At 45.3% G+C, this 143,822-nt stretch overlaps 3 protein-coding genes and 3 pseudogenes across 8 annotated transcripts; 3 read left to right on the top strand and 3 right to left on the bottom strand.

Moving 5' to 3' along the window:
- Nucleotides 1-34,510: 34,510 nt before the first annotated feature.
- Nucleotides 34,511-40,489, top strand: ALDH1B1 (aldehyde dehydrogenase 1 family member B1). The gene is given in 4 exon segments (XM_054519684.2): nt 34,511-34,648; nt 37,588-38,239; nt 38,242-38,314; nt 38,316-40,489. Coding segments are annotated over 3 exon segments (1,536 nt in total). The 5' UTR covers nt 34,511-34,648; nt 37,588-37,596; the 3' UTR covers nt 39,136-40,489.
- Nucleotides 40,490-48,360: 7,871 nt separating this feature from the next.
- Nucleotides 48,361-66,746, bottom strand: IGFBPL1 (insulin like growth factor binding protein like 1). 2 transcript variants are annotated; one of them, XM_024252417.3, is made up of 5 exons: nt 66,232-66,740; nt 56,056-56,165; nt 55,190-55,306; nt 53,330-53,488; nt 48,361-51,054 (listed from the first exon to the last, which is right to left on the bottom strand). In XM_024252417.3, exons 1-4 carry the CDS (start codon nt 66,689-66,691, stop codon nt 53,339-53,341), a joined length of 837 nt encoding a protein of 278 aa, XP_024108185.3. In that variant the 5' UTR covers nt 66,692-66,740; the 3' UTR covers nt 48,361-51,054; nt 53,330-53,338. The 2 variants fall into 2 exon arrangements, with proteins under 2 accessions (XP_024108185.3, XP_054375658.2); XM_054519683.2 differs by lacking the exon at nt 53,330-53,488 and having other exon boundaries at nt 66,232-66,746.
- Nucleotides 66,509-139,458, top strand: LOC100437300 (stimulated by retinoic acid gene 6 protein-like). 5 transcript variants are annotated; one of them, XR_010136488.1, is made up of 11 exons: nt 66,509-66,983; nt 68,862-68,975; nt 74,541-74,636; nt 75,411-75,558; nt 77,830-78,159; nt 79,858-80,064; nt 98,213-98,288; nt 100,455-100,555; nt 110,496-110,614; nt 112,530-112,575; nt 139,294-139,458. XR_010136488.1 is itself a non-coding variant. In XM_063714138.1 (9 exons), exons 6-9 carry the CDS (start codon nt 80,045-80,047, stop codon nt 103,058-103,060), a joined length of 528 nt encoding a protein of 175 aa, XP_063570208.1. In that variant the 5' UTR covers nt 66,509-66,983; nt 68,862-68,975; nt 74,541-74,636; nt 75,417-75,558; nt 77,830-78,159; nt 79,858-80,044; the 3' UTR covers nt 103,061-105,523. The 5 variants fall into 5 exon arrangements, 4 of the variants coding, with proteins under 4 accessions (XP_063570208.1, XP_063570205.1, XP_063570206.1 ...); XM_063714138.1 differs by lacking the exons at nt 110,496-110,614; nt 112,530-112,575; nt 139,294-139,458 and adding an exon at nt 102,730-105,523 and having other exon boundaries at nt 75,417-75,558; XM_063714135.1 differs by lacking the exons at nt 110,496-110,614; nt 112,530-112,575; nt 139,294-139,458 and adding an exon at nt 102,730-105,523.
- LOC100449171 (armadillo repeat-containing protein 8-like) lies at nt 94,930-96,253 on the bottom strand (annotated as a pseudogene).
- On the top strand, nt 119,013-120,386 carry LOC134759375 (transcription elongation factor A protein 1-like; annotated as a pseudogene).
- PONPYGV1R-PS1859 (vomeronasal 1 receptor ponPygV1R-ps1859 pseudogene) lies at nt 140,692-141,541 on the bottom strand (annotated as a pseudogene).

Raw genomic sequence — 143,822 nt, 5'->3', positions numbered from 1 at the left:
GTAAGAGCATTCCTTTGACAAGGTAATAAAACATCTGTGTTTACAAGGGAGACGGGAGGAAGCTGGCAGCTGTGGGCCTCTGGGGCTGCCTCTGAAGGTGTTACCTCGAAAGATACAGTCTGAGGTGGAGACATCCAGCTGTGAACAGCCTGTGCCTGGCCCAGAGCTTGGGTGCTGGTCTCTTCCTTCTGCTTTAGAGACTTCTCCTGGTCTCCCACTTGTGTTCTGGCCCACCCTGGCACAGGCCCCATCTGGACTTGCCGCTCACTGAGTGTTTGTTTGATGGATGGATTTCATCTCATCTGTGCCCTTCCCAACAGGCAGCTTACCTAGAGATCAGAAGGTTTTAAACTCTTCTCTTTCCCCCTCCTACAAGGTCATATGAAGCTGCTTTACCTTGTCATCAAGGCCTTTCACTGCAACCCACCTTGCCAGCCTTGTTTCTCTTCCTCCCACACTCATGTGAACCCAGATCAAAGAGAGCCCACCCCCCCCTCACTAGACAGCACTGGCAGTGAAGGTTTCACTGTCTGGCTTGTTGACACGAAGCTGGTCCCCAGGCCCTGTGTGGTTATGAAGGTGGGAGGGAAGGTAGAACTTCCCCACAGATAATCCCCAAGTCTCCAGGTTTCTATGGAAGCAGAGAAGTAGTAAAAGGCACATGAGGGGTATCTTAGTCTGGATGACTCTTTAGTCCACACCTGGGCTCTGGGATTGTTGGCCCCAGCACCCCTTCCCAGGTCCTCATGCAGCTGATGCTCAGCTCAGCCTGACACATTGACCCCAGCACCTTTCACTGGTCCTGCTTGATGCTGCCTCTTCTGGAAATGGGAATGGTGATCCTTCCCCACGCTTCCTACCTCCAAGCTGAGCAGAGGGGCACATAAGCTCATGCATGAGAAAGCACTTCATAAAGGGTGAAGCACGAGGCTCAGAGTAAGCAGGTTCAGGTTTAGTTAAGATTTTTAAAGCATCAGCTGGGCGTGGTGGCTCACGCCTTCAATCCAAGCACTTTGGGAGGCCAAGGCAGGAGGATAGCTTGAGCTCAGGAGGATAGCTTGAGCTCAGGAGTTCAACATGGTGAGATCCCATCTCTACAAAAAATTTAAAAATTAACCAAGCATGGTGGCACGTCCTGGTAGTCCCAGCTTCTTGGGAGGCCGGGCAGGAGAATTTCACGAGCCCAGGAGGTCGAGGCTGCAGTGAGCTTATGATTATATCACTGCACTCCAGCCTGGGCAACACAGACTCCGTCTCTTAAAACAAAGGGATAAGTGGCTCGTGTTTACTTTTGCAGTCACCCTAGTCATAGGGTCAGTTCAGCTGTGGTTCCTTAGGAAGAGGAAAACATCTATCTGCATCCTCCTAGTTACTAATTGAGCATGTGTTGCCCGGTACTTTCTCCAGATAGGACTTTGTTCATTTCACTCTGACCAGGGATGTGCAGAGGAAGCATTCAGACTATTCTGCCACTTGAGTGCTCCAGGGACGTGGGTAACAGACGCTGGGTCATAGCCACAGGAAAACCTCAGCCTTGCCCACTGCTGGGAACAGCCAAGGAGACAGAAAGGAAAGTGACCCCTGACTCGCTTGCATTTTGCAGACCTCACAGGGGTGTGTCTACTTGATGCCTCCAGGGCCGTACCTGCATGACAGTGGGGAGAACACAGAAAATACAAGGTCAGCTCTCCAGCCTCTCCGACCAGGAGTGCAGACGGGTGCTGAGCAAGCTGGCCCACAGTATCCACCTCTGCAACCTCCTCAGTCTACAGAGCCAGCCGGAAGTGGGGCCAGCATTCAGATCTGCCTGGCTGGGACCCTGAGCCCTCCTCTGGATCACGATGCCTCTGTGATCTGGGGGTACAATGGTGTGAGATGCATGATTCAGGAGAACCTTTCTGATGGAGGGAGAACAAGGTGTCCCTGCTACGTCCTCCAGAAAGCAGAGTCAACACAGCCGAGGGCGTACCGTCCAGAGAGAGATGTGAGAGGCATGGGAGGGAGGCAGGCTGGAAGGAGAGCCACAGTGAGGATGTGCTTTTTTTTTTTTTTGAAACAGGATCTCGCTTTGTCACCCAGGCCAGAGTGCAGTGGTGCGATCACTGCTTGCTGCAGCCTCGACCTCCTGGGCTTACGTAAGTCTCCTGCCTCAGCCTCCTGAGTAGCTAATTTTTAAAAATTTGTTTGTAGAGATGGAATCTCACTGTATTGCCCAGGCTGTCTCAAACACCCAGGCTCACACCGTCCTCCTGCCTAGGCTTCCTGAAGCTCTGGGATGGCAGGCATGAACCACTTATCTGTTCTTGGTGCAATTGCTCCCCCTTTCATGGAGGGCTAACTTAGAGTCAAATCTTCACTCTGTGGTTCTGTCATCCACAAAGCCCAACTTTGACTAGTTGGGAGTAATCCCACTGAAGAGGTGCCAGTGGGAATGTGTGGACTTCTCCTGAGGCCTGGGGGTCCCCAGGGCTGGTGGAGGCAGGATCTCCACACTAAGGCACTGAAGAACCTGAGATGCCCCACGGCTGAGAACAAGAAGAGTCTGTAGGCTCGGGCAGGGCAGAACCAAGGGGACTGGGGCCAGGAGGAAGGCTGGAAAGAGGAGCCCAATCCCAGTCCTCTAGGTGGTGATCTGCGGCACAGCAGGATCAAAAGAGGAACAGAGACCAAGGGCACAGGACATCTGGGATCCAGGCCCAACTTTTTCATGGCTCACTGTGTGCTGTTGAGCAGGCTCCTTCCCCTCTCTGGATCTGTTTCCCCACTTGTAAAACAAGAACTAGCGGCCTCTAAGATCCCCCTCCAGCCCTGGAATTCTGTGGGTTGATGAGAAATCTCCCGTAGCTAGCAACTGCTCCTGCAGAAACCCACAGTCACATGAAGATGCAAGCAGATTGTTCTGTATTCACTTGGAAATTAATACCCTGAGTCAGTCTCTTTTCCACCAAGTGCTTGCTGTTGCCTTTTCAGATCTCCACACCAGAGCCACGAGTTCCAGGTAGCTCTACATTTGACACAATTTCTCACCATGCCAAAGAAATCTCTTCTTCCAGGCCACAGCCAGATGGAGCCATCTGCACCATGAAGCTGAAGGTAAAGCCTCAGAAAGATTGCTGTGTGTCGTGAGTGGAGAAGAGGTCAGAAACAACCCTTCAGCCCAGGGAGCCAGGGACAAGGCTGGGATGCCAGGCCTTGACCACAATGTGGGTCAAAGGAAGGGATGGCCTGCCTCCTCTGAAACTGTCCCTCCTCACAACAACCCCCAGAGTTATGTGCCTCTCCCCCATTCTGGAGGTGAGGAAAGTGAGACTCAGAGAGGTGAAGTACCCTGCCCAAAGTTACACAGCCAGTGACGAAATCAGGCTTCAAAATGAAGTCTGTCTGGCTTTCCACTCTGGTACATGACCTCCCCCTGACACTGATCTGTTTGTAAGCATGCCCCCTTTAGTGGAGTCTCCCTTCAGGGACAAGAGCTGGGTGGACTCAGCTCTTATCACAGGGCTCGCAGACACACAACAGATGTTCAGCAAATGCTGGTGGAGCAAAATTGAATAGAATTTCCACTAGCGCCCACCCGAAACTTGAAATTGATGGACAGGTGATCTCCCATCCGGGCCATGTGTGTGTCATCTCTGCAATGGCTCCCATGGAGTTGAGCAGACAGAAAAAGTGTCTCAGTCCCAGCAGGAGGCACAAGGTCACACTCTTGGAAGGAATTAATAATATCCAAGGAATTCCTCTGGAACAGCGGGGGGGAATAAAGGTTCTTCAAAGAAGGCCTAATAGCAAATTTTCTGGATTTTCCAGCTAATTTGAAGGTACCTACATGGAACATTTTCTTGTCAGAAAAGATTTTAAAATACATTCATTCAGCGTGACATGATAATTGGGCCTGGATGCCTGATGAATGCCTTTTATCTATTCCTGAGCTATTGTTCGCTGGTATTGAGCTGATGGGCTGGAACCGGCACTTTGTTAAATGCACAAACAGAGCCAGTTGCAATGATTCCGGTCACCAGATGCAGTGGGGTGTCAGAGGTGCAGGGAGCTGGTAATGATAGTGTCAGAGGAGGAAGGAACTTTAGCGATTAGAGAAGGCAACTTCTTCACTGTATACCTAGGGAGATCGAGACCCAGGGATGAGCGGGGAGCTGCTATGGGGGTGGCAGAAATGGGACTTGGACCTGGGTGTCCTGCCCAGACCCTGAGCATCCTCCCCTGCCTTCTGAGGATCCTGAGAAAAGAGGCAGAGCAATAAACAGCGTATGTCCATGCAAAGCTGCTCACACCCCCTGGATCCTCTGCTGGAGTACGCTCCACTCTCACTTCATGGCAGGGCTTGGCTGCCAAGCGGAATGCATTTCTGACAGCTGACTTTTCCCAGCTCTGCAATGTTACTATAGAATCAACTATTTTCATAGGCCCTTTTCTCTCTCTCTCTCCTTTCATGTGTTCCTTTATTTTAATGCCTTTGTCTCATCAAAGGCAAATTTCCAGGCCTGGCCATCTGATAATCATTTGCAAAGTCTCCATGTTTCTTTATCATCACCCTTTCTGAGAAGGAAGGACTTGTTCGGACCTAACGATTCTTCAACTTCACGTAATTTTTTGGTTTTATCTGAATCTGAAATTTCTCCACTTTAAAAAAAAAAAAAAAACAATCTCTTTTAGAGTAGCTCTGAACCTTCCATATGTTAATTAGGTGTTTGCAAAACTATGGTTTGGATTTTCTGCTTTGTCAGAGCAGGGCTACTATTTTTCTCTTAAAAGACTCAGTGCATTATTAGAAGTGCCTTTCACTAGCATTTAAAAAATAAAGCAGTTCTGTAGGGATGATGAAGTTGACATTTCCATTGTTTTCTTTAGAAAACACCACAGTGTTAATCATCCCTCAAGGGATTGCATTTTTTGAACAAGTGAAGTAGCAAAGGCCCAGGCTAGGGAGTACATGTATGTGCGCACGTGTTGGTGTTTAGCTATGGATGCATGTGTGTTTTTATGCTTAAGTCTGCATGTCAGAATGTGTATTCATGACACTCTGCACGTGGCTGTTTGTCTGCCAATGATAATCGGCTACATGCACGTATGGATTAATGGTCTGTGCGTGTGTGTGTGTGTGTGTATGTGTATGTGTGTGTAGATGAACCTATGTAAACCTGTATGTGTGTATCTGAACATATCTACCGTGTATGTGGATATGTGCTTCGTGGGCCTCTGTATGTGTGTTTTATGGCACCGTGACTGTGTTCATGAGTACATGTTTGGGTGCATACTTGCTGGTGTTTATGTACCTCCATATTCACGTATCACATAATGAACTTTCCATCAGTGACGGACCACATATGCGATAGTGGCCCAGTCAAATTATAATATGGCATTTTCACTGTACCTTTTTTATGTTTAGCTATGCTTAGATACACGAATACTTATCATTGTGTTACAATTGCCTACAGTGTTCAGTGCAGTACCTGCTGTACAGGTCTGTACAGCCTGGGAGCAATAGGCTATTCCGTACAGCCTCAGTGTGTAGTAGGCTCTGCCACCTAGGTTTGTGTAAGTTCACTCTAGGATGTTCACACAAAGAGGAAACTGCCTAATGACGCCCTTCTCAGAACGCGTCCGTGTTAAGTGACGCATGACTGTATATAGATATACACATCTATCCGCATATGTGTGAGTGCTATGTGTGTGATGATTTGTGAGTCTGTGTGCATCCATATGTCTGAACATAGGCACATGTGTGTAGATATGTCTTTGTCCGTGTTTCTCTACTTCAGTGTTTGCATGCCACGCGGATGCTGCGTTCTGCGTTCAGAGCCTCCTATAAACACGTACGCAGCACCCTCCAGTGGACATCCATGGAAATCACCTTCAAAACAAAACAAAGCCAAAAAAAGGCAGGATCTGAATCGCTTCCAAATTTAATACTGGTTTGTCATCACACGCAGGGTGAAGTTTTCAGGACGGTCCTTGAGAAAACCGGGGAGGGTCATGCTTCTGGAGTGGACACACACTTAACAGTTTTCCCTAGGGAGGTCCAGCCTACCGGCAGCTGCTTCATGGTGTAGGGGTGAGAGGACAGAGGCAGGATCACTGGGTGGGTCTGTGAGCCAGGAGCGAGGGGGTGGACGGCACGCATTAGACCATGGTCAGGCGCAACTGTACTCAGAGCTTCCATGTTTGCTGGGGCCCTGCATTCTCTATTGCCCCAGTCGGGCCCAGTTCCAAGAACATGGAATTCACAATCAGAGCTATGCCCTTCATGCACCACACCAAGTCTCACTGGTCTGGGAAACAGGATCCCTTCACCCGAAACGCTGGGTTGATTTCCTGTGACTGTTGTAACATGGTGCCACAAACTCGGTGGCTTCGTGGAGGTCAGAAGTGTCAATGGGTCACCAGGGCTGGCTCCCTCTGGAGGCTCCAGGGGAAGCTCCGTCTCCTTGCCTCTCCAGCAAGGCGATCTGCATTCCCTGGCTGGTGGACCCACGTCACTCCAACCTCCGCTTCTGTTTGCACATCCCCTTCTCTGCCTCTGTCTCTCCTAACTCCCTCTTTCCCTTGTAAGGATCCTTGTAATTCCATTTGGTCCACCTGGATAAGCCAGATAATCTCCCCATCTCAAGTCCTTAATCCCATCTGCAAAGCCTCATTTGCCTCGCAAGGCAACATTCCCAGGTCCTGGGGATAAGGATGTGGATGTCTGGGGCGCATTATTTGGCCCACCACAGGTGCCCATCCCAGAGTCCTGTGTCTCCCTGTACAGTTCTGTATGCGTTGGGACTAGCAGGACTTGAGACACTGGCGCCACTTATGGCAGGTTTACTGGGTGCCTGTCATTGCACCTGACTATGCACTCTGCCATTTGGTCCTCGAAGCTTTCCTATGAGGTAACTGGGGCTTGGTAAGGTGACCTAAGGTGCCAAGGCACACAGCTGGGAAGTCATGGAGACAGATTTTGAATTTAGGATTGTCAAACTTCAAAACCATGATGACGTGGTTTGGATATTTGTCCCCGCCCAGATCTCGTGTTGAAATGTAATCCCCATTGTTGGAGGTGGGGCCTGGTAGGAGGTGTTTGGGTCGTGAGAAAGGATCCCTCCTGGCTTGGTGCTGTCCTCGAGATGATGAGTTCTCTTAAGATCTGTTTTTTTGTTTTTGTTTTTGAGACAGGCTCTCGCTCTGTCACCCAGGCTGGAGTGCAGTGGCTTGATCTCGGCTCACTACAACCCGCACCTCCCAGGTTCAAGCGATTCTTTTGTCTCAACCTCCCAAGTAGCTGGGATCACAGGCACGGGCCACCACTCCCGGCTAATTTTTGTATTTTTAGTAGAGACGGGTTTTCACCATGTTGGCCAGGCTGGTCTCAAAGTCCTGACCTCAAGTGATCCACCCACCTCGGCATCCAAAGTGCTGGGATTACAGGGGTGAGGCACTGTGCCTGGCCGAGATCTGGTTTTTTAGAAGTGTGTGGCACTTCCCCCAGCCTTGCTCCCGTTGTCACCATGTGAGACACCTGCTTCTGCTTCTCCTTCCGCCATGATTGTAAGCTTCCTAAGATCCTCACCAGAAGCCGAGCAGAGCCGGGGCCATGCTCATACAGCCTGCAGAACTGTGAGCCAATTAAACCTCTTTTCTTTATAAATTACCCAGTCTCAAGTATTGTTTTTTATAGCAATGAGAGAACAGCCTAATATACATGCCCTTCTCCATTAAAAGACATGATAACAAGGGCCAAATCCCCATTTTACCGATTAGAAAACTGAGATCTGGAGACAGGGCATTTGATGATAATTTGACATAAATAAATGCCTTGAGAAAAATGTATACATATGTCCTTTTAAGGATTGCTGCCATAGATAAACCAAGCAGTCATGTGAGATCCAGGGCATAAGACTTTTTAAAGTTAGATGTATCAAGGTTTTACATATACTAAAATTCACCAGCTTGAGGTATACAGATCTATGAAACACATACAGCCTTGTAACCACCACCATAATCAAGACATAGCATATTTCCATCACCCCAAGTGCTGCTTCCTGCCTCTTTGTAATCAGACCCCTCTTTCCACCCCCAACTCCTACAATCCTGGTCTATTTTATGTCCCTTTAGTGTTGTCTTTTCCAGGACATCATAATGGAAGCATAGATGGCCTTTTAATTCTTTTTTAAATTAAGGTATTCTTTACATATACTAAAATGAGGTATTATTTGCATGTTGTATTTACATATAATTTACATATAATACAATGTATGCTTTTTGGTATACATTTCTGTGAGTTTTGACACATACACAGTCAAGTGACCACTACATCAATCAAGATACAGAGCCATTCTATCACCTCAAAAAAATTCCCTTATGCTGAGCCTCCATCGACATCCTTCTCCCCATCCTGGCAATCAATCATCTATTTTCTGATCCTATAATTTTGCCTTTTCCAGAATGTCATATAAATAGCTGACTACAGTATGAAGCCTTTTGAGTCTTCCTTTTTATTGCTGAGCAGTATTCCATTGCATAAATGCACCACAGTTTGCTTATTTATTCACCAGTTGAAAGACATTTAGTTTATTTCCCAATGTGGCAATTATGAATTATTCTTTGTGTGTACGGCTGAATTTGCTTTGATAATATTTTGTTGAGGATTTTTGCATCTATATTCATGATGAATTTTAGACTGTAGTTTTCTCCTTTTTTGGAGAGTCTTTGTCTGCTTTTGGTATCAGGGAAATGTCAGCCTTATAAAATGAGAAGTGTTTCCTCCTCTTCTATTTTCTGTAAAAGTTTGTGTAGAATTGGTATTATTTCTTCCTCAAGTGACTTGGTATTAGAATTCACCAGTAAAGCCATCTGAGTCTGGAGTTCCCTTTGTTGGAAGCTTTTCAATCTTAAATTCAATTTGTTTAATAGATATAGGGTTATTGTTGTTATCTATTTCTTCCTGAGTGAAGCTTTGGTAGTTTGCATCTTCCAAAGGATTTGTCCATTTCATCTAAGCTATTAAATTTGATTATTATAAAGTTAAGGAGAAGTCAGTACTGAAATAACCAAACACATGAGTGAATGGCTCACCTAAGGATACCATAGAGAAAAAAGAACAGAGATTCTGGGTTTAAAAATTACTTGAAATTCATGAAAAACTTTATGCTTTTTTGAAATGAAACAGTTTATTTAAAAGTACAATTAGGCACAAGGATGTAAAGCAAAGTCTTAATATAAAAAATTGGAAACCACATAAATGTCAAGGAAAGCGAATATGGTATATTCACTTGATGGAATATATGTTATTCAAATTGTGTCAAAATATGCATAGCAAAATCTAGAGAGAAATACACCCAAATATTAGTAGTTTTTGAGGTTTTGAGTCTATGGAGTTGCTTATTTCTTCTTTTCTATATCCTTCAAGAAAACTTTAGTAATATCTTGATTGATTATAAGCTTTCTTTGGCTCATTTTTCTACAAATTCATTTTTTAGGTCATCAAAATTTATACTTTTAACCCCATTTTTCAATGGACACAACTGAAAATGATGTTAGTCACTCAACAGCACATTCTCCTGCTGGTGGTCACCCTTGGAAAGGAAGCAGCTCATCACTCAGTCTCTCCTAGGTACCTGGCTTGATGATATTGCTGCAGGGCAAAGGGCTCACTCGCCATCAAGCGTGGTTTGTTTGCAGTGTAGCCACATCTCCTCTCTCCTGGGGCCTGACTCCTGCCACCACTGCCACCAATATGAGCCCAGGTCCTGGGCCTGGCCACCCCTCAGGGTCCTACCACACCCTGGACTGCCCCAGGTATAGTGTGTATGCACTTCAGGTGGCAAGGCCAACTGCTTGATCAGCACAGTGTCCACTGTCCCTGCAGACCTGAGCCCAAGCAGGCATGCCTTACCACCTGGCATATCTCCTCTGCTCATGTGCAGGCTCCATTGTGCTATCAGACTTCACTACAAAGCAAGTTGAAGGGTAAAATTATTAAGAATTTCTTTTTTGTTTTTTTTTTCTTTTGAGCCAGGTCTCACTCTGTTGCCCAGGCTGGAGTGTAGTGGCATGATCTCTGCTCACTGCAACCTCCGCCTTCTGGGTTCAAGTGATTCTCCTGCTTCAGCCTCTCAAGTAGCTGGGACTACAGGCGTGCGCCACCATGCCTGGTTAACTTTTGTATTTTTAATAGAGACGGGGTTTCACCACGTTGGCCAGGATGGTCTCAAACTCCTGACCTCAGGTGATCCGCCGACCTCGGCCTCCCAGAGTGCTGGGATTACAGGTGTGAGCCACCATGCCCAGCCAAATTGCTAGGAATTTCAAGACAGCCACAGTAGAGCATAAAAATCAAGTGCCTGTACAACTGCACAGGTCTCATACCTGTAACGCCAGCCTGGAGCAAGAACACGGAGGCCTGGGCAGCAGAAGCTGAATGTGGAGTAGTGTCGTCCCTTAGAAGTCAGAGTGGGCACAGTGGGTGGGCAGGTCCAGTGATCGATAGTTCTAGGATACCTACCAAACATACAAATACACACCATCATTACCACAGTGTAATTTCCGTTGTAGAAAGTAATAAAAAAAAAAACACCGTGAAGGCAGATACTATTTCTCGGTTTAATTTATAGCTAAAGTCTCAGGGCCTAGTCTAGTGCTTGGCAATTAGCAGGTAACCAATAAATATTATTAAATATAATTGCAGGGATTCCTATTCTTATCTTTTCTAGTTAGCTTGATAACTCCTATATATCCTTCAAGACCCTATTCAAAATGCCCCCTCTTCTGAAAAGCTTTTAGGAACCCTTCCAGAGTTAGTGACCCTTGTTTTCCTGCACCTTCTGCAGCTCTGATTTTAACACCAAGCCAAGGCATGGAGGTTATAAGACAACATCTTACACAAATCCTCATATTTTGGTTTAGTTTCAAAATTTTTTCTCAGTAATTTTATAACTACTAAAAATCTTAACCCCATCAACTAGGATGAAATGACTTTTTCTATGGCATTTTCTAAGAAGTAATGTACTTTGTTTATTAATCATTCTTCTCCCATTTTTGCCAAATGACTTTATTAATTTTGGTATCCAAATGTTTTTCTGTTTCTTTTTTTAAAAAATTAAACATTTTACTTTGGAATAATTTCAGATTTACAAGAAATTTACATATATAGTACTGAGAATTTCCATGTACCCCTTATCCAGTTTCCTCCATTGTTAACATTGTACATTATCATGCTATACACATCAAAAAAAGACATTTGATATTGGTACATTACTAATAAGTAAAGTCTAGACTTTACTTAGATTTCACCAGTCTTCCCATTAATGTCCTCTTTTTGCACTGGTATCCCATCCAGCATATATTGTATTTAGTTGTCATGAGTCTCCATGGTCCCCTCTGGTCTGGGATAGTTTCTCAGTCTTCCCTTGTTTTCCATGACTTTGACAGTTCTAAGGAGGACTGACTGGGGATCTTGTAGAATGTCCCCAGTCTGGGTTTGTCTAATGTTCTTCTCATGCTTAGACAGGTTAAGGTTTATGGAAAACACTCAACAGAGATGAAGTGCCCTCTGGCTACATCATACCAATGGATACATGATAGCCACATGACATCACTGGGGACGCTCACCTGGATCACTTGGGTAAAGTGGAGTCTGCCAGGTTTCTCCATGGTGAAGCTGCTATTTCCTTTTCTACATTCTATTCTTTGGAAGCAAATCTCTGCTTCCTTTTTGATCTAGAATCCTATCTCATGTGTCCCAGAACCTATCACCATATTATCATTGTTCTTTTTAAAAAAATCAATAAATTATGATCACTTTAAAATATATTTAACATTAAACTCTAAAAAGAAATTTGCCTGTCAGACCCAATGATCTGATAATTACTATAAACACGCTATTTACTATAAAATTACATGCTAATTACTATAAACATGTAATCATCAGATTACAAAATAATCCCAATTTAGGAACAGGTAGGATGAAAGTGTTAATGACACCAATTAGTGCTGCTTGTCCCATCCCCATCTGGCCCCCTGTGACAAATGACGTAGGCATTCCCAGGCCCCTGTTCTGTACTAGACCTTGTGACCTGGACTCTGGAGTTGACCTGCTTCAACCCCTTTCTTGTACAAGAGGGGAAATTAAAGACAAGAGAGGGAAAGGGCTTGCCTGAGGTCACACAGCCTGTGAGTAGCAGAATCAGGACTCGATCCTGAGTCTCTCATTTCCCCAGCATTCCAAGTAATGCCGGTGATAATCTGGGATCCTCCATGAAATCCCTATTCAGCCAGGAAGGAGTCTCTGCTTTTCTGCATGGCTTTTAGTTCCAGCTCCAGTATCTGAGTCCCTTCTGCACAATCAAGCTGGGGTCTTGCAGGGAAGGTACAGGGGAGAATAATTACTCCTCGGCACAGCCCTCAAGGAGCTTCTGGTGAGTAGAGTGACAATTCAATCAAGGGCTTAGTACAGGGTCCAGCACAGAATAGATAGAAGTCAATGTTGGATGATTGGATTGGCCGGAACAAAGCCACTGTCCCTTCCACCTGGTTAATGCCCATCACGCACCTTAATGATAGTATATGCCCACCCCTGAGAGCACTGACCACTTTACACCAGCTTGTGCTTCCTTTGAGTAATGGCCCTTTCCCGGCCAACACACCCAGATCCTGGAGAGCAGGGGCCATGTCAGTCTTGCCCAGCAGCTGGATCCCAGCATTTATCACAGAGCCTGGGAGATGGCAGGCACCTAGTAGATATTTGATGGCTGAATGAGTGAATGAATGAATGCCGTCCCAGGCAGAGAGAGGGCCAGGCTGTCACATACATGCAGTCAGGCATCCCACTGCCCAGATGCAGCTCCCCACATTTCTCACCAGCTGCCAGGCCATCGCATCAGACTCAGGTTTTCAAATAGAAGCGAGGAGTTGAGTGTATGAAGCTAAACAAAGCAGTGGGCTGAGCCAAACTTGCCTCGAGGCAAGCTGCTTCCCGCTGCCACCCCGGCTGGCACCCCGTAGTCTGGAGCCAGGCCTGTCCCACAGCCAACCCTCAGCTTCCAAAATCTGCACCCAGCCAGAGAATGTAGGGTGAGGGGCTTCTGGGAGGGAGGTCACCTGCCACACTCCCATCCTGGATGGCAGGGGCAGACCACCCTACTCATGGCCCACACACCCAGATCCTGAGGTAGAGGTGGGAGGAAGCCTACATCCTGTGGTGGGATACAAGGAAAGAAGGAAGGAGACTCCACACCTCCTTGCACGCATCAGGAGCGCAGCTCGGTGCTGGGCACTGCATGTGTGTTATCTTGCTCAAAAGTCACTACAAGTCACAGAGGCAGGGGTTGTTATTCTCTTTTACAGATGTGGAAACTGAGACTCAGAGAGGGTAAGAACTTGCCAAGGCCACAATTCTGGTCAGTGGCAGAACTGATTTGAGCTCAGCTCTGTCTGATTCCAGAGCCTGAGGTTTGGCCTCAAGCCGTGGAGGTTTCTGTTCCCACACTCTCCTGTCTTCCTCATTAGTTCCCATCTCTTCTTCAGTCCACATAAGATGCCACCAGGATGCTGCCCTGGTGTTTTTGTTTGTGTGTGTTTGCTTTTTATTTTAAGGCGAAGATAAGGAAGGAGGGGAGTGGTAGGGAGGCGTCAGCCATTCACTCCCTGGTGTGAATCATTCTAATCCATTGCTTTCCTTCTGGCCTCCAGCTGAGTCTCACCTGCCTGGAGCAGGTAGAAATGTTGGGGAAAGTGTGGCTGCCTGGGAGTCAAGGTCACTTTGAAGGATCCACTGAGTCAGATGAGGAAACTGAGGTCAAGAGCGGGAAGGGAAATGCCCAGAAGCCAGTGAGGAAAACAGGCAGAGTGCGATCTGGATTCAGCAACAGGAAATGTGATTTCCTCACCTATTTGGGAGGCTGAGGCAGGAGGACTGCTTGAGCCCAGGAGTTTGAGGCCAGCCTGGGCAACATAGAAAGACCTTCCCCACTCCCTCACAAAAAAAAAAAAGAAAAAGAAAAAGAAAAAAAAGAATATGATTCCCAACACCACAGCAAGTGCATCTGTCTGAAGTCCCCTGCTGACAGTGAAGGTAAAGGCAAAGGTGAAGGTGGTGGGGCCAGAGCGTGGAAGGTAAGCTAGAGGTTTTCCGAAAAAGTCATTCTGTAAGGACCCAGGGGCTATCCAAGATGCAATTGCCTGTTCTAATAAACGAGATCTCAATACCCACTTCAGTCTCCAGCACCCATGCAATTATCTGAGGACTGGTTTATGCAGATGTAAACAACCTAATCTCACAGCAGGTGGCAGCCTAGTGTCTTGCAAAGTCACATGCCCTACCTGTGTTCTCACTCTGCTCCACTACTTACTGGGCTTGTGGACTTCTCTGAGCCTCAATATTCTCTTCTGTAAAGTGGTTGCCTCCTTTGTAGCAAAGACGAGAGTTCATGACTATAAGGCATGTGTACACCTAGTATATGGTTGGCTCCCATTAAGGAGAACAGCCTTTTGTCAGGGCTGGAAATGGGCTTCTTTCTTGGTGCTTAGTCTCATTACCGCCTGACTTAAAACTTCTATCCAACTGGTCTACACAGCCCAGCAGAAATCCCTCGAAGGTGGTGCATGGAGCCTAGACCTGGGACCCAGGAGACCTGGATTAGTTCCTGCCTCTTCCACAGACATGCTATGTGACCACAGACTGGTGCTTTCATCTCTCTGGGTCTCAAAACCCCTGTCTGGCCTTGAGGTTAATGGTTTCCAAACACTTTGTTATTTATTCTTCATACCTACCTCAGGAGATAAGTACTGTTGATATCCCCATTTCACAGATGTAAGAACTGAGGCACAGAGAGGTTAAGTTAACCTTGGCATGCCCAAGGTTATACATCTAGTTAGAGAGGCAGGGTCAGGATTCAGTTCCAGCTCTGTCCGACACCAGAACCTCATAAAAGTCTCCACCCAGGAGGACCTCAGTGCAGAAACAGAGAGGCTGGGTGGGCACGGTGAGTCCCAGATAGGGTTGCCAGCCTGACAGATTTGAGGAGAAAGAAAAGGACTGGGAAATTGGGAGGGGGTGGGAGAATCCCTTTCTCATCAAGGCAGCTGCAAAGAGAGGAACCGGTGGGGACTAGAGGCAGTGGGGGGTACAGGGAGTGGCACAGAGGCAGTGCCAGGGGAAAAGGGGGGTCCTTTTGAGAATGTCTGGGGCCTCACAGGTACAGAAAGGAGCCTGAGCTAGAGTTAGAGACTTCAGCCTCTAGCTGTGCCTGAAGGGTGCTGTGACCTGGGCAGATTCCTTTCTGTTCCTGGGTCTCAGTTTCCTCCTTCGTACCATGGAGGGTGAGTCCAGGAACTCTTCCAGGTCCTCCTCTGGGTCTCCAGCCTATAACTGAGGGCCCAGCCCAGAGCAGATGCCTGAAAATTGCTTACAGAATAGTGGAGTGAGCAGCTGAATGGAGGGGGGTCAGTGGTGGGGCAAGGGCTGGCTTAATGGAGTCACGCCCTTGGATGTGATGCTGATTAGTATCATGATTATTGTCTACTTACAGCCCTGCTTCTCCTCACTGGCTGATGTGCAGACATTTATTAGTAAATCTTCACGGCGGTCTAGGGAGGTAAGCAGGGAGGGGGAAGCCTGTTTTACAAGCTTTGGGGGCGAGTATTGGGTGGGAGTGGAGGAATCAAAAAGACTTGAACCATTTGCTGGAGCCAATTTTGAGCTCTCCAGCAAAAAGAGATGTTGGAAACGCTCTTGTCTAATCCTCAGCTGCTCTGCCATTTGAATTCTCTCCACTCGAGAGATTGAAAACAGGCAGCTACAGATAAAGTCTGTATTTTATTTGGCCTGCAAAGGGTGTTTAAAAATTTGTGGTTAATATTTAAATACAGGGAAATTTGGAGCATCCAACTCATCCACAGCTATCAGGGTATATAAATGGATACATCCCCTTTGAAAAGCTGATAGACATTTTCTACTATAAGCAGAACACATGCGTGCCTGGTGACCCAGCAATTCCACTCCTAGGTATGCACCCAACAGAAATGCGTACACACCGCCATCAAAAGCCATTCAAAAATGTTTATGGCAGCATGATTTGTAACAGACTGAAACTGGAAACATCCTAAATGGCCAGCAACAGGAGTGGATGAATTAATTGTGGTATAGTCACACTGAGGAATTCTGTACAGTAACAAGGATGAAAATTAGCCAGGCATGGCTAATTTTATTAACGTATAGTTAGTTATTAATTAGTAGTTATTAATGATTATGAACTATAGTTGTTGACTATATAGTTATAGTTATTAACTATAGTTGCAGATGATGTCGATGACTTGTGGGCAGATAGCATCTACAGTGTGGAATGCTGAACAAAGGAATCATTCCTATATTATTAACTGTATGTTAATAATAGCCATGCTGTACATTAGGTCTCCAGAACTTTTTCATCTGCAAGTTTGTACCTTTTGGCCAACATTGCCCCATTTCCCCTACCCCTCACCGCTGGTATAACCACCCTTCTAGTTTCTGTTTCTGTGAGTTCACCTTTTTAAGATTCCACATATGAGTGAGATCATGCAGTATTGATCTGTCTTTCTGTGTGATGGCTAGATGGATAAAGACACTTTGGTACAACAGTGCCCCCTTATCCACGTTTTCACTTTTCACAGTTTCAGTTACCCTGCAGTCGACCACAGTACGAAAGTATTAAATAGAAAATTCCAAAAATAAATAATTCATAAGTTTTAAACTGCGTGATGAAATCTTGTACTGTCCTGCTCTGTCCCACCTGGGATGTGAATCATCCCTTTGTTCAGCATTCCACACTGGAGATGCTACCTGCCCAGTTGTCATCAACATCGTCTGCTCTTGACATCCAACCACTGACATACTTATGGCTCAGTGATGCAGAATCCACCAAAGCAGATGAAGTGGGCTTGTATATGAAACATGCAGAGGCTGCTCTTTACATCCACAAATAAGAATCATCTCCCTGACTTATTTCACTTAGCATAATGTGCCCCAGGTCCATACGTGCTGTCGCAAATGGCAGGAGTGCCTTCTTTTTAAAGGCTGAATAATATTCTGTTGTTTATATCTATAGTAGTCCCCCTTATCCTCCCCATTGTTCTTTTTCAAAAAAATTCAATAAATTATGATCACTTTAAAATATATTTAACATCAAGCTTTAAAAAGAAATTTGGCTGTCAGACCCAATGATCTGAGAATTACTATAAACGTTATTTGCTATAAAATTACATGCTAATTATTATAAACATGTAATCATGAGATTACAAAATAATCCCGATTTAGGAACAGGTAGGATGAAAGTGTTAATACATTCCAAGAACCCTAGTGGATGCCTGAAACCTCAATAGTACCAAACTCAACATAGCTTATGGTTTTCCCTATATGTAAATACCTAAAATAAAGTTTAATTTATAAATTAGGCACAGTAAAAGATTAACAACAATAGCTAGTAATAAAATAGAACAATTTTAACAATATACAGTAATCAAAGTTATGTGAATGTGACCTCTCTTCTCTCTCTCTCAAAATATGTTCCTGGCCTTTGAACACATTTCCGTTTACAACCTCCATCCTACAGTGTCCTTGCCAATGGTTTGCCTGGCTTCTGTTTGCACACGCTGGTGACAGGGGGCTCTTTCTCTCCCAGAGTGGTGCCTTCCATCCTGGGACCATTTTGCCAGTTAGAAAGTGCTTTCTGAAGCTGACTTGAAATGTAACAGACTCACAGACTCTCACAAAGAGATGGGAACTTGGAGGTTTCCCAGCCCAGAAGTCCTTATCCTTTTCACCCTCAGAGACCTTTTCCTTACCCACCCCCTTGGGCTTGTTGCTGGAATATATTTTGTCTGCCTTTTAAGTTGCATTTATTACTCACTCACCTGAGAGAATGTATTTCCAAGTGATAGCATCCTCTGGAATATTTCAACTACAAAAGGCCTTTGACTGAGCGCTGTTCATCGGGTCCAGCCCCGGCTTTGCAAATCAACAGCTGACACCAAGAGAGGAGAAGCAACATGGCTAAGCCACAGGGTGACAAAGCCTTAACAGATATCAGCTCTCTGGCTGGCCATTCACATCCTCATTGGTCTCTGGATTGTTCTGGTCCAGCTTAACCTTAGCACACAGCAAAGAAGAGATGGGAAAGAGACAAAGGAGGAGTCCACTTTCTTGCAGAGAAATGGAGAGACAGGAACGGGGTCCAGGGCAGTCAAGCGCCCCTCAGAGCAAGGAGGACAAGTGCTCTGGGCATAGGGTCGGGGGTCTGGGGGACAGATCTGGGTGGGAGCCAAGTGGGCATGCAAATAAACAGCAGAGCCCATCACTCCCTCGAAGTCCCTGCAGATCCTGCCCACAGCTGCTGACCCCTCACACGCTGTAAGCTCTAGCCGCCTTCTTCTGCCCAGTTCCCCGCCCCACCATGCACTTGCTACCCCAGGCCGTTGCTCCCACTGCTCCCAGGCTGGGGCTGATTCTCTCTCCTCCATCCTCTGTCTTCAGCCAATACAGATGCGGGCCTGTCTATGTCCTTGAGTGTGCTGGTTACCTTCCATGGCTCTCATTCTTTTCGTCCTTATCATGACTGCGAGTTTTGTTATCCCTAATTTACAGACCAGGAAATTGAGCCTCAGAAAAATTAGGTTTTTAAATGTTAGGATCACAAAAGATTTAAGTGGAGAAGTGAGATGAGACCCCAGGTCTTTAAGCTTGAAATTCAATGTTCTTTTGAATACACTTCACCATCCTGCTTTTCATGTGAAAAATATGCCAAACCGTAGGATCTCATGTATATGCATGAGATGGCGCCTCCATCTCCCTTTTCTCCCCACCCCACTCCTTCTCTCTCTCTCTCTCTCTCTACCACCCCTTCTCCTACCTTGTGAGGACACAGCAAGAAGGGGAGAAGGCAGTCATCTGGAAATGAGGAAGACAGCCCTCACCAGAAACTGACACTGTTGGACCTTGATCTTGGACTTGCAGCCTCTAGAATTGCAAGAAAATAAATTTAAGCTGTGGACTCTGTTATTTAAGCTCTCTAGTGTGTGGTAGGTTGTTATGGCAGCCTGAGCGGATAAAACTTCGTTTCAATAACAGAGGAGAGTGGGCCTGCAGCAGGGGTCGGGGTCGGGGTCCGGGTCAGGGTACCGGAGAAAATCCCCGGGGCCCCTTGTCAAGGAGGCAGACTCCAAGATCCACCCCTCTGGATTCCAAGTGGGCGTGTCTGAGGATGAGCCTCAAGTCCCCATGATTTTGAGAGGCGATCTCTGACCACCCTCTGAGCACTGCTGGCCCAGAGGGTCCTCATGGTCCCTTCTGCACCTCACCCTCAATGTCAGTGAAGCCCAATGATAAGCCACATCACTTGTCCCAGCAAATTCTCCATTTTCAGACATCAGTTCATTCTAAGTCATCCTCTTTCGGCCTTGTTTAATATTAGAACATGGGAATGCAGAGATCAGTGGCTGAAAATAAGCTGAAAATTTTTAAAAGAGAAAATGAATCTCTGCACACTTCAGGAAAATGGAAAAAAGTGCTCTGAGTTACTGAAAAGTTGGCGAAGTGCCCCATTGGTGGGACTAAAAATTACCAATACTAGAAAAAACAGAGGCTGAAAGTATCTCTTGTAATAGCTACCTATTGCTGCCTAATAGATTGTCCCCAACTTAGCAACTTTAAACAACAATTTCTGAGCATCGGGATCCAGGAGTGGCTTAGCTGGCTGGTTCTGGCTCAGGGTCTCTCGTGGGATTTGGATCAAGCTGTCAGCCAGGGCTGCAGCCCCCGAAGCTTTGCCTGGCCTGGAGGACCCACTTCCAAGTGCACGCAAGGGGATGCTGGCAGCCTGGAGGGAGGCCTCCGTTCCTGGCCAGGTGAGCCTCTGCAGACTCACATGGCAGCTTGCTTCCCGGAGTGAGAGATCAGAGAAAAAAGCCCAAGATGGGCCTCAGTCTTTCATCATCTAATCTTGGATATGACATACCACTGACAGGTGACAGCGCGCTGGCAGCCCTCACAGCCCTCACTCGCTCTCCGCACCTCCTCGGCCTTGGCGCGCACTCTGGCCACACTTGAGGAGCCCTTCAGCCCGCCGCTGCACCGTGGGAGCCCCCTTCTGGGCTGGTCAAGGCCAGAGCTGGCTCCCTCAGCTTGGGGGGAGGTGTGGAGGAAGAGGCCCGGGCGGGAACTGGGGCTGCGTGCAGTGCTTGCCGGCCAGCACGAGTTCTGGGTGGGCGTGGGCTCGGCGGGTCCGCACTCAGAGCGGCCCCCCTGCCCACAAACCCGGGGCAGTGACGGTCTTAGCAACTGGGCCAGCAGCTGCTGTGCTTGACTTCTCGCCTGGCCTTAGCTGCCTCCCCTCAGGGCAGGGCTCGGGACCTGCAGCCCGCCATGCCTGAGCCTCCACCCCTCCATGGGCTCCTGTGTGGCCTGAGCCTCCCTGACGAGCGCCGCCCCCTGCTCCACAGCCCCAGTCCCATCGACCACCCAAGGGCTGAGGAGTGTGGGCGCATGGCTGGGACTGGCAGGCAGCTCCACCTGTGGCCCCAGTATGGGATCCATTGGGTGAAGCCAACTGGGCTCCTGAGTCTGGTAGGGACTTGGAGAACCTTTATGTCTAGCTAAGGGTTTGTATATACACCAATCGGCACTCTAGCTCAAGGTTTGCAAACACACCAATCAGCACCCTGTGTCTAGCTCAGGGTTTGTGAATGCACCAATTGACACTCTGTATCTAGCTACTCTGGTGGGGACTTGGAGAATCTTTGTGTCGACACTCTATATCTAGCTAATCTAGTGGGGATGTGGAGAACTTTTGTGTCTAGCTCAGGGATTGGAAAGGCACCAATCAGCACCCTGTCAAAACGGACCAATCAGCTCCCTGTAAAATGGACCAATCTGCTCTCTGTAAAATGGACTAATCAGCAGGATGTGGGTGGGGCCAGATAAGACAATAAAAGCAGGCTGCCCGGGCCAGCAGTGGCAACTCGCTCGGGTTTCCTTACGCGATGTGGGTTCCTTGTTCCTTCCCTCTTTGCAATACGTCTTGCTGTTACTCACTCTGGGTCCACGCTACCTAATTTATGAGCTCTAACACTCACCGCGAAGGTCTGTAGTTTCACTCCTGAAGCCAGTGAGACCACAAACCCACCAGGAGGAACGAACAACTCCAGACGCGCAGCCTTAAAAGCTGTAACACTCACTGCGAAGGTCTGCAGCTTCACTCTTGATCCAGCGAGACCACGAGCTCATCAAAAGGAAGAAACTCCGAACACATCCAAACGTCAGAAGGAACAAACTCCAGACAGGCCGCTTTTAAAAACTGTTAACACTCACCGCGAGGGTCCGCGGCTTCATTCTTGAAGTCAGTGAGGCCAAGAACCCACCAACTCCGGCACACCACCACTACATCTACCAAATGCTGTTGGTCACACAGACCATCCCTGATACAGTGTGGGAGGGAACCCCACAATGTAGGCAGGTGGGAATACCAGGAGGCAGGGTTCACTGGGGACCATTTGGAGGCTGGCTACAGCATACTTTAAAAAAAAAAAAAAATTCATTTAGGCCAAACTGATATCAACCAACATGTTTTTGGCCCAATGGCCTTCAGTTAGATCACAGATGGTTATGTGGAACCTGAATGGAGACATTCAGGTCCAACAGTGTCAGTTTCTGGTGAGGGCTGTCTTCCTCGTTTTCAGATGACTGTCTTCTCCGCTTCTTGCTGTGTCCTTACAAAGTAGGAGAAGGGATGGGGGAGAGAGAGAAAGAAGGAAGGGGGGTGGGGAGAAAAGGGAGGGGGAAATTTGACACAGAAGAAGGAGGTGACAATGTAACACTAGCAAGACGAGAGGGGAAGGAGCTATGAAATAAGGAATGCAAGAAAAACAGCTTTAGAAGCTGAGAAAGGCAAGGAAATGTCTTCTCCCCTGGAGACTCAGGAAGGAGCAGGGCCCCGCTGATGCCTTGAATTTGGCCCAGTGAAACTGATTTCACACTTCTGACTTCTAGAATTGCAAGAGATTGAATGTGTGTGTGTGTGTGGATTTTTTTGGTTTTTGTTTTTGAGTCAAGAGTATCACTCTGTTGCCTAGGCTGGAGTGCAGTGGCTCGATCTTGGCTCACTGCAACCTCTGCCTCCCAAGTTCAGGCAATTCTCCTGACTCAGCCTCCTGAGTAGCTGGGACTACAGGCGTGCACCACCACGCCTGGCTAATTTTTGTATTTTTAGTAGAGATGAGGTTTCACCATGTTGGCCTGGCTGGTCTCAAACTTCTGGCCCCAAGTGATCCACCTGCCTCCACCTCCCAAAGTGCTGGGATTGCAGGTGTGAGCCACTGCACCTTCGCTTGGACGTGTGTGTTTTGAGCTGGAAATTTGTAGCAATTGTTACAGCAACAATAGCAAAGGAATACCCTGCATCATATCTCATTTGGTACCATCAGGAGAGTTTAGAGCAGGAAAGAAAGCACACCTGTGGTCCCAGAGCTGCATGTACTAGAGGTTTCAGGCTCACAGAAGATGATGTTAAGGGGAGCAGGTACTTTTTGCAGGGCAATGAGTTACACTGATTTCCAGCATGCTCAGGTGAGGCCTAGTGGAGTCAGACCTCCTGGGGTAGAATCCACCACTCACTGGCCATGTAACCTTGAGCAAATTCTGCAACCCCATCGTCTCAACGCTGGTTACATATTAGAATCACCTGGAGCACCTCAAATTATACCCATGGCTAGGGCCCACCCTGAGAATTCAACTTGGCCTCAGGAGAGGGGCTTAGGCACCAGTACTTTTTATTTTAATCTTGTTTTTAATGGACCGTCAAGAATCAGACCAGAATCGGTACTTATTAATATAAGGCCCCAGATGATTCTAATATGTAGCCAGCACCAAGCACCACCCCCTACCTCTCTAAATCTCTGTTTCCTCCTCTAAGATAGAAATCAGTGTTAGGTTACCCCACGTGGGTGTGATGAGCCTCAGATAAGGTAATCCCTGTAAAGTGATTAGGACATAATAAACCACCAATAACTATTCATTACTGTGACTCACGACTGACTCCCTGTGGACGTGCAGTGGTCCTTTTCCCTCTTGGGCCTCAGTATCCCCACCTGCACCTGGATCATCTTTCAGTGCCTCCTGCTATATCCCCTCTTACGAATAGAAAGATTCAGTAGATCACTTACTCAGTGACCTTTTCAGGTGCACTAAAACCAAGCATTTCACACCTTAGGGAGACACAAGACAGGATCTAATCAGAACTCTGCATCCCTCGGGCTTGGTTTAGGGATTCTAGTGCCACATTCAAAGCACAGAACAGGCGCCTGGGCCAATGTCACCTTGGTAAGTGTCTGGCTCCCAGCATGCCTTAAGGTTGCAGGAAATTACCTATTTACACGTATTCTGCTCTGACAGGCAGACCAGAATTTTAAAATCCTCCTTCAGGTTTCTCACAGATAAGATGGGGAACTTTGTTTACTATGGACTCCACGGCTTCTTGAAGAGGAGGCCTTGAGTTTTTGAAAATAATTGCTTTTCCTCTCCTGTGCTCTCCAGAGGTGGTCTTTGGCCAGAGGAAGAAATGGCTTTGTTGCTCAGGAGAGCTTTGGGAATGGAACTCAGGAGTCTCCAAAGAGCAGCAATCGGGAAAACAGGGAGGATCCAGGTTTTGCAAGGCCTGAAGCCTGCGCACTAGGGAACCCCATGCTCTGTGAAGGAGAGAACAGTGATAAGAAGAAGATAATGATTCAGCAGGTTTGCATCGTTTGGTGAATAAACAGCCCCATTCAGTGCACCAGTTTCTTCTTCCCATCGTGGGACAGGTGGAATGCGATCTGAGATGCCAGCCTTGGTCAGCTGGAGCGTTGTTCAGCTCCCTCATGACTCCTCCTCTGTAAGATTGAAAGAGCCTTTCATTCCCTAAATAAACACGTCTATTAGAGGCATTGACCTGTCCCCAGCAGGCAGTAATTGCCCCTCAAATGCCACAGATGCACAGCCTGGGGTTCTACTCCACCCCGCCCTGCCCTGCCCTGCCAGTCTCCCTGCCTGGCCTGGGACGGGCCCTGACCCTCCTTGGGATTCAGGCTCTTCTTCTGTACAGAGTCACAATGCTGCTAATTCATATTCTTCCCATCACAGGGATGAACCCCTCTGGCTCAGTCATAAATGATAATATAGGACTTGTTTTCCATGGAAAAGCCCTAGTACAGCCATATGGGTACTTTAATGTGAAATGCTCACCTACCAGTTTGTAAGCAGCCCGTATCTGAGCCCCTAGGTGCCACCTCCACTCTGTCCTCACAGCCCTTGGCCTGGGACCCCCTGAACTTCCGCGTGACTCACCATGGCCAACCAGATCACAAGGGTTAGGGTTAGGGTGGGTACAAAAGAATTACAGCCAGGCTTTGTGCCGATGCTCCGTTCCTCAGTATTTCAAATCTCACCCTGGGCCTGGGCTGGGGCCCCTGCACAGGCTCCAGCCCTTCTTAGCCTAGAGAGAGGCTTCTTGAGGAGCTTCTCCCGTCCTTTAACAGCAGAATCCAGCCTGCCTGGATTCACTGAACAGGAGTGCAGCTGGGAGTGGAGCCATTTCTGAGCCGCTGAGCCCTGATCTGTCTGATTCTACCTTAATTTCTAACAGGTATTTCTGGCCCAAGAAGTTGGGCCTGGGAGGACAGACCCGGCCTGACTGTCCTCCTGTGAAGGACCCTTCGTGACAGGGTGGGGGCCACACTCTCTGGCTCCTGCTCCTGATCACTTTCCTTCCCCTTCCTCATGAATATGTCCAGGCATCAGCCCAGGGGCAGATCTAGGAAAGCCTGGAGCCACAGGGCCCCTTGGAGCTTCCGCAGGGGCCACCAGAGTATAGGGGCCCAGTAAGCAGCTCCCTTGCACCTGGCTTAGTCTGTAATCTAGTGCAGTCCCTTCACCATGCGGATAATTGGGCCCAGAGGGCACATGGTGAGTCAGACAGCCTGGGGTCCAGGTCCCTAGCTGGGGGCTTTGCCCACAGCACCTTGTGCCCTCTCTCCTTTGTGGGTCTATCCTCGTCTTCACACACGTTGTCTCTCTGTTCCAGGGAAGGAGTATTCCATGGCCCATAATCCATGTGAACAGATAGACAATGGGAAGCATCTTTGTTATTCCAACCCTGGGACAATTTCTTTTACCAACCTGTAGCAGAGGCCTTAATGAGGCTTCAGTCTAGCTGAAAAGGTTGTCCAAACACCACATGTAGCACCAGGTGAGACATAACTAAGACTGGACTATATGTGGCTCTCACTATGGACCCTGTCCAGACCTTCCTACTCACTCCCTGTGGGATCTACAGAAGTCTTTCCCTTCTCTGGACCTTAGTCTCCTCGTCTGTACAATGGTGATGTTGGACCAGAAATTCTAAGGACCCCGTTTCCCCTGATCTGTTCCTGATTCTATAAGGCCAGGGGTGGGAACAACCATCCTGGAATCCTCTCAGGAAAAAGCTGCTGAGGCAGGGCGCAGTGGCTCACCCACTTTGGGAGGCTGAGGCGGGCAGATCATTTGAAGTCAGCAGTTTGAAACCAGCCTGGCCAACATGGCGAAACCCCGTCTCTACTAAAAATACAAAAATTAGCCGGGCATGGTGGCATGCATGTGTAATCCCAGCTACTTGGGAGGGTGAGGCACGAGAACACTTGAACCCAGGAGGCGGAGGCCACGGTGAACCGAGATGGTGCCGCTTCACTCCAGCCTGGGTGACAGAGCAACACTCTGTCTCAAAAATAAAAAAGAAAGGGCTGCTCTTCCTTGATGAGTCACTGAGGCACACCTATGGTGGGACCTTTAGAATCAGATTTGGAGAGGGGAGACAGTGCAAAGTCAGTCACCTCCACTAGCTTGCCTAGTGCTTTTATGAGTGTGGAATTCCAAGCCGAGCTTTGCAATTGCAGATGCACCACTTACCAGTGAGTAATTTTCTCTTTCTGAACCTCAGTGTCCTTATCTGTCAACCAGAGCCAGTAATCTTTTCCTCATAGCAGAGTTGGAGGGGTCTGTGACAGAACCTCCTAGTTAGCCCCCAGTGTCTGTCTTCCCACCAAGCCACAGAAATGAAAGCCCCAATATTTTGACCACCCTAAAGACTCTATTTCCCAGCATGCTTTGCAGATAGTTGTACCATGCAGGTGAGTTCTGGCCAATGGGATATAAGTGTGTTTGAGGGTTAGCTTTGGGGAGCCTTCCTCTAAAGCCAGAGGCATGCACACTTTGCACTTTTGTCTTCTTCACTCCCACCCGCCTTCTGATCCCTAGAATGTAGATGTGGTGGCTGCCATTTGGGATCATGAAGACAGTTTCCCCTGCTAGGGGTGACCAGTGGGAATTGGAAGGGGTCCACCTCCTTGAGCATCATTGAGCCACCTCTCTCACCTGCTTACCTCTGGGCTTCTTTTACTTTTTTAGAGAAATCAACTCCCATCTTATGTAAGCCATTTTTATACGAGCCTCTGTTACTCAGAGCTGAACTTACTCCTCACTCACTGCCATAGGATCTGAGGAAATCAAGTGGTTCTCATCTAACCAAGTCACCCTTATACCTTAAATCCCTCTGATAGTGACAGGAGGCAGCCAAATGCCTAGGCAGATAGGAGTGGTCCCCAGTGAAATCCCACCTCCAAGCCAAAGACAGTTCAAAGCCTGAAAGCCAAGCTACAAGTTAGATCCTCGGACCGGACTGAGAACCTGTCTTCCCATTTGGCACACTTTCCTCTGACTGATCACACCCTTCACCTGTTTTACACAAGCCTACCCTTTTCTAATTGGTTTTCTACACTGTCGTGCCCTCCTTTGGATGGTGTCTTCGCTTTAACCGTTTTTGCATGCTCACAAACCAATTAGCACGCATTCCCCATTCTGAGTCCATAAAAAGCCCCAGACCCAGCCACACTGAGGAGAGAAACCACCCAGCTGCAGGGCTGGGGGACCGATTGCCACATCCCCTCTCTGCTGACAGCCGTTCTATTGTTCAGTAAAATTTTTCTCTGCGCATCCTCACCCTTCTACTGTCAGCGTATCCTCATTCTTCTTATGTGAGACAAGAGCTCAAGAACTGCTGAACACAGGTACAAGCTATAACACAGGTGGGATGAGTGGGTAGGGTGTCTGCAGTGGCAGGCCTGGGACCCAGAGAGGCCCAGGCAAGGGGGACATTGCTGACCAGGGGTCCCAGCTGGCAAAGTGACTGGGAAGCATCCTGTGTCACTTCTGTGCCACCTCAGGATACATCCAAACTCCTTAGCAAGGCCCTTCAGGCCTTTCATGATCTGCTCCTCCTATGGCTCCAGACTTGGCTCTCAATGGCCCCCACTTATCCCGTCACAGCCCAGGCACCAGCCAGGAGGAGGTTCTTACTGCACCCAAAGCCACAGGGCTCCCTCTCATTTCTGACCTTTGGCACATGCAGCTCTGTCTTCCAGAAATGCTGTTTCTCCCCTTGATTCAACTTTCAAGAATCAGGTCAAGGATCACCTCCTCCAAGAAGCCTCCCCTGACCTTCCCAGGCTTTGTTTAGTTGTTTTGTCCCATTTCCTCTTTCTCTGCTCTCTTGGCACCACTCTCTGGGTTCTCTTTCTCACACTGTGTGAGGGAAACCTGCCAGTCTCCATGTCTGTCTGCCTCCCCAGTCTGTGAGTTGCCGGAGGACAGGTATGATGTCTTATTTATCTCCACACTGCAGGGCCTGGCATAGGCGGGTCAGCAGTAACGGGAGCTGAGTGAACAAAGGAATGATGAGTGGCAGATGCTTGCTGATGTGGACACTGCTGGGCCTGACAAGGGACTGTGCTGGGGAAACTGTCTTTGAACCAGAAAGAACTAGCTAGAGACAGAGAGGCAAAGTGGAAAGCAAGGGTAATCAGCGCTCGCTGCGGTTCCCATACTCTGGTCACCTAGGCATCAGCCCTGTGGATCCAAAAAGCCTTTGCTCCCTCCTTGGCAGATCTGCCCTGCTGTCACTGATGGTAGGGCAGCATTTCAGGCTTGCTCCATCAGCAAGTGTATGAAGATACACTGGGTCCCTGCCAATACTTTGTACTTGAACCATTGCCTTATAGTGGCCCATAACTGGCCATAACAGGATGGGAAAGTCAATTGACTGGGTTTAACAAATAGCACGCATTTAGGCTCCAACATTTGTGGCCCAAGGACTCTGCTGCCAATGAACAAATGAACATTATGTAACAGCTTTACTACAACTTTCTGGGGCTTCAGTCTCCTAGAGGCCCTTGTGTCCTCCTCCTCCTATACCCCTCTTTTTACAGTGGTGATGACTGATGCCCAGAGGGAGGTGGTGGCTCAAGGTCACACAGAAAGGCTGGAACCAGCACCCAGGCTCTGATAGCCTGCCAGTGCCCTTTGCACCAACTCTACTAGGTTTGGTGATTGCTGTTCAATAATTAACCGTGGGTTTTGAGAAAGACATGGACCCCTCGGGCCCAATCATGAGGTCACAAAAGAACAGATTCATTACACAGCGTTTGAGCCCAGAGGACACTTGCTATTGACTTGGTAACATAAACTTTTTCTTTAACTTTTTATTACCAGAAATTTTAAATATATACAAAAATAGACATTACAATGAACCCCTTTGTGCCAGCAGCTGCCAGCTTAAGTAATTATCAACACCTGCTGTTCTTGGTAACATAACTTGGAATCTTATTTCCTCCTAGGAAACTGGAGGAGACACACACTATAAAACACTATAACCAGAATGATCATTTCAAATTGCAAACTGGATCGTGTCAACCGCCCTTCCTTCTCCCTCAAGACCCTTTAATAGAATCCTCTGCTCCTGGGATGAAGATGGAGCAGAGCTCCTACCCCAGACCTGGACAGCTGTCTCTAGACTTCTTTTAAGTGAGAGAAAAGTACACTTCTCTTGTTTAAGCCACTTTTATTTTGGATTTTCTCTGATGTCAGTAGTTCTCAAAACTGGCTACACAATGGAATAAATGGAAGAGCTTAAACACAAAACAAAACAACAACAAAACCAGATAACCCAGAACAACACCCAGGGACTCCTAGTAGTGTGGAGTGTTGCTCAGGTGTTTCCAAAGGCTCTCCAGGTGGTGCTGATGCACAGGCATAGTTGAGAACCACTGTTTCATTATATGCATCCAATCTAACTCTAGCTGATACAGGCTCGGCTGAAAGGTCATCTTCTCCCAAGAAGTCTGGAGAGGAACTCAGGGCTGCCTCTTCTGTTTCCACAGAGCTTGGTGCTAATCTTTATTAAGTGTATCAGGCTGGACATAGTGACTGATGCCTGTAATACCAACACTTTGGGAGGCTGAGTTGGAAGGATTCATTGAGGCCCGGAGTTTGAGACCAGCCTGGGTAATACGGTGAGACCCTACCTCTAAGAAAAATTAGCCGAGTGTGGTGGAGGTCAGAAATTCAAAGTGTTTCCTTGGACTAAAATCAAGGTATTGGCAGGGATGGGTTTCTTCTAGAGACACTGGGGGAGAAGCCGGTCCCTTGCCTTTTCCAACTGCTTGCATTTGTTGTCTTGTGACAGCATCACCTGACCTCTGCTTCCATCCCCATGTCTCTTTCTCTGACTCCTGTTTTCCTTTGATAAGGACCCTTGTGATTACATTAGGCCCTAGCTATACAATCTAGAATAATCTCCCACCTCCAGATCATTAACTACAATATCCCCTTTTGACATGCAAGGTAATGTCTTCATAGGTACCAGGTGTTAGGACATCGGCGTTTTTAGGGGCCATTATTCTGCCTACCACAATCAGTGTACATAAGGTGAAGCAATAAGGAGTGGTGAGGCCTGTGGCAAACTGGAAAATGAAAGCCCTGCCTAAAGGGGGCAGCTACTACGTGCATCTCTAATTGAGCCACTGTTCCATATCCATGTGCAGGCCTGATAGTACTAAGTCTTCCGATGTTTCAAGAAAAAATAGAAATGTACATTTTAATGTCAAATATCTCAATGTTTAGGCATTAGAAAGCATAAAATGGGGAAAAAAAAAAAAACCCACAACTCTGCTGGGGCCAAATAGAACATGTATGCTGGCTTGAGACTGGGGCTACCAGTTTGTGGTGTCTAGTCTGGAGCTTCTTCCTCACTAGGACAGTTAAGGCAGCATTAATTTATTTTGTGCCCCTTGTCACCTTGTCAGTGGGAGAAGAGACAGGCAGGTGTGAAGCCCAGGCTCTCTCTCAGGCCCCAGGGTGGTGTTGGTATTTCCCTTCCATTTACCACCCACGTTCCTCCCTTGACCTCTGTCCAAACTCCTCCTCATCTCTCCAAGAAGAAGGAGCTCCCAAGGCTGCACGTGGCTCTGCCTTCAATTACTGTTTAGCTCATTTGCATGTGGCTTTTCTCCTTGACCTTAACATGAGGAGGGGAGCCACAGCCAGGGCAGTGTAGTAAAAGCTGAGCCTTTTGCTCTGCTAGGGTGAACTCTAACTGTGCTTTACAGGTGCTATTGCCACACGTAAGCACTGCAACAGTCTTCTCTCCCTGCCCCACCAGCCTCCAACCTCCTCCTCCTCTCAGTTGTGTCTTCCTTAGTCTCAATGATGCTGTCAGTTAAGGTGTGGTCAAGAAAATGGAAGCCACTCTAGGTGTTTTGAGTAGGAAGAGATTAATATTAACACAAGTGTTGGGAGGCTGGGAAGTGAAGGGCACTAAGCCATTGTGAAGAAATCTGGAAGTGCTAGGATTATAGGGAGGCTACTAGCAGTGTTCTCTGCAGCCCACAGCCATGAACTGAGTGCTCCTTAGGGGGTCTTTCAAAGCCTTGGGTAGAAATCCACCTCTGCAGATGCCCACACACCAGCTGCATGCTCTGCTTCTAGGCCAGTGTTATTTGTGTGATTGTGCAAGAGCCTGGCTTCTAGTCTGCACTTGGATACTAATCCCCTAATCCCTTCCAAAGGGACCTTGGGCAAGTCCCTTTTCCTTTTTGGGTCTCAGTTTCTTCAACTATAAAAATGAGGTGAAGGGAAAGGAAGACAGAGAGGGAGGAGAACTGAGTTTGTGGCAAATACTCAGGGGCTGGTTTTGTTCAACAACATTCAGACTTGCTCTTGTTCACAGAGAATAAGCTTCACTTAGAGGATCACTTAGGAAAAAAGAAAAAAGTATATATTGGTTTGATTTTTAAATGCATCTTTATTTTTAAGTTTCCATTTCCTGCAAATGCCTCAGTGTCTTGACCTAGTCTTCCCTCTTCCGTTCAAATACAGAAAATGATTATGCTCATTGTAGAAGAAACACTCAGTGCAGCTTGCAGTCCTTTTGTTTGGAATCTAGCTGATCTGTTCATCATTCTCAGAGCTGGATTCTTCTTCAGTAACTTCCTAGACATATAAGGCTCTACAACGCTGAAGGATAGAAATTGCTTCTCTTCACCCACCAGCCCAGTGTAAACACATCCCTGGACAACACTGACCTGACTGTGGCTTGTGTTATCTCACCCTCTCCCCTTCAATCCACACAGGCTCCAGGTCCAATATCCTTACAAAGGGCCTGGATCTTTTTTTTGTTAATTAAAAAGCTGAATCCATCAGATTCCTGGAAAATAGTCAACCCTCTGCAAAAATAATTGGTGCATTTTACCTTCAGCTACTGCACATTCGTTCTTCTCTCCAAACCATAAATGTCAAGCACTGTGGAAGGTGTTTTTCTTTTTTTTTTTTTTTTTTGAGGAGGGGTAAATACCTTGCAACAGGACCGCTTTGGTGGGTTCTGATGCCAGTCACAGCTTAGAAAGTGTCAAGGGTGGGCATGCTGGATAGAACCTAGACATAACACATTTGCAGGCAAAGTCACTTTCTGGAAATAACCATGATGGAGTCGAAGACTCCTCAGAAACCACTTAGGCCAGTGCTTCCCAAATATGGTTATATATCAGAAGCATATGAGAAACTTGGCCAAGCGCAGTGGCTCATGCCTGTAATCCCCGCACTTTGGGAGGCTGAGCGGGGCGGATCGCTTGAGGTCAGGAGTTTGAGACCAGCCTGGTCAACATGGTAAAACCCCGTCTCTACTAAAAATACAAAAATTAGCTGGGCATGGTGGCACACTCCTGTAGTCCCAGCTACTCAGGAGTCTGAGGCAGGAGACTCACCTGAACTGGGGAGGCAGAGGCGGCAGTGAGCCAAGATGGCACTGTTGTACTCCAGCCTGGGTGACAGAGTAAGACTCCATCTCAAAACAAAACAAAACAAACAAAAAAAAGGAAGCATATGAGAAACTTAACAAAAACTTCTGGGCTCCAACCTACATCTAATAATTTAGACTCTCTGAAGGCAAGGTCCAGGAGATTGTTAAAAAACAAAAACAAAAACACAAACAAACAAAAACTAAGCTCCCCACCCAATTCTGATGTATAGCTAAGTTTGGGAGCCCCTTGTCTAGTTCTTATCTGAACTAGGATTTTGCCACATGGGTATCTGTCCTTCCCTGTACTCCTCCAGTGATGAGAGGCCCACTGCCTTTCAAGCGAGCCCCTCCCAGCCTTAGCCAGTTCTGCTTTTTCTGGGAGTTATTCCTCTGTACTCTTCACTGGTCTGGCTCTGCCTTCTAGGACCCCACAGATACTATCTGGTTTTGCCCTTCAGAGATTTGGAGGGCACAGCCTTGTCTTTCAAGTTCTAAAGGGTGAACATCCCAGTTCCTTCAGCTGCTCCTCAAAGGGCACAGCCTCCAACCTTGCCCCGTGGGGGCCACTTCCTGTCTGCAGCTGGCCTCTCAGACCTGCCACAGTTTCCAATGCCCTCTGACATGAGGACTGATACTCATTTTGCCATAAACTCACTCCCTCTATCAATGAGGCCTCTTAAGGATTGGTCAGTTAATTATTAAGTCAATCAATCCTGGAGTGCTATGCCAAGTGCCCAAGGGGAGCTAGGCTGTCCACATGCTGTGGGGGAGGCAGGAGGGCCTTGGCAAGGGGCTCAACTCCGTTGCTGGAGAAACCCAAGGAAAGCATGGGCATTAAGGTGATACGATGCCAATCATAGTGCCTTCATGGAGGGCTAACTTTTGCAGCAAGGGCTGTGAACATCCTAAGGATGATATGGTAGCAAAAGATTCCATAGAGATGTAGCTTAAGGAAACAACTAAGTGAATTAGGTCCAAGCAGTTGCATGTAAACACCCTAGATCGGTGGAGAGGCAGGGATTTAATACAAGGAATTGGGTGCTTACAGAGCTGCTGCAAGTGCCGGAGGCAGAAGCAAGACTTAGCCAGACCACGACCGACTCTCGGGACGATATGGACATGGCCCACCAGCCTCGTGCCTGTCTGAGGCTACTTCAGACACCCTCCTGCAGCCTCCATTCAAAGAGCAGGAAGCCAGGTCAAGGAGTGGCTACAGCCACAGCGGCCAGTCCACAGCCAGGAAGCTGGAGAAGGGACAAGGAATGCTGCCGCAGAACAGCTCCCATTTCTGCTATCCTGCTAGTGCCACCCTACAGGGGCAGGGCAATACCCTCCAACGCGTGCCCGCCTTCCACATCCGGCAGAGTACTACTAATCGGCAGCGCCTAGTCCACATCCAGAACTCTAACTGCAAATGAGGCTGGGAAACATGACGGTTAGCTTTTGGACCTCCCTAGCCAGAAGGAAGGTGCAGTGAGGGTGGAGTGAGTGAGATGCGTGTTCAGTGGTCCATCTTGGCAACCTTTATAGCAACAAAATGGAGACAATTAAATGTCCAACAGTTTACCCCTACAACAGAATTCTATGCCACATTGGAGAGGATGATGTCATCTGTAATTAGTGATAGGCGAAAACTTCAAAATACAGCGCTAAGTTTTTAAATTTTTTTAAAGCAACACAACAGAGGTTACTATATGATTTTATTTTTATTAAAATAATTTTTGAAAGATGCAGAGGAAACAATACTAGCAGGACGAACACCGTAATAATGGCTACCGTAGGTGAAGAGATTACAGGTGATATTTTTCTTCTTTTTTCATCCTTTCCTGTGTTTTCCAAGCTTTCTACACTGTGCATACATTCTTTTTGTCCTTAGGACAAAAATGTACTTTGAAAAATGCCCAAATATAAAATCTTCTTGAAGGAACTGAAGAAGGGAGCAGTGAAAGTGGAGGACAGAAATTAGGGAATCCTGGACAAAAAAAGTGAGGGAGAGGCGAGGCAGAGAAGGGGTTAAGGGGAGTCTCAAGGATGGCAGTCGATTAAGCAGCGTCTTGCAGCGGGGAGAAATGCAAAGTGTAGTTGGGGTTCGGTCTCCGAAAACTTTGCTGCGTGACCTGGGGAAGCCCCTGCCCTTCTCTGGGTATCTCTGTTTCCGCTCCCAAACCAGTGCCTTAGGACCCTAGATCTGAGCAACGTGGACACTGGGCTTGCGGAGACGCGAGGGAGGGAGCGCTGAAGCGGTGCGGGCTGCCGGGGGTAGAGGGGACCGGGAAAGACCGGGCTGGGCGAGGGAGGAGCGGCCTTGGCCGGCGACAGGACGTAGGCAGCGCCCCAGGCGCAGGCGGAGCCTCATTGGCCGCTGAGCCCCGGGCTGCGCGGAGGCGGGACCTGCGGCCAGCCCTGGGCGGCCAGCTGGACAGAGCTGGGAGGGCCGGAACCAGAACCGGAGCTTGATCCTGAACCGGAGCCCGAGCCTGCTGCAGGTAACTAACGCTGGTCTCCCCTCGGCTCCCCTGGGAAGCCGCAGCTCCCGGCGCCGCGTGGGGGCTTTCCTCTCTGGGCCGCGGCGTCCGCATCTGGGGGCTGGCCTTTCTGCCGTTGCACTGTGGGACTCTCTCCACGTCCCCTAATCCCATCCCCCGCCTCTGGGTGACGCTACAGGAGCCCCGAGGACACAGACGCCCCCAGACCTTACCATGTTAGCTCGACCTCAACACTCCTGCTCATTCGGCCCACTTCAACAGAGGGCCCCTGACCATACTCCAGAGGCTTGGGCAAGCCCAAAGGTTGCGCCCTTTCCCCCGCAGAAGCGGTGAGGTGGGCGCCGCTGCAGTTCCCGCGGATAGAGAAGGTCCGGTCCTTCCCGCTGTGGGTGAATTGTAAAAAATTGCTCATATTTAGGAGGCTATGCAAAGCTAGGTTTGTGGAAATCTGGGGTGAGGCTCCTATACTTTCTTGCTGTGTGTCCTCGGTGAGTCCCTGAACCTCTCTGATGCCCAGCCTTCTTCCGGAATGGGGGTCATCATCAACCCTGACCGCCCGGAGACTGCAGAGAGGCTTGGGAAATTTCCCGTGAGAAGACGGCCTGCAAACTGTAAAGCATGATGCTCCGTGAGCTGTGATCTTCCTATCAGCAAGTGGAGGCCCCAGCAAGAACCCCATATAGGCCCCAAGAGTAGGAACGGCCTTGGTGTGGCTGCAAAGGTTTGCCAGCCTTGGCCTATGACCACCTCTCCTGACTGCTTCACCCCTCCAATCCTTACCCCATGGATTGGTGACTCCCCTTTCCCCTACCTCCTTTTGGTCTCCTCACCCTCAGGGCCAGGCCTGTTGGTGGCAAGGGGGCTCTGTCCCAGCATATGACAAAGTCCTGAGCTAAATGGAACCCTGGGCACCCCTGGCAGATCTGCTGACTCAGCTTACCCCTGTGGGGTATGATGAGGTTTCTCTTCAAATAATCTGATCAATCTTTTATTCTTTAATTCTTGGTAACCCCCCCCCCCTTTTTTTTCATTTTTTTCCTTTTTGCCTTTGTTGGATGCCCAGGCACGCCACAGTACCAAGCGTTATCAGTACCAGCTCACATTCCTTTGCTTATTTGGAAAGAAGACTAACTTTCTAGCTCATTACAGACACCCCTTCCCCTTTCTCTCCACTTTCTTTTACGTGCCCACTCTGTCTAAAATAAATCAAATGTTTAGCCAACCAGGATTAGTTTAGATTGTACAACCCGACCCCAGCCAATGGGGAAAGGGTTCAGGGGCCAGACTTGCATCAGGAATAAAGGCTGTCATGCCCCTTTGTTCAGGTGTGTTCTCATGGCAACTGGCCAAGGAGGCATCCCTCTGCGCAGAAGTAAAATTGCTTTGCTAAGAATCCTGTGTTCGAGTGTTCAATTTCCTTAGGATTTTCAGCGTTATTCCTAACACCCGCAAGGGGAAGGGAAACTTTCTTGGTCAGCATTGATTATTATTATTATTATTTTTAGATACAGTCTTGCTCTGTTACCCAGGCTGGAGTGCAGTGGCACAATCATGGCTCACTGCAGCCTCAACCTCCTGGGCTCAAGTGATTTCCCCCCCCACCTCAGCCTCCCAAGCAGCTAGAACTACAGGCATGCACCACTATGCTTGGCAAATTTATTTGTATTTTTTTGTAGAGACACGGTTCTTGCTATGTGCTCAGGCTGGTCTCAAACTCCTGGCCTCAAGCAATCCTTCCACTTTGGCCTACCAAAGCGTTACCAGCTTAAGCCACCACGCCCATCACATTGATTTTTATGGGGCTGGGGACCTACATGGAGCCTTGCTTTCCTGATTGAGTTTTTTGTTCCTCTCCCTGCCCAGGGGTGGAGGGTGAGAGGCTGGGGGTGAAGGGACAGGCAGGTGCAATTCCATTTTACTGCTGGGCGGAGCAAGACTCACGAGATATCAAAGGCAGAGAGATTCAAATTCTGACTGAAGAATAACTGCTTCAACTAATCTGGGAACATTACACTCTGTTTAATTTTCATTTAATATGTATTATATGCTGTTTACGTTTTATAACAGTAGTTGTTTTAACGAAGTCTACACTTTTCAGAGTTGTAGCTTTTCTTCTCAGCTACCTCCTGACTTGCTGCCCCTCTGGGAAAGCTGAAAAGGGATGCTGAGACCTGTGGTTGGGGGATGCTGGGCTAGGTCAATTTCTGAGGCACGGTCAGTTCTGATGTCCTGAGTGGAGCTTGCCCGGGTTTTTATACGCAAGACATCATTCAACGTAACCCCATGACGCATTTCACATATGGGGGAAGTGAGGCACAGAGGTGAAATGAAGCAAGTCCCTCTCAGAGAACAACCGTCTCCAAGTCCCTTTGATTTCTACTCAAGTCTTAAGTCAATTCTTAGACAGCCTTTGTGGCAATTTCAGTGTTTTCTCAGTGTATCATTCAGTACTATGTGTTGAGCCGCTGCTCTGTAGCAGGCATACCTCTAGGCTCGGGCGCATAGCAATGAATGGAACAGAAAAATAAGTTCCTGTGCTCATGGAGCTTGCATTTTATTGGGGGGAGACAGACAAACATATAAGCCTGTAAAGATAGTATTTGGGATGTGAGATAGAGAAGGAGTAAAGCAGGGTAGGGGGGATAGAGAGTGTTGGGGTGGGAAGGGTTGCAATTTTATAAAGGGTGGTCAGGGAAGGCCTTGCTGAGACAGTGGCTTTTGAGACCCAGCAGAGGTGAGGGAGTGAGCTGAGGATAGGCGGGACGTGATGGAGTTGGCCCAGAGAGTTCATCAGGGCCCTCACAGCTCTTACAGTCTGTGTTTTTAGAGATGACAGTCCTTTATGCTGGAATCTTGGAATGTTTGAGCTGGTGGGCCCTTGGGTACCGCCACCTGCCTTCTCCCGCCTGTTCACCCTGGTTTCTTTTGTTCCTCTCCAGAGTGTCAGCATGCTGCGCTTCCTGGCACCCCGGCTGCTTAGCCTCCAGGGCAGGACCGCCCGCTACTCCTCGGCAGCAGCGCTCCCAAGCCCCATTCTGAACCCAGACATCCCCTACAACCAGCTGTTCATCAACAACGAATGGCAAGATGCAGTCAGCAAGAAGACCTTCCCGACGGTCAACCCTACCACCGGGGAGGTCATCGGGCACGTGGCTGAAGGTGACCAGGCTGATGTGGATCGGGCTGTGAAAGCAGCCCGGGAAGCCTTCCGCCTGGGGTCCCCATGGCGCCGGATGGATGCCTCTGAGCGGGGCCGGCTGCTGAACTGCCTGGCAGACCTAGTGGAGCGGGATCGAGTCTACTTGGCCTCACTGGAGACCTTGGACAATGGGAAGCCTTTCCAAGAGTCTTACGCCTTGGACTTGGATGAGGTCATCAAGGTGTATCGGTACTTTGCTGGCTGGGCTGACAAGTGGCATGGCAAGACCATCCCCATGGATGGCCAGCATTTCTGCTTCACCCGGCATGAGCCCGTTGGTGTCTGTGGCCAGATCATCCCGTGGAACTTCCCCTTGGTCATGCAGGGTTGGAAACTTGCCCCGGCACTCGCCACAGGCAACACTGTGGTTATGAAGGTGGCAGAGCAGACCCCCTCTCTGCCCTGTATTTGGCCTCCCTCATCAAGGAGGCGGGCTTTCCCCCTGGGGTGGTGAACATCATTACGGGCAGGTGCGGCCATTGCACAGCACATGGATGTTGACAAAGTTGCCTTCACCGGTTCCACCGAGGTGGGCCACCTGATCCAGAAAGCAGCTGGTGATTCCAACCTCAAGAGAGTCACCCTGGAGCTGGGTGGTAAGAGCCCCAGCATCGTGCTGGCCGATGCTGACATGGAGCATGCCGTGGAGCAGTGCCACGAAGCCCTGTTCTTCAACATGGGCCAGTGCTGCTGTGCTGGCTCCCGGACCTTCGTGGAAGAATCCATCTACAATGAGTTTCTCGAGAGAACCGTGGAGAAAGCAAAGCAGAGGAAAGTGGGGAACCCCTTTGAGCTGGACACCCAGCAGGGGCCTCAGGTGGACAAGGAGCAGTTTGAATGAGTCCTAGGCTACATCCAGCTTGGCCAGAAGGAGGGCGCAAAACTCCTCTGTGGCGGAGAGCGTTTCGGGGAGCGTGGTTTCTTCATCAAGCCTACTGTCTTTGGTGGCGTGCAGGATGACATGAGAATTGCCAAAGAGGAGATCTTTGGGCCTGTGCAGCCCCTGTTCAAGTTCAAGAAGATGGAGGAGGTGATTGAGAGGGCCAACAACACCAGGTATGGCCTGGCTGCGGCTGTGTTCACCCGGGATCTGGACAAGGCCATGTACTTCACCCAGGCACTCCAGGCCGGGACCGTGTGGGTAAACACCTACAATATCATCACCTGCCACACGCCATTTGGAGGGTTTAAGGAATCTGGAAATGGGAGGGAGCTGGGTGAGGATGGGCTTAAGGCCTACACAGAGGTGAAGACGGTCACCATCAAGGTTCCTCAGAAGAACTCGTAAGAGCAGCTGTCAGGGAGGCCCAGTCACAGTCCAGCAATTCCACAACCACTTTGACCAATGCTTGCCAAACTCTTTTAAAGCCAAGAACACCCTTTATTTGTTCCAAATTAACTCTTAGAAGAAACCCCACAAATAAAGCAATTCAATCGAGGCTGTTCTATTTAAATCAGGGATGGGGACCAGGCTCAGAGTTCTACCTATCTAACCCCCAACCACAGCCCGCTTGGTGGCCCATGAGTTGCTTCCATGAAATCTTAGGAGTCTCTGGAAGACAGATTAAAAACCAATGATCTGTAATTTGTAGCTCTTCCTGCTGATCCAAGGACTTTCCCATGGGTGCACTTGATGGTTTAGTGGATCGACTCAACTCAGAACATAGGCTTGGAAAGTGTTCGGGGTTTTGAACTAGGTGGACACCAAATCTCGGCCCCACTCTTCACTGGCTTAACCTAAAAACCAGAGGTGCTTTTCCTTGTCTGTGTGTCAGTTGCTGGCTGTTTTAGTTGCTTGCCCTTCATTTTGCTACTGATTTTCCTTAATTTGTGGGAAGGAGTAGGCAAAGAATATGCTTACATGATTACACCTGTAAAGTAAGCCCAAACATCCCAAATGTCCGTCAACTGATGAGTGGATTAATAAAATGTTTCCATGGAATATTCCTTGGACTACTCAGCCATAAAAAGGAATGAAGTACTGACACATGCTGCGACATCAGTGAACCCTGAAAACATCCTTCTCAGTGAAACAAGCCAGAGAGATGTACAAGGCTACAGACTGTATGATTCCATTTATATGAAATATACATACTAGGCAAATCCATGGAGACGGAACATAGATTAGTGGTTGCCAGGGGATAGAGGAGTAACTGTTAGTGGGCATGGGATTTGTTTTTGGGAGGTTTTGAAAATGTTCTGGAATTGAACGATAGTAATGGTTGCACGATTTGGTAAAAATACTAAAAACTATGGGATTGTTTAATTACGGTATATGAATTAATTTCTTTTTTCTTTTTTTTTTTTTTTGACACAGAGTCTCACTCTGTCACCCAGGCTGGAGTGCAGTGGTGTGATCTCATCTCACTGCAACCTCCGCCTCCCAGATTCAAGCGATTCTCCTGTCTCAGCCTCCTAAGTAGCTGGGATTATAGGTGCATGCCATCACACCTGGCTAATTTTTGTATTTTTGGTAGAGATGAGGTTTCACCACTTTGACCGGCTGATCTTGAACTCCTGACCTCAGGTGATCCACCCGCCTCGGCCTCCCAAAGTGCTGGGATTACAGGTGTGAGCCACAACAGCCAGCCATGAATTAACTCCGTTAAAAAATAAACGTATACATTCTGTGAGCAAATCCATTTGGTCTCCATATTGTCCTGCTGCTGAACATTTTATAGAGTGTGGGGGCTGGAAGGGACCCAGGTGGTCTAGTCAACCCCCAGTCAGGTGCAAAATTTCCCTCCCCAATGTTTCTGTTTTTGTTTTCTCTTGAATGGGTGACAAAGTGCAACTGTAAGACCCATAGAGAAAAACTCTGGTTCCTGCTCAGAGTGGGCCCATCTTGTTGGACTCGTTTCCATAGCCCCCCAGCCCTTCCAAACCATACCACCCTTCAAGCCAAGCCTAGCATGGGGGCCACCTTGACATGCTGGGGATTTACAGAGTTTCAAACCTCAGAGTTCATAATGTTTATTGTTAGTCTTGCTACATTCATTCCCCAACTGATGGGAGTGAAGGCAAATCCAAGCCAGCCAGGCCACAATACAGGAGCAGAATGCTGAGCCTCCCTCTCTCGGTCCATTTTTCTAGACCATGCTGCTTACAAGAAACCTTACATTCAAGTCCCCCCATTCCTGTAAATGCACAACCCAGTCATCTCTGCTTCCCAGGCTCAAGCAATCCTCCCACCTGAGCCTCCCAAGTAGCTGGGACTACAGGCTCTCACCACCATGCCTGGCTAATTTTTTTTTTTTTGGTATTTTTTGTAGAGATGAGATTTCACCATATTTCCCAGGCTGGTCTCAAACTCCTGGTCTCAAGCAACCCTCCTGCCACGGCCTCCCAAAGTGCTGGAATTACAGGCGTGAGCCACCATGCCTGGCCCCAGTCAACTCTTAAACATCCTGTTGTCTTACCTAGGCAACATGATGATTTTGTTTATTATCATAACTTGGGTTTGGCTGGAAACTGCTGCTTGAGGGTTCAGAGTCTGTTTGGTTCCCTAACCTCCCTTCCTAGGACCTCCTTTCTACACCATTTGTCTACAGCTAAGGTGACCCTGACACTCCCCCATAGTGCACCTTCTACGAATTTCTCTGGGAGGCTGTTGGCACCTCTGTTGCACAGCAGTGAAAGTTTCTCCTGAACAAACTCACTGGGACATGGAAGTGGGTGGGTGGGTGTCTCTAATGATTGATGTGCAACATCACAATATTTTAACAAATCCATTCCTTATTTAAGTTTCAATACTCCTTAACCAAAGAGGAGCTCTGTAGACAGTGTTCCAGTATGGAATGGGATTGGAAAAGACAATCTTCATGGTCCCTTGTTTTGAGCCCTGAAATTCTGAGTGAGGAGCCCGTAGGTCAGATTGTTAATAAGCTCAGCCATCACGGCTCCTCCACCCATTTTTAAATTCTTTTAAAAATAAATTTATTTATTTATTTATTTATTTATTCATTCATTGAGATAGGGTCTCCTTCTGTTGTCCAGGGTGGGTGCAGTGGCACGATCATGGCGCACTGCAGCCTCCACCTCTTGGGCTCAAGCAATCCTCACACCTCAGCCTCCTGAGTAGCTGGGACTACAGGCATATATGATGCCTGGCTGATTTGTGTATTTTTTGGAGAGACAAGGTTTTGCCTCATAGCCCAGGCTGGTCTTGAAGTCCTGAGTTCAAACGTTCTGCCCACCTTGGCATCCCAAAGTGCTGGGATTACAGGCGTTGAGCCACCAAGCCCAGTCCCTTCCACTCATTTTACCATTGTGCTGAATGCACAGACTTGTGAGCAGGGAGGTTTAACTGGGTGTCCTCATTCAGGCCAGACACTGCCCACCAGACTCACACTTGGGAGATGTTGCAATCCTGGGGCTTCCATCCACTCAGCAAACTCTCACCAAGATCTTACTCCATAAACACTATGCCAGGCACCTTGCCATGCTATGGAAGCCTCACAACCATCCTATAAAGCAGGTAGTGGAGTAGTGGAGTTACCGCCCCACTTTTTTTCAGGTGAGGAAAAGGAAGTGGAGAGGTTTAATAGGGAACTCTTCTGGAATCAGTTCCCCTTGAGCATGCACGAGGGACCAGAGAGCGGGGCATACTGGCAAGCACATGGAACCAACCCTCCAAGCCTGGAGAACCCACGACAAAGCCCAGCAAGCCCTACACACCCAGCCAGCCACTGTGCTGGATGCATCAGAGCTGCTGCTCAGTCCCACGGGTTCTCATCAGACCCAGGGCCATTTAGGAACTTTCATTTGGGTTGGCTCCATTCTGGGTGTGAGGCTGACCTCTGGTGGCCACCTGATTCATTAATTCACACAAGTAACTCTTTGGTTTAAGAAAAAACAAAGGGGTTGGGGGGGGCGATGGTCCTGCTCTAGGCCTATTGTTGGGGGAAAGAGAATTGAGTAAGACAGTCCCTTCCCTGCAGGAGCTCAGAGCTGGGCAGGGGAGACAATTACAGAGCCAGGTGGAAAGTGCAGTGAGAAGTACGGAGGCCATGAGATCATGAGCAGAAAGCAAGCATCTGTATCAAACACACACGGTGGGCCACCTCGCTTCATGCTTCTTTCTTTTTTTTAGTTTCGAGATGAAATCTCGCTCTGTCTACCAGGCTGGAGTGCAGTGGCGCAATCTTGGCTCACTGCAACCTCTGCCTCCTGGGTGCCTCCTGAGTAGCTGGGATTACAAGCACACGCCACCACGTCCGGCTAATTTTTGTAGTTTTAGTAGAGACAGAGTTTCACTTTCTAACTGCCATCAGGGCCCTCAGTATTATTCTTCTGCACTTGATAGACATCGAGCCTGGGAGGTGTTCAGCAGTGAGTGGAGCCAGGCTCAAGCGCAGGTCCTCTCACTCTGCCAGACACCACTGCCTCCCAGGGCTCCCAGCTCAGCTCAGGCACAGGCCCAGTGGGAGTGGGCATGGGGTCCTGCTAAATGACTAGCAGGGGACCAGAGGGATAAGGGAAGGATGCTCCTGGAGTCTGAGAAATATGGAGGGTTGGAGGAAGGGCAAGTTTTTCCATGAGGAGGAAAGAGGCAGGGAGGAAAAGCATGGGGGCAGGGGGCAGGCAGGGGCTGGACTGTGAAGGGGCTGGTGCATCCTTTCAGAAAGCTCACACTTGGTCTAGCAATGGGAGGGTGCTTTTTGGTTTTGCTTTTGTTTTTTAAACAGGATCTCCCTCTGCCACACAGGCTGGAGCACAGTTGCTTGATCATAGCTCACTACGGCTTCAAATTCCTGGGCTCAATCGATCCTCCCACCTGAGCCTCCCAAGTAACTGGGACTACAGGTGTGTGCCACCATGCTGGGTTAATTTTTTAACATTTTGTAGAGATGGGGGACATCTCACTGTGTAGCCCAGGCTGGTCTTGAACTCCTGGCCTCAAGCAATCCTCCTGCCTCAGCCACCCAAAGTGCTGAGATTACAGGTGTGAGCCACCATGTCTGGCTGCCCCTGAGGGCTTTTAAAGGAAAGTGATAGGATCACATTCGGTTTCTGAAGGTGGCTCTGCATCAATGTGGAGGATAGATTGAGGGAGTTGACCTGGAGTCAGCACCACTCAGGACATTGTTGCTTGCGCCCAAAGTGATGCTGGCGCACCAGGGTGTGGGGTGGGGGCAGAGCCTGGACAGCCAGAAGGCAGGCTTCAGGGCATGATGACAGATGGACAGCTTGGCACAAGAGAGGAGAGACAGTTGGGTAACCTCGTGTTTCTGGCTGCAGTAACCACGTGGGGGGTAGGGCCAGCCACCCTGGAGGTTGCACGTTTAGGGACATGGTGGGACTCTTACTTATTTATGCCTTTGTTTAACACATTTTATGGAATGTTGACTATGTGCTAGGAACTATTCTAGGGGCAGAGGATACAGCAGGAAACTAAAAAAAAAAAAAAAAAAAAAAAAAATCCTGAACATCCTTTCCGATAGAAGAGGCAGACCATATGCAAAATAGGTGAAATCGTTAGTCTGTCAGGAGGCGAAGGGTATTATAGAGAACAACAGTGCCGGGAAGGGAATAGGGAAGTGGGTGGGATGGAGTAGACATTGTAATTTTCAGTAAGGTGCTCAGAGGTCGTCTCACCAAAGAGATGACAAAGGAACTGAAAGAGACTGGAGCATGCCTGGAGGCTCCAGGAACACAGGAGAAGGCCAGGTGGCTGGCATGGAGCAAGCCAGGTGGGGAAATAGGACAGAGAAGTCACTGCCTGAGTGGAGGCAGAGGGCTAGTGTTTGGAGGTTACCGTGTGGATGGACTGACGGGGGTCTTTACTCTGAGGAAGGAGCCACCAGAGGCTTTTGAGCACAGCAGCGACATGATGTAACTTGTTTTCAAAGGATCACTGGGGCTGCTATGTTGAGAACAGTTTGTAAGGAGAGCAAAATCATTTGACCTTAAGAATGCCAACAAGGAGTGAACAGAGAATGAGGAGGAGCAGGAGGAAGACCCAGGAGAGATGAGGCAAGAAGCCAAGGAAGGCGGGGCACTTTCCAGGGGAGGGAGCCCCCAGCAAAGCCCGAGGCTCCCAAGAGGTCAAGTAGGAGGAGCACTGAGCAATGTCGCTGGCTGCAGCCACCAGGACTCCCTGTAGACCTTGGTAAGAGCAGGTGGTGGAGTTGGGCACAGAAGCCAGACAGCCTGGGTTGAGAGTGTCACTTAATCCTCCCAAGCCCCAATGATCTGTACATTAGTCCTGGAGTTAGGAAGACCCTCAAGGGAAAACAAGAAGTCCTGGTATGAGGCCCTTTGAGAGCCTCTGGTGCATCCCACCTCACTTAGCCAGGAATGTGGACAGAGCAACTTGGACAAGTTGCTCCCAGCCAAGCATTCTTCCCATGTGTATTGGCATAATGTTAGCCGCCACAACGAATAACCCCCCAAATTTGAGAGTTCAATACAATGACTATTTAGTTTTGCTTATGTAACAATCTAATGCAGGTACCTGGCAAATTGGCATTTTCCTTCCACTTGGAGATTCAGGGACACAGATTCCTTTCGTCTTGTGGTTCCACCATCTACAATGGTTCTTAACCTTTTTTTTTTTTTTTTTTTTGAGATGGAGCCTTTGCTCTGTCACCCATGCTGGAGTACAGTGGCGCGATCTCGGTTCACTGCAACCTCTGCTTCCTGGGTTCAAGCAATTTTCCCTGCCTCAGCCTCCCGAGTAGCTGGGATTACAGGTTCCCACCACCATGCCCGACTAACTTTTGTATTTTTAGTAGAGACAGGGTTTCACCATGTTGGCCAGGCTGGTCTCGAACTCCTGACCTCAGGTGATCTGCCCACCTCGGCCTCCCAAAGTGCTGGGATTACAGGCATGAGCCACCGCACCTGGCCTCTTCTTAACCATTTTTATGTTTTGTATTCCTTTGAAAAGCTAATCAAAGCAATAGACCTTTCTACCATGAAAAGGATGTACACACGCACATGCACACAGTTTGCACACTTTCAAGGAGTTCACAGAATCCGTGAATCTACCTATAGAATCCCAAGGGGTCCAGGGATCCAAGTGAAAACCCCTGTCTGGGGGCCTCACAGATCTCCATGTCAGCTGGTAAATGGGGAAGAAAGTGCAGAAAAGGCACAGCGACTTTTTGAAAGCCCTGGGCTCTGCATGGAACATATCACCTCTACTCACATTTCACTAGCTACATGACCCAGCCTAGGTGCAAGAGGAGATGGGAAGTATAGTCTGTGACAGGACAGTTCAACCCTGTGGAAGACCCTGGGTTTTGCTGGCAGCTCGCGCCAGCTCTGCCACCCATGGCACGTCCATGGAGATATGCCAACAGGAGACTGCTTCTCACAAGGACGTTTTTTGAGTTTAATGCTGTCATGGGCCATTTGCTGCCTCCCATCCAGCCGTGCTCACGCTGTTCCTTTTTCTTGGAGCCCTACTTAAGGGCCACCCCTTCCAGGACAGTTCCTCTGAACTTCTCATTTAAGCAATCTCACCCTTTGAGCTAACCTTTTGCACTAACAGCTGTGGCAGCACATGCTCTCTTAGCCTCTGAAGAGGTCTCTGGGCACCCTTCATTTAGTCTTGTACTGAGGCAGCTCTCATTGGTTGAAACGGGTCTAATGTTTTTGTCCTGCTAGACTATGTCTCACATACTCTGAGCATGTTTAATTTCTCTCCCAGCCCTCTCCCACTGGCACACAGCCCTCCAAGATCTGTGCAGAACAGACAGTGCATGGCCATTCACACACGGGGCTCTCAGAGCAACAGGCCAGGGCAGGGATGCCACCCTTCCTGGATTGAAGAGGAAATGGAGACTCTAAGAGTTGATGGAAGTGACCCAGCCTTGCAGTCTCTGACAGGGCTTGACCTTAGTTCTGGGTCTTCCAACTCTAAAGCTAGTGCCCTTTCCACCCAAGCAAGAGCTGCATACACCTTCAACAGCAGAGAGACAGAGGCATGCCGCCTGGCACCACAAGCAGCCTTCTGTGCCAGAGCTGAGACTCCGAGGTCTGTGAGCAATTGTAGACCCTTTGCTACCTGGCGATGCCTGGTGCACTGGAGGAGCTCTGCAAATGTGTGTGATGGGTGGGTTTATGCATGGAGAAAAGAGGGGCGACTGTTCCCCCACTCCCTAGTACTCAGGATTTTTACTCTTCCCTCGAGAATCAACCGTTCCCTAATATAGGAGGGGAGATGTAGGTATGAGGAAGAGACAGCCACAGTGAAAGCCAACAGGGAAGTCTGCCTCCTTGGACCCACACACTTCTCACTGCTGGGTGCAATCGAGGCTGAACTGAAAAGGAGCCCTGGCCGTAAAGGAGTTCACGTTCCAGGAGAGAGGTCAGCCCCAGAGAGCTAGAGCGTGGGCAAGTGTTGGTGTCCAACTCAGCCCTGGGCACTGGGCTTCCACGTTCTGAATTCATTAAACTGCGACACCAGAGTACTTGGCTTTCCCTTAATTAAAATACCATGGAATAATCATTGTCTGATTTAATGTTCAAGACGCCCTGGTAAAGGCTGGGAAGGAGGAAATTCATTAGTGGAGACTTTTACTGTCGCTGGGTCTGCCGTTCTTATTCATTTCTCCTGCACCATCCATCCCCGGAGGAGACGGCAGGACAGTGTTTTTAAAGATGTTGGAATTAATTTCACCATAAAACCTGAAAGAAAAAAAAATCCACCTTAACTAAAAACTAGCCTTATTTAAGGGGGAAAGCAGATACATTTGGGATTGAACATGGGCTGTGGAATTGTCTTCCTCAAGCCCAGCTGACAACAGAAGACAGAGATTCAGGCTGTCCACTGCTTACGGCAACAAGTTCAACCTCCTCTGTCTGCATTTAGGGGTGTTGCCCCAAAATACTACCCACCCACCACCACAGCTCTGAGCAGCAGCAACTGGCCATTCCTCCCTGTTCACAAACTACACTGCATTTCTCTACCCTGACTCCTTTTTGCATGCTGTTTCCTTAGCCTGGAATCCCCCACACCCACTCCTGCCAGTTCAAATGCCTGCCTCCTCTTCTGGGAAGTCTTGATCTCCCTCTGCTCTAACCACAAAGCAGACACCATATGCTGCCAGGGATAGTGACCTCATCCCACCCATGCCTCCGCTGGAGTCTGAGTTCAGGACCTGATTCTATCTACTTTCATATGGGAGGAATCCAGATGATTCCAAACATATGATTTTCAGCATCTTGTACCCATCTGGCACCTGGAGAATGCTACTCAGTGTGTGTGGGAGGGGACAGAGCACATATCTCAGCAAGTGAATTAAGTACTAGAATGCTTACATGGCAGGACACACATAGTCAAGGGCAGTAGTGTAAGATGATTAGGGCTGGTTAAAAATTGCGGGCAAGGTGAACAATGGGGCTGTGATCGTAGCCCAGGCGTGAGAGGTAAGGAGGGTCTAGACTAAGTAGCTGAAGTGGGCACGCAGAAGAAAGGACAGGATGCATGAGGGATGATAAAGGAATACCAGTGGGACCTGCACCCACCTATACAGCATTCCTACAACAAAGACACCACAAAGACTGTCCTTAAAAACATTTATTTTCACGGTGCAGAGGTCGTGACATCATGACATCTACAAAAACAGTAGAAAAACCCAGGTTTGGTGCGGGGAGGGGAGGGCATTGTAATTATGTCTCCAAATGCTAACAGCTGTGGCAACGCATGCTCTCTCTTAGCCTCTGAAGAGGTCTCTGGGCACTCACACTTGAAAAAACCATGAGGCTGGAACAATCATGTTAATGCGCCTTTTTGGTTGTGGTGAAAATTTCAGACAGTGTGACATTAATTATTTATTTGTCTGCACAGAATGATGATGCTAAAGCCAGCCCCATACGGTCCTGATGCTCAGTACTTCCAGCACGGGCTCTGTCCACCCTGCTCTCTGGGTCTACATCCAGCCCTTCAATTTTCACCAGGCAAATCTGAGGTGAGTCAACTGAGTTTGCAAAATGTGCTTATTAGCAGATGTGGGATGTTCTACTGCCTTCTTCAGAGCCACAGCATCCCTGTTCCTTCCCACATCATTTCACTAAGGGTCTGACCAAATCATCTCCCAACCATTCAAGACACAGGAGAATTAACTGCAGGCCCTCACACATGGAAGTAAGTCACAGTGCGTGGAGAAGAGGGGCGGGAGGTGCTGAGTGAGGAGTGGATGTGAGCAGGTCCCCTGGCAGCTCCAAACCCCAGTTGACAAGAACAGCTTCCAGTGCCATCCATTTCAATTCTCATCTTTTGTTTTCAAAGAGAGCTTCCAGTGTTTTAAAGTTTGAAAACCACTCATCTGGTTTTATTCCCCTTTTACTCAAATAAGGACACTGAGGCACAGAAAGTGAAGGAGACTTGCTCGGGGTCACACAGCGAGTGGGGGATTAATATGCAAATGGATCTCATGTTTCCAGAATCCCAGGCCAGTCTTCTGCTGCATAGTACAAAAGGTGGTGCCATCCCAATATTTTAGATATGAAATGGCAGGCTTACAGGCGGAAAGTTCACTTCCAACAAGGACTCCAAAATGTAATGCACAATGTGAGTGGTATGAAAGTGTGCCTTAAAAGTTGGGATGAGTCTTGATAAGAGTCCCTGAAGCCTGTGGATTGGCAACATCTGCCTTTACATAGTTTTGAGATGACCCTGAGTAGCAGCACTGTGGAGTAGAGAGGGGACCAAGGAGGGCCAGGTGCCCCGAGTTCTGCTCCTCTTTCAGAGGCCTTCAGACCTTGGGCAAGTAGCTTCTCCTCTCAGAGCCTGGTTTCTTCATCTGCAAAATGCAGGGACATTAACACCTGTCCTGCCCCATCTCCCAGAGTTGGGATCAAGCTTTATGAACTTAAAGGACTGTGCATAGTAAGGGATTTCAATTCTTATTCTAAAATTGTAATCACCTAAGGATCTATTTTTTTAAGATAAGATAGCAAATATTCTCCTTTCTTTTTTCATTAAAAAAGAAAAAAAAGAGAGCCTTACTCTTGGGTGAGGTCAAAATGTTTGTAGGTAAAATATATTCTACTACAATCTAATTCCACAGTCTGGAGATAACACCTGACCTCTTTTTTTTACAATTTGATCATGAGAAGCCTGGTCTCCACTGCTTCTAACCACCTGTTTAGAGAATGCTAGGCTAGGCCGGGCACAGTGGCTGATGCCTGTAATCCCAGCACTTTGGGAGGCCAAGGCAGGAGGATCACTTGAGCACAGGAGTTTGAGACCAGCCTGGGCAACATACGGAGACCCTGTCTCTACAAAAAAAAAAAAAAAAAAAAAAAAAAAAAAAAAATAGCTGGGTGTGGTGGGGCATGCCTGTGGTCCCAGCTACTCGGGAGGCTGAGGTGGAAGGATCACTTGAGCCCAGAAAGTGAAGGTTGCAGTAAACCATGATCATGCCACTGCACTCCAGCCTGGGTGATAGAGGAAGACCCTGTCTCAAAATAAAATTTTAAAAAAGAGAATGCTAGGCTAACAAATGGATGCTCTGGTCTCCAAAGACCCAGCCAAGGCGCTCCTGAGTCTGGTAAAGCATCCCAACTAAAACTAAATCTCCTTAAAAGGGAAAAAGGTAGGAATAGAAGAGCTACAGCCAGCTGTCCACACCCTGGGGTAAAGGAATGGAATTTGTTTCTGAGGGAATACCATTTTAGAAAGAACACTAAGACCACACCTCCTGTAATTTTCCCAAAAGGTCATCTTACTCTAGGATGGCAGGGCTAAAAGGGATATTGATAACATCCAGTTAAAATGCCATACTCACAGATGAAGGGACCAGGGCCCAGAGAGGGGAAGGGACCTGTTCAGGTCACACAGCGAGTTACAGTCAGGCAGAGGACAGCTGGGACCCTCATCCCTCCTTCTACAACACACACTAAGTCACAGAGCACCACTAATAGGTCATAGACAAATGAGGTAAAGAGTCACAGCTGACACGAGCCCTTTAGAAATTGCAAACATGCCATTCTGTGATATCCCTGGAAGAGAGTAATTACAAAAAGACTTCTCACGGACCAACTCATTTCAAAAGTATAAAGAAGCCACATGCAAATCCGTTTCTCACTGTTTGCCCTGCTAAAAACTCCATCTGCTTACAAATCTAGTTTGCATCTAATTTTTAAAAACACACAAAAGGGGTCATCTACACACACAGGTTTTCCAACTCTTCATGAAGCACAAAGATCCGCTATTTGACTTTTCCATCATCCTGTGATCAATGTTTCTAAGACCCTAGGAAGAAAAGGAGAAAAAGAATTAGAGAACGTAAGGCTGCTCTGTTACAATCAACTATGTGTTACATGGAAGGTGGGGGAAATGATCCTTCACTTCAAATCCCTCCCCAGCAGGAAATGGTGCCGGTGGAGAGTGAAGGGCCCTGTGGAGCCCCAAGAAGTACTTTTAAGACCAAAAGGTGGACGTTTCAGAGCGGCAGACTCCAGCTTAATAAGAAGACCCTTTCAACCATTGGAAAATCCACAGATGGCTCTCAGTGGTAGTGAGCTCTGTATCCCTGGAAGTATGCAAGCCAGAGCTGGCAATACTGTGTGTCACAGAAGGAACTCAAGACCTAGGCAGCAGTGATGGTCTTAAAATTCCACAATTTTTCATGGTATCCTTTGGATGTATTCACACCCCAGAATCATTTCTGCCTCAAAATATACATGTATTTGAAAATTATAGATATATATATTTAAAACTAGAAACATATCTATATAAAACAAGTCACATATCATCAGGAAGACAATTTTAAGACCCAATCTCCTAACTCTTTGTTGAATTCCTATTTCACAGTTTTACATTTTCATATTTTTCTCCCCATTTCTAGGGCCTCTAACTACTCACGTACACCCATCCTTCAACCCTCATGCCACCTCCTCGATGATTCTTCCTTCATTTTCCCCAGTTCTAAGCTGCGTTTCATGTCTTAATATCTCCTCCCATTCCCTTACATCGCACTCCTTGTATTATAATTATGTCCACTTTTTGTTTTTCTGTGATCCCCTACAGACCAGAAGTAAGGCCTTGCACACAGAAGGTGTGCAACAGTAGTGGCTAAAAGAATAATATAACTAAAACCATGGCAAAATCCCCCTGCTTTTGAGAAACCCTATCAGACTTGTTTCTAATTTTTCCTGTTCTATTAAGCACCTGTTGATCAGCCTTGGTAATGGTGCCTGTTCACCACTGCTCCCTCATTCCTGTAAAACGATCATGCAGGCTGGGCGTGGTGGCTCACGCCTGTAATCCCAGCACTTTGGGAGGCCAAGGTGGGTGGATCATGAGGTCGGGAGATCAAGACCATCCTGGCTAACATGGTGAAACACCATCTGTACTAAAAATACAAAAAAATTAGCCAGGCGTGGTGGCAGGTGCCTGTTGTCCCAGCTACACGGGAGGCTGAGGCAGGGGAGTGGCGTGAACCCAGGAGGTGGAGCTTGCAGTGAGCCGAGATCGCACCACTGCACTCCAGCCTGGGCGACAGAGTAAGACTCTGTCTCAAAAAAAAAAAAAAGAGGATCATGCAATCCCTGCCCTTTTGCCTCTGGTGAGTGAAGCACACATCCTCCCACACCATCCCCACTGGGACCACCCGTCCTCCCCATCCCAGACCTATTGATTGGTCTGTAAGTGGGCGGGGCACACATCACATCCTAGCAGAAACTTTAAATGCAATGGTGTGTGCAGCCTGGCCACAGAACGGACATGTTCCACATTGGAGCTGCTCCTCCAGCTGGGTCCTGAATGAGGGGACACATGGGGCAGGGCCACGGCCAGCTCACAGCTATAACATGGAACATGAGCAAGTGATCAACGTCTGTGGCTGTGAGCCAGCAAGATTTTGGGATATTTACAAGCAAAAGCTGGCTTATAAAGTGATCCCTTTCCCGAAATCCCAGTTCACCTGTAGGCAAGGAACAGATGCAACCCCAGCTGTCACCTGTGTGACTACAGACTAGGAGGCCCTGGCCAGAGGGGATGCAGAGATTCTCTCTGCCCCTACCCACAAGGAGATGTGTTGCAAAGCAGCATACAATGTTGAGGACAGGAAGGCAAGGCCTGAGCCCCAGGAAGGAAGCTCAGGCGTCCTGAACAAGGAAGAGCTCCAGGAACATACAAAGGAAGCTCAAGCATCTTCTTTGTGGGAATATTTTCACATGGATGCTGTCACAATGACACTGTCTGCTACCTCTCTCAGTGCTCTTTCTAGAAGAATACAGAGGAAATATTCCCTCCAGCCCCAAAACACAACTGGTCTTTTCATCTCATGGACACACATCATGTTCACAGCTCTTGTCTTTGCATGCTAAGAAGCTCAGAGGGAGATGTGTGCAGAATATACCAGGGATTCTACTGCTCATCTAAGTATGTCCCTACTCTTCTTTTGCTCTCTCCCTGGTTTCCCCCATTTACGTATTTTTCTTCTTTTTTATTACAGGTCTTATAAGCCACCTCAAATATCTCATAACATGGGTGTAAAATACTGAAAATGACGTAGAACATGTACATTTCTCCATCACATGCGGTCATCGGGAGCTGGGAAGCGGAAGCTCCTGTATTTACTCAGATCTAGAACCGTCACTGTGCTGTGGGACTCAGCCTCTCCCACCATGTTAGCTGCATGGCACTGGTACACACCCTCATCCTCCTTTCGCAGGGGGTTGATCTAGAAATACAACAGGCAAGTTTATACAGTTACATAAGGTACAGCAAAATGACTTCCTTAGTTAGTTCTTAATGATAAGTCTGCATACTTCCTCCTTTTCAGAATAAGGTAAAACTTGCTCTATTTCTCTCCTTGCCTTGGCTGCCAAGGAGCACGCAGGTAAATTTCCTTCCCAGGGACCCTCTTGAAAGGCACGCTCCCTATTGTGGCTGTCATCCGAATGATTCCTCCGCATACCTGCCTTTTACTGTGAGCCACCTGGTCTTTTGTATTAAAGCTGCAAAGTATCGGTTATTTGGAAAATACCTCAAGTTAAAAGAAGAACAAAAATCTACTGACCAAAGAATGATCCACAAAGTATTCCCTATAGGGGCAGCCTCTACAAAATACCACCAGAGATAACCTCTTCTCCCTGTCTTTTCTCCTAAGAAAATAGAGGAATGTGCTTGATTTGAAAAAACCGCACAGCCAATTGCATTCCCAATCTCTCAGCTGGGTGGAGAAGAGTCACCAAGCCTCCCAGAGCTGTGGGTGGAATGAGGAGGTTGTCCTTAGGAAGCACCCCAAGGATGTTCACAGCCAGGTCCATAACCAGCTCACTTCTCTTTTGCTTTCTCTTGTTACAACCAACTGCTTCCATCAATTACAAATCATCCTAAGGATCACGCGCTGGGGTACGCACATCAGCTCGTTTTAAACCCATGCCAGTCGTGGGGGAAGGGTGAGCATTATGGTCTTCTTTTTACAGGAGACTCACAGGTTAATCACAGACTGCCAGGGCCACAGAGGCCCTCAGAGGTCTTTCAGTTTGAAGCCCTCTTTTAACAACAGTGGAAATGGAGGCTCAGAAAGGTACAGTGACTGACCCGACATGGACCCCTATCTCCTCATTCCATCACTCTTTCAAACATGTGGCATTCTTCATCTTGGTAAAAGTGCTGTGAGTGGCAGGAAAGAGCTCTGGAGGAGGACTCGAATGTGCCACCTTCTGCCTTTACCAGCGGGTGACCTTAGGCAGGTGTACTAGTTCCTTGGGCTGCTGTAACGAATCACCACAAGCTGAGTGCCTTAAAACAAACACATTTATTACCTACAGTTTTGGAGGTCAGAAGCCCAAAGGGGGCTAAAATCAGTGGGCTAAAATCAAGGTGCCAGCAGGGCTGCATTCTTTCTGAAGGCTCTCAGGAGACTCATTTTCTTGCCTTCTCCAGTTCCTAGTGGATGCTGGCACTCCTTGGCTGCGGCCCTTTCCAACATCATCAAAGCCAGAAATGGTGGGTCAAGTCCTCCTCACATCGAATCACTTCAGTCTGCCTCTGACTCTTCTGTTTCTCTCTTCCACACTTAAAGACCCACCTTTAAATTGGCCCACCCGGATAATCCAGGCTAATCTCCTTATCTTGAATCTCCTTATCTCAGCTGTTTAGCAACCACAACCTCCCTCCCACCACCTTGCCATGTAACATCGTACGGTTCTGGGGGTGAGGACGTGGACATCACTGTGGGGCCATCACTCTGCCCCTGGCAGCAGAACACGTATGTTCCCAGCAGATCTGAAACCTGCCCTGCCTGCCTCACAATTACTGGAGGGGCCAGTGAGAAATGGGTAAGAACAGCTTTGAAACATGTAATGTGTTGTAGAAATATAAAGGATGGTTTATAATGGTCAGTCAATAATATCCAATAATCCTAAACACTCACCAAAATCCAGGCCGTGGCCTCATGGTCAGAAGGGCCCCCTCGCACTTGGACAGCTATATTGACATGGTCCCCAGGCAGCTCCTCCAGTGCTTGGGTGCCCTCAGGGGACTTCGTGACCTACAGGGGACAGGAATGCCAGGAGGGGGCTTAGAAAAAGCAATTCTGGATAAAGAGCATCCCATAGGCTTCCTTGCCCTCCTCCTTCCTCCTCCTCCCACTGATTCAAAAACGGAAACCCCAGCACTGCTCACGCCTGTGCAAGTGACATCAGTCATTTTTAAACCTACTTGTACATATAGACAGCACGCTCTGCCGGACAGCAAAGACCCGAACATCACCACTATCCCACAGAAAGATTCAGAATTTCAACGCCCGCCCGTCTCAGGGCTGTTGACATTAAGGGGACAACATTCACTGTGATCCTTGCCGGTCTCTCTAAAACTGGTCTTTAGAAGATTTGGTTTTGGAATAGGACTGAGTCTTCTGCCACCAGCCAGGTCTGTCTGAAACACAGCCCCGAAGTGAAGCAGGATACACACACACATGGCTACCGCAGCTGAAGCAGACTGGGTAAAAGCACAGCTTTCTGGGTCCCTAAGTGGCCAAGGGTGTAAGTGGCACAGGAAGGGTTGCAATGTCCCCTTCTAAGGGGAGAGCTTTGGGGTAGAAGTTTCAAGGCAGAGGAGTGGTACAGATGATATCTTTTCTTCATCCTCTGGCCCACCTATAAAGGCATATATATATATAAACACACTTAAAAGAAAAACATTTTTACCACTCACGTCTTTCTGTTTCTCCATCTCTTTCACACACACATACACACACACACACACACACGAGATGCATGAGTTCTTTGACAGAAATACCTTTCTCCACGTGATGACTGGGGTAGGCACAGCCCTCACTTCACAGGACAGGCCCACCTGCGCCCCGGTGACGTTGTGAACACTTTGGGGAGGAACGACGACCACAGGAGCTAGGAGGAGGAGACAGGGAGATGCAACCTTTACCTTGCCGGGTTCCAAGCAACCCACCTCTAAATTCCCCTGCCACTGAGAGCCCACTGTGATGTCCTGACATGAGGGGAGCGGCACATCACGCTTGGGCAGGAATCCTAAAAGAGAGATTTCCTCAGACCTGGAAAGCTGCCGACCAATCTCCTGATCCAATGATTGTTTTACCAATGGGGAAGCAGGGGTCCAGAGGGGAAGGGCGACTTCCCAAATTCCCCCAGCACCATCTGTGGCAGAGCTTGGGCCTCAGTGCTCCCTCCCAGGGTCCGTTCCAGGCTCCGGCTGCCATCTGCTATAGCTCAACCAGGAAACACGGCAGCCGAATACTAGAGGGGCTGGTGTCACGCCACCAATGGCAGAGTCTTCTAACAGATGGGGTTTTCTCCTTCCACGTGGAGGGCGTTAGGAAGAAGAATGCCAGGCAGAACAGCTGCACACACCCTGGAGCTCAACCCCCTGCGGTCCATTCAAGATGCCCATTTGCATGCACAGAGTAAAGACTCCCCAGGGCTCCCCCACTCCCTCTGCCTCCCCACCCCCAGAAGCCGACCCAAGCCTGGGCAAATCAGGGAATCAGGGAAATGTGGTTCGAGACTGCCAGAACATGACAGAGAGGAGAGGAAGGGTATGGGCTCTCTGGACAGGACCCAGTGTTAGATGCTTCGAACTCCTACTCCACACTCTGCCTTCCTCCCCGTGCCTGGCATCTGCTCTGCTCACACTGGGCTGGAATAATCAAGGCCAGGCGTTTCTACCTGCTCTCACCTGCACTGGACAGCAACTCAGCCACCCTGGCATCCAGCACCACAGTGTGTCGGGCAATGTGCAGTGCAGAGGCCTGGCCAGGGAATGCTCCCACCCAGCTGTCATTTATAAGGTGGGGATCACACCCCTGCTTCCTAGGGCGGTCAAGCTGATCTAACCATGGAATCAGTGAAAAGTGTAAGTTAATGTGATATGCAAGTGAGGGCCAGGAGCAAAAGGATGACTGGATGAACAAACACATGACAAATCAAGGAACAAACATGTTCATTTCCAGGCCATCAAACTGCAGAGTCTAGAACTCCTAGGGCTTTGCCTGGTGACTCAAAGACAGCCCTGTTGTTCTCCACAAGACTGCACCTGGATAAGGCTGCAATACAAAAGGAGAGCAAAGGGAGGAGACAGAAGGCAGGAGGAAGGAGGTGACAGACAGGGTCGCATCACACCCCAACGCACAGGAGGATCAGGGTGCAGAAAGGAGACTAGTTTGGCCTCTCCAGACAGACTGGGAAGCAGACCCTGTCAAGCCAGTGCCAAAAAAATCTCTGGAAAATCGCCTTAGAGCCACAGTCTCAAACTAGAGAGGCTCTTTAGCATCCTGATTCGCTGTGATTCTGTGCCTGACCATGTATGACATGCCCACACAGCCTCCATTTGCATGCCTTCAGGGATGGAGAACTCACCACCTACGGAGCCAGGCCATCCTGTCTTTGGAGGGTTCCCCTGGTATGAAAGTGCATCCTCACCTAGAGCTAAAGCCTGTAACTCCCACCTGTTGATCCTGGGGCTGTCCTCTGGAGCCCCATAGCCCCTGGGTGTCCCAGCAGCCCACCAGTGAGTTGAATACAGACTGCCCTCCCCATCCCAGGCTGCTTTCCTCCCCCTCTATCTGATCCGCCCACTCATTCAGCTGTACCATCTGAGGGCCCTCTGAAGGGTGGTGCCCAACCCATGTGCCTGAATGTAGCCAAAGCCCCTGGAACCAAGATCCTAGATGTCTAACGTTGCCTGACAGCCACAGAGAGCCACAACACTGAGCTCTGCAGGAGCCCCATCTGTGATGACAAAGACAGTCTAATTTATTCACATTGTCCCGCCAGCACCTCCCCAACCACACAAGCGCTGGGATGCCGCCTCCAGGAGAGCCCAAACCAGTGCTCCAGTGGCTCACTATGGTGATAGTCAGAAAGACCTGGATACCAAGGAGACTCTCAATCAGCATGGTTTACTTTTGTTCATGTAAAGTCATACATTTTAAATGTGATTTCATCAATCCCTTTCAGGCCTAAATGAGTAAACCAGTAAATCACAATTCATCTCTGTCTCCTCATGTTTCAGTCTCTCTCTCTCTTTCAACAACTACAATTAAGAAAGACTGTCTTGGAAATACTGACTTTGTAACTGATTTTGTGGCAAAAAATACAAACTCCTTTACAAAAGAGGCCCTGCTTTTAAAGGGACGTCAAAGCAATTAAAGGGACATTTAAATTTTTATTTATTTATTTATTTATTTTTAAATTTACACAAAGCACAATTCATTCTTTCTGGTGTGCAGTTCTAGGTTCTGACAAATGGATACAGTCATGTAATTACCACTAATAGCCAAGATACAGAATAGTTGTTCTGTGACCTCAAAAAATTTCATGTTGCTCATGCCGTAATAATCCGGTTCTAATTTTCTTTTTTTGAGGCAGAGTCTCATGTTATCACTCAGACTGGAATGAAAGGCACAATCATAGCTCACTGTAGTCTCGAACTCCAGGGCTCAAGCAATCCTCCTGCCTCAGCCTCTTGAGTAGCTGGGACTACAGGCATGCACTACCATGTCCAGATAATTAAAAAAAATTTTTTTTTTTGTAGAGATGGGTCTTGCTATGTTGCTCAGGCTGCTCTTAAACTCCTGGCCTCTAACAGTCCTCCCATCTTGGCCTTCCAAAGCTCTGGGAATACAGGCATGAGTCATTGTATTCCCAGCCCTGTTTTTAATTTTAACATATTTTAACATATCTGATTTTATTTTATTTTATTTTATTTATTTATTTATTTTTTTGAGACGGAGTCTTGCTCTGTCGCCCAGGCTGGAGTGCAGTGGCGCGATCTCTGCTCACTGCAAGCTCCACCTCCCGGGTTCATGCCATTCTCCTGCCTCAGCCTCCCGAATAGCTGGGACTACAGGCACCCACCACTGTGCCTGGCTAATTTTTTTTATTTTTTAGTAGAGACGGGGTTTCACTGTGGTCTTGATCTCCTGACCTCGTGATCCGCCCGCCTCAGCCTCCCAAAGTGCTGGGATTACAGGCGTGAGCCACCGCGCCCGGCCCAACATATCTGATTTTAAATTTAAAATATTTTTATCCATAGTAGCTCTTTAAGATCAATAATAATAACACTGTTATTATGCTATCAGCTAGCACAGCGCTCGCTGTGTGCTAAGCACTCCTCTGCCTACAGGTATTAACCTGTTTATCTCTCCAGCAATCTCACCAGCTGCCAGATGGTGGCGCTGCCCTGGGTTACCGAGCATTAAAGGGTGTAGTGAGGAGGCTATGAGCCCAGTGATCTGGCTCCAGATCCCAAGCTCTTCTGAACCACTGTGCTAACACCATCCTGCCTTTTCCCTAGAGGACCTTCCATGTACACCACCCTTTAATCCTCATGGCAGCCCTGTGAGGTAGCTGCTTCCATCCCCATTTTACAGATGAGAAAACCAAGACTCAGAAAGGTAAAGTGCCCAGAGGAACAGGGACTCAAACCCAGGCACCATGATTCCATTCACTCCCACACTGGTTTCTGAAGTGGAACATTTGTTATCTGTATGGTCTCCGATCCAGAATAAGAGAAGAGTTGCTTAGGGATTGTGTTGGGGGATCCCCAAGACAACGCTCCGGTTCAATGATATCCTAGGAGGACTAGGAGGACTCACAGGACTCAGCATATAGTGGTACTCAGGCTGTGATTTATTACAGTGAAAGGATTTTCCCATCTGGCAAAATCAGCCAAGGGAAAAAGTCAGGGTGGGGGAAGCAGGCCCAAGCTTCCAAGAGCCCTCCCCATGGACTCACGAGCATGTGAAATGCTGTCTACCAGAGAAGCTCAAGAGGGACTTGGCGCCCACGCTTTTTACTGGGAGCTGGCCACAGAGGCACTCTCTGCCTAACCGAATACCCAAATTCCACACTCCGAGAAGGAGAGCAGGGATTCAGCATAAACCACATTGTTTGTACAGTTCAGGCACAGTGAGCCACTCTCATCAATTCTGAGAAGAGTGGAACCCCCCTGAAATCTAAGTCCCCAGATACCAGCCCAGGGCCAACCTTGCCAGCAGGCCTTTCTGAGGATACGGTCGCAGGCCTGCCGTGTTAGCTCCTTTCTATACAACAATGAAACACCCCAAACATCACCCCCAGGGAACAGCTCTTGTGAAGATAACCCATAACATGAGCAATGTGTCCTTGACACCAGCAGGACATTTCTAGTCCCTGCTATCCCCAAGGGCTCATTCCAGCAAGGCACTGGAGTGCTCAATGTCATGGCTGCTACCACAGGCAGGAAGGACAGCGTGGCAGGCAGGGGTGGAAGGGTCCAGGTTCAAATCCTTTCTCTGCCACATCCCAGTCTTGGCCTCAGTTTCTTCTTCTTTAAAATGGGCACAGGAATCTATTCCCTTCCCAGCCCACTCCCCAAAGGCTGTTGTGAGGAACAATTGCAAGACCCCTTACAAACTGTAAAAGACCTCTGCAGAGGGACTTGAGGACTCAGCAGGGTGTGCTGTCCCTAGGCAGTCTCCTCTAAAGCTCCTTGCGTGCATGAGACCCTCCTCTGGCCTCGGGTGAGAGGCACCAGGGACCATGACTACAGCCCTCACTCTGGGGAGCCAAGCACATACTCTTACTGTTGCCAGAGCCGCCACACTGCCAGAGGAACCAGGGCTTTCCTTTCTGCCTGGCTTTCACAAGAATGATGTGGCTTGCAGGAGGGAGGATGGCTTCTAGCTAGCCCAGTCTGTGAATGTGGAAGCTTCATCCCCCTATAGCTCTTCCTTGCTGATACTTGTTTCCTTCTGCTTGTGCCAGCAATAGCCCTAGTAGAATTGCACAAATCCAACCATCCAAGGGCTAACCAGCAGGTAAGACCGTCACCCAGATGCACATGGTCACAGGAGGCAGTACTGTCGGGTGAGCAAAAACAGTACCAGAGGGAGACTGAAATGCCCAGGGGTCTGGCTGCCAACCACTTGAGCTTGGGCAGGTTGCTAATCATTTTCGTTTTATCTGCAAATGAAGATAATGACCACAGCCTCGCATCCTTGGGGTGAAGGGAGAAAATGGATGTGACTGTGTTATTAACTGTGTGGATCTGTACAAATGAAAGGGATCAATATTATTATTATAGTGTGTGGTGATTTGTCCCCCTACCTCGTCAATTATATCGATCATTGATGGCTGGAATGAAAAAATCTTCCCAAATCCCTCTGAGATTTCTTTAAAGTTAATGGTGCTAGGGAAAGAAAGGATATCAAGTCATCCCCCAGGACCCTATCCGCTTGTATTAAAAAGCACACAACCAAAGATTTTAATAATCAACACACTGAACAGCCCTGATAATTTATGCTAACAGTCACGTTATGATGTGGAACAAGAAACAGCTTAATCCTGCTCCCTGCAGCCTCTGCCTCAGATCTCCTCCCTCAGCATGAAAGGGTTTTGAGCACAAACCCCCTTCTTTGTCCCTCTCAGGAAGTGGCATTCACTGCCTCTCCTGGTTACCTGGTAACACACACTAGCACCGACCTAGGTTTCTAAGCGGAGCTGGAATTTCAACCAAGCTGAATTTTCTAAGATTCAGGGTCTCAGGAGCTCACTGAAGCTGCCAGGGCTCAATGCCCTGGCGGGTGCTGGCCAGGACCCTGTTCCTATCTAATTTATCATTTGAAACATGACATTAACTTGCTGTCCGTAGGACCCCAACCCTCTCCCAATGCTAACAAATAGGGTGCACACACTGAACTATCCAGCCTTTAAAGTAATGAGAGCAATAATAATCATCATAATACTAAGGCCATACCATCTTACCAGTGAGAAGCTGAACCAATAATTCAGAATGTATTGAAGACCCACGTATGAATAATTCTTACTGTTGGAAATTGCTTTTGCATCCTTCTTCTTCCTCCTCCTCTCCCTCCTCCTCCTCCTCCTCCTCCTTCTTCTTCTTCTTTTTTTTTAGACAGGGCCTCACTCTGTCTCCTAGGCGGAATACAGTGGCATGATCATAGCTCACTGTAGCCTCGAACTCCTGGGCTCAAGAAATCCTCCTGCCTCAGCCTCCCAAGTAGCTGGGACTACAGGCACATGCCATCATGTCCAGCTAATTTTTAGAATTTTTTGTACAGATGGGATCTTGCTGTGTTGCCCAGGCTATCCTTGAACTCCTGGCCTCAAGAAATCCTTCTACCTCAGCCTCCCAAAGTGCAGAATGAAGCTTCCCCCTTCGGCCTGGCACCCAAAGCTTGCAATGGCCTACCCCAAACTACTCTGGGGTGTCATCTCCTTTCCCAACCATCCTACCAAGCCTCAGCCCTACAGGCCCACTTGCACACCCACCAAAGGGCTCCCACCTCTGAGCCTCAGTTCATGCTGTGCCTCCCCCTTGCTAGCGTTGGGATTCTCTCCCCATCCTTCAAGGCTTCTCTCAGGAGCTATAGTGCTAAATAGAGGCACAAGTGACAAACCTTGGGAAAAACAGGAAGGTGGACCCAGATTGAGAAACTCCCAAGATTCAAGGCTGGCGTGTGCACAGCACCTTACTGATCAGGTTGCTAGCAGCTAGCTGTGCAGCGCCCATCTGAAAATAGCGAGGCAGGCCAGGCATGGTGGTGCACACCTGTAATCCCAGCACTTTGGGAGGCCAAGGCGGGCAGATCACGAGGTAGGAGATCGAGACTATCCTGACTAACACAGTGAAACCCCATCTCTACTAAAAATACAAAAAACAAAATTAGCCGGGTATGGTGGCGGGCACCTGTAGTCCCAGCTACTCAGGAGGCTGAGGCAGGAGAATGGTGTGAACCCATGAGGTGGAGCTTGCAGTGAGCCAAGATCACACCACTGCACTCCAGCCTGGGTGACAGAGCGAGACTCTGTCTCAAAACAAAACAGCCAGGCAAACCTACACTGGAGCCCTTTCACAGCTGGGACCAGCCAGGTGGCTCCAGGGAATTTCTTTCCATGTGCCTCAGCTTTCCCTTCTATCAAATGGGAAGGAGACCTCCCCAGGGCACTTGTAAAAATCATGTAAAAAGATGGGTGCAGCCCAGGGATGGGATCTCATGTCTGTAATTTCAGCACTTTGGGAGGCTGAGGTGGGAGGAGTGCTTGAGGCCAGGAGTTCAAGAACAGCCTGGGAAACACAGTAAGATCCTGTCTCTACAAAAAATTCTAAAAATTAGCTGGGCATGATGGCATGTGCTATAGTCCCAGCTACTTGGGAGGCTGAGGCAGGAGGATTCCTTGAGCCCAGGATCACAGTGGGCTGTGATCAAGCCATTGTACTCCACCTGGGAGATAGAGTGAGACCCTGTCTCAAAAAAAAAAAAAAAAAAAAAAGATGCAAAAGCAATTTCCAACAGTAAGAATTATTCATATGTGAGTCTTCCATACATGTGTGCGGATCAAAGGATCACTCTCATTATGTGGCAGTTTGGGGCGTTTCACGGCACAGGAGGAAAGGGCAGAATTTAAGCCTGAAAACTGCTTCCCCAGGCTCCTCAGAGGCATGTATAAGGGCCCTTCACACACTGTGAACAACATAATAAATACTTCCCGAGGCCTCATTCCATGAAATCTAGGTGCTTGGGTACCCAGGGAGTCAGGAGGGGTGATTTTATCACGAATATTGAAGCAGAACAGCCCTGCTCTGACTCACAGTCTGTTTTCCTTCAACCGGGATCCCCAGGGGCATTGTTAAAAAACGCTCCCGCTGTGTCTTCTGAATAAAAGATGGCTTTAGGGCAGCACAGACTGAGCTGCTGCCTGGGCTAGGAAACATCCCCTGTCCAAACCTTCATGCTTTATCCGGACACAAGGGCAGAGGCCACACTAGCACTTCAAGACAGAGAGTGACAGGCAAACAGTGCCCGGTTCTGTGGTGGATGACACAAAGGCTGGTGCGGAAGAAGGGCTGAACCCCGGGGAGGCCTGACGCCTGTCAGTAATGAGATCATGAAAAGCAGTTCTGAGTTGCTTCCGTGTGGCCCCACGAACATCTTTATTCCCTGAGTCTGTGCCTGAGGTGGGCCTCAGATCCCATAGATCAGAGTGAAGGGGCTGTCACATTTACTTGTCATTTGGTAATTTTCAGTGAATTAGGGGTATGGAGTTTCCATCTGCCATCTGGCCTCACTCTGGTAACCATGGTAACCACCATCTGCCTGACTTAATACTATCAAGTCCTGTGCCGAAAGAGCACTGGACAGGATGTTGGGACCAGGGAGCTGGTCATCCTTTACTGGTCACCCTGGACAAGGGCTCTGACCTTGCTGGGTCTCAGTCTCTTTCTCTGTATAACAGCAGATTTGGTCTGAATGTCTTTAAGGTGCCTTTCTCTTAGGAAGAGAATGCCACTCTGGGGAGAAATTATCTGAGATCATCAGCACCATTTATAGTCTGAGGACTTGGTCAGCATTTCTTATGTCTCCTGCATGTGGAGTTAAAGTGTTACCTGTCTGGAGACAAAGAGAATTGCCTGTGAATTAACTGCTGAGGAAAGCAGTTATAAAAACGAGTGACAGGAACTAGCAAAAGGAAAGAAACAGGACTGTTTAAGTGCCACAGGGCGGAAACTAAGTGTTCCGGAGCGAAAGGGACCTCAACAATGACTCCACTGGGGCTGATATGGCCAGAGAGGGGAAGGGGCCCGTCCAGGGCCACTCAGGGAGCCAGAGGCAGCACAGATGCACCCCCAGCCAGCTCTGTCCTCCATGGGGAGCTTCAGTTAGGAAGAGTCAATGGTGACTTTCCTGTGCTCAACTGGCCACACACTGGTTTTACATTTCCCAGGACAGGAGGCTTCCTGCCCCATCTCCAACAACCCATTGCGTCTCCTGGACTTGGGTACATCTACCTGAACCACTTGAGAGGAAAGACTACTAGATACTTCTTAAGGCTTGGAAAGGTCTCACCCCACCCCAAGCTTCTTTCTTGAAGCTAACTCATTACACTGACTTAGGCACTAAAGTCTGGACTCGGTCTCTGGGCTCAGGCCAGAATTATTTCCCAGAAGCCTGAACCCCAGGCCGAAACCCAGGCTCCTTGGGACTCACTGGCCACCTTCTCACTCACCCTAAACTCTGCACTGCCCACTCCAGGCAGAGTACACAGCGGCACTTCAAAACCTAGTGGGTGGGATACACTCATGCTTAGGAAGCCGGTAAAGCAGTGCTAACGTTTTGGTTTCTTTTTGTTTGGTTTTCAAAAGGTACATAAAGAGGGTGGGCAACTATAGCACTCAGAGATTATTTTACTGTGATGTTAATGAAGCTTAAGTTTCTAAGTCCCTAGCATTTCATAATAAGTTTCTAAGTCCCTAGCAGTTCTATTCCTTTACTTAAGGCAGGACTCTCCAAATTATATATGTCTTAGACCCACGAAACCTGGGTCTGCCCCTAATAGCACCACAATCTTTTCAGATCTTACGTCTCCAAATGTCTTACTTTTCCTGGATGGAGCTCCCTCAGCACCCCAGCTCAGCCCCATCCCACACCTGGGGCCCTGGGGCTCTGGTGCTATGGCCTGGTGACTCCTGATTCCCCGGTCTGGAACTCATCCTCCTTCCGCATCCTCAACTTCCCTTCCTCCCCCATCCTCTACTTCCCTTCCTCCCCCATCCTCAACTTCCCTTCCTCCCCCTTCAAACAATCCACCTAGCGCTGGATACCTGGGAACTGGGATCCCCCTCCTTAACTCCCAGTCTCCTGCGGGGCAAACATACCACGCCTACAAATAAGTGACTGCATCAGCAGGTACTTAAGTATCAAAAGGGGTAGCAGGCTCACCAAAAATTCGACTAGCACAGTGAGTGGCGTCTCCAAGGATTCTCGCCCCAGTCTCTCTGAGCACGAGAAGAGATAAGAAATACTGCTCCCTAAGGGGAAACTGAGTGCCAGGCAGCGCCGTCCACCACTGGGCAGGGGTGGACACACCCCTTCGCTCCACACTCCAGAGGGTTGGAATCCCTCCTTCTCTACCCACCCAATCCCCGACCCCGACTCACCGAACTCGCAAGGGCCGTCGCGCGCCTTGTGCAGGTGACCCGGGTGCGCGCGGGGCGTGTGCCGGGCGCGCAGGCGCAGCGCGCAGACGCTGGGGTACGAGCGACCGTCGGAGCCGCAGACGGTACCGCGCTGCGCGCACACGCAGAGCCCGGTGCCCTCGGGCGCCGCCCCCGCGGCCCGGCTCGCGCACACCAGGCCCGGGCCACAGCGCGCGCCGGCGCGGCCCCCGCAGCTCGCGCCCTCGGCTCCCAGGCAGCGAGCGCAGCAGCCGCACTCGTCGAGCGCCGAGATCCCGGGCGCCGGGCAGGGCGCAGGCGCCGGACAGCCCTCTAGCCGGCACGGACCACACTCCGGGCGCCGGCCGCCCACGTCGCGGATCCCGAGGCCCGGGGACAGCGGTGGCAGCAGCGGCAGCAGCAGCAGAAGCAGCAGCGGCAAGAGCAGAGACAAGCGCGGCATGGCTTACTCCGGGACAGCGGCGGCGCCTCTGCTTCGCGCTCCGCTCCGCGCCTGCCGAGCAGTCACCGCTCCCGCCCCGCGGCCGCTGATTGGCCGGGCCTGCACCGCGGGGCGCCAGCAGACCGCTGCTCCAGCCCGGGACCCGCGCCGTGCCCGCGGCCTGGGGCTCCGAGCTGGAGGGACGCCCCGAGAGCAGCTCTCCGACCTCCGATTGGACTCTTGAGGGATCCGAGACCCAGTCGGGGCGAGAACTTGCCCGAGGTCGCTATGGCAGAGTCAGGATTGGATAACCGTAAGGCCTCCGGATCCAAGGCTGGCTCCAGATAGTATGCCCGTAAATCCTCCCAGAAGGATGCGCTATTTTATTTAATTTTATTTTGCATTCAGTAGTTTTCAAAGTTTTATTTTATAAAGAGAATATATGGTTTAAAATGTAGATTTTACATATACATCTAAGGATGAAAAGAGGGTTACCCTACCACCTTGTATCCCCATCCTCCAACTCGGCTTCCAGAGGCCACTCTTGCTATCGGGTTTTTGTATATCTTTTCTGAAATTTTCTCTATGCCTATAAAAGTACATGTGCCTAAAAAAGCCCCTTCCTTTAAAACACACACACTCTGTTTCTGTCTCTCACACACAGAGTAGCGTGCCATACACATTAGTCTGCACTTGGTTTTTGCACTTACAGTGTTTCACAGTTTCCCCACCTCTTGTCATCTGTGAAACTGTGTTTCTTATACAATCAATGGGAGCATAGTTCATTGGCTCTGTGAGTGTGTTTCTTAATGCTGCATAAAGTCATGGTGCATCTCCGTCCACAGTGACTTTGTTGTGATGAGATATGGTGATATATTTTGGAGTTCATACAGAGTGGCCTTTCCACAGGGTTTAGTTGCAGTTATTTAACCACTTGTTTTCCATGCTTTGGTTAATACGAATAATGCTTTGATGAAGTCTTGGTGCACAAGCGTCAGTGTACCTGTGGCTTAGTGGGGAATGCATGTTGGAAAGATGCAGTTTCTTGTAGTCAGTTATTCGTGCCGCCGTTGCGCCTTCTCTGGGCCAGGCTCTGCACACCATCCTGCCTAAGTTCTGGCAGGGCACCCAGACGAGAAACCTAAGAGAGTCTTGGCTGCTGGGATTTGATGTGTTGCCGGGTAAAGGCATTGGATGGAGGGAGGGACTCGCTGAGCAGGTTTTATAGGAGACTTTTCCTGCCTTTACTGGCCACCCCTCATTTGTCTTGTGCTCTATTGTTTTTTCTTTGCTGAACTCCTGGAGATGGAGAAAGCCTCTTGCAGCCTGGGAAGACCAGCTACACCATTCTTGGGTGGGGTTCTTTTTGCTTTTCAAGCCCAGTTCCTTTCCAGTTTGCAGTCTTCTTATCCCCAGAAAGGAGCCTCTTCTGAGGCCACTTTATGTGGTGGTCAGAGGAGGGCCACCTACCTGGTCCACGCCGGGCCTTACCTTACAATCAGCCACACAGAGCAGGGGTGGTCAGGCACCGTGAAGGGGTGGTGGTAAGGAATAAATATAACAATGTTGGTAATGCACTCAGCGCAGCTCTCAGAACGTATCAATAGTGACCTTCAACCTGGAGGCTGCTGTCTTTACCAGGAGTGGCCTTTCAAAGTGCTCTCACCCCTTGACCCCTCTGTGCTCTTCTAGGAATCTCTCCTAAAAAAATGATTACTGTGTGTGAAGATTTCATCCTGGAGTTGGTTCCTATAAATGCCTACTGAAAGGCAATCATTAAATAAATTATGGTACATCTAACAATGGAGGATTATGCAGGCATTAAAAATTAGAAAGAAGATATGGGTTAATAGAAATGAAAACATGTTTATAATACATTGTTTAGTAAAATAGCAGTTAAAAAGTACACATCTAATGTAATGGCATATTTGTAAATATGTGGATGTGTAAACATGCAAAAATTTAAGATTGTTTTAATGATGTGAAGGAAACCCTTTTTTTTTTTTTTTTTTGAAAAGAGATGGTACCTCATTCCGCTGCCCAGGCTGGAGTGCAATGCCATGATCATAGCTCACTGCAGCCTCGAACTCCTGAGCCTCAAGCCATCCTCCCCCGCTCAGCCTCCTGAGTAGCTAGGACTACAGGTGAGCACCACCACGCCTGGCTAATTTAAATAATTTTTTTGTTTCAGAGATGGGGTCTCACTATGAGAAGGAAACACTTATAATGTTAAATGAACAAAGCAGGATTTGCAAACAAAAGAGATAAGCGAACTCCATGCTGCTTTTCAGGGACAACTTTGCTGGTAAGTTCAAACTTTCTAATGGTTCATAGTTGTCCAAAGAGAAATCAGGCTACTCCAGAGATGGTGAGGTCCTTGTCAAAGAAGGAGTTTAAGAATGAGTCTTGGCAAGGAGTATGGAGGGGGTCAGAATTAGGGGTTAGGGGAGTTGATGTTTGATTACCTCAAACTGAGCCACCATTCCTGTAGTACAGTGCCCGACCCTGAGACCTGGACTGGACAAAACATGGTCATGATTGAGAAATAAATGTGTACAGAAATGATTTGCCTGCTTTTTATGCAGACATTAAAGGAGGAGTAAGTGAACAGTGTCATAATGAAATTAATGTGTGCTTAATGCAGGTTAGGATACACAGTCTCACAGAGGCACATTTACATATGATCTACATTCGTTTTAAATGGTAGGGAGGGTATTATGTATGCGTAATGACTCTTTGAGAATTAAATCAGAAGACTCATTTTCCAACACTGAGCCTGTGGCATCAAAGCCCCTGTATCTGGGTGGAGAAAACATTCCCAAGCTTTGAAGGTGATCAGTCATGTCTATTTCCTTTTAAAATTGCCCGCAAGCCCATAGCCCAGCAGAGGCATTTGTGCTCTTTCATCTCTCTGGTTCCCAGAGTACCAGTTAATACTGTGGGCCACACCTGTGGGCCCCTTAAGATGATAGGAGAAAGTAGGGACAAATTCTCCCAGTCAGGAGGGGGGGTTCAGGTGCCTCTGTTGTCTGGCAGGTGGAGAGATCCCATGCACCCGGGTAAGTAATTAGGCAACAAGAATAGGTGTGATTTTCTTCCTCTTCAGCTTCCAGCCTGAACACAAACACAACACAGGGGAGACTAGCCAATCCCCCATTCAGAGCAGATGTGTACCCACCCAGCAGCTGCTGAAATGGGTATGAATGTCCCATCCATTAATTCCTCCCTTGAACGTAGAGATAAATGGCAGATGTTCTGTGTCCTTGGGGAGCTTCCAGCACAGAGGAAGAGAACAGAAGCTCAGTTGAGCAAAGGCCACTCCATAAACAGGCCATGGATTTGAACCTCAAGCTTTAACAGTCAGGGCAATCATAGATAGTCTTCTCCAAGCTAAGGGAAGGTGAAAGCCCTTTCTCCAGACCTCTGGTGGGCCATTACAGAGCAGAAGGCAAGGTGAGTTTCTAGAGGGAAGTTCCATAAATGACAGACGGGATTTTTAGGGAGGCAGATTTCACTTCAATGTTGCATGCAAGGGGATGTAGCAAGATGTAGAACTCTGCAAAGATGGGAATTCAGATACTGAGCAGACAAAAAAGAATGATAGAGGATTTGCTGTTCTGCTGTAAACCACTATATAACTTGGACAAATTAAAGAAAACAGCTATGGACAGGCACTGGACAGTGTTCTAATACAGGGCTGTGATCCTTGAGAGCGTCAGGGGGTACACAATGTGAGCCCCACATCTACCCAAGCTTTCTCCCTGGGGACACTTTCCAGGCCACTCTGCAGGGAGGTGGAGGCCAAGTGGTCTCACTGGACAGAAGAGGTAGACATCAGAATTCAGGACTAAGGTAGAGATTTGGGGATCTAGGACAGAAAATGAGGAACCACAGAGAGGGAATCCCACAAGTCTTAGACCTTTGGCTGACCCTGTACTGCACAAGTACAGGGCAAGACTTGAGGGAGGCTGCTGGGAGGTGAGAGCTGAGCAGAGATTTGGGGCTCACACAGTACTGATAAGATTTTAGAGTTCAGGCCTACCCAGAATGAACTGCCCTAGCCCCCCTGGGGTTCTTTCTCCAGGCTCAGTGACACTAGCGTCAGCCTAGTGGCACACCCTGCAGAGGTCTGAGTTTGAGCTCCAAGGACCCCTCTTATATGCATCTAAGTTTTAGTCATTCCAACCATTTCCATTGTTCTCCTAGCCCTAATGGTGGTAGCTGCTTCACAGTTGCTACCTCGAAGTTGCCTAGTTAATAATTCCTCTTCTTCTTCTTTTTTTTTTTTTTTTGAGACAGGGTCTGGCTCTGTTGCCCAGGCTGGAATGCAGTAGCATGATCTTGGTTTACTGCAACTTCTGCCTCCTGTGCTCAAACTATCCTCCTGCCTCAGCCTCCTGAGTAGCTGGGACTACAGGTATTTGCCACTATGCCTGGCTAATTTTTGTATTTTTTTGTAGAGACAGGGTTTTGCCATGTTGTCAAGCCCGGTCTTGAACTCCTGAACTCAAGTGATCTGCCCACCTCAGCCTCCCAAAGTGCTCAGATTACAGGCATGAGCCACTGTGCCCAGCCAATAATTCTTTTTTTTATTATTATTATTTTTTGAGACGGAGTCTCGCTCTGTCACCTAGGATGGAGTGCAGTGGCACTATCTTGGCTCACTGCAACCTCCACCTCCTGAGTTCAAGCGATTCTCCTGCCTCAGCCTCTCGAGTAGCTGAGACTACAGGTGCGTGCCATCACGCCCAGCTAATTTTTGTATTTTTAGTAGAGACAGGGTTTCACCATGTTGGTCAGGCTGGTCTCAAACTCCTGACCTCAGGTGATCCATGCGCCTCGGCTTCCCAAAGTGCTGGGATTAGAGGCGTGAGCCACCATGCCTGGCCCAATAATTCTTTATATTACATTCCATTTGTAGGCTTGGCACAGTGGCTCATGCTGTAATCCCTGTACCTCCCAAGGTTTGTGGGAAGGATTGTGCCAGGAGTTCAACAGCCTGGGCAACATAGTGAGACCTCTTTTCTACTAGCAAAAACATGTAAAGTTTGCTGGGCATGGGGTGATACACGCCTCCAGCTACTCAGGAGGCTGAGGTGGGGGGATCACTTGAGACTTGAAGTTCAAGACTGCAGTGAGCTGTGATCAGGCCGCTGCACTCCAGCCTGGGGAACAGAGCTGTTGCATGCCTGAAAAAGAAAAAAAGAGAAATGAATTCTATTTGTCGTCTGACTAGGCTTGAGTGATCTAGCTAATAGAACCAGGAGTGGTCCCGGGAAACAACTGTCAAAGATGGGTCACAATCAGAGAACTAGAAAGCTTAACTATAAATATGCTTCAATAATCATACAAATTATTTATTTAAATGATAAATAAGAATACATTTCTTGCAGCTACAGGGTCAATATTGCTGAAAATGACACAAAAAATGTAATTGTGTGTGTTGCATAATTATAAGTTGAATTCACAGGCTTTCCAGTCTCTTATGTGAAAGTTAGGGAATGAGAACCTGAGACATGGAATGGAGAAATCTGGGTGGACTCAGATGAAGCTGAGAATCCTGAACCCTTGAGTCATTCTGAGCTTCCTTTGCCAATGGAAGCAGCTTCCCTGTCATGTCTGAGAAGACTCTCTTTCCCTTGCTTAAGGACCCTGTGTTAAGATCACCCAAGGCAGTTGCCTTGCAAGGGATACCTTTTCTCCTCAAAACCTAGGGCTTGTGGCCACTAGACTCTCAACTGACATCAGAACTCTGTGTACTTGAGTAGGGCACATACAAGGTTTACCCTGGGAAGATTTAGCTTCTACACCAAAAAAATGGCAAGATTTTGATACATTACATTGTAGAAACCTGGAGAATATGTGCATGAATAGATTCTTAGGGTGTTAGACCAAGGAAGGCAGAATAGAACTTAGCATCAAGTCAAATTCATTGATACAGGTGCACTGATCAGAGATTCTGGATTCAGTGTGTTGATTTGTGCAGGGGGAAGGGGCTCTATAGTTTACTTAGCTGTTTGAGTGGAACTGGGACTCAATGGTGACCTGTATTTAAAGACATTGAGATGCCAGAACATCCTTGGTGTGTTGTAGGGGATGGGATAAAAAGGCTTAGGGAGATGTTGGAATAGATTTGTTATAGACAACTCACACACCCACCCACCCAACCAACCACTACATTCTCCAAGGGGGCTCAGAGGACATTCCCTTCACTATGACATTGGGAAATTCATTAGCGAGGGGACCACTACTATCCTTGAAGACTTGGTGGTGGCTCTCCTCTATTGGCCACATATGAAGATAAGAGATGACACCACTGTGATGGGCTCCTTAATCCACTGGGAATCATGGGATCCCAGAATAGCAGAGGCCAAGTGGTAGCATCCAACTGCCAAGGGCAGAGCAGGGCACATACACTGGAATGGGCAATAAAATGGTGGACATCACTGTGTTTTGACTCACAGGAATCTTGTCATTGGCTAGTTGTCACAGTGTCCCTAGGACTGAAAGAGATGGGCATCTTATTAAAATGCTGTGTGCTCTATGTAACAGGAAAAACTCCATATCTGGTGTCTAGAAGCTGATTTCAGTCACCACAGTGGACAGCCAGAATTTCTTGTCCATTTTCAGACCTAGTATTAACCCAGAGCCTCTTCTTTGAAAGGACGGCTGGGTCCTCTTAAAGAAGGACTCTTTACAAATGTATCCTATAAAACATCCTCCTGTAAGCCCTCCCCAGAGGGACCTCTGACCGTTTACGAGAGTGAACCACCATAGCCCACAGTCAAAGTCGGGGAATACAGCACTCAGGGCCCAAGTTCAGATCACAGAGCACACATCCTGTGGTTACTTCCCCACTTCCTAAATAGAATAGATGCACTTGGTAACCAGCAAAATCCCAGCATCAGCTCTGTGACACAAAGTGGAAGCCCCTGGAACTTCCTTTCTGACCAGGAGGGTAAAATATCTGCTGCCAGTTTCCTCACAAATAATTGAAAGAGAATTCACCTTGCCAATGGGAGAATTCACTTTCTTAGAAGGCAGCACAGCCTAGTCTCATAGGAGGAAAGCACTTGCCCCCTTTTTCATGCCTTTGGCCCTTTTCCTTTCAAAATAATAATGTACCATTATTGTGCTAAGAGCACTTGATTGCTTTCTGATCCAGATCAGCAAAAAGTTACACAGCACGTTGTTATTTAACACCGTGGATAGGTTCTTGGAAACTGACTTTAAGTGAGACAACGTATAACAAAACCAATTTTACGTAGGCTCATTGATACAGACAAGAGGTTAAGTTCCTATGGCATCTTTCTGGTTATAAAAACATTACCAAACTTCTAAATAAAAACCCCAAATACTTCTAATCATAAACATTAAAATGAATGTGAACTATAAGTGCATTTAAGAAAAATTAATAAGAACAAGATAATTATTACTCAGGGTTGCGAGAACTGAACCCTATCTGAGCAGCTCAGAGCACAAGGCAGGAACTGACTCTGACCATCGCAGGGCGCGCTCACACACACCCACAGTCACTCACACTGGGACCATGCAGACACGCCAGTTCCCCTCAGTGGTGCACATCTTCAGGCATCTCCTGGAGAAAACCCACACAGACATCAGGATAATGTGCAAACTCCACACAGACAGTGGTCCTGGCTGGAGGTGGTTTCCTTTTCTCTTGTCAATGTTGTAAAAAAATCATGTTGAATGTGACAATTTTATTCAAGGACCTGCTGTAGCTTTTTCCCCCACTTATTCTCAAATTTCTCCCATACTGGGGAGGGGTACAGGTCTCAGTTCATCTTGCCACATCACATCCCTAATCTGTAGATTCACTGATGCCTTGACTCATTTGTTCTTCATCCAGCAAGCTCTCAGAAGGCTCGCTGTACACCTGGCCTGTGCTGGACCCTGGGGAGTAGCTGAGGAAGCCATGCTCTGTGTGCTCAAGAAGGTGGCCCAGGTAGGGTGGATAGGGAAGCATTTTCAGTGCAATGAATGTTACTATTGAAGAGTATTCGGGGAAAAGAAAGTCAAGGAAAGCTCCTGGACAGAGCACTTCCTAAATTAAATCTCAGAGAGCCAGTAGGTGTTGGCCTGGAAGGATGATAGAGAAGGGGAATCCACATGGAGGAAACAGTGTATGGGAAGGCATGAGGACCAGAGAGAGGACAGCACAGTCAAGAGCAGGAGCAAGCTCAGCACAGCTGCAGTGCTGTGTGGGGTGTGGAGACATAGGAGGGGAAGCCTGAGAGGTCAGTAAGAGCCAGACCACCAGTCTTTCCTGGCCAGCTGAGAAGCTTGGAAATAGTGCAACCTAGGCTTGGCCACAGTAAAGCAGGCCTGTATTGCTTTCTGACAGACGGACACTTCACAAGTGGAGGGGAAGGGGACAGCACGTACCCACCAGGGGCCAGAGGATGAGCCTTTTGAAAAGTCCTTCTGGTTCTCCTTTCCTCTGTCTCCCAGGCTGGAGTGCAGTGGTGCAATCATAGCTCACTGGAGCCTTGAACTTCTGGACTCAAGCAGTCCTCCCGCCTTGGCCTCCCAAAGTGTTGGGATTACAGGCATGAGCCACTGCACCTGGCCCTTCCGGGGGCTTCTATCCAAATGTAAGGTTTGTGCAGGGACCACGTGTAGGAAATTGCCACCTTGTGGGTAATGCTGGAATTACAGATCTAGAAATGATGATGTTCCTTATTTCTGAATTCAATATGTATTTCCTAATAATTACAAGCCACAGTGCTGGAATAAGGAGCCGTCTGTCAGGTGGAGAGAACAGAAATGCATACAGAAGTCAGTGAATGTTCAGAGGTATGCCTGAAGCAATAGGTTGGTGAAGGAGGTCATGGAAAGCTTCAGAGATGACACCTGCACTGAGTCAGGTAAAAAGGGGTCTTTGGGGGCCATATTCACTTTCCATCCTGCAGCGCAGAATAGGAAAGGACTCACTCAAGGTCACACAGCTCTTCAGGGCAGAGCTGGGGCAAGCACCCAAGTTTCTGGGTATGTCAGCCCAGAGCTCTTTCTTATACGTGGTTGGCCTTCAGTTTAAATGGGTCCCACTCCTGGTGCTCTAGAAATGGCCTTTGCAGAATCTGGTCTTCTGCTCCTGCCTGTTCCCAGGCCCCATCATGGTAATTGGTCACAGCCAGCTTTCTGAGCAGTAATGTCTTCCTTTGTGATCTGAATTCTGTCTGTGTGAAATTGCAAAACACTAAAACTCTCACTAGGGTGAATACTGTGCTGAAGCCAGGATCTTGTCCTCCCTGGGAAGAAGAAACAAGATGTGTCCCAAGAGCATTTATCCTCAGGGACTAGCATAGTCCTTGGTACATACGTACTTTGTAAATATTTGTGATGTGAATGAATGAGTGAAGACAGGGGAGGTGGATAGGCCTGAGATGTTAGTCCCAGCTCTCTTTGTGGGCTTATCCAGAGTTGAGTCTTCTCTAGAATAGTCTGGAAAGATTAGTTGGGGATAGATTACAAAGGTCACTGAATGCCCAGCTAAAAAGATTGTCTTTCTTCTACTAGCAGAGGGGAAGCAAACCTGTTAGAGAACAAGGAAGGAGCAGGATCAGAATATAAGTTGATTTCATTCCTTGTCAAAGAGAGAAAAATAGTCCCAAGTCAAAACTCTATCTGTCCCAGAAAGCCATTGATATTACTTTGTGAACCCAAAAATATTGGAGACAGGTTTCAATCAATTTAGAAAGTTTATCTTGCCAGGGTTAAGGACACACCCATGATACAGCCTGAGGAGGTGCTGACGACATGTGCCCAACGTGGTCGGGGCACAGCTTGGTTTTATACATTTTAGGGAGAGATGAGACATCAATCATTATGTGTAAGAAGTACATTGGTTCTGTCTCGTGTGGTGGGACAAGCCAAAGTGGGGGCTTCTCGGTCATAGGTAGATAAGAGACAAATGGTTGCATTCTTTTGAGTGTCTGATTAGCCTTTCCCCGAATACACAGTTCACATGTGAGAGGAGGGTAGAGGAATAGTCACTTATCCCTTAGTCTGGCTCAGTGAATCTGCACTTTTACATAAACAATAGGGCAGAGGAAGCAATCAGATATGCATTTGTCTGGGGTGAACAAAGGGATAACTTTGAGTTCTGTCTGTCCTTTGTACTGCACGTGTGAAGATAAGCCATCAATTTACATAGCCAAGGTGAAATTCAACAGAACTGTTTTAGGGTAAAGACCCCGAGGCCCACAGAGAATTTCCTTGTGGGTAAATTATGAGAAAGGTATGTAGCTTTTTTTTTTTAATTGAAGCTTTGTAGCTATCTTATTTAGAAATAAAATGGGAAGTAGATTTGCCTGACTTAGTTCCCAGCTTGACTTTTCCCTTTAGCTTAGTGAGGGTCCGAGATAGATTTTCCTTTCAGGACTTAATGAAGAAATTGCACTAGGTCTTCTAGATATCTGAGTTTTTTTGTTTCTAAATTTAGTAATTAAACCATATCTCTAGAGAATAACTAGAAGCTGGCCTGTGATAAGCTTACAACACTCAGGAAACAAGCACAACCTTAGTGATACACTGTTGAATTTCCTTCTGCGACATCACCCAGGCTGTGAACCCTGCTACATACAGGGCCTCAGTACAGTAACTCTTCCTAACCTGGGTCTGGTGCAGTCAGTAATCTCTTTCCTCACTCTCTGCCAACTGCAGCACCATTGCATTAACTCCTGGAAAAAAGTCTGTAGTGGAGTGCTATAGGGCTCTGTTCTGGTCAATGTTTTTATCGGTAACCTAGACGAACTCAGAGTATTCAAATGCCCCCAAAGAAATTAATATACATTGGATAGGAAAAGCAATATTCAAAAAAGCTTGCATAGCTTAGCATGGTGAAGAGAAATCAAATGTTGAAATGTTCTGGAGATACATGTCAAGTTCTATGTTGGAGTTCAACACAAAAATGAGAAAGCCCAAGAGAAGGGAAGTGAAATCTATCATGCTGCTTTCAAAAGGGTCCAAGTCTGGAGCATGGCAGCCCCTCAGAAGTGAGTCTTTACTACTATGAACCAAATTTTCCAGAATTTAAGCATTTTAAAACCAACGTCCAGAATTTAAGCATTTTAAAACCAATGTCTTAGCTTTTTTTTTTCCCCACTTCAGGATGGCTGCCTTCCCAATGTCCCCAGAGTGGTTGGTGACAACTCAATAATGACTCTTCCTTAATGGTATGAAGAGAGGAATTGTAAAATTATGAGGAAACTTGCCACAATCATCCAAGAATTTAAAATATCCATTTGAAGTCTGGGAAATGGAGCCAGGAAGCACGTTATGGATGGGCACTCCTGGAAGAGATAGCATCTCCGTGTGCCTAGAAGGAGAAGAGCTTTGCAATTCTTTTCTATGAACCATGTGACAAAGATGTACCAAGAACTGCTTCTATCAGTGAAGGAGACAGCCTGGTTTCAGAGGAAATGCATTTACAGTGTTTCTTTGCTTTTAGACATCCAGCAAAAGAGGTATGTTGTACTCAATCTTTGTATTTCTCATCCTTTTTTTTCTTTTATCATTTTCATTTTGAGAATAAGTATGTATGGGGCCTCTCCTGTATCCCAGATATCATGCTGAATCAGATCTAGCTGTGGCTTCCAAGCCACTCTGGCCTAGAAGGGGGCTGTGACTTTGTGACTGTGTGCTCAGTACCTGGCACATAGTCGGCTCCCAATGATAGCCAATGTTCACTGACTGCTTACTGTCTGTCAGGTACCCTGCTAAGTATTTTATGTCTACTAGCTGATTTCAGCCCCACTGTCCATAAGGTGGTCATCGCTTATCTTAGATAAAACTGAGGCTCAGGGAGGTTAACAATGAAACTTGCCTGAAGTTACACAGCTGGTAAATGATGGAGTTGGCCCTCAAGTCCACACTTGGAACCACTGCACCTGACTATTTCTCCATAAGTATGTGTTAAATGAACAAATAAACATATGACATAAAAGGATGTAGGCCAAGCCCAGACAGAATATTGCGTCACGGCGATCAGAAGATACTTCATGCAGATTCTGCTTGAGGCAGGATTTAATGAACAAGAGTGATGCCCATCAGTAGAGGTGGGAGGAGCCACTCCAGGCAGGAGCGAAGAGGTCAGGGTTGGCAAACGCAAATGGCCTGGGTTTGTCAGTTATGGTGCCTGTTCACTGCCTCCATGAGTCTCTCCCACTCCACCATGGCCGATTCGATCAGGGGTGTTATGGACTGAACTGTATCTCCCTCCCGAATTCCCATGTTGAAGCCCTAACTCCCAGTACCTTAGAATGTAACTGTATTTGGAGATAGGACATTTAAAGAGGTAATTACATCAAAATGAAGCTTTATCCTTAAAATAAAGGATGGACCACATGGTGCTTGCAAGTCCTCTACATTCTGTGCTGTGTTTGCTATGGTAACACCAGCTGCTAGAACAAATAAGCCCCACTCTTCACCCGCTTATTACAATAGAAACTTGCTTCTTGCTCACGCACTAGTCTGTGAGAGGACAGCCTGTGTAGAGGGCAGTTTTTTCTGCATGGTGATTCATGGACCCAGATGCCTTCCATCCTGTGATTCTATATCCTTCAGAGCCTTAGAGTCCAACCAACAGATGGGGAAGGAGAAGGTGGGAAAGACACGCTTGTTCCCTGGCCATCTTGGCCTAGAAGTGACACACATCACTTTGGCTCACACTCCACGGGTGAGACGTAGTCCATGTCTGTCCCTAGATGCTGGGGTGGCTGGGAAGTATGGCCTGGGATGAAAAGATCCTTACTTTATAGAAAGGGAGCAGGAACACCTGGTGGACAGCTAGTGTGTCCTGCCATGTGTTTGGAATTCAGTTCTGAACTTGTCTCCAGCCTCTTCTCCCCGCGAATGGGCTGCCTTGTTTCCAAGAGAATCTGGAAGCCCATGGTCCTAGTGTATTGCCTTAAGGCAGAGTTCTAGTTTATTGCCTGTAATAATTTTTACAGCTAACCAAAGGGGCCATGACTGCTGGGCAAAGCTCCAACAGCTCAGGGGGATGGTGCCCACAGCAGGAGCTTGAAAGTGCCAGCAAGAGCCCAGGAGAGAGGAAATAGGAGTGTAAGTCCTACATTTGCAGCAGGAGAAGGGGAGGAAGAGCTGAATAGTCAGCAGTGTTCTGGAATGAGGAAGTGGGCTGCCTGCTTGCTTTCATTTCTTAGGTAAATATTTGCTGGAAGTTTGCCTTTTCTCTGAGTTTTTCGATGCTGTGACAAGAACTGGGCAGAACATCAGCTCATCAGAAGCAGTGACATCCAAGAGCCCGGAGGAACCTGAAGAACAATTGAGAGAAGCCTCCTTTGCCAACGCGTTGCCCACCAGGGCTGCACGTGGTACCCCTGCTCCAAGATGCTTCCCAAAAACACCAGGTAAGCTTTAAGAGGCAGATCTCAGACAGGTCACGCTGGATAGCGGCATGTTCCTAGCAACTGTCTTCTTTGATGCTGGTGATTAATGAAAACCAGGAGAAAGGCATGTTTCAGCTAATTTGTAGACAGGCTGGCATGGAGGAAATAACATAGATAGGCTACTTGGTCAGTGAATAGATTTCCTTTCATCTTCAGTTCAGAGACAGAGTGGAGTGGGCAGAGCCCAGATGTGTTGTTAGGGGGCCTGGGTTCAAATCCTGGAGTTTCCTCATCTCTGAATCAGGTGTGATACCTCCTGCCTTACCTAAACCACAGCTTTGCGAAGATCGTATGAGAACAAGAATGTGAAAGGATTCGAGATCTGTAAAGTCTTGCCCCGATGGCAGGAATTAAGAATTCTTATTCTAACCTTCAAATGTGTTAGATCCAAGAACTGAAAGCCTACTCCAAAATATAACAAAAAATCCAACCGTCACCTGGTGTCACAATATCTGTTTAGAACTGTGGAGGATCAAAGAGGGAAATGAGCCAAGAAAACACCAACAGGGGTGGGACTGTAAACTAGTTCAACCATTGTGGAAGTCAGTGTGGCGATTCCTCAGGGATCTAGAACTAGAAATACCATTTGACCCAGCCATCCCATTACTGGGTATATACCCAAAGGATTATAAATCATGCTGCTATAAAGACACATGCACACGTATGTTTATAGCGGCACTATTCACAATAGCAAAGACTTGGAACCAACCTAAATGTCCAACAATGATAGACTGGATTAAGAAAATGTGGCACATATACACCATGGAATACCGTGCAGTCATAAAAAATGATGAGTTCATGTCCTTTGTAGGGACATGGATGAAACTGGAAACCATCATTCTCAGCAAACTACCGCAAGAACAAAAAACCAAACACTGCATGTTCTCACTCATAGGTGGGAATTGAACAATGAGAACACATGGACACAGGAAGGGGAACATCACACTCTGGGGACTGTTGTGGGGTGGGGGGAGTGGGGAGGTATAGCATTAGGAGATACCTAATGCTAAATGACGAGTTAATGTGTGCAGCACACCAACATGGCACATGTATACATATGTAACAAACCTGCACGTTGTGCACATGTACCCTAAAACTTAAAGTAGAATAATAATAATAAAATTAAAAAAAAAAAAGAAAACACCAACAGGAATAATCAGAGTCACTTGGGAAAGGAGATTCCCAGAATCCCACCCACAGGAAGAGGGAGGGAACCTGAGCGCAGTGGATGGAAAAGACCTGAGGCCGGAAAGAGACCAGAGGGACGGCTTGCAGGACCAATGGACAGGGAGCACAGGAGGCAGCCAGAGGTGGGCAAAGACTGGAACTGGGAGGTCTGAGAGCATTATTCCTTTCCCCTCTCTCTCCAGCTGGCCCTTTGGGCTGGGAGAAGGGAAAGGCTAAGAGGAGGATTTTTAGGAAGATCCCTCTGGTCACAGGATGGAAAATGGTTAGGAGGTAGGAGCCCAAGCAGGAGGCTACTGAGATAGTCCAGACAAAGGGGACAGTGGCCTAGACGAAGGTGGTGGCTGTCAGGGTCGAGAGATGTGTCTGGATTTGGCAGGGATTGGAGAGGAAGGAGTGGAGGATGACTTCGGGTCCCTGACTTGGATGAATGGGTCAGGGGTGGTGCCACTCCTGAGATGAGGATGCCAGGGGAGGAGCAGGAAGTTGGGGTGTTCAGATGGGGCATGTTGGACTGGGGTGCCCATGGGACATCCAGAGACAGATAACCAGGAGACTGACAATTGGCCCTGTGGTCTGGAATTAGAGGGAAAGTCCAGGATGGACCCAGAGAATGTAGCTTACCTTTTGGTGCCAGCTGTGCCCCTTGGACCCTTGACATTCCTTTGAAGTCAGCATCATGCCCCTGAGAGCTTCTACCCCTCCCTCTCAGGGCCCCCTCTCCATCACGGTCCTCTTCCTGGGTATGGTTCAGCTGGTCAGGGTCCTTCTCACAGGGCGGGGCCCAGCCTGAGCATGTAGTTCAGATTTGTCTACCAGTGAGGGGTGGGGGAGGGGTGTCACTGTTCCCACTAAGGACCCCAGACATGAAACCTTTATCAACGTCTTAATGTCATTGTAGTGCCTGAATATGTTTCCTCTTTGGAAAATATAAGAAGGGTTCAAACTCCAGCTCTGCCAGCCTCTAGCTAAGTGACTTTGGGCTTTTACTTAACCTCTCTAAAGCCTCAGTTTTCTCATCCGTGAAGTGGGAATACATGTTACACAGGTTGTGAAGGGTTAAGTGAGACAATAACTATAAGAACCTTATCCAAATGCCCAGCGCACAGCACATGTTCAATAAACAATGGCTATTATTATTATTTTTATTAAGTGAAAAGAAATGAAAAAGAGTATGGCTTTATTAGACAGTTAAGAAAGAAAGGAGGTAGAAAAGAAAAGTTTTTGTCTTCTTCAACAACCAATTTTTTTCGTGGTAGCACTCTCTGAACTTTTCAGACATGCATGAAAACACCCTCCATGCACATTTTCTAAAGCAGGGTGCCAGCCGGAGCTGACCATTCCTAGCCAGCCATACAGCAAGGTCAAAATGAATGGAGAAGTCAAGGCAAAGACAAAGAGAACAGAGATTTGGACACACAGAGAAGAAAGAGAGAGGCTCCGGGAGAAAATGAAATAAAAATGGGGTGTTTATGTGTGGGCTTGATTGCAGAACTTTTCCCTGATTCTCAGAAGGTCACAGAAAGTGGCAGACATAGAGACAAGCCAACACACAAAGAGAGAAAGGCAGGGGGGCCACATGTGACGCTCTGAGGGGCTGTCAGAGGCAGGCCTGCAGGGGAAAAGGAGAAACTGGGAAACAACCAGAAAGACAGTCAGCAAACTTATGTGGGTTTATGGTAGTCATGGACTTCCTCTTATTTTATTTTAAAAATGTAAGCTTTTTATTATGGAAATATGCAAACCCATGCAAAAGAAAAGAGAAGAGTATCATGAACCACCAGCTTCAACAATTGTCAACACATATGGCCAGTCTTGTTTCATTGATACTCCCCCATCCCCTCCTCCTCTCCTAGGCAGCCTATTATTTCATCATGGATTTCATTTTTGTGTTTTTGTTTGAGACAGAGTCTCACTCTGTCACCCAGGCTGGAGTGCAGTGGTGCAATCACAGCTCTCTGGCAGCCTTGGTCTCCCTGGCCCAGGTGATCCCCCCACCTCGGCCTCCTGAATAGCTGGGACCATAGACATGCACCTCTAAGCCCAGCTAAGCCTTTTTTTTTTTGTAGAGATGGGAGTCTCCTTGTGTTTCCTTGGTTGGTCTCAAACTCCTAGGTTCAAGCGATCCGCCCCCGTCAGCCTCCCAAAGTGCTGAGATTATAGACTCGAGCCACCATGGCCTGCCTGGATTTCATTTTTGAAAAGAATTCTGCTTTCTCCAGGGAATTCTTAAAGTGGTGTACAAGTGATCTGATACAGAAGTTTGTTCTCAAACCTACACAAGCCCCTGCCGTTCTCTCATCTTGATTCTGAGAGAGCCCAGACTGCCCTGGCCATAGGAGCTGAAAATTATATTGAAATCAAAACTTGGCAGTCAGAGAGTTCTTTTATGACCATCCAGATTGTTAGCATTCAATGCCTGGCTCCCCAGCTTGCTAGCTGCGTAAGTTTGGACAACATTCTAGATCTTTCAGTGCCTCAGTTTCGTCATCTGTGAAATGGGGTGATAATGTACTTTTCCCATAGGGCTGTTGTGAGGATGAAACGAGGTGGTAAACATACTAAATGTTTAAAACAAAGCTTGGCACATAGTAGACCCTTGAGGGATGTTAGCTTTCCATCCACCCGTTTAGGAAACATGAGGGAGTGCCAACTGTTGCCAGAGATATGGGCAGGAGCTGGGCACAGGGAGCTAAATGAGAAGGGCCTCTGCCCTCGAAGAGCTCCCCATCCAGTGGGGGACACAGGCCTATGAAAAGTTAGCTCCAAACAGTGGACTGGTGGCTGTGAAACTGGGCTGTGTCCCAAGCAGTCCATCCCATCCCCTCAATTCAGAAGTGAGCAAACAAAGACCTATGGGGCCCCTGAGCCTAAGGAGCCACAGTGCTTAGCAGCAGAGCTGGGATGGACTCAAACTGGATTTTCCTGACTGGGCCTCTTCACATGAGGGCTTCAAAGGAGGCCGGTGGCTCAGGAGGGCACCTGGCCCATGCTGGGCAAAGGTGCTGGGCTTTGGGTCAGTCTTCCTGCAGTAGGGAATGGTAAGATTGGTCATGGGACCAGGCGTGGGCAGCCGCTCTGGCTACTGGTTAACCAGGTGGGGACTGCAATTCACTGCACGGTCAGGGGCCCAAAGGTAGTGGAGTCCTTGGCACTTTTAGCCCTAGCAGAAGGCCAGGGATGCCAGCCCGGCTGAGCACAGCCATTCGTGGCACTGGACTGGGGCTGGGGGATGGAAGGCAGAGCCTGTGGGGAATGGGAGAGGTTGCCACTGCTTACCAGATGCTCTGGGGACAGAGGAGCAGACAGGGTCCAGGCTCCGAGGGGGTAGAAATGCAACCACTGACAGTCCCCTTTCAGTTCTGTGAAAGGAAAAACACCTTTCTTTTGTCAGAGCTGTCCAAAAGCGGGGAAAAGATTGAGAAAAGAAGCACTACTCTTTGGGCACGAGGCCGGGCACTCAACTCTCATTGTATCTCATCCACACAGAGCACTGGAAGGGGGACACTGGATCCATTTTCAGGATGAGAAGAGTAAGACCCAGAGAGGGGCATGGCTTGCCCACAGTCACACAGCTGGTGCGTGGTGGAGCTGGGACTCACTCTCCTGGCTCCAAAGCCCACACTTTTCCACTGAGCCTGGCTCACTCAGCAAGATGGCCGGGTCGGCCTGGGAGATACAGGGTTCCTACCCCTGAAAGTGCCCAAATGGAGCTTCAGGGCTGCCCTGTGGGGAGGGAGAGTGACAGAGAGTGCGGAGGCATTCACACTTCCCATGGGTGGATGCTAGTCTGTGATGCCACTACTTCGAGTGGATGAGGGGCCAGGAGACAGCTCAGCTGTATGCAGGCCAAGTACACACAGTGCAGAGTGTGTGTCTCCCTGGCACCTGCCCTTCCTGCATTCTCTCCTTCCTTCCTTCACTCACTCATTCATTCAGCAAGCACTTACTTGGATTTATTATGTACCTTGCCTGAAGTCCAGAAGCTCAGGGTAAGGGTTGGGTAAAGGACGGTTGGAATTCACAGTTGAATAAAACGTGTTTCTAGTTTTTGAAAACCTCACAACTGTAAAGTGAGAGATGAGATGTGAAAAGTGTCCCTATAGCATGAAGAAGATGTGATGAGTGCTAGAGAGGACCCTCAGCCAAGTTCAGTGGGGCTGGGAGAGGAGAAGTGGGAGGGAGGAGGGAATGACTTTGGGTCAGGGAGGATCGAGCAGGAGGGCCCAGAGAGGCGATAAGGTCTGAGCTAAAGTTTCCACCTGACCTCACTTGCTGTTTACACATCTGAGCAGGTCGCAAGTGTTTAGGATCCTGCAGTGTGAAGACACATTTTTGCAGAATGCGTCAGAGGCCTTCATGGACAGATGGCCCCCTAGCATCATCTAAGAGTCAAGTTTGTTTGTGTTTTCTTTTTCCAAACACTTGGTTGCAAGCCATTAGTGGGTTGTAAAATCAATTTAGTGTTTATGACCAGCGTTGTACAAAATGAATGGGACAGAGTACAAATGACTTGAACCAAATTAGGACTACCAAAGGGCACTAAGCATGGTAAGGGTATTGTTTTGTGAAAATTCATTAAACACGCATGCACAGAAATTTGTTAAACATGCATGTGTGCACACACACATCTCAACTGGGTCATAGTTGTAACTATGAGTCGTGTGTTACATATGTAACACATACAATTGTGACTTGTAATTAAAAAATTTTGTCTGGTCCAATGTCCTCATTTTACAAAGTAGGGAAAAAGGATTTGTGCAATGCAGAGCGTAGAGAAGAACATAGGGTGGAGTGCTGGCTTTCTCTTGAGTTCTTTTATTTAACCTTGTTGTCTTTCCTCTAAAGCATAGTTAATGTTGACCTTGGTCCTAGAAACTCTGACATCTTCATTATTTTAGGAAATGCCAGAGCCAGCGTCACTTGTGCCCAGTAGTATGCTGGGAAATGTATCATAACTGGCTCTTGAAAAAGTATGCTTATGTATATATAAGCTTATTATAAATTATACTGATATAATACATTTTACATAATTGACAAATAAAAAATATACAATATCTTTAATGCAAATTCCATTCAGCCAATTAATTCTCATAGAATGCTTTCCTTAATTTCTGCTGAATTCATCTGTAGCCAAGCTATGATTGCAATTGATGAGTGAACATAGTTTCAGCATGATTATTGGTTGATATTTTTATTTATAATAATGAGCAAGACAAATGGGAAACAACAGAGACTAGATGTAAGTCAGGACTTGTTGATTGTCAGGAGCTACTTTGCTGAGTGGGGTAAACGTTTTTGAATTCTGGAAGAATATTTTCTCAATTATTTCTGCTATGCACTCTGTAATAGTTACAAACATGTTTTTAAATCTGCATTATTAACATTTTCTCTGTCACTTTACAGGCAATCTACAAAACAATAAATCAAGCCCTGATTTGTAGTGTTTGCCTGTTGCCATGATATAAACACTCCCCCCATGGCTGATGTCAAGCGAGATGATGTCACTGAATATGGAGTTGGAAAGCGATGCACAACAGCACATCATAACAGTGTTTACATTATACAGATGCAACAGATGTAAATAATCCCAAGAGCATAGATGATAGTAAAAGGTAGCAAACAATAGGGAAGTGATGAATTTTGTTGTTTAGAGACAGGGTTTCCCTGTGTTGCCCAGGCTGGTGTCAAACTCCTGGGCTCAAGAAATCGTCCTGCCTCATCCTCCCGAGTATCTGGGACTATCGGTGCCCACCACTGTGCCCAGCTTGAAGAGATGAGTTTTGAGTCTTTTTATGTCTTTGTTTTTAATATAACTTATTTAATTATAGGTTTATATAATTTAATTTTTAAAAACAATGGTGGTGCTTCACAACTAGCTTGCAGAATTCCTTAGAGCATGACAATTGGTTCTTCCAATTTGGCACAAGCCAGCCTCAGCACCTCTACATCTACCTCAGACCTCCAAGGCAGGATACTGGGGAATGAACTAGGGGATCCATGGGATTCACAAAGGCAGGGCAGGGCTGATGCAGGATCAGACATCCCAAAGTACACATGGCTGCATTGCAGAAGGCATCACGTGCATGCACACTCACACGCACTCTGCACACACCCCTTCCTCCTTCCCTAACCCACTCTGCACTGAGAAGTGGGAACCGTTTCTTCTGTGCCCGCAAGGTGGTCAGCGCCCTGCTCAATGAGCACAGTGAGGGACCTCAAAAGTCCTGGGCAGCTGATGCTTCTGCTCTCTGCTCTCTGGGCCTCAGTTCCCTGGCAGAGAGTCCCATGGAATTAATCACCATTCCCTGAGCCTCTTTGCCAGGCACTGGACTGGTCTCTGAGGACAGAGGTGAGTTGGCCACAGCCTGGAAAGCCAGGAAACTCTGGAGCTCCAAGAAACCACCTGAGTGAGCCAAGGACTGGGACAGAGGAAGGGGACGTGAAAGGGAACCTGACTCCCACTCTTCCTTCCTCCTGGGTAAATCATCACACCTCGTTATATAATCAGTTCCTCATTTTAAAAAAGGGCTGATACAACCTACCTCATAAGATTCTAGTAAAGGTTGAGTTAGGTAATAAATAGCAGAGTGCCTGGGACATAGGGACATAGGGACACAATAAAGTGACACCAATCAGTGAAAGCTACTATCATAGGTTTAACTTACTACTACAGAGTGATCATGTTAGGACCAAAGAAAGCAGAAGGATGTGGGAGACGCCACCCCGCTCCTGCCGGCAAAGACAATCAGTGGCACATGTTGGAGAATGGAGGGAGGAATATAGATAACTGTGTTCTAGATGCAGCACATAGGTGTATGTCGCTCTTCAGATTGACCCTCATTTTATCCTTTAAAATAAAAATTTAATTGACACATTGTAATTCTACATATTTATGGAACACAATTTGATGTTTTGGTTTATGCAAGTGCTGTACAATGATCAAATCTGGATAGTTAGGATACCTATTATCTTATACATTTATCATTTATTTATGTTTAGAACATTAAAAACCTCTGCTTCAGCTATTTTGTAGTATACAATACCTTGCTATTAGCTATAGTTACCCTACTGTGCAATAGAACACCAGAATTTATTAATCTTTTTTAATTATCACTTTGTACCCATTCACCAACTTCTCCCCATTCTTCCTTCTCCCATTCCCTCCCTGGTTTCTGGTAACTACTGTTCTACTTCTGTATCACCTTTTTAAAAGATTCTGCATATGAGTAAGATCATTTGGTATTTGTCTTTCTGTGTCTGGCTTATTTCACTTAACAGAATGTCCTCCGGGCTCGTGCATATTGTTGCGAATGATAGGATTTCATTCTTTTTTATGGCTCAATAGTATTCCACTGTGTATGCACCACAATTTCTTTATCCATTCATTTGTTGTTGAACACATGGGTTGATTCTGTACCTTGGCTATTGTGAATAGTGCTGCGGTAAACATGGGAGTGCAAATACCTCTTTGATATACTGATTTCATTTTCTTTGGATAAATACCCATACTGGGGGTTGCTGGAGTATATGGTAGTTCTAGTTTCAGTTTTTTTTGAGGAACTTCTATACTGTTTTCCATAATGGCTGTACTAATTTACGTTCCCACCAAAAGTGTGTAAATGTTCCCTTTTCTTCACATCCTCACCAACACTTGTTTTGTTTTGTCTTTTTGAATAGCCATTCTAACTGTAGTGAGTTGGTATCTCATTGTGGTTTTGATTTGTATTTCCCTCATGATTAGTGATGTTGAAATTTTTCATGTTGGCCATTTGTATGTCTTCTTTTGAGAAATGGCTATTAAGTTCTTTAGCCCATTTTTTTGTTGGGTTAAATAACTAGTTGTGCTGTTGAGTTGTTTAAGTTGCTTATATATTCTGGGTATTAACTCCTTGTCAGATAGTTTGCAAATCTTTTATCCCATTCTGTAGGTTGTCTTGTCACTCTGTCAGCTCTTTCCTTCACTGCACAAAAGCTTTTCAGTTTGGTGTAATCCCGTTTGTCGTTTTTGCTTTTGTTGCCTGTGCTTTTGAGGGCTTACTTTAAAAATCCTTGCCCAGCCCAATATCATCAAGCATTTCCCTGCTGTTCTCATAGTTTCATAGTTTTAAGTTTTACATTTAAGTCTTTACCATTTTGATTTGATTTTTGTATGTGGTGAAAGGTAGTGGGGGTGTCTCATTTTTCTGCATGTGGATATCCAATTTTTCCAGCCCCGTTTATTGAAGAGAGTGTCCTTTCCCCAGTGTGTGTTCATGGCACCTTTGTGAAAAATCGGTTAGTTGTAGATTCATGAATTCATTTCTGGGCTCTCTGTTCTGTGCCATTGTTCTACGTGCCTCTTTTTATGCCAACACTATGCTGTTTGGGTTAGTATAGCTTTGTATTAATAGTATATTTTAAAGTCAAATAGTGTGATGCCTCCAGGTTTATTCAGGATTGCTTTGGCTATTTGGAGATTTTTGTGATTCCACATACATTTTAGAATTGTTTTTTACATTTCTGTGAAGAATATTATTGGTGTTTTGATAGGGATTGCATTAAATCTATAGACTGCTTTGGGTATTTTATGGCTATTTTAACAACATTAATTCTTTCAATCTATGAACATGGACCATCTTTCTATTTATTTGTGTCCTCTTTAATTTCTTTTATCAGTGTTTTATAGTTTCCAGTGTAGAGATCTTTCACCTCTTTGGTTAAGTTTATTCCTAGGGGTTTGTTTGGTTTTTCTCTTTCTTTCTTTTTTCCTTCCTTCCTTCCGTTCCTTCCCTCCCTCCCTTCCTCTCTCCCTCCCTCCCTTCCTCCCTCCCTCCCTCCCTCCTTCCTTCCTTCCTTCCTTCCCTGTATAGCAATGATATTTTTATATTTTGATTTGGCCTCCTGACACTTTATTGAATTCATTTGCTAGTTCTAATAGTTTTTTGTCAAGTCTTTAAGACTTTCTAGATATAAGATTATGTCATCTGCAAATAGAAACAATTTGACTTCCTCATTTCCAATATGAATGCCTTTTATTTTTTTTTTCTTGCTTAATTATTCTGGTCAGGACTTCCAGTACTATGTTGAATAGAAGTGGTGAAAGTGGGCATCCTTGTCTTATTCCTGTCTTAGAGAAAAATCTTTCAGCTTTTCCCCATTCAGTATTATGTTAGCTGTAGGCTTGTCATACATGGCCTTTATTGGATCGAGGTACATATATTCTATGCCTAATTTGTTGAGAGTTTTTATTTTGAAGGGATATTCAATTTTGTCAAATGCTTTTTCAGCATTTAATGAAGTGATCATGTGGTTTTTGTCTTTCTTTCTGTTAATGTGGTGTATCACATGTATTGAAATGCATTTATTGAACTATTTTTCCATTCCTGGGATAAATCTCACTTGATGATAGTGAATGATATTTTTAATGCGCTATTGAATTTGGTTTGTCAACACCTTGTTGAGAATTTTTGCATCTATGTTTATCAGAGATATTGGCCTGCAGTTTTGTTTTATTGTGTGCCCTCATCTGGTTTTGGAATCAGCATAATGCTGGCCTTGTAAAATGCATTTGGAACTATTCCCCTCTCCTCAATTTTCTGGAATAGTTTGAGAAGAATTGATATTAGCTTTTCTTTAAATGTCTGATAGAATTTAGCAGCAGAGCCATTGGGTCAAGGACATTTTGTGATGAAAGACTTTTTATTACTGACTCAATTTTCTCACTTGTTTTTCCTCTATTCAGGTTTTCTATTTCTTCATAATTTAACCTTCGGGTGTTATATGTGTCTAGGCATTTATCCTTTTCTTTTATGTTTTCGAATTTGCTTGCATATAGTTGTTATTCATGAGTCTCTTATGATCCTTTGTATTTCTGTGGTGTCAGTTGTAATGTATCCTTTTTCATCTCTGACTTTATTTGCATCTTCTCTCTTTATTGTTAGTCTAGCTAAAGGTTTGTTGATTTTATCTTTTCAGAAAAATAACTCTTTTTTGCTAAGTTTTTAAAAATTGCTTTTTTTTGGCCTGGTGTGGTGGCTCATGCCTGTAATCCCATCACATTGGGAAGCTGAGGCAGGTGGATCACCTGAGGTCAGGAGTTGGAGACCAGCCTGGGCAACATGGTGAAACCCTGTCTGTACTAAAAATACAAAAATTAGCTGGGCATGGTGGTGGAAGCCTATAATTCCAGCTACTGGGGAGGCTGAGGCATGAGGATCACTTGAACCTGGGAGGCAGAGGTTGCAGTGAGCTGAGATCACACCATTGCACTCCAGCCTGGGTGACAGAGCAAGACTCCATCTCAAAAAAAACAAAAAAATAAAAAATAAATGAAGTAAAAATTGCTTTTCTTGGCCTTGTTTCATTTATTTCTGACCTCAACTTTATTACTTACTTATTTCTAACAATTTGGGGTTTGGTTTGTTTCTGTTTTTCTAGTTCCTTGAGGTGCGTCATTAGGTTATTGGAAATCTTTCTTCTTTTTTGATGTAGGTATTTATGGCTATACACTTCCCCCTTAGAACTGCTTTTGCTGTGTCCTGTTGGTTTTGGTACAATGTGTTTCCACTCTTATTTTTCCTCAATAAACTTTAAAATTCCCTCTTTAATTTCTTCATTGACTTAGTGGTTATTTGGGAGCATGTTGTTTAATTTCCATACATTTGTACTTCTGTTGTAGTGTTCCTTCTGTTATTGATTTCTAGTTTTTATACCTTTGTGGTCAATATAAAAATTCTTGAAATGATTTCAACATCTTGCATTTGTTAAGACCTATTCTGTGGCCTAATACATGATCTATCCTGGAGAATGTTCCATGTGCAGTTGAGAAGAATGTGTGTTCTGCAGTGCTGGGTGGAATGTTCTGTACATGTCTGTTAAGTCCATTTGGACTATGAGCAGTTTAAGTCTGATGTTTCTTGTTTTTTGTTTGTTTGTTTTATAGAGACAGGGCATGTGCCACCGAGATCAACTAACTTTTAAAAAATTTTATAGAGAAGGAGTCTTGCTATGTTGCCCAGACTAATCTTGAACTCCTGGCCTCAAGTGATCCTCCTGCATTGGACTGCCAAAGCATTGGAATTACAGGCATAAGCCACCATACCTGGCCTAAGTCTAATGTTTCTTTCTTGATTTTCTGTCTAGATGATCTGTCCCTTATTGAAAGGGGGATGCTGAAGTAACCTACTTTTACTGTATTACAATCTATCTCTCCTTTTAGTTCTAATAATATTCATTTATGTTAGGGTGCTTCATGACATATTATTCATAATATTACATATTCATCACATATTAGGGTGCGTCAGTGTTGAGTGCATATATATTTACAGTTGTTAATCCACTTGTTGGATTGATTCCTTTGTCATTAGATAATGACCTCCTTTGTTGCTTTTTATAGTTTTTTACTTAAAATCTATTTTATCTGATAAAATGTCTATCTCTTTTATCCTTTCAGGAGTATGAGTACTCCTACTCACTTTTGGTATCTGTTTGCATGAAATATCTTTTTCCATTCCTTTACTTTCAGTCTATGCTTGTCTACCAGTGAGGCTAGTCTCTTGTAGGGAGCATATAGTTGGGTCTTGTTTTTCAGTCCATTCAGGAGCTCACTTTAAATTGGATAATTTAATCCATTTATATTCATGGTTATTATTGATAAGTAGGATGTACTCCTGCCATTTGTTTTCTGGCTGTTTGGTAGATTCTTTTTTCTTCCTCCCTTACTGTTTACCTTTGGTTCAGTGTTTTTCTGTGGTATTAAGCATTGTTTACTTTCTTTTTCTTGTTTGTATGTCTTTTTTAATTTCTTTTTTTTTTGTAGTTATTACGGGGCTAACACAGAGTCTTGTAGTTATAATAGACAACTTTAAGCTGATAATAATTTAACTTTGGTTGCATAAAAATACTCCATACTATTGTTCTCCTTCCACAATTTATATTTTCATTGCCTTAATTTATATCTTTATTGCACGTTCCTTAGCCACTAATTGTAGCTCTTATTGACCATTTTGACTTTTACTTTTCATACTACAGCAATGAAAGATTTACAGAGCACCATTATAACACTGGGGCAGTATCAGTTTGATTATGAATGTACCTCTACTGGTTATTGATTTTTAGCTTCCAGTTGCAGCACTCCTTTAAGCATTTCTTTTAAGGCTGGTCTAGTGGTAATAAATCCCCCCAGTTTTTGTTTATCTGGGAAGGTCTTTATTTCTCTTTCATTTCTGAAGGATGAGAGTTTTGCTAGATATAGTGTTCTTGGTTAACAGGGGTTTTGTTTTGTTGTTTTGTTTTGTTTTGTTTTTCAGCACTTTGACTATGTCATCCCATTCTCTCCTTGCCTGCAGGGTTTCTGCGAGAAATCTGCAGAGATTCTAATAGAGATTCCCTTATATGTGACTTGATGCTTTTGTCTTATAGCTTTTAGAATTCTTTCTTTGTCTTTGATTTTTGGCCATTTGATTATAATGTGCCTCAGAGAGGATCTTTTTGGGTTGAATCTAATTGGGGATCTTTGTGCTTCCTGGATCTAGATGTCCACGTCTCACCCAAAACTTGTAAACTTTTCAGCTATTGTTTTGTCAAATAGGTTTTCTGTGCCTTTGTTTATCTCTTATCCCTCTGGCATTTCTATAGTACAGCTATTTCTTTGCTTAATGATTTCCCTTAAGTCTCATTGACTTTCTTCATTCCTTTTTTTTCAGGTTCAGACATGTATATATTTTTTACTTACAAATATTCATCTGATCAAAATTCAGCATAACCTTTATTGAACACTTAACAATTGTTTTGTATTTAAAATAACATTTCATTCCAACTTTATATAATTCAGTAAAGTTTTTATACAGCAAGCAATGCTTAAAACCTGGAAAATGTGTAGAAAAGAGATTTTCACACAAAATAAGAAAAAGAAAAATGTGAGGTATCCCTCATACACACATATACATTCATTCTGGCCCATGTACATGCATACACACACACACACACACACACACACACACACACCTGTGTGTTCACACAGACATATTCATTGTCACTCACAAAGTGGCTGCAGCATAGGCAAAAGATTGTAGGTCCAAAGGAAAATGATTGATTGTTCTAATAAAGAGTCCATGTAGCTAAGAAAAAACTAAAACAAAACACAGTAATCTTCTGAGGAAATTACTACCTCAAAAAATGTTCTCAAGGTGAATTTGAGATCTAAGCCTACTAAATTACTTTTGCACAACAGCTCCCTGAAGTCCAAGGCAACTTGTGCAAATAGAAGGAATCAAATGAAACTAGTTTCTGTACTTTCTTTTTTTTTCTTTTTCTTTTTTTTTTTTTTTTTTTTTTTGAGACAGAGTCTTGCTCTGTCGCCCAGGCTGGAGTGCAGTGTTGTGATCTCAGCTCACTGCAACCTCTGCCTCCTGGGTTCATGCCATTCTCCTGCCTCAACCTCCCGAGGAGCTGGGACTACAGGCACCTGCCACCACGCTCGGCTAATTTTTTGTATTTTTAGTAGTGATGGGGTTTCGCCATGTTAGCCAGGATGGTCTTGATCTCCTGACCTCGTGATCCGACTGCCTCAGCCTCCCAAAGTGCTGAGATTACAGGCGTGAGCCACCTGTACTTTCTTAAACAAGGATGTAGGATGCTCACAGGTGCCTAGGGGCACTCTCATCCTGCCAGGTACCGCTGCAGTGCCATCTTTGCCTTGTCACAAAGGTCTGAATCTGGTGGCTGACTCAGTTTATGTAGAATATCTATGATGCCCATGTCTCATAATTTATCCTGGCATTCTTGTGAACCTTCCTCTTCATTCCATATGAGGTTTGATATACGAAACATAGCTGAAAGCTGCAGTTTGACATGTGAATGGTCCATGTAATATTTGATTTTCTGAAGGATATCATCATTGGTCATAATACATTCTTTGCTGTTGTCTCATCTTCTATATTGGCTAAGATGCACAGTATCTACTCTTTGACCTTAAAGTTATGTTCCCCTTCCAGAATAAGGATGACAGCTTGCATAATTTGCTTTCCATGAGTACTCATTATTTTATTATATGAAGCCAGGTCAAGAGGAGATTTCTAAGAAGTCCCAGTGTCTTCATCAGCACATTCAAATCTGAATCTGATAATAACCAGAATAGCTGTTCAGTACTCAAGCTTTGTAACATGTCTGCTTTTATTTTTTGTTCAGCCTGAAATGCCATACTCATTAAAGCCCAAATTCTGCTCACTCGTAAAGCAGGATTTTCACTCTGGGTTAATCCACAAAGTAGCTTTACAACTCCTGATTTTAAAATTGACTCTTTCCTTGGAGAAAATTCAAGAAGATTATATACCATGGAAGATGCTACTACTAGGATTTCATCTGGTGCATTTTGTAAAACCTTCATTAAAGGTTTTCACAGAGTGTGATCCTAGAAACTGTTTTGAAGCTGCTGCACAGATCTGGATAAACGGTGAAAACATCTGACAGCAGGAAACTGCACCTTGACACTAGACTCAGACAAGCCAGTCACAATTCAGTCCATCATATTTCCAGTCTCAGGGCTTTTCTTCTGAATGTCTTCATCATTTGCTCTAAGAGAGTCGTAGAGATTAAATGCAGCCTGGCAGAGTTCATGAGCATGTTTTAAAACATGATCAAGCCTTTTAATATCAGTGATGGCACTCAATGAGTTGGGATACTTGAAATAGTCAGCAAGCATGACAATGAGGTGATCAGTTACACTAGCGATTCTCTGTAGCTCAATATCTGGTTCAATCAGATAGGCAAGTGTCTCAGCTCCTTTAACTCTCTCCTCTAGTAATCTCTTCTTACTGCACATTTGAACCGAATAAGACAATGTCTTTAATACAGTTGTTATCTGTCTGAATTGCTCCAGCTGTATACGTGTAAGTTAAACATTTTGCTGATGTAAGCTGCATCTCAATATGCTTATCCCTCTGTAACATCGTCACAAAAATCTGTGGTAACAATTCTCCATCAACTAAAACATTTACCAGGGTAAAACTGAGAAACATTTCAGTGCTTGCATTTGAACTTTGTAGAAGAATGAGGTGAGTAGGTGAGCAATATTCTTAACTGCACCATGGCTAAATAAAATTGTTTGATGATCTGGCCCCTTTACAGCAGTGTGAGATGATCCGACAGATGTACTCCTGGATATAGTGGAACCTGCTAAGTAGTGCCATGAGGTGCGGTGTCACTGTGGCATCTGTAAACAGTAGCTCCTTTGGAGTGACAGGACTGGAGAGTTCCAGTAACTTTCATTCATGGTCTGAAAGGAAGCTCATGCAGATTGGGGTCTCCAACAGGCACACCATCTTGAGCCCTCCCGCTTGGCTGCTCTCATTCTTTTTTATTCTCATTTTCTTTTTTTTTTATTCTCATTTTCTTTTCTGACTAGTTTATTTCAAAAGACCTGTGTTAAAGTTTCAGAATTCTTTTTCCTCCTTCCTCTTATCCTCCTTTTCCTCCTCTTCCTCCTTCTCTTGTGGTCTGTTGCCAGCCCCATTCTGCTTCCACTTCTGGTACTGTGGGTATTGAGCACATCCTGAGTGCTCCTACAGTCTGTGGCCATGTTGGCTGATGTCTTTACTCTGATCTAGTCCCAGTTGCTCTCTATCTTTCAGGGTCTTCTGGTAATTTCCATGTCCCTGATAGAGCTCCTTCTTGCTTTCTAGTATGGTTATGCATTCTCTCTCTCTCTCTTTCTCTTTCTTTCTCCTTCCTTCCTTCCCTTTCTTCTTTCCTTCCTTTTCTTCCTTTCTTTCTCTTTCTTTCTTTCTTTTTCTTCCTTCCTTCCTTCCTTCCTTCCTTCCTTCCTTCCTTCCTTTCTTTCCTATCATTTTGAGGGTTTTGTATGGGATGAGGAGACTGGTATATATACTCTGTTTACCTCCTTAAAAGCAGAAGTCTGACTTTTACAGTTCTATCACATATCTGACAGTTTGGGTCTCATCCACCCCCTCCCCACCACTTATCAGATACATCAGATCCATGGTTAGACATAACTGTGGAGCACTGGCATTTTAATGACTTACTGGGGAATATGCCAAGCTTGTGGAATCCCCAGAGAAGTCCTCTTCTCTGAGACGTCTGAGGGAACAGGTTCTGTCTAGGGAAAAAAGGTCAGCAGATGGCTGGCTGGCTGGTGGATGGTGTAGGAGTTGGGAAAAGCATGAACAAAAATGTGGACATATATGATAGAGTGTGTTGTGGTGGCCTTGTGGAGATCAGAGCAGAAAGAACAAAGTGTGGTGGGAGTCCCAGAAAGGAGGCATCTCTTTGAAGAGAAACCATAACACTACTGCCATGTGTTTTAGACATGAGACAATGACAGTCCTGTCCCGCAGATAGTGGGGGCTGGAGAGGACAGAGTCTGCAGCCTGTAGTCCAGTAATCTCTCTCTTGCCCCAACAGCCCAGCAGTGGCTCAGGTGTGAGCTGATATTTCTTGACCTTGACCAACGCTAATTTCTTGTGAAGGATGCTTTAGTCTCAGGGCCCCTCACTCACCCAGGACCCTTCCAAGGCTCTGGGAGAGTGGGAAGAACCCTGATTAGGTGTTTACATGGTCATATGTCTCCCTTAAAATATGAAAAAGGAAGACATGTTGTAGTATTACTTTAAAAGCATGCCCAAATTATATAAGCTTTGAGCCCCACAGAACTGGATTCTGCCCCTAAATGAAGGACTTAGTTTCAGTTAGCAGAGAATTTGGATAATTAATCAAGCTGGAGAAAAAAATATGAAAGATTATTCCACTTAGGGAAGACACACTACAGGTGAGCAGCCTTGGCTCTGAGAAAGTGAAGTTTGAAAAGATCAGATGGTCTTAGCGGATGGTCTTAGGCCAAACTTCTTGAGTGATGTTCAAGACTAAAGGGTGAATGACAACAGCAATGACTGATGATATGAATGTGATGTTTTTGGCCATTTGGCAGGACCAGGCAGTTAAATGGCACTTGGACCAGCTCGGTGGACATGGAGCTCTTCCTTCATTATTCCCTCATCCCATCAGTAAGTAAAGGCAGGGGAAGGGTGAGGAGGGCAGGAAAGGGCAGCTGGGCTGCTGCCAAACACAGATTCCCAAAGAGACCTGAATAGGTCAGAGGAAAGAGATCAGCTGAGTTTCCTTCTAAAATGTCTTACATTATATACCAAAAATATGGCAGAAGAAAGCTTTGCAGGCCCAAGAATCAGGCATATGGACTTTTAGGAGAGTGAAACAGGCTTTTCCAATGAAGTAATGATGGCTCTGAGGTCAGTTGGAGGATGTAGTTAAGGATATCGCAGACAGAAGGGGAGAGCACATGAAGAGGCTCTGGGGAGGGAGGGAGAAGGCAGAGTGGGAAGAGCTGAGAAGTTCAGCCATGGCTGGAGTGAGGAATTGAGGCAGAGAGGTCTGGGGAGGTGGGCGGTGCAGGCCAGTCAGAGCCCTTTGGGGCTCTGTTCAGTTTTGCCTTCATTCTAAGTACAGTAGGAAATAATGGAAGTGTTTCCAGCATGAAGGTGGTGTGATCAGATGTATGTTTTTAAATGATCTCTCTGGTTGCAATGCGGAGATCGAGTTGGAGGCGGGCAAGGGATGAGGCAGGAAAAACAACTGGGAGACTTGCAGGGATCCAGGTGAGACGTGATTTTATCACATCCTAGATGATGATGTCAACTCCAGAAGTTCAGGAGGTGAAAACAACAGGACTTGTAATGGGCTGGATAGGAAGGTTATGGAGAGGGGGAGGTTGAGGATGACTTAGGTTTCTAACTTGCACAATGAAGGGATGATGGTAGCTGCCATTTACTCATTAAGGAACATTAGAAGAGATCCAGGTTTGGGGCAGATATAAGACATACTTGGCCAGGCACAGTGGCTCCTGCCTGTAATCCCAGCACTTTGGGAGGCCGAGGCAGGCAGATCACTTGAGTCTAGGAGTTTGAGAACAGGATGGGCAACATGGCAAAACCTCATTTCTACAAAAATTAGCTGGGGGTGGTGGCACATGCCTGTGCTCCCAGCTACCCAGGAGGCTGAGGTGGGAGGATCAGCTGAGCCTGGGAGTTTGAGGCTGCAGTCAGCCGTGATTGTGCTACTGCACTCCAGCGTGGGTGACAAAGTGAGACCCTGTCTCAAATAAAAAGACACATACTGAAGCTTTTGATAAAAGCTTTGAGAAGCTTTCAATACATTAAAAAGAAATATCAACTGTGTAGTTGGCTAAATAGTTTTGGAGCTCATGGACAAGGTCGGGGCTGGAGATTCAAATCTAAGTCTTCTGCGTATTTATGGTTATTAAAACATGGACATGAGGCTAGGCACAATGGCTCACACCTGTAATCCCAGTGCTTTGGGAGGCCAGGGTGGGAGGATCACCTGAGGCCAGGACTTTGAGACCGGCCTGGGCGACATAAATGAGATCACCAAGAGAAGACCAGGTAAGATGAGTAGCCCTTGGACTGAGCTATAAGGAACTCTGCAGCAAGGGCTGGGGTAAAGAGTGATCCAGCAGAGAATGCTGAGAAATAATGGGGAAAAATCAAGAAAACATGGTTGATGAAGGCCTAGGGAAGAGAGTACTCAAAGAGGAGGGAATGGTCAACACTGTAGAATACTACTGGGAGATCAAGCTAGATTTGGACTTCAAGTATACACGGGACCAAGCCACAAAACGGTCATCAGTGACTTTGGCCATAGCTGTTTCAGCAGAGTGATGAGGGTAGAAGCCAGGTTTGGGGGTTGAGGAGCCAGTGAGAGGTGAGGGAATGGAGACACAAGTGTAGACAATTCTCAAGAAGTTTCTGATAAAGGCAGGAGAGAGAGCATCAAGTTTGTGAGGACATGACTGAATCCACAGAAAAGCAGCAAAGAAGCCTTTGCAACCTGGCAGTTATTACTGCCTTTTGACAGAAGAGGAAACTGAGGTACAGGAAAGTTAAATCTCCCTCTCAACCAGGATGTGAGAGAGACCAGATTTGAACCTACATCTGTTCAGGGAAACAAAAGGGAAGGCTCAGTACAGAACATTCTGGTAGCTCAAGGGTGCATGCAGTCAGCCCCCTGGCTCTGGAGTTTGAGGTGTCACTAATGTTCTGTGCACTCTGCTAACCCACACGTTTGTTTTCAGGGAGAGCTCAGAGGCCATGCTGAGAATGAACATGCCCGCTAACTCTCATCTTCTCTTCTTACAGCTCTTCATCATTTTGATCATGTCCTTCCCCCATAGACGAGAGCATTGTAGACAGAGAGATGATACCTCTTACCTGCTGGGGAACCGCTTTGGCATTATTATGTGAGTTGAGTCAACCCCTAAAGTTTGGGGTACCCTGTGGTTGAAGCCAATGCCAATTATGAGGCCAGATAGCTACCAGGACCTCTCCTCCACCTCTACCCCACTGTGCACAGCCCTGCCCTTCCGTGCCCCAACCCAACCAAAGCTCTCAGAGCTCAGAATTGGTTTCCAAGCCATTGCAGCTGTCAGCATCCAGGGCAGCTCAAATATGCTTAAATCATCTCACAGAGACACAGCCTACTATGGAAAAGACCTTCCCACACTTGAGACTATGGCTACCTCAGGAGGCAGGAGGGAGAGAGCTCCCTGTGAATGGAAACAGCAAAGCTTCTTGTTAGGATGGCACCATGGGTCATGCACCAGGAGAGCTTTCAGAGCTTTTCTAGCTCTGCCATTTTGAGTCTCTGCAGCTCATATCACATTCTTCCTTGAGTTCTGATTGTTCGTATCTGTTTCATCACTTCTTATAATCATCTTCATCATCATGCAGTTAACATTTATTGCACACCATCTGTGACCCAAGCAATGAACCATTTGCTTTGCCTACATTATTCTGACAAATCCTCTTGCCAATCTAGCATGGTAGAAGTTGTTACCCTCATGCAATGAATGAGGAAACTCAAGCTTAGAGAGGTTAAGTGACCTACGCACGGCCACACAGCTAACAAGTGACAAGACCTTTAGCCCAGATCAGCCTTATATTCTTTTGAATCCCCCCAGTGTTATAACCTGAGCAGGCTCAAGCTGTGGACATGCTGAGGTCTCAGCCAAGGCTCTGGAGAAGAGAGAGAAAGCACAGATGTCAGAACTGAGGCAAGGGGTGACCTGAGCTGTAGGTGAGAGATTCATTCTGGATAACACCCGTTGGGGCAGTCCGCACTTTCCAAGCTGCCAGGTCTGAGACCCATTGGTTGAGGCATAGAAAGAGACTGAAGCTGGTGGATAAAGGCCTTCAGTTCTGCCTTAGGCATTTAGCATGTAGGGGCTGGCACAGGACTTTATAAAGTAGGAGGTCCATAGCAGTTACATTCAACTACTTTGAATTACATGGATGATGACACAATTGATGTGCTCCCTGGCTACTTTCCCACCTAAACCCCTGCTTGTCTGATAATTTTGGCCTACTATCTTCTCTGAGCAATAACCCCTCATGTGTGTGGCACTACAAAGACTCCAAAGACATCCAAAGACAGGCCCACAGTCCAGTCAACTGTGGCTAGGAAGGCATGAATATGTAGGGGAGACTAAATTATATCTCTACCCTCTTAAGTTTTTCAGCTGGGCCTGATAATTAAACTGATATAAGACAATAGGAGAAAAGTATACACATTTATTTAATATAAGTTTTAGGTGACACAGGAGCCCTTATAATGAAGTGAAGACCCAAATATACAGTTAGAGTTGAATACGTACACATTGAATTGGACAAAGAATAGTTAAGTTGTGAAAAATAACTAAGTTGTGCAGGGAGACTAGAAGACAAGAGTTATTTAAATAAAGTCTGTACCAAATTCTCTTGGCCTCAACTTCATGTCCCTGATGATAAGAATATTACTTTCTTTCTGTATAGGGAGAGCATTTTTTACATAGAAATTTCATCTCCTGTTTTTAAGAAATAGCATGAAGGTCAGAGTGATCTTCTTGTACCTGCTGTTTTTTGAATGTCTTTAACTCAAAATAGTCGATATGCCAGAGTGGCATATTTTAGGGTGCCTGTTATTTACTTCTTCAAGCACAGACATAGCAAACAATACCTAGACCCTCATCAGGTATATTGGAAGGAAGAATTCTCATAGAATGTGGCTGGATGAGGGCAGGCTTCCCCAAATCTGTCTTGGACATACACCTTGTTTTGGTCCTTGAGTCATTCTGTCTGTGTCTCTTATAGATGAAACTCATCCCATTTTGCTGTCAAGGCTTCTGGTGTCCTTGCTTGTATCTCCTGCTCATCCTGGAGCTCTTCCAGAGCAAGAGTTTTGTCCTCCTTTCTTCAGTACCCTGAATTCATGCTTACCCCTAGGCCTGGTACAGAGAGCCCCACAAAATGGCAGTTGCAATGAGCAGCTGACTATTCAATAATCCCTCCTCAGGGTGGGATCACTACTTTGGCGATGATCTGTGGGAATGTCTCAGAGCCACCTTCTGGCCTCACAAACTGTTTCTATTGTTTGCAGGCCTCTGGACTTCATGGGCACTTTCAGTAACCGATGGTCCTATGGAATCACCTTTGGGGCCACAGCTAATAAGGTCATGTTTTGTTCTCAGAAGGCTAGCAGCCCCTGCAGATCCCGCAGTAGGCCCAAGGTACTGGGGATGCCTCATACCTCCTGGAAACTGCATCATGAAAATTCTTGCTCTCAGAGACCATATGGCCCACGCTCTCTGGGATCGGGGAGAAACTCTGTGAATGGTCATGTTCTTGCCAGCCTGTTGCTTGCACAAGGTCAACACCTAGCCCACAAATCTTCAAAGCTTCTTTGTGGGGCTTTCCCCAGTTACATTTAGAGGTCCTTTAGATATGATGTATCAAGTCTTAGGAAGTAGGTTCTTCCTCACCTACCTGCCAAAAGCTCCCCTGTGTCATAGCCGTGGCTGCCTTCTTGATATTGATGAGCCCTATTCCTCCTCAAAGAACAATGCTTATGTTTTTGGCCATTAGTCTGAGGCGTCGTCTTTCCCCATGCCTCATGCTCCATCTGAAGGAGTGTAACTCTAAGCTACAAGTTCACTTTTCCATGACACAATCATTCTCAAACCTCTCTGTCCAGGACAGTTCCCTCTCATGGGCTCCAAGCCTATATGATCAAATGCCCACTAACAGGTTATTAGTCTTTAAGAAAATGCAAATTAAAACCAAAGTAATGTATCATTACACACCTCTTAGAAGTACACAGTTTGAGAAGTTTTGGCAAATGTTTACATCAATGAAACCATCGCCACAATCAGGATAAGGAATCCCAGAGATTTCCTTGTTCCCCTTTGTAATCTCCCCTTTCCTCCCCTCTTCTGTCACATGTCCACTAATCTACTTAGTTTGCATTTTCCAGAATTTTGTACAAATGAAATCAAACAGAATGTACTTTTTTGTTGATCTGTCTTCTTTCAGTCAGCATAGCTATTTTGAGATTCATACACATGTAACATGTGTTAGTAGTTTATCCTTTTTTCTTGCTGAGTAGTATTCCACTATATAAATTGACTACAATTTGTTTATCCGTTCACTTCTTGAGTAATATCTGATTTATTTCCACTTTTGGCCATTGCAAATAAAACTGCTGTGAACGTTTGTGTACAAATCTTTCCACGTACCCATGCTTCAATTTTCCTTGAGTAAATACCTATGAGTAGAATGGTTGGATTACACAGACCATATAGTAGATCATATTTTTAAAGGCTGGATTACATAGATCATATAGTAGATCATACTTTTAAAGAAACTGTCAAACTGCTTTCCAAATGATTGTACCACTTTAGATTATCCCCATCGGTATGACAGTTCCAGTTTCTCCAACACTGGTACAGTCAATTTTTAAATTTTAGTTTCTAAATGTAAAAAAATTTAATTTTTAAAATTAAATTCATTTTTTTAATTTAATTTTTTAAATTTTAAATTTTCTAAGAAGTGTATAGTGGTTTCTTATTGTGGTTTTAATTTGCATTTTTATAGCGACTAATGCTGTTGAGCATATTTTTATGTGCTTATTTGCTATTCCTATACCTCCTTTGATGAAGCTTCTGTTCAAATCATTTGCCTATTTTCAAAAATTGGTTTTTTAGCTTTCTTTTTAGTGAGTTTTGAGAGTTTTAAAAATATATTTTGGGTATGAGACCATTATCATACACATATATGAATTGCAAATATTTTCTCCCAATCTGTGGCTCGGATTTTCATCCTCCTAACAAACTCTTTTGAAGAGTTGACATTACCTTTGATGAAATCCAGTTGACTCATTTATTTTCTTTTATGGATCAGGCTTATGGTGTCATATAAGAAATATTTTCCTAAGATAAGGTCATGTAGATATTCTCCTATATTTTTTTTCCAGAGTTTTATACCCTCAAATTTTGCTTTGAGGTCTATAATACATTTTGAGCTAATTTTTTTTGCATATAGTATATAGTAGGAGGTGTGGATTAAAGTTCTTTTTGCCTTTGGATTGCCATATAAAAAGTATTCCAGCACTATTTGCTACAAAAGCCTGTCCTTTGTCCACTGATATGCCTTTGCACCTTTGTTGAAAAGCAATTGGTCACATATGTATGGGTCTATTCTTAGACTGTCTATTTTCTCCTATTGGTCTGTTTGTCTATCTTTGCACCAATACCATACTGTCTTCATTATTATAGATTTATAATAAGTCTTGAAATCAGGTGGTATTAGTCCTTCAGATACATTTTTATTTCAAAGTTATTTTTGCAATTCTAGATTCTTTGCATTTCTACATGAATTTTAGAATAAATTTGTCAATTTATATAAATAATGCTGAAATTGGGATTACATCATTTGTACATTTTTAGATCCATTTTGGGAAAATTGTTATTTTAACAATAGTGAGTCTTCTGACCCATAAACACAATATATATCTCCTTTTATTTAGAGTTCATTACTTTCTCTCAGCAATGTTTTGTAGTCTTCAGTGAATAGATCTTTCACATCTTCTGTCAGATTTATATCTGTTTTATATTTTTTAATGTTCATTGCTAATATATAGAAATACAATTGATTTTTGTATGTTGATCTTATATCCTACAACCTTGCTAAACTCACTCAGTAGTTCCAGTAGCTTTTTCTGTAGATTGTATAGTATTTTGTACATACTACATCATATTATCTGTGAATAAAGGCAGTGGTTTTATTTCTTCTTTTCCAACATGGAGGTCTTTTATTTTATTTTTATTGTTATTGTTTTTCCCAATTGCAGAGGGTGAAATTTCCAGTAAAATGCTCAGTACAAGTGATCAGACCAAGCATCCTTCTCTTGTTCCTCATATTAGTGAGAAAGCTTGTTTTTTAAAAAACACTGATTTTGAACAATTATAATACTATGTGTCTAATTTTCTTGATATTTCTCATGCTTGGAGTTTGTTGATTTCTGCATTTTGATTTTTCCTCAAATTTAGAAAAATTTTGGGCATGGTAAGGTGGCTCACAGCTATAATCCTAGCACTTTTGGAGGCTGAGGCAGGAGGATTCTTGAGCTCAGGATTTTGGGACCAGCCTGGGCAACTTAGTGAGACCCCATCTCTACAAAAATAAAAATAAAATTAGTTGGGCATGGTGGCACATGCCTGTATTCCCCGCTACTTAGAAAGCTGAGGCAGGAGAAGCACCTGAGCCTGGGTTGTCAAAGCTGCAGTGAGCCATGATTGTGCCACTGCATTCTAGCCTGGGCTAGCCTGGGCTACAGAGCAAGACCCTGTCTCAAAAAAAAAAAAAAAAAAAAAAAAGGAAGGAAGGCCAGTCTCAGTGGCTCACGTCTGTAATCCCAGCACTTTGGGAGGCTGAGGTGGGTGGATCACTTGATGTAAGGAGTTCAAGACCAGCCTGGCCCACATGATGAAATGCTGTCTCTACTAAAAATACAAAAATTTAGCCAGCTGTGGTGGCATGCACCTGTAGTTCCAGCTTCTTGGGAGGCTGAGGCAGGAGAATCACTTGAACCCAGAAGGCAGAGGTTGCAGTGAGCCCAGAGTGCATCACTGCACTCCAGCGTGGGTGACAGAGTGAGACTCTGTCTCAATGAAAAAAAAGAAGGAAGGAAGGAAGGAGAAAGAAAAAAGAGAGAGAGAAAGAAAGAAGAAATTTTGGCCATTATTTCTTTAAATATTTTTTCTCTCTTTTCCCTCCTTGAGGACTACAATTTTAGGGCATTGGAGTTGTTGCATAGTTAATTGATGCTCTGTTCCTTTAAAAAAAATTGTATTGTAGTAAAATATATGTAACATAAATTTTTCATTTCAATCATTTTTAAATATACAACCCAGTGGCATTAATTACATTCACAATTTTGTGCAACCATTACGAATATCTATTTTCAAAACTTTTCATCACTCCAAACATTATTAAGCAATAACTCCACCTCTTTCCTCCTCTCCTCAGACCCTGGTGTCGTAGTCCAGTCTCATGCTGCTGTAAAGAAATACCTGAGACTGGGTAATTTGTAAAGGAAAGAGGTTTAATTGACTCACAGTTCCGCAGGGCTGGGGAAGCCTCAGGAAACTTACAATCATGGCAGAAGGGGAAGCAAACAGCAAACATGTCCTTCTTCACCTGGTGGCAGGAGAGAGAATGAGAGCCGAGCAACGGGGAAGCCCTTTATAAAACCATCAGATCTCGTGAGAACTTACGCACTATCACGAGAATAGTATGGGGGAAAATCACCCTCCCATGATTCAATTACCTTCCACTGGGTCCCTCCACCACACATGGGGACTATGGGAGCTACAATTCAAGATGAGATTCACCCTGATAAGCTCTAATATACTTTCCATCTCTGTGAATTTGCCTCTTCAAGACATTTCTTTTAAACAGATTCAAACAATATTTGTACTTTTGTGTCTGGCTTTCTTTCACTTAGCATAATATTTTCAAGAATCATTCATGTTGTAGCATGGATCAGAACCTCATTCCTTTTTACGGCTGATACTGCATTATATTATGGCTGGTAATCCATTTATCTGTTGATGAGCACTTGAGTTGTTTTAATCTTTTGGCTATTGTTAATAATGTTGTAGTGAACATTGGTACACAGGTATCTGTGTCCCCATTTTAAATTCTTTTGGATATATACCTGACAGTGGAATTGCTGGGTCACTTGCTAAGTCAAATCTATGCTTACCTTTTTGAGGAATTGGCACACTGCTTTTCACAGTGGCTGTACCATTTTATATTTTTACTAGCAATGTGCAAGTGTTCCAATCTCACCACATCCTAGCCAACTCTTACTGTTCTCTCTCTTTCTCTCTCTCTCTCTCTCTGTGTGTGTGTGTGTGTGTGTGTGTGTGTGTTGATTATAACCATCCTAATAGGTGTGCAGTAGCATCTCATTGTTGTCTTTATTTCGTTTCCATAATGACTAGTGATGCTGAGCATCTTTTTATGTGCTTATTGGTCCTTTGTATATCTTGTCTGGGGACTTGTCTATTCAAGTCCTGGCCATCTTTTTACTGAGTTGTTTATCTTTTTGATGTTGAGTTGTAGTTCTTTATATATTCTATATGTTAAATCCTTATGTGATATATGATTTGCAAATGCTTTTTTATTCTGTAGGTTTTCTTTTCACTTTCTTGATAATGTCCTTTAATACATAAAAGTTTTAAATTTTGAGGAAGTCCAAATTTTGCTTGTGCTTTTGATGTCATGAAGGTTTTCAGTCTGACTGGTGAGAACAGGCACTATCCTGGCACTGTGTGACTTGCAGACATGTTTACCTCTAATCTTTTCAAGTGGTTTTTTCCTACACAACCGTGCTGGTCAGCACTCAGCTGAAGACTCAGGGGAACCCTCTACAGATCTGTGTCTCCCAGAACTCTCTCTTTGTGCAGCTCCCTCCTCCCCAGTACTATCTCCTGCAAATTCTAGCTCTCTTTGTCTTCCCAGAGTCTCAGTTCTTTCTCCTCAACTCAGGGAAACTGCAGGGCTCTGCCTGGGTTTCCCCTGCCTGTACTACATTCTGCATTAAGGTAGGGAAATTGTGGGGCTCACCTTGTTTATTTCCTGTCCTTCAGTGATCATTTTCCTCTGCTGCCTGAAGTCCAGTGTCTTGAAAGCAGTTGTTTTATATATTTTGTCTGGTTTTTGTTTCAGGTGAAGTGTAAATATATTATATACTTTATTTTCAGGTGCTCTTGATATATTCAGGATATCAATTTTCTGTTTGTTTTACTTTGGTCTTCATTTCTGAAATGATTTTTTTCTTGTATTTATAATTTTTTCTTGAGTTATCTAACCTGTCGTCAAATCTTTCTTTTCTTTAATCACTTCCTTTTACAGTTTTTCAAATTCTGATTTATAGATTATTTGTTCATAGATGCTATCATTTTCTTAATTTTTTTAGCTTATATTGAAATGTTGGATTACAGCTTCCATCTGTCTTACAGCCCTCTTTCTGGAGTGGTTTTGTGATCTGTAGTGATATTTTTCTGCTCCTTATCCTTTTTTTAAATAATAACTTTGAATTTTTTTTTTGAGATGGAGTCTCACTCTGTTGCCCAGGCTGGGGCGCAGTGGCATGATCGCAGCTCACTGCAACCTCTGCCTCCCAGGTTCAAGCGATTTTCCTGCTTCAGTCCCCCAATAGCTGGGACTACAGGCACCCATCTGTGCCTCATTTTTAAGTGAAATAAGTTTTCTTATAAATTCAAGAAGGAAGGCTGGGTCAGACATTATTTCTTGCTTTGTGGCTTTAGAGTTCCCTTTTTTGTTTTCACAATGTGACTATATCTCTGTTTCTTCTATCTATCTATCTATCTATCTATCTATCTATCTATCTATCTATCTCATTATCATTATTATTTATCATCTACCTAATATCTATCATCCATCCATCTACTATCATCTATCTACTATATACCTATCTATCTATCCATCCATCTATCTCCTCATATTTTCTGAGTCTGCCTCTCTTTTCCACCCTTGTCCAGACACATTATTTCCTAGCTACTCCTCATTTTGGATTCTACTGCTAGCAATTTATGCTCAGTAAAGGGCTTTGTCCTAGGAGGAGCCTTAGGTTATTAGTATAGGAATTTCCTGGGGCTTAGACAACTCCAGCATCTTCAGATCCTACTAAGGTCTGCTTACACTCACCTATGAATTGTGGCCTTCAGCTGCATTTTCTCATTAATATCTGCTGCAAATTTTTGAGTTCTTCAGCTCTCAGGCCTTCAGACCCAAGAGCCTTTCTTCTGCTTCCTCTTACTCAGACATTGACATCAAATGGGTCTTGTCACCTAGATTTGTTGCAGATGTTGTCTGTGAGTCTTTAGTTTTGTCTTTCTAGCTGCTCTGTTTCTGTGGGGGGAATTCAGGGAGATTAGAATGTTTTGCTGCTGCAACTGCTATCCTCACCACAATTATTGTTTTTGTATTGATCTTTCCCACCAGCCCTCCAGCACTCACATTCACACATGTACCGACCAGCCAATTATCTCCCATCCTTTGATGTCCTTCCTTCCCTACTTCTCTCCATTGTAGTCTCCTGCTTATGTTGCATTGCCTCCAGGAAGCCTTCCCTGATACCCCAAGTGAGGTCAGTGGCTTCATCTTTTGTGTCCTCGCAGCAGGCTGAATGTCCCTGTCTTACAGGTCATTTCATGCCACTGACTTTCCCACCTGTCTCCCCTGTTGGACTGTCAGCATCTCAAAGCAAGAACCTTGTCCATTCCTCCTGTCCTGAGTGCCTGGCCCAGGACTCAGCTCAGAGTAGACACTTTGAAAAGTATCTAATCATGATGCATGATTATATTATACTGCATGCTGTTAGTCCATCTCAGAGCTAGTTAGTGGCAGGATTAACATGACTGTTCCCTTATATGTAAAGTGCACTGTAGTTGACAAGCAGCTTTGCACATACCATAGCCCCTCTCTCTAAGTCTGGTGCACTTGCAGTCACTATTTTTGCTCGTTCATTTGTCTGTTTATGTAGTCTGTCTCCATCCATCACACTGTGAGCTCACCAAGTACAGGGGCCAAGTCTCCTTCATGTCAATAGTAAGCCCAGTGCCTGGCGCCAAACAGGGACCAGGAAGGGCCTGTTGTATGAACGAATGAAAGCCGTTCCTGCATTCCTGCTGGTCCTAAGCTGGGGATGTTCCATTCTTTTCACTGGGTCCTGAGGTCCCTGACTGGAAGTCAGCATGAGGTACCACAGCTTCCCTGGGACTCCCCCGAACCCAGTGGTAAGAGAAGCTCACAGTGTCTCTGGCCCTGTCTCCCCAGCCTTTGAGCTTCTGATTGGAGGCATTGAAGTCGGCCTGTCCCACTTCCCCTTCTTTGCCTGCCTCTCGTCGGAGTTCCAGCTGGTCAGCTCCATCCTGGGCTTCTGCTACTCTGATCTGGTAAGACGGTCTCTGCCTGCCCCCACTCCCCCAACTCCTTGTGTGTGACTGAACTCTGGGCGCAGGGCTGGAGGTGATCTGGGAGCTCCCCTTGGAGGATACCTTTGCCCAGAACTGAGGCCCAGGGAGGGCAGGAGTGACTTGTCCAAGGTCCCATTGTGAGGACTGCATTGGAGGCTTCAGAAGGCCAGGCTGGCATTCTATCTGCTTCACACAAGGCTGCTTGTGATTAGAATGTTATTAGAAGTCAGGGATTTTGGATAACTCCTTTCTTTTCTTTTCAAATAAATCATAATTTTATTTTATTTATTTATACTTCAATGGCTTTTGGGGTACAAGTGGTTTTTGATTACAAGGATGAATTGTATCACGGTGAAGTCTGAGATTTTAGCGCACCCATCAGCCTAGTAGTGGACACTGTACCTGATCTGTAGCTTTTTATCCTTCTCCCTGCTCCCACCCTTCCCCCTTCTGAGTCTCCAGCATCCATGATACCACTCTGTGTGCCTTTGTGCACCCACAGCTCAGCTCCTACTTAGAAGTAAGAATATGGTATTTTGTTTTCCATTCCTGAGGAAATCTCATTTCTGTAAACTGCTGGGGGCCCCACTGGAAGACTCAGGAGCCCTTTTCAAGGCTTTTCATCCATGCTACCGTGGCTTCTCTCGGGAGCCTTGGAGAAAGTTTCCGTGCCTTAGCTGTGCATTCAGGGCCATCACAGTCTGGCCTCTCCTTTTCCCTCCATCCCCCAACAATGTCTAGCATACACCTCCAGCCATACAAGACTCCCACATTCCTTCATCCATCCACTTACTCATTTAACAACCATTGCCTCCCTACTACAAGCCAGGAAATACACTGGAGAGCAAGACAGACTTGCGTGGACCAGGTGTTCTGGCCTCTTTGTCGGTATGTCCCCATTCCCTGTGTGGGTCATGTCTAGAGATAAGTATACACTCCTGCTTCGAGGACAATCACTCCCACCAGATGAAAGCTTGATCTTCATGTTGAGCTGTGTGCCCTCAGTGCCAGGCACCAGACTTAGCACAGAGCTGGCACCAGAGAACAGTTGTTGACTGAAAACCCCTCCAACAATTCTACTCTCGAGCTGCAGAGACTCATTTCCTTGTTCCCAACTCCTTTGCTGGGCTCTTTCCCCCATCCAGCATTTTCTGTGAGGCTGAGATTCTCCCACTTAGTCAGAGATGACGGGCAGGGGCCTCACAAGCAACTGATACACCAATGGCTACAATCATAAAGTTTGTAAGTGTTCTGCTTCATAGAAATTTAAACGGAGGGTATCCAAGGGTTAGATGTGGCATAATATCATCTCATCAGCCTCTGACAGACGTTTGCCCAGGAGAGAACAGGGTGGTGGGAATCGCTCAGCACCTTGGGCACCATGAGAGCATGGCCCAAGCTGGAACAGAACCAGGAATGCCTGTGGGGGGTGTGGTGGGGTAAAGCATCAAGGCTCACGACTTCTGAGCAGAGTCTACAAACAGGTCACATAGAGGCAGGAAGATCCTCAGCCATGGAGTCAGGAGACCTGAGTCTGCCCATGCCCATGTGTGACCTGGATAAATCCCTTGCCAACCCTGGACTTCCAGCTCCCACCTGAATGATGAGGGGAGGGAGGATGAGCTCTCTAAGGGCCTCCTTCTCTGCCATCACGGATTCCAAGACTATGTCCTCTGTGAGGGCAGGTGAATGAATGAATTTAGTGTGCGCCTACTTTGGCACAAGCAGGGTGACTGACTGGGGAGAGATGTCCATGGAGGCCCGGGAATCAGCCCTCCCAAGGGGGACAGGTAGGTGTGGGTGGGTGGGATCTGAGCCATTTTCACAGGAGCTGCTCCTGGGGCTGTGCTGAGAGGGAACCCCAAGGCCCCAAACTCTGTTTCTATTCCTGCAGGTTTGCTGTCACTGTTATTCAAGTTTCACAGTGTCCCCACGGGCAGGTAAGTCTCTATTGGCCTTTTTTGGGGTTTTCAGTCCTATCACCGTGGTCAACTTGCTGTATGATCTTGAATAAGCCTCTGTCACTTCTGGGGCTCCACTTCTTCATTTGCATAAAAAGGTAGTTGTTGTCACTTGTGATGCTTCCATTTGTAGAGCACCCCATGTTCATCAAGGTGTGCATTCACAGACCGGTGTTTTCTCATTTACTCCTCAGAAGTAAAGCTTCTGTTCCATTGTCCTGTGTGTCTGTTTTTGTACCAGGACCATGCTGCTTTGGTCACTGTAGCCTTGCAGATGGTTTAAGTTGGGTAGTGTGATGCCATCAGCTTCATTCTTTTTGCGTAGGATTGCTTTGGCTGTCTTCCACATATATAGTCAATCACAAGTTGTGCTAGTGTTCTGCCGTTTCTCAAACCTGTCTCTCTTCTCAATTCTTACTATCACCCTGGTTTTCAGACCATCAACGTCTCTCACCTAAGCTGTGTAGTAGCCTCCTAACTGATCCCTGACACTTCAGTGTTGCCCCTCTGCCCTCACCACTGAAACACAGACTACCTAAAACAAAATTATCCTGAGACTTCCCTTCTTAAAATCCTTTTTTGACTCTCTATTTCCTGTTAAATAATGTCTGTACTTCTTAATGTAATGGACAGGCATCTCCTGTTCCTCTCTGCTCTACCTTTGTTACTGTAGTAATAGGTAAATATTTATAATTTCCCCTGAAGTCCCTCTGCTATTCAGTGCTTCCATGTATTTGTTCATTACGATCTTTTTCTCTGAAACTCCCTCACCACTTTTCCCCCTGGTTAATTATTTACTGTCCTTCAAGCCTAAGCTCAAGCATCATCTTTTTCAGAAAACCTACTTTGAAGTTCCAGAGTGGACCAATGGCCCCTTTAATGCTCCCCATAGTCATCGTGTTGATCTCTATCTTTTCACTTTAAACATGCTTTTAAACCTACTTCCTGAGTATAAAGTTTGTTATAATTTTAATATTTGTATTTTTCTATGTCTTGTACTTCTCTTTATGGTTTCTGTTGACTCCTGCTTATGGTAGTCTGACCCTTCAACTCTTTGTTAAATTTTATAAATCGCCCATATTTGTCTAAACTTTAACTTTGGGTTTCCTGAGAGACCGAAATTGAGGTGATTTGCTTGGTTTCTGCTTGGCTCTGGAAGCAGGACCAATCAGGAACTGTTCTACTTAGATTTATTGGTTTGAGTTTTCTTGGACTATGAGTATGGTGTAAATCCAAATTCCAGCATAAAAGTAAAGCTGGTTAGAAAACATTAGGGAAGACTATTAAAATTATTAATGTTTTACAACCCACCACCTGCAGAGACTGATTTGCTTATTGGTTCACTTGTCATATCCTTCCAGCTTTGTCTTTTCCACTAAATATATAGCCCACTTTGGTGCCTGGATTTATGTGGAGGTCTCAGATTCAGTTTCCTACTTTGTCAGGTTCAAATCCTGTTAGTCAGTTAACCAGAAAAATTCTAGATTCCCAGGAATGTGTCAGAGCACTTCAGTGTCCCTTGACATCTCATTCCCTGATGTCCCCTATTGCCATCTCATTCCCAGCTTTTTAAAAAAGAAAGTATTTTTATTTTCCTATTGATTGCCCCAATTCCTATTTACTACCTCAGGCAGCCACAAAGCTCTAGCCTAACAAAGCTCTAGGTTTTTGGTTTTGGCACACTTCCAGGGCATCTCTGGCTTCTGTGTTGACTGATGACTTTAGTTTCACCTCTAGATTGTTTGTGTGCGTGCGTGTGTGTGTGTGTGTGTAATCATTTTGTTCTTCCTTTACATTTCTGTGAGTTCAGAAATGTATTTAAAAGTGTATTTGGGGTCGGGCGCAGTGGCTCACACCTGTGATCCCAGCACTTTGGGAGGCTGATGTGGGAGGATCACCTGAGTTCAGGAGTTTGAGACCTGCCTGGCCAACATGGCAAAACCCCATCTCTACTAAAAATACAAAAGTTAGCTGGGCATGGTGGTGTGGACCTATAATCCCAGCTACTAGGGAGACTGAAGCAGGAGAATTGCTTGAACTTGGGAGGCGGAGGTTGCAGTGAGCTGAGACCGCACCATTGCACTCCAGCCTGGGCAACCGAGCGAGACTCTATCTCAAAAAAAAGAAAGAAAAAAAAATGTGTTTGGAAGTGATGTCAGTAAAAATGGCAAGCTAGGAACCTTCTAAAATTCCTGTCTTCATAAAAGCAACTCAGAAAAATAGAAGCAACTGTTTCAGAACTCTGGAAAATATCCAAAGGTTTGCTGTAATCTTGGAGCATTTATTCAAGAACATAGGCTGAATTTTGGTTAGAATAGTGAGATTTGTAATGTTCTTATTTGTTCTATGCTCATCACATCCTCCCAGCTACATGGTAGCCTTGAAAACCAACATCCTACAATCTTGCTGAAAAACAAGCTCCTGGGAGCCATATAAAGAAACAAAAGGGGTTAGGGACTCATTCCTTTTTTTCCCTCTCCCTCCCACTGTCAGACAGCATGGGCTGTACCGTGCTTTCCTTCCTCTGGAGAAATGACGGTAGGTTTCCACATCTGTGTAGCATCTCCCGCTCTGGAGATCACCCTGAGCCCTTGCATCTCCCACTAGGTAAGCCAAGCCCAGTCCAGGCCTGGCTGTGAGCCTGGGCCTGGCACTCAATTTTCCTGAGTCATTATTTACACAACAGAAATAATGAAAGTGTCTACCATGAAGGGATGCTATGAGGACTAAATGAGCTGTATACATAAAAGGCCTGGCCCAGAATGAGCACTCAGAGATGATGGATGTAGTTTTTTGTGCGAATAAAATGTTCAGACAGGTTCCGCAAGCTTCATCTGCGTAAAGTTTTAACATGATCTCTGGATGCTTGTCAGATAATTGTCTAGATTAATCACTTGAAAAGCATTACATACACACACACACACACACACACACATACACTGTTTTCTGATCTGCTTTTTTCAACAAAACAAAATACTGGAACAAAATTTCATGTTTCAATTCTTCATCTAGATCGTAATTGTAAATAGCTAATTGTGTGGTGATACGCAGTGATATGTAATCAATCCCCATTCTGAAACATTGAGGTGGTTTTCCACTTGTCATTGTTTGAAAAACTTCATGCCAAATGTATTTATGATATTATTCCCCTTATGATATCATTCCCCTTATAATATTATTCCCTTGCCAGATTTTCTAGAATACATATCTAGAAATGGAATTACTGATTTGAAGAATATGCATGTTTTTAAGGTTTTGATTTTTGTTACCACTAGAACTTTGCTAAAATAATTTTACTGAGAAAGTGAGGTGGTACATTTTTGTATAAGGATCATGTTTTTTATTTTTTTAAAATTGCAGCAAAATACACCGAAGAGTGCAGTTCAGTGGTATTAGGCATTTATATTGCTCTGTTACCTTTACCACCACCCATCCTCACACTCTTTTCATCTTGCAAAGCTGAGACTTCTTATTTTTAACCTCTAAGTTTTCTAAAATTAAACAGATTAAATAATATTTAGGGTTAGTGTGAGTGTGGAGAAGTGGGTCCCCTCATTTACTGGTAAGTTGATGTAATTTTGTTGACCAAAAAATTGGGAATATTTATGCTTTGTAAAAAAGTACATACTGTTTGCCTCAATGAATCCACTTACAGTCTACAAAAGTAGTCACACAAGCATGGATATTATATTCACATATTCAAATATTTTTCTGTAGCATAATTTATAATATAAAAACCTGAAAAGAATCTATAAGTTTATCAATAATGAGATTTTAAATTATGGTTACATGTGATGGTTAAGCAGAATGAGTTGTATCTGTGTGTATAGTTGTATCTGTGTGTAATGAAAAGGTGTGCAGGATAACTGTAAGTACAAAAAAACAAACTTCAGAACAATGTTTATAGTATGATCCTATTAAAAAACCAAAATAATAATACATTATTTGGCAAAACTCTCCTTCATAAATAAGAGAGGGATAAAGACTTCTTCACACAAACAGAGGGAGGAAGTCCATTAACACTAGACTTGCCTTACAAGAAATACTAAAAGGAGTTCTTCAAACTGAAAATGAAAGGCTGCTAATTAATCATATGAAAACATATGAAAGTATAAAATTCACTGGTAAAGGTACATATATAGTCAAAAGTATTAAGAATAACTTTACAATAACTCATTAAGTGATACACAACATAAAAGATTTTGTAAAGTGTGATATCAAAAACAGAATGTGTATGTGTGTGTGCAGAGCTTTTATACAGGATCAAAGTTAAGTTGTTATTAGCTTAAAATGGACTAGTATAACTATAAGATGTTTTAATATGCCTGACAGCAATCATGAAGCAAAAACTTAGCAGATACACTAAGTTGAAGAGAAAGGAATCAAAGCATACCACAACTGAAAATCCTCAAATCACAAATAAAGACAGCAAGAGAGGAAAAAAATAGTAAAAGAGCTGCAAAGCAACCAGAAAACAATGAACAAAATGACAATAATCAATCCTTCTCTATCAATAATTACTTTAAATGTAAATGAACTAAATTTGCTGATCAAAAGACACAGGGTGGCTTTATGGATTTAAAAAATACAAAAACAAGGCCAAGCCTGGTGGCTCACACCTGTAATCCCAGCACTTTGGGAGGCAGATGTGGGTGGACTGCTTGAGGCTGGGAGTTCGAGACCAGCCCGGCCAACATGGCAAAACCCCGTCTCTACTAAAAATACAAAAATTAGCTGGGTGTGGTGGCGAATGCCTGTGGTTGCAGCTACTAGGGAGGCTGAGGCAGGAGAATTGCTTGAACCTGGGAGGCAGAGTTGCAGTGAGTCGAGATTGCACCACTGCACTCTAGTCTGGGAGACAGAGTGAGACTGAGTCTCAAAAAAAAAGAAAAGAAAAAACAAGACCCAACTATATGTTGCTACAAGGGACTCACTTCACCTTTAAAGCTACACACAGACTGAAAGTGAAGGGATGAGAAAAGATATTCCATGCAAATGGAAAGCAGAGAGCACAGGGGTAGTTATACTAGACAAACTAGGCTTTAAGTCAAAAACTAACCGGACAAAGATGGTTATTATATAACGATAGAGGAGTCAATTCATAAAGAGGATAGAACAGTTGTAAATAATATGCACCCAATATTGGGTACACTTAAATATATAAGGCAAATATTCACAGATCTAAAGGGAGGAATAGACAGCAATACAATAATAGCAAGAGACTTTAATACTCCACTTTCAACAATGGATAGATCATTCAGACAGGAAAACAGTAAGAAAACATTAGACTTGAACTAAACTTTAGACCAAATGGACTTAACAGACATAAATAGAACATTCCATCCAATAACAACAGAATGCACATCTTCTCAAGCACACATGGAACATTCTCCAGGACAGAGCAAATGTTGGGCCACAAAGCAAATCTTAATAAATTTGAGAAGATATAGATCATATCAAGTTTCTTTTTGGACCACAGTGGTATGAAACTGGAAATCAATAACAGGAGAAAAATGGGAAAGTTCACAGATACATGGAAATTAAACAACATGCTTCTAAGCAATCAATGGGTAAAGGAAGAATTCAAAGGGAAAATGAAACATTTTGAGACAAAGAAAAATGGAAACAAAACATAATATGGGCTGCAGCAAAAGCAGTTCTAAGAGGGAAACTTATAGCAAGAAAAGCCTGCATTAAAAAAGAAGATGCCAGGCATGGTGGCTCACACCTGTAATCCTAGCACTTTGGGAGGCCAAGGTGGGTGGATCACTAAAGCCAAAGAGTTTGAGACCAGCCTGGGCAGCATAGGGGATCCCTATCTCCACACACACACACAAATAATAAAACATAAAATTAGCTGCGTGTTATGGTACGAGCCTGTCATCCTAGTTACTCGGGAGGCTGAGGTGGGAGGATCACTTGAGCCTGGGAGGTCAGGGCTGCAGTAAGCCGAGATTGTGTCTCTGCACTCCGGCCTGGGCAGCAGAGCGAGATCCTGTCTCAAAAAAAAAAAAAGGGGGGGGATTTGGACTTGACGGTTCTGTGGTAAACAAAAGAAGTAAGGTGATGGATAGGTTAATTAGCTTGATTTCATCATCCCATATTTGGGGGGTGTGTGTGTGTGTGTGTATATATATATATATATATATACACATATATACATATATACATATACATATATATACATATATATACATATATATATATATACATATATATACATATATATATATATACACACACACACACACACATCACATTGTACCCCATAAATGTTTATGATTTGTCAATCAAAATAAAGAAAAAATAAAGAAAAGCAATGTTGAAAGAGCATTGAGAGAAAAGTTAGGCATTCAAAATGCAATATTTCTCTGAACTGTAGTTTTCTTATTTGTATAAAACAACTAAAACAAAAAATCATGTTGCATATCCTAAGTAGACATAATTTTTATTTGTCAGTCATACTTGAATGAAGCTGGGAAGGTGCGGAGCTGGGTTGGCGCTGCCTGAGGAGGAAGAGCCGTGGCGGGATTGGTCTAGGAGGAGGCCTAGGCCCGGCCTGCGGTGGTGGGTCTTGCCGTCCGGGGCTGCTTCCCGCCCTCTCCTCTGCTCCAGCTTCGCCCACTTCCCCTTGCCAGCGGGCGAGGCACGGAGGAGACCTGCCGGAGCCACGGAGGATGAGGTGGCCCGCGGTGCCAAGAAGATGGACGAGATGGTGCAGAAGAACACGGCCGGAGCACTGGGTTTGTTAACCGCGCTTCAGAATATTCTGGAATTACTGCGGTCCACAGGAACTGGAATGTTACTTAATGTTAGTCTCAAGCAGAGTACAGATGAAGAAGTTACATCTTTAGCAAAGTCTTTCGTCAAATCCTGGAAAAAGTTACCAGATGAGCCGTCAGCTGAGAAAGACCCCAACGAAAAGCGAATAGAACCTGCAATGACATCGCAGAACAGCAAAAGGAAGTAGCTCCAGCGGCAATGTAAGCGGCAGACAGGATAAGACAAATGCTTGAGATATTTGTTTCATCCGTTCCTCGGCACGAAGCGCTTCTGATTCTGCGCAGATGAAGTACAGGGAGATGCTTCCTGCAGCTCTTCAAACAGGAGATGACTGCATCGAAATGGGAGCTGATGAGGAAGAATTAGGATCTCGAATTGAGGAAGCTATAGATCCAGAAAGAGGGAACACAGGCATGAAGTACAAAAATAGAGTCCAAAGTAAGATATCCAATCTTACAGATGCAAAGAATCCAAATTTAAGGAAAAATGCACCGTGTGAGAATATTCCTCCTGACTGACTTGCTAGAATGACGGCAGAAGAAATGGCTAGCGATGAGCTCAGAGATGCACAAAAACTTGACGAAAGAAGCCGTCAGAGAGCATCAGATGGCCAAGACAGGTGGAACTCAGCCTGATTCGCTCACATGTGGCAAATGTAAAAAGCAGAATTGCACTTTCACACAGGTACAAGCCTGCAGTGCTGGTGAACCAATGACAACGTTTGTTGACTGTAATGAATGTGGAAATCAACAGAAGTTCTGTTGAGATGGAAACATTGGCAAAATATCTGGACCACTAAGAAAACGGATTTTGTAATTAGCTTAAACCTAGGACAAGCAACTAGTTTTCCTGCAAATCAGATTTTGAGAGCAACATACATCCCGCGGGTTAGGCTTTGTTTTTGACCCAGCATCCCTTCCTGCAGTGTCTTCTGTAGTTCCCGATCAGTAGGGAGACCGCAGCATAATTGTATGGGATCTGTTTTAAAACTCTTTTTCATTTTTATAAATAAGTCGATATTAAACTTTTATAAATTAAACTTCTTGCAATTTATTTGTTTTCTTTCTTAAAGGAAAATATACCTTACCTTTTTTTTTTTTTTTTGAGACCGAGTCTCACTCTGTCACCAGGCCGGAGTGCAGTGGCGCAGCTCACTGCAACCTCCACCTTCCAGGTTCAAGCTATTCTCCTGCCTCAGCCTCCTGAGTAGCTGGGACTACAGGTGCACACCACCACACCCAGCTAATTTTTGTATTTTTAGTAGAGACAGGCTTTTACCATGTTGGCCAGGATGGTCTCGATCTCTTGATCTTGTGATCCGCCTGCCTTGTCCTCCCAAAGTGCTGGGATTACAGGCGTGCGCCACCACGCCTGGCCTTTTATTTATTTATTTATGTTTTTATTGAGATGGAGTCTCACTCTGTTGCCCAGGCTGGAGTGCAGTGGCACAATCCCAGCTCACCATAACCTCTGCCTCCTGGGTTCAAGGGATTCTTCTGCCTCAGCCTCCTGACTAGCTAGGTCCACAGGTGTGCACCACCATGTCATGCTAATTTTTGAATTTTAAGAAGAGGCAGTGTTTCACTGTGTTGGCCAGGCTGGTCTCTAACTCCTGACCTTGTGATCCACCCACCTCAGCCTCCCAAAGTCCTGGGATTACAGGCATGAGCCACTGTGCCCGGCCAACTTTTTTTTTAACAGAGTGAAATATACACAGTAGAAATTCTGTTATTCTCTGTTATTAGTACATAAATGGAAATACTTTTTTTTCCCATATTGGCATGTATCTACAAATATTAAAGGAGGAGAAAAGGTAATATACTTTTAGGGTTACCACATATGGTGTGTATTCAAATAACACGTGACCAGCTTATCAAAATTGTACATAATATTTGAACTAACTTATTAATTTGATTTTCATCATTATGTCCAAAAGCTTGGGATGCTAGATACTGCTTTGCATCTGTAACTAACTATGATCCTCATTTCTTGTAATTTCTTGTGCTTGTATATTACTTGTTCTTCATAGATTTTACTTTGGAAACAAGACTTTGTTGAGATCAGTTTGGTTTTGTTGTTAATTTAACTGTTAGATTCCATAATGTATTTTAGTTTCACAGAAGAACACTTGTAGATTAGAAGGCTTTTCATAAATCCCCTCACAGGCATAGAGGAAAACTTCCCGCTATTTTATTTCCCTCATAGGAAGACATACTGGAAAGAAAACGTTTAGCATCTTAGTATAGTGTAGCTATTGTGAACAGTTCATGACTTGATCTTGATCTGGAAATCTTTACTGACCAATGATTAAGCTTAAGGATTGTAAAATCATTAAAGCTGTGGTCTTTTCATGCGGAGGTTGATAGAAAATATTTTTGTCCTAAGTCTTATTTGCTGACTTTTTCTGTCAATGAGGGAGGTTGTTGAACAAACTGCTTTACAGCAGATCTTGCCATGAAGTTTTACTTTGTGTTTAAGTGGGTACCACTTTCTCTGTTTAGAATAATTAAAAAATGATTTTCACAGGTTCCTTGGGGTACGACTTCTCTAGCACACCTTGGAGGCCACTGTTGCAAAGTACATTTTATCATGCTGAATCAGCGTTCTATCACGTACCTGTAGAAAGACCTCAGTACGTGCTTTGCACTCTCCTTTGCGCCCCCTTCCAATTTCTTATTGCAAATCATTTTGATGTAATATGGAAAACAGCATTTTAAAATGTCCACGTTAAGAATTGGCCCACCAGTACCAACTCACCTCTGTTTTGTCAGTTCATAGTTGAAGCTTTTGTTTTATCGTTTTCAAAAATAAGGTATATTTTTGGAAGAATGAATCTAAGAATGAAGAAAAGCTGTGAAAAATGCCGCAAAGTACCATATATGTGTATTTTGATATGCAGATGTAGCAATATGCATAGAGAGAGTCTAGTAAAGTGGTCTTCAACTCGGGGAGATTTCGGACCAGGGGACATTGACAAATGTCAATAGACATTTTTTATTTTCATGCCTGGGTGAATAGGCCAGGGATGCTGATAAACAACTCGTAACAAAGAATTCACTGGCTTCAAAATCAATAGGACTGAGGCTGAGAAGCCCTGGCTGAAAATTGCTATAAGAATATCGGCAATGATCTCTAGCATTGACAGGGCCATTAGGATGCTGTGTAGGGAACAATTTTTTAATTTTTTAAATTATTTATTTTTAAAATTTGAGACAGGGTCTCACTGTGTTGCTCAGGCTGGAGTGTAGTGGTGTGATCTCGACTCACTGCATCCTCTGCTTCCCAGGCTCAAGCGATCCTCCTGCCTCAGCCTCCTGAGTAGCTGGCGCTATAGGCATACATCACCACATCTGGCTAATTTTTGTTGCCGGAGGCTCCCACAGCGCTGGGATTACGGGAGTGAGTTGCTGTCAGGCCTTTTTGTCGTAATTTAAACAAAGTACTTTTTTTCAACAGGTAAGTTGCTGATTCCACACCTCTTCAAAAAAATATAACAAATGAAAGATTTCAAAACATCTGGGTCGCTTCTCCACCCTCACTCCTATAATATGCTTTGTTGGTTTCTTTATTCACCCTTCCAGATATATTTCTGCACACCAAACCAAGTAGAAATACAGCTTCTTATTCTCTCTTTTTCTTTCCCACCATAAGGTACATATTATATTTGGTTTAGCACTTTTTTCTTTAACAATATGCCTTACACTGTTGTATTGACAGTTGTATTGAAGTCATTTTACAATCATATATATATACTTTGAGACAGAGTCTCACTCTGTTCCTTAGGCTGGAGTGTAGTGGAGCAACATTGACTCACTGTAACCTGTGTCCCCCGGGCTCAAGTGATTCTTCTGCCTCAGCCTCTTGAGTAAGCGGAGATTACAGGCGCGCACCACCACACCCGGCTAATTTTTTGTATTTTTAGTAGAGATGGGGTTTCACCCTGTTGGCTAGGCTGGTCTTGAACTCCTGACCTCAGGTGATCTGCCCACCTCAACCTTCCAAAGTGCTGGGATTACAGGTGTGAGCCACGGGTGCCTGGTCTTACAATCGTATATATTCCTTTGAAATTAAAACAAATGAGAAATATTGAGCCTTGGTTGGGAGGGAGTTGGAATTGTCAGGAGGGGTTAGTCATTTTCATTTGCAAAGATAACTGTTCCACTTCTAGCAGCTGGGAAGCTAAAGAATAATTTAAAACTTGAGACAAAAATAGCTATTGCAGGCATAGAAGTAGGTACAGTAGATAATGAATTTGCCTTCTCAGTACTGATGTTGCTCTGTTGAGAACGATAATTCCATGTCTTTAGACATCAGTGCTTTTTATCCAAGAATACCTCTCTAAAGCACTCCAGTGCTCACATGTCTGCTCCTACTCACTGCACTGAACTTAGAGGATCCACGTGCCCAAAGGGCAGGGCACCGAGGGCAGCCTCTTTTCAAGAGACAGTGGAAATTGAGGCCCTCAGTCCTTCAGCCCATGGAACTGAAATTCTGCCAACAACAGATTCTTCCCTCGTCCAGCCTATCAGATACCCAGATTACAGCCTCAGGGGGGCCTCTGAGCAGAGGGCCTTCTAAGCTGTGCCTGGACTCCTCACTCATAAACACTGTATGATAAGAAATGGGTGTTGTTTTGAGCTGCCAAGTTTATTGTAATTTTTATGCAGCAATAGATAACTACCACAGTTGTGAAATCACCACTTTTCACAATGACTAAGAGCCAAAGCAGGTGCCAATCACTAAAATTTCCTTGTCAAGGAGGGCACTGTAATGTCATTCCACCGGCGAAGAGAACTTGGAGCAGACTTCCTGAGCTTTAAGGAATCACGGGAAACAAAATCACCTCCACTACAAGCTGGGACCTGCAGCGTGTGTGTGTGTGAGCGATGGAAGCTGGGGTTTACAGGGTTGTGTGTATGTGAGCGATGTGAGCTGGCACCTGCAGGGTGCATGTGTGTGAGCGATGTGAGCTGGGACCTGCAGGGTGCATGTGTGTGAGAGATGTGAGCTGGCACCTGCAGGGTGCATGTGTGTGAGAGATGTGAGCTGGGGTCTGCAGCGTGTGTGTATGTGAGCTATGGAAGCTGGGGTCTGCAGCGTGTGTGTATGTGAGTGATGGACGTGCCATGCTGATGTGTGTTTCTGCTCCAGAATAGCTTCAGATCTGGGGTATAGTCATTCTTGAAAAAATTTTGGAAATAGATAGCAGTGATGGCTGTACAACATTGTAAATGTCGTTAATGCCACTGAATTGTAACTCGAAATACTTATAATGGCAAATTTTACGTTACATATATTTATTAAGAAAAGATAAATCCAAAACAGTGTAGAGTCAAATTCTCAACAGTGCACAGCACGTTCTCCAACCTCTAAAGGGAAACTTGCGTGGAAAGCCTGTGTTCTTTCAAATCCTGGCAGTGGAAGAGTAAATTGGTAAACACCTGCCAGTTGGGCAAAAAACAAAAAGCCCAGATGTTGCCTTAGGTTTTTGTTTTTCCCTCCAGGTAGGAAAAGAAGGGGCCCAAGCATTCCTGAAGGTGAATTTCAGGTGGACCTAAAATGCTAAAAGTTTGTGTTGTTCTCTTCTACAAAAAGCTAAATTAGGTACTAAGGCTGGGGCAAAGCATTAGATAAACTGGAAAAAAGAAAAGAAAAACTCCTAAAAACAAAGAAAAAAAAAAGAAGAAGAAAGAAAAGAAAAACCCATTTCAGATGTCGCGAGAGCCTCCCATCCCCCATTCTAGGCATTTCTTGGCAAGTGTAATGTTAACTCTCAAATGCCACTTGCACTGTTGGAGGTTTGAGTAAACTCGCAATGGAATGGAAAATTTTAAAAACTTGAAATGAAAGGGAGTTTGTAAAAGCTGGCTTTGTGTCTTATGGCTACTGCATCTAGATATATGATAAAAAACATATTCTATGCTTGTAATTTCATAAACATTGGAGGAATCATCCTGATCAGGAAAGCTGCCAAAAGCAAACAAAACCCAGGATGGTATACAACTGCCTTGCTTGTTGCAGCTGGTGAGGGAATTGAAATGCAAGTTTTTGAGTATTAAAAGGAAAATAATTTCCATAACTGACAGTTTTTAGTATGATTTTCACCTATGGGAGCCTCTGAAAAAAGGGAGACAATATGAAAACACAGGCAGTCTCTAATTGGAGATACACTTTTAGAATTTTAAATATTAGTTTTTGGTTCCTAATAAGCTCTTGTAAGATCAGATGCCTGCGCCTTAGAGGCTGATAATTTTCTGGCCTCTGAGCATGTTTTTGAGTGGGTCCATTTGGACTCAGCAAATAACAAGCCAAACAGGGCTTGGGAAAGCCTTGCCCGTCACTGGGACCAGCAACACTGCTTTCCCACTCTTCAGGGCTTTGGCTTTGCTACAGCGGAACAAAAGCTGTTGGCTTTTTGTGGGGAATCCTAACTGCCTGGACCTGACTCTGAGATGAAACCTTATACTATCTGCTGCTGGCTCTTTCAGCCTCAGCACAAACCGTGCTGAACGAAAACTCTATAAGCACAATAAACAGAACTCAGACTCTGGTATCATTGCAGATTAGGACATGCCTGCATGGGATCCCAAACTATGAAAACATCATGGATGCTGGCTAGACTGTGAGCATCACACACAAATGCCCACAAGAAAGGGCTTGTTCTCTTATGGGACCATCTGCAATCAGGTTTCTGATCAGCCTCCTATGTCTGACCCAAAAACTAATTGCATTCCTAAACTTTTGATTTCTGCCCCAAACAAGTTTGGGGTGGACACATCACAGGGACTCTGAACTCCCTGCCCACTCTTGGCAGATTGGACTCTTGACCCCCTTTGGGGGTCTTGCTGCTGTCTGTTGATTATTTTATTTGGCTTTCCGGATTACTTGCAGCTTGCAACAACAGCCTTCCTTATGTTTCTCCTGGTGTACACACTTCAGTAAAGCAAGTTGATCTGTGTAAACCCATTTTGAATTTTTTTTTTTTTTTTTGAGATGGAGTCTCCGTCTGTCACCCAGGCTGGAGTGCAGTGACGCCATCTCTGCTAACTGCAAACTCCGCCTCCCGGGTTCACGCCATTCTCCTGCCTCAGCCTCCCAAGTAGCTGGTACTACATGTAGGTGCCCACCACCACGCCTGGCTAATTTTTTGTATTTTTAGTAGAGACGGGGTGTCACCATGTTAACCAGAATGGTCTCGATCTCGTGACCTCGTGATCCGCCTCGGCCTCCCAAAGTGCTGAGATTACAGGTGTGAGCCACCGCACCCGGCCTTGAATTTTTTTTTAAATTCAAGATTTCGTCCTAATTTCTGAACATGGCATGTCTTTTTACTTAAATTGCATAATAATGTTTTCCTGTGACAATGTTTTTATTCCTCTTCCAGACAATCCTTCCTGACGACATGTCTGAATGAAAGTAAGGTATGATTTCAAAAATGTAAAGTTATGATTGCTGAGAAGGACACACTGATTTTGCAATCATGAGAGAAAAAACAAAATCCTAGTATCTGGATGGTCCAGGAAGGGGGAAGGCATTCGTGATCTCTGTTGTTCAAGGCCGTTCCTGAAAGCTCTCTCCTCCTGTGGAAGAAAACCCCCCTGTGCTGTCTTTCCTAGCTGCGGAGAATGTTTTGAATTCAGACTGACGGCCGAGGCAAGATCATGGGGCAGGGCAGACTATTATCAAAGAAAACCAGTGTCAGACAGAAGTTAAAGCAGCAAAGGCAAATTTTATTCAGAAACTATCTCAGTAGGGGAAAAGAGACATCAGTACAGAATTGGGCTCTATTCCAAATAGAACAAGCACAAGTAGGAATTTATGGCCAAGGGACAGGAGTCACTGGACACAAAATTACTAAGAGGAAGCATCAGGGATAAGGGGGGTTCTGGTTAAACTAACTTAATAGATTCTCTCTCTCTCTCATTTTGGCTGGAGCAAAACTTTACTGTTCAGAGGCTCTGCTGGGCCACAGGTCCTCAGGATACCAGGCTGCTCTGGCCTCCTCTAAGGCATTCAATAATATTAGTAATTAAATAGCAAAGCTCATCCCCCAACTGTAATGTACAATAGAGGTCCCGTTGTGATATTCCTGAGGAGTCTGGTTCCATGAGATCAGGAACGCAAAGGCAGAGGGGGCCCCCTGATGCAGAGGGGGTTAAGGCCACAAACGAAAAGGAGAAGGGATAGGGTTTGGGGGCACCTGGGCTGGTCCAGGAACCTGGCTGGAGGCATGCAAGCTCCCTTCCCCTTCCCCCCGCACCCCCCAACTCTGTGGGTCTGGAGGAACCCGGGGGAGACCCTAGGCATGGGGATGCCTGAGGATTTGCAGTCTGGCTGTGTGTCCATCCTACCCAGTGCTCAGGTCCTCGAGTGTTCTGGACCAGTCAGGGGGCTCCCAGGTGCATCTAGTAGCCCCTCCCATGCCAGGGCAGGGCTTTCCTTCATTGGAGGAGGAGCTGGGAAGGGCTTGACAATGGGCCGGGGCAGCCCATTGGTCTTAAGGCCAGAGTCCCCAGGTTGGCCACGTTTGCCGCACAAGAGAATAAAGGATGAAGAGGAGGAACTGTAGGATCTGTAGGCCGAGTCAGGAGCTAGAGGGTCTGGTTAGGGGCTGGTCCAGTGGGGGTCCCGCTAGCAACAGCCTTATGGGTCCGGGCATTGGCCAGAAACTCCTTGTCCAGGCGTCAGAGCAGCTGCTGTGGTGTGTGCGGAAGACGCTGGCGGGTGTGGTGCTAAACTCTAAACTGGGGTTGGACTGGGAAAGCCAGGGTGCTTCAGGGCGGTGGGCACGGAGAGCCCAGGGGTGCTCCTGCCCGAGCCCCGCTGCCCCTGCCCTGTGGCTCCCACGAGTGCTGCCCATCTCCATCCTTGCGCCCAGCCTGCTCCTGCGCCCACCGGGCAGGGCTGAGGGCCGCAGCTGGGCTCCCCTCTCTCCTGGAGCTCCCCGGGGCCGACTCGGATCCAGCCGGTCCCGGGACTGGCTGCGCGGGGCAGGGGGCCGTCTCGGAGAGGCCAGGTGGTGGTGGTCAGCCCCCGTCTGGGTCGCTTCCTCCCGGCCTAGTGCCTCATCCTCGCTGCGGGCACCAAGGGGGCGGCTCTGGGCTGAGAAAGCTGAGGAGTCACTGTCCTCGGAGTAGGAGCGGGGATGCGGCGGGCAGCTGATCCCAGGGCCTGGGAGCCTCGGCCCCTGCTTTATGCTTTGTAAGCGAATAGGGGTCACCTAGGGCCCGGAGCGCCGGCGCTCTCTCGCGGGGACCAGGCTACCAGGGCAGGGGCTAGGGGTGGGCGACACCCTCTGCGGGGACAGGGTGCGGACCCTCGACGGGGGCGGGCGGTGGGTGGTGGAGGAGCAGCGGCGCGGGTCCTCACTGTCCAGGTAGCCCTCCAGCGGGTCGCCACACCCACGCGCGCCGTCACGCGGCTCCCCCCGCACCCGCACAGAGACCGACAGGCCGGAGTCTCCCACGCGGAACTTGCCCTCCGAGGCCTTTATCTTGGGGAGCTGAGCGGGTGCAGAGGCCCAGTGTCTCCCTCGCCAGCTCGCGGAGCACTTCGGGCTCGCCCAGACCCGTGCGCCACTGGCCGATGAAGGCGGCCGCACTGTCGCGGGCCACGAAGAAGCGCAGCGCCAGCCACCCTGTGGGCCTGGGAGGTCACACTTCGGGATGCGCGGACAGCCTCATGGGTTCCCATACACGGGACAGCCGAGCCACTGTGGGCGGGGGGTACAAACCAGGATCGCTGTGAGGACCCGGCAGGCGCTCAGTGCAGACTAAGCCGCAGAGCACTGCACCGGCCTGTCACTCAGGCCGGTGAAAGAAATGAAATCATAACAAACATTCTGTCAGACCACAGTGCAATCAAATTAGAATTCAAGATTAAGAAATTTACTCAAAATCACACAACTACCTGGAAATCGAACAACCCACTCCTGAATGACTCTTATTGATTAATGAAATTAAGGCAGAAATCAAGAAGTTCTTTGAAACTATTGAGAACTAAGATACAATGTACCAGAATCTCTGGGATGCAGCTAAAGCAGTGTCAAGGGGAAATTTATAGCACTAAATGCCCACATCAAAAAGCTAGAAAGATCTCAAGCTAACAACCTAATATCACAACAAAAAGAACTAGAGAACCAAGTGCAAACAAACCCCAAAGCTAGCAAAAGACAAGAAATAACCAAGATCCAAGCTGAACTGAAGGAGATAGAGACACACAAAATAATCCTTCAAAAAGTCAATGAATCCAAGCTGTTTTTTTTTAATTAATAAAATAGACCACTAGCTAGACTAATGAGGAAATGAGAGAAGATTCAAATAAATATAATCAGAAATGATAAGAAGGATATCATCACTGACCCCATGGAAATACAACCATCAGAGAATCCTATAAACACCTCTATGTGCATAAACTCAAAAATCTAGAAGAAATGGATACATTCCTGGACACATACACCCTCCCAAGACTGAACTAGGAAGAAATTGAATCCCTGAATAAACCAATAATGAGTTCTAAAATTGAGGTAGTAATAAATAGCCTACCAATCAAAAAAAGCCCAGGACCAGATGGAGTCACAGTTGAATTCTACCAGAGGTACAAGAAAAGCTGGTATCATTTCTCCTGAAACTATTCCAAATAGTTGAAAAGGAGGGACTCCTCCCTAATACATTCTATAAGGCCAGCATCATCCTGATACCAAAACTTAGCAGAGATACAACAGAAAAAGAAAACTTCAGGTCAGTATCTTCAATGAACATTGGTGCAATAATCCTCAATAAAATATTGGCAAACCAAATCCAGAAGCACATCAAAAATCTTATCCACCACAATCAAGTTGGCCTCATCCCCAGAATGCAAGATTGTTTCAACATACACAAATCCATAAATGTGATTCATCAAGTTAACAGAACTAAAGACAAAAACCACATGATTATCTCAATAGATGCAGAAAAGGCCTTTGATAAAATTCAACATCCCTTCCTGTTAAAAACTTTCAATGAACTATGTATTGAAAGAACATACTTCAAAATAATAAGAGCCATATATGACAGACCCACAGCCAATATCATACTGAATGGGCAAAAGCTGGAAGCATTCCCCTTGAAAACTGGCACAAAACAAGGATAGTCTCTTTCACCACTCTTACTCAACATAGTATTGGAAGTTCTGGCCAGGGCAATCAGGCAAGGGAAAGAAATAAAGGGTATTCGAATAGGAAGAGAAGAAGTAAAACTATCTTTGCTTGCAGATGATATGATCCTATATCTAGAAAACCCCAATTGTCTCAGCCCAAAAGCTTCTTAAGCTGATAAGCAACTTCAGCAAAGTCTCAGGATACAAAATCAATGTGCAAAAGTCATAATTATTCCTGTACACCAAAAACAGGCAAGCAGAGAGCCAAATCATGAATAAACTCCCATTCACAATCGCCACAAAAAGAATAAAATACCTAGGAAGACAGCTAACAAGGGAAGAGAAGGACCTCTTCAAGGAGAAGTACAAACCACTGCTCCAGGAAACCAGAAATGACAAAAAGAAATGGAAAAAAAATCCATGCTCCTGGATAGGAAGAATCAATATCTTGAAAATGGTCATACTGCCCAAAGCAATGTATAGATTCAATACTATTCCCATTAAACTACCATTGAAATTCTTCACAGAATTATAAAAAAATTCTTTTAAAATTCATATGGAACCAAAAAAGGGCCCCAATAGCCAAGACAGTCCTAAGCAAAAGAACAAAGCTGAAGGCATCATGCTACCTGACTTCAAACTATACTACAAGTCTACAGTAACCAAAACAGCATCGTACTGGTGTAAGAACAGACACATAGACCAATGGAATAGAATGGAGAGCACAGAAAGAAGACTGCACACCTACCACCATCTGATCTTTGACAAACCTGACCAAAATAAGCAATGGGAAAAGGATTCCTTATTTAATAAATAGTGCTAGGAGAACTGGCTAGTCATATGCAGGAAACTGAAACTGGAATTCTTCCTTACAAAATCAACTCAAGATGGATTAAAGACTTAAATGTAAAACTCAAAACCATAAAACCCGGGAAGAAAAATCTAGGCAATACCATTCAGGACATTTTGTGATGAAGATGCAAAAAGCAATTGTAACAAAACCAAAAATTGACAAATGGGATCGAAGTAAACTAAAGAGCCTCTGCACAGCAAAAGAAACTATCATCAGAGTGAACAGACAACCTACAGAATGGGAGAAATTCTTTGCAATCTATCCATCTGTAGCAAACCTCCTCATGGGTCACACTTTGTACTGAATCCCTGAGCTCATCCTTTTCTTTCTGCAATGCAATTAGAAGCAATTAGCAAATTTTATTCTATTCATTAGTTTGACAAAAATATTATAACATATTAAATATATGGTCACCCAGTAGCTTGCCTTTTATGAGCTTTTGATTAAGAGTATCTAATGGTGACATTGTGTGTGTCTCTATTGCCAGATCATGCCAGTGCTGTCTTCACTAATGGAAATAGAGTAATTGATGTCTTTAAATCTAATCAGATTAGAGAACCAATTCCAGAAACCTCAGAGCCAATCCAGAAAATTTATTCTTAAGATTTTGTTCCTGGAGAGCTATTCTTGGTAGCAAACTTTAGATTAGCATTGTTGAGCGAAATAGAACCATTATGAGGTGTGTGTATATGTTGCAGTCCTGAATCTGAAGGTAGTCTGGAGGCAGAGCTCCTTTCTCCTCGGGGGGACCTCAATCTTTTCTCTTTAGGCTTCCCACTGATTGGATGAGGCCCGCCCATACTGTGGAGGGTGGAATGTAATGGACTTTACTCAAAGCCTCAAGCTATGCTTATCACATCTAAAAAATACCTTCCCCACAGCATCTAGACTGGTGTTTGCTGAAGCAACTGGGCATGTGTTAGTCAGGGTTCTCTAGAAAAGCACAATAGGGTATGTGTGTATGTATGTATGTTTGTGTGTCTGTGATTTCTGTATATGTGTGTGTACATGTATATTTACTTAATTGATATTTGTCTAATTTTTGGTTACTTATCTATTATCTATTTACTTATTTGGAGTTGGCTCATGCAATTATGGAGACTGGAGAGTACCAAGATCTGCAGGGTGAGTTGGCAGGCTGGAGACCTAGAAGACCTGATGGTGTAGTTCCAGTCTGAGTCTTAAGGCCCAAGAACCAGAAGAGCCAATGGTATACTTCCAGTCTACAGGCCAGCAGCATCAATATCCTAAGAGCCAATGTTTCAGTTTGAGTCCAAAGGCAGGAAATAAAGAAAGCCACTGTCCTTCTTTGAAGGTCATTAGATAGCAGAAATCCTCCCTTACTTGGGGGCAGGTCAGCCTTCTGTTTCTCCTCAGGCCTCTCACTGATTGGATGGGGCCCACCCACATCAGGAAGGGCAATCTGCTTTACTCACTCAGTCAACTGATGTAAATGTTTATCTCACCCACAAACACCCTTGCAGAAACACCCAGAATAGCGTTTGACCAAACAACTGGGCACATTGTGGCCCAGTTAAGTTGACATATAAAATTAACCAACACAGGGCACTATAGTTTACTGTAGTTGACAGATGTCGCTATGACACTTGTTAAATCTCCAAGCAACATTGTGGATTTCTCTATGTTTTCTTTTCGTTCTCTCAGTTTTTGTATCGTGTATTTTGAAGTTCTCTTATTAGGTATAAACATCTTTATGATGATTGCATTCCCTGGAGAAATTAACCTGTATTAAGATTGTGATATATCACCTTTTATCTCTTGAAATAACTGGTTGTTAATGTCCACTGTCCCCACTTCAGTATGAATACAATTTTTGATATGATTAAGTGTAAGATTACCACCTAAAAATTCATTTTCTACTTGCCCCCTGTGTTTTGTTTGTTTTTCATTTGGGCCTCTGTTTCACTTTCCTTGCCATCTTTTGGATTAATCAAATATTTTTTAGTATTCCATTTTTATTATTTTATTGGATTTTTATTATATTTCATTGCTTTTTTTAGTGGCTATGCTAGGGATTACAATATGTATCCTCAGTTTATCACAATCTATTTAGAGTTAAAATTGGACCACTTCACATTAAGAGCCTTTCCACAATAGAATTCCACTTATTTACTGTCCTTTTTGTCATTGTTGTGATATATTTTATAGCTACATATTAATAAACCACATACGATGGATATAATCCTGTCATTTGTGCCTTAAACTGTCTTTCAAAAAGCTAAGAAAAAATGTAGTCTTAAAAAAAATCTATCCATATATTCACCATTTCTAATGCTCTTCATTCATTTCTGTGTATCCAAGTTGCTGTGTGATATGACTTCTCTTCAGATTGAAAAACTATCTCAGTTTTTTTGTTTTAGTGCAAATCTGCTGGCCATGAAATATCTTAGTTTTTATTTATTTAAATGTTTTTATTTCATTCTCACTTTTGAGATATAATTTCCTTGATAGAGAATTCTGGGTTTATACTTTTAAAAAATTTCATCATTTGAAGACATCATTCCCTCATAGCCGGGCATCCACTGTTTCTGATGAGAAGCCTGCTGTCATTTGCATGGTGTTCTCCATGGTGTAACTTGCTTTTTTATTCCCTCTTTCAGTATTTAAGGTTTTCTTTTTCTTTCTGGTTTTCAAAAGTTTTTCTATGTTCTGCCTAGATATGGTTTTCCTCATATTTACCTTCTTTGGGTTTTACTGAGATTCTTGGGTCTATTAAGTGGTATTTCCCACTGTATTTTGAGAATGTTTAGCCATTATTTTTTTCAAAGATTTTGCCATTAGTCCTTCCCCTGTGTCTCATTACACATAGGTTTCATAATTTGTGAAATTAGTGCTTCTGAGGCTCTGTTCACATTTGTCCAATCTATTCTTTTCTCCAGTTTTCAGTTTGGATACTTTCTATGGATTTATCTTCAAGTTCACAAATAAGCCATTCAGTAATGTTTCATTCCAAATACTCAGCTTTAAAGTTCAAGGATTTCCTTTTTTTTTTTTTTTTTTTTTGAGACGGAGTCTCACTCTGTCGTCCAGGCTGGAGTGCAGTGGCGCGATCTCGGCTCACTGCAAGCTCCACCTCCTGGGTTCATGCCATTCTCCTGCCTCAGCCTCCCAAGTAGCTGGGACTACAGGCACCCGCCACCATGCCAGGCTAATTTTTTGTATTTTTAGTAGAGACAGGGTTTCACCGTGTTAGCTAGGATGGTCTCGATCTCTGGACCTTGTGATCCGCCTGCCTCAGCCTCCCAAAGTGCTGGGATTACAGGCGTGAGCCACCGCTCCCAGCCAAGGATTTCCTTTTTTAAAAAAATAGTTTTTAGTTTACTGAAATTTCCCATCTGCTCACTCCTTATGATAATATTTAAGTCCGTAAACTCAAAATAGCTCCTTCAAAATCTGTCTGCTAATTCCAAGATCTATATCCTCTCAGGTATTTTTATGGGTAGTTCCTCCCGGGATTTTGGATTCCATTGTCCAGGTTCCCAAGTCTACTGGTTCATGACCGGATGCTGGACAGTGAGGATGCGATGTTATGTGGTTTCTGGATTCTGTTTTTATTCATCTCTAGGACCTTGAGTTTTGTTCAGGCAGTCAGTTGAGTTACTGGAAACCCTTTTTGTCTGGCTTTGTTCATACTTTGATAGGCTGGGTTTATGATGGCATTGAGCTTAATCTTAGGGCATGGTCCTTTTGCTAAGATGTAGTCTTCACTCTTCTATAGCTTCATTGAAATGCCAAGGTGTTCCTTAACGTCTCTCCTCTCTAAGTAGCCAGAAGTGTTCACATACCTCTCCGCCCAAGCAGATGACCTCTGCTAGGCTCAGGAAGCCTCAGCCTGTGTAATTAGACTTGCTCTTGCTCACTATTACATGTTGAAATCTGTGGTATAATACGAAAAATATATCTGCTGTTTGTCCCCAGTTCTTGACACAGTGCTCCTAAACTCTTAGAATATCCTGAGTGACAGGAGTGTCTTCTGTCATTCATAACAAGCCCCTTTTCATCACACCTGAGCTTATGGTAATGAGGTGACTTAGGGTGAACCCCAAGACAGCCTCAGCATGGGACTAGTTAGTAGAAACACCAAACTGTTAGAGAGTTGGAGCTTTCTGCCCTAATATCCAACCTCCAGGGAAGGGATAAGGGGTGCTAAAGATTGAACTCTATATAAATGCTCAAACAATGATATTCAGAGAGCTTCTGGGATGACAAACAGACACCCTGAGCTGCTGAGAGGGTGGCATGCCTGGGGAGGCATGGAAGCTCCGCAGAACCCCCCATACCTTGCCCTATGCATCTCTTCCATCTGGCTGTTCCTGAGTTGTATCTTTTAGAATAAACCAGTAAGCCTTAAGTAAAGTGTTTTCCTGAGTTCTGTGAGCCATTCAGCAAGTTATCACACCTGAAAGGGTGCAGTGCTTTGGGAATCCCCTGACTTTGTAGCCACACTGGACAGAAATGTGGGTTACCTGGGGACTCAATACTTGCAACTGGCATCTGAAGAGAGGGGGCACTTGTGGGACTGAGTTGGTTTCCTGTGGAGTCTGATGCTGACTCTAGGAGCTTAGTGTCAGAAGTGAACTGAGTCACTGGACAGGTGTTTGGTGTCTGGAGAGTTGGATAATTGGTTGGTGTGAGAAAACCCCCCACACATTTGGTGTCCAAAGTGTTGTGAGTAAAAACAGCACAATTTCCAAACAAGCTTTTGCCACATCTCTCCTTCCCACATACTAGAGATTCCATTTCTTAATTCTGACCCAGATTCAAATTCCTTCAGCAGCTCAGCAAGACTATTGCTCCATTTGAACTTAATCTCATTGTGCCCAAGTGTCCATAAAGCAAAGAGACAGAGGATAGAGGGACCAAAATCATGCATTTCTCTTCCCTCAAGGATCATTGTCCCCAAACACCTGCTGTGTGCAATGCTTGAAAACATTTGTGTCATATGTTGTCATTTTTGATAGTTGTTTTTGAGTGCAAGTAGCTTCATATGATACTGTCATCAGCAGAGTGGTAGTCGCAGGTACTGAGCCTTTTAGAATCACTGTGGGTGTTGTGCAAACAGTGGACTGAAAGAATTAAGATTAGAAGCAGTTAAGAGGCTTCTGAAGTAAGTCCTGGGGTTGCTGGAATAAGATGATGGCCTCAGGGATAAAGAGAAGGAAGGAAAAATGTTAGGTACCTAAGAGGCAAAAATGGAAAAGAATCAGTTTTTGTTTTGGGGGGTTAGGAGAAGAAAGAGGTAAAGGATTCCTTCTACAGCTCCTGTGTGAGCATCCTGAGTTGGTGCTGTCCAGTGAAACAGGTCAAGTTGATTCTCATATTCATACTTGCTTCTTACAAAAAATATTATATTTAAAAATGAGTAACAAGTTTCATTTAGTAAAGATTAAATGTTATTAAATCATACACTGAGTTTACTCAGTGTCTATGTGCTCAGAAATTACACTCTATGTTTTTACAGACACATACACTTCTGTGAAAAGACTTTAGGATGCACACACTACTATTCAGAGCACAAACACACGAGTGTAATTCTACAACACAAATGAACGGACGTTTTCAGAGACAGAAATCTATCTAAATTATCTTCTCAACGATCATTCTCAAAGGTGCACGTCTGTTAGCTCTGACAGGATGGTGTCCTGTCAGGGTCCTTTTCCCTGAGTTGAGAGTGAAGAGTATCTGTCAGGAAGGGAGAAGTCACAGTCAGCTGGAATAAGGAGACCGTCAGCAAGATAGGCTGTCAGGCTCTCCTGGGATTTCTCTGGAAGACTTCAGCCCACACCTCCCCTCCTGGACACTGAGTGGGAATGACGAGAATCAGAGGCCGCCCTGAACAACAGAGCTCCAAGTGGAGCTCGGGGGTCAACTCAGAGTCCTGCTCTTTCTCCCCCTCATTTGACCCCAGAGAGCAGCAGAGTACAGTGCAGTGGCTGTGAAACGGATTTTGAATAGACTATGATATTCAGGAGCATTTTTTGCGGGGGAGTCTCTTTTGAGTAGTGTTTTTTTTTTTGACAATTTTGGGACATTTAAGTTAGCAATGACATCAAGAATCTGATGGAAACCATAAGCTCTCACCACAGCAACGTGCACACAAACTTGGTGGCTTATGGACTCTCTGCAGGTCACTGATGGTTCTTAGGTTAGGAAGGGGCTGGAGGCATCTCAGAATATTTATTTACTGGTTGCCTGATCCTAGCATCTGTAAGTGTGCTCAAGCGAGTGGATAGGCATGGATCTGGAATGCAGAGGAGCCCAGGCATGAAGCAGCAGCACAGGCAGCAACTTGCTCTGACAACACCCCCTGACTTCTCTGACTCGTTGGGTTACACAACCCAGTGGCCTGTCATCCTGACCATCAGGTCAGAAATGATTGGTGGTAAAGTTAGTCACTCAGTCACTTAGATAAGTGGGCAGGCAGTGAAGTCTGCTTCATAGACTACCTATTAAGTTTAGTTCCAGTGTCAGGCAAGCAGCTGAGATTCAACATCATTCATTTAAACATTTTCGTTTATCTTGAGATATTTTTTAAGTTTCCTTTTCATTTTCTCTTTGACCCACTGGTAGCTCAAGAGTGTATTATTTAGTTTCCATCTATTTGTGAATTTTCCTGTTTTCTTACCGTTATTGGTTTCTAATTTTCTTCCATTGTGGTAGGAAAAGATACTCGGTATGATTTTCAACCTTTTTTTTTTTTTTGAGATGGAGTCTTACTCTGTTGTCCAGGCTGGAGTGCATTGGCACAATGTTGGCTCACTGCAACCTCTGCCTCCCAGGTATAAGCGATTCTCCTGCCTCAGCCTCCCGAGGAGCTCGGACTACAGGCACACGCCACCATGCCCAGCTAATTTTTGCATTTTTTTAGTAGAGACGGGGTTTCACCATATTGGCCAGGCTGGACTCAAACTCTTGACTTTGTGATCCACCTGCCTCAGCCTCCCAAAGTGCTGGGATTACAGGCATGAGCCACCGCGCCCGGCTGATTTTCAACCTTTTAAAATTAGTTAAGATTTGATTTGTGACCTAATGTGATCCTCAGAAAGTTTTGTGGGCATTTGGGAAGAATGTGTATTCTGCTATTATGTGGGAACTTCTGTATGTGTCTGTTAGATCCATTCAGAATATAGCATTGGTCAAGTCAGCTGTTTCTGTATTGCTCTTCTGCCTGGATATTCTATTATTACAAGTGGAGAATTGAAGTCTCCTACTATTATGGTATTGCACTCAATTTCTCCCTTTGGATCTGTCAATATTTGCTTTATATATCTGTATATTTGGGTGCTAGTCACATAATTTGCAGTTTTTCAAATGGATTTTTGACTTTTCATCAGCTTGGAAGAGCTTTTTTATCATACATATGAACTGTGAATAAATTTGCTTAGTCGATTTGGGTTGTTTTAGTCTCTCAAAGGTATCTAATGTTTTATAGCAAAATCCTTTCCCTTTTCTTTTACAGTTTCTGTATTTCTGTTTTCATGTAAAAGTTGTCACAATCTCTACAACACACATAGGTTTTCCTTTTTTATTGTCTGTTTCACCAACTAAAATGTGTTCTTCATGTGGAAAAGGACACAACCTATCTTGTTCATCATTGTATCACTAGTTCCTAAAGGAGGCCTCAAGTATGGCAACAACTTAATAAGTATATTGCGAGTACATTAATGAAATTATTTTTATTTCTGTAAAACCCCTTGTGTATGCACTTGACTGACTCAAGTAAAATGGTCTGAACTGGAGAAAGGAACTTTTCCCCTCAAAGTATGTCATAGGACCTTCAACTTGCACTGTTAGTGCAACAAGATCTCCATCATTGCTGAAGTATGTCAAAACTCAGACATTCATCAATAGCTCCAATAAGACAAAGTTGTCATATGGGTTAGCCTCTGATTTTTCTTTTTCAGATGGAGTCTCTCAGGCTGGAGTGCAGTGGCATGATCTCAGCTCACTGCAACCTCTGTCTCCCGGGTTCAAGTGATTCTTCCAGCTCAGCCTCCCAAGTAGCTGGGATTACAGGTACCTGTAATCATGCCTGGCAAATTTCTGTATTTTTAGTAGACACAGGGTTTCACCATGTTGGCCAGGCTGGTGTTGAACTCCTGATCTCAAGTAATACACCAGCTTCAGTTTCCAAAAGTGTTGGGATTACAGGCATGAGCCACTGCACCTGGCCAATTTTTCTACTAAGTTCTAAATTAGACATTGCCTGTATATCACCTGATATACGGGTGATAAAATAGTTTATTCATTAGGATGTCAGATAAATCCTAAAATGTAGAACACATACTTTAGGCAAGGAAAGTAATTTTTGTTTCCTCAAATTTAAGTATATAGGTTTCTTAATTTTCTTTTTAAAAAATAAATTTTTAATTTTCAAATAGGTTTACATTTACAGAAGAGTTGCAAATAGAATACACAGAGTTCTCCTCCACACCATACCCAATTTTCCCCATTTTAATGTCTTACATTACTATGTTACATTTGTCACAATTAATGAATCAATATTGATACATTATTAAGTTTATACTTTATTTCTATTTCCTTGGTTTTTACTTAATGTCCTTTTCTGTTCCGGGATTCCATATCAGGATACCACAGGACCTGAGTCCTTAGGTTCTTCCCGGCTGTGATCATTTTTGATGACCTCGATGGTCTTAGGGGGTACTAGTCAGGTGTTTTTGGAAAGTGTTTCTCAGCTGAGGTTTGTCTGATGTAGTGGGATTATTAGTTTTGGGAGGGAACATGTCAAGGTAAAATGCCATTCTCATCTGTCGTATGATACACACTTTCAACTTGACTGATCACTGCTCACACTGGCCTTGATCACCTGGCTGACAGGGTTTGTTAGGTTTCTCCAATGTGAAGTTACTCTTTTTCCTCCTTTGCTATACTGAGTTCTTGGTAGGATGTCATTATGTGAAGCCCACAGTTTAGAAGTGGGGAGTGATGCTCTGCTTCCTGGAGTGCCTGATCTCCTTTTCAAATGATTTTTCATGCTGAACACAGAGTAATTAAAGTAAGAAAAATACAGATATTGAATGACTAGTTGCAAGAAGTCCATTATGGCATCTGACATGAAAAATTATCTATCTACCTGTCTATTAAATGATTATATCTATGTATACAAACATTAAATACTAAGCTATGCAATATTGTCTTTACTGAAGGTAAAGGTCATTACATTATATTTCATGCAGTGAACTGAGAAATATCTCATTTTTCAGAGCTAAATCCCATCATTTCTTCAGAATACCAACTCTTTATAGAATGTTGTTTTGGAAGAAGTTTATATTGGTGAAAGTTTACTTTGACTTATCTATGGGATAAGATGACTTTCTCCACTTCATAGATTTTGAATTCAGGATCCGACTTTCTCTACCAATGAGCAAAAATGGACCAAAAAATGGGGTAACATGAGGAAATCAAGTCTGAGACGGTCCACAACTGATCCCTTTTCTTCACCATACTTAGGTAAATGCTGTGGCACGAGCTGCTCACATTAAATACAACGAAGCAAATCATAAGCAGCAGCGCAGTTGTGATGGTTCCAGTCTCATGGGAGGCTCTAGAAGAACAGCCGTTGTTGTGAAGATGTTGATTATTTTTCTGGTGTCTGTGAAGGAAAATCACAAAGTAGCCACTGGCCCAACTCATGAGAACCAGAAAAATTAAGTCCTGGAGTGTGATAACACTCGTATGAAAGACAGCAATTGTGTTACCCATGTGTGGTGTAGCTAAACACATTTTATGGAGAGATTCTTGGTGACACTGCCATATTTGATAGTGCCAACAAACGGCACAAGCCTGATGTAGATGAGACTGTTGATGACTCAGAGTTTAAGAAGAAGCATAGTGGTATTTTGAGCATTTTATCTTTCAGCCATGCCCACCTGGATTTGCTGGGGCTCCCACGGAGGGCCTGCACCATGCTTAGGAGGTATGTTGTACATAGGGGGAGTCCCCAAGATACTCTATATAAAAATTCAAATTCCCTAAATCCAGTATAATTCAAAAGTTTTTAATATTGAAAGATTTTACTGCCAATGGAATAACTTTGTGGAGAAGTGTCATCATATTAGCAACAGACAAGTGAAGGAAAAGCAAGCCCATGGGCTTCTTCTGCTGGGGACATATCAAAAAGTGTAAATAGGCATCAGGAGTAGCAGTAAGTTCCTCCAAATCCCAATGTCAATATGAGAGAGGAAAAAAATTTCTGTAATTGTATTGCTGGAAAGCATGGTGTTACAGGCCCTCAGAATGATACAAATATTATATTTCAGCCTGAAAAGACTGAAAAACATCAAATTAAAATGTAAATTAAAAGTAGAACGCAAAAGGATACATATCCCAGGGAGAAAGGATTTCATCTCTTATGTAGTTCCTTTAAAAGGGAATACAAAAGGAATAGAACTATATTAAATATCATGTTGGAAAATTCCATGGTAACCAATTATCCCTCTCAATGTTCACAGGTAATTTTGGGATATGATGTAGGCCAATAGGAAATAATGAGTATTTCCATAGCAAATAAGCCTTCATTTATGACACACATTTATTTTGGCAGTAATAATTAGTCTCTCTCCAGAACCCAGAATAACATGAGAAAAATCAAGTGGGTTTTGATCTGCAGTGCCATTTATATTTGGTAAGATTTCTCATTATGTTAGTCAGTGTGAAACAAAATATAGTGGAGTGTGGCAGGAACATGTATTATGAACTAAATAAATACTCACTAATGCACTCATTATCCGGTTAGATGAAAACATTCAGTGTCTACTGTGATGGAAGCCAAAGATGCTGATCATAATGAAGTCAAAACCATCAGTACCTGATTCACACTCTTACATTTCCTTAAAAATACCAGGAGGCTGAAACAGAAAAGTGGAAAAGAGAAATTAAAGATAATGTATAGAAGGTTTATAAGTGATAAAAACATGAAAAATAACTTTTTCAGTTATTAAATCAATTCAAATGGAAACAAATAATTTTGCTCATCAATTTGTAAAAGTTTCCAAATTAATCTGCTTCAAAAATGTAAAGGTCCAGTAAGATAATAAATTTTCCTGTAATGCTAATGGGGATTAAGTGTTGATATCTTTGGCAAAGCAATTTAAAATACATATTAAAAATTTGAAGACAATTATACAAAAATAAATAGCCTTCACACATACAAATTACAATCAGAAGCTATAAGGGCAGAGATGACTACATTTACAATAGCAATAAAACATACTTAGGAATAAACTTACCAAGAAATGTACAAAGCCCGTAAGAAAAAAACTGTAGGCCAGGAATTGTGGTTCACACCTGTAATCCCAATGCTTTGGGAGGCCAAAACAGGAGGATCACTTGAGCCTGGGAGTTTGAGACTAACCTGGGCAACAAAGTGAGACCCTTGTCTCTACAAAAAATAAAAAAAAATTAGCTGGGCGTGGTGGTGCGTGCCTGTGGTCCCAGCTACTAGGAAGGCTGAGGCAGGAGGGTTGCTTGAGCCCAGGAAGTTGAGGCTGCAGGATGCTGTTTCATGCCATTACACTCCAGCTTGGGCGACAGGGCAAGACCCTGTCTCAGATACAAAAAACAACAACACACACACCAAAAAAACACTGTAAAACATTTCTAAAAAACATAAAAGTGTCTTGAACAGATACAGAGACATTTGGATAGAATGCCTCAATATCATCAGTATGTCAGTTCTCCGGTAATTTAGCATATGAAGTCAATGCAATCCCAACTGAGATAACAACAGTAGGTTTTTTTGTTGGGTTTTTGGATCTAGACAAGTTGATATTGAAGTTCATATGGAAAAATAATCACAAGGGTAGAAAAATACTATCAAGAGAAATGAGGGGGATTAACATCACCACATATTAAACCAACTGCAAAGACTGTGTAATTAAAACAATAATAATGGCCCAGGACTATACAAATAGATGAATGAGATAGAACTAAAATCAAGCACACAAATAAAATCCAAATATTATGGAAAATCAGTAAATCATAAAAAGTTCATATCTCAAATCATTGGGCTAAAAAGGGGACTTTTTAAGTAAATGATGCAGCCATTATTTTTCCAATGGCATAGCCATTTGAAAAAGTTGGATTAGTTTCTCACGCTATACACAAGAACGAACACCATAACAATGGGAAATATAAAGAAAGAGTCATGCATGGTCTCTGTTCTGGCTGCTTGAACTCTATCTGGGAGCAGTGCAATCTAGAATTCTCCATTCAGCCCCCAAGTGCCCCTCTCCCTTTTGCTCCAGCCCCTTATTTATCCTCTCTGGGCTCTCAGGGTCTTGCCTTGTGTCCTTGTGCAAGTGCAGCTTAGTGTACAACCAGGACATCACATGACCTGCATGCAATCCTGGGGCTCCTTCCCTGCTCCACTCTTTCCCCTCTGGTGACTTTCCACATAAAATTCAGCCACTTC

The sequence above is a fragment of the Pongo abelii genome, chromosome 13 (genome assembly GCF_028885655.2).
Source record: "Pongo abelii isolate AG06213 chromosome 13, NHGRI_mPonAbe1-v2.0_pri, whole genome shotgun sequence".
In the NCBI taxonomy this organism is placed as follows: Eukaryota; Metazoa; Chordata; class Mammalia; order Primates; family Hominidae; genus Pongo; species Pongo abelii.
This window is presented reverse-complemented; position numbering and strand designations above follow the sequence as displayed.

Coding starts and splice junctions, on each gene's coding strand:
- LOC100437300 (XM_063714138.1), top strand. CDS start 80,045: ATGCTTCCCAAAAACACCAG. Junction 80,065..98,212: donor ATGCTTCCCAAAAACACCAG/GTAAGCTTTAAG, acceptor GCCATTTGGCAG/GACCAGGCAGTTAAATGGCA. Junction 100,556..102,729: donor AACCGCTTTGGCATTATTAT/GTGAGTTGAGTC, acceptor TATTGTTTGCAG/GCCTCTGGACTTCATGGGCA.
- IGFBPL1 (XM_024252417.3), bottom strand. CDS start 66,691: ATGCCGCGCTTGTCTCTGCTCTTGCCGCTGCTGCTTCTGCTGCTGCTG. Junction 56,166..66,231: donor CGACGGCCCTTGCGAGTTCG/GTGAGTCGGGGT, acceptor TCCTCCTCCTAG/CTCCTGTGGTCGTCGTTCCT. Junction 53,489..55,189: donor AGGCCACGGCCTGGATTTTG/GTGAGTGTTTAG, acceptor TTGTATTTCTAG/ATCAACCCCCTGCGAAAGGA.